The following is a 144,179-nucleotide window of genomic DNA, read 5'->3' on the forward strand; positions in this document are numbered from 1 at the left end:
TTGCTAGACAACTTAATGGGGAATAATTCCAATTTCTGTCCATAGGAGTGGCTCATTTTCTTTCTCACTAAGTATTTAAAAAACACCAACCAAACACACACACACACACACACACACACAAAAACACAGACACATACGCACAATCACACACACACAAATATATACACAAAAATATACACACACACACACACACACACACACACACACACACATAAACACAGACACATACGCACAGTCACACACACAAACATATACACAAAAATATACACAGACACACATAAACACAGACACGAACACATACACACAGTTACACACACACAAACACATACACACACACACACACACACAAACACAGACACATACGCACAATCACACACACACACAAGTCACACACACAAACATATACACAAAAATATACACAGACACACATAAACACAGGCACGAACACACACACACACACACACACACACACACACACACACAAACACATACACACACACACACACACACACACACACACACACACACACACACACACACACATACAGACCGGGCAGTTGGCACAGAAGCTTTGGGTCAACACCACCAAGTTCAGGAGCAGTTATTACCCTGAAGCAACAATGATCAGGCTCCTGAACCAGAGTGGATAGCTTCACTCATCCTAACACTGAAATAATTCTACAGACTACGGACTCACTTTCAAGGACTCTACAATTCATGTTCTCAGTATTATTTATTTACTTATTTTTTGTATTGGCACAGTTTGTTCTTTGTACAATGGCTGTGTGTTGTTTTTCATTCATTCTGTTGTGCTACAGAGAATGCCGGCAAGAGAATGAATCTCAGGGCAGTATATAGTAACAAAATACTTTGATAATAAACTTACTTTGAAACTTGAAAGATCTCAGGGCCATGGTTTGGCACTTTTAATCACTGTTATGCAACAACAGATTTGCTTTGGAAACCGCAACCAGGAATGATCACAGGTCCTTACGATAATGGAATAGAGCATCAAGCCAAGGGTTCATTTTATTTAGAGCTCATAAATAATGATGAAAGTCCTCTTTGTGGACTGAATACTGTTAGTGTCTCACTAGGCATAGGCGCATTGTCACTGGTCTCAGTGAGGCTTTAAACATTAATTGGAAAGCGAAAAGACTGAACTGAATTTAATGAGGCAGCCTGTTGTAATTTCCAAAGTTGGACATTATTTACAGTGATTGTACTAATGGTACCATCTATCACTCAATGGCTTGATCCCGGCACAGTGATCCGGACTGATATGCTTCATGGACTGGGCTCATAACTAATAAACCTGACGCCGAATATTTAAAGATGCGTACTTCCCCAGGGGACATCCAGGCTACTCAAGTCATGGGAAAGAGTGTAGAGAGAGAAGCTGAAGATGAAACATTACTCAAACAAACTCAAGGGTTAATGGTCTGTGTTCCGTAGATTTGGGGCGAGCGGGTAGAGTAGCGGCCAGTGCAACGCTTTACAGTGCCAGTTGTAAGATCGGGGTTCGATCCCTGCTGCTGTCTGTACGCTCACCCCATGACCGTGTGGGGTGGTGTGCTCGTTTGGAAGTGTAGCAGTAGACACAATCGCTTTACACCTCCAGCAGTCACTGCAAGGGATTTTTATGTTCTCCCTCTGACCGCATGGTTCTCTTCTAGCTGTTCCGGATTCCTCCCGCATTCTGAACACGTGCAGTTGGGGTGAGTTTTCGGCGCGCTATGTTGGCGCCGGATCTGTGGCAATACTTGCGGGCTGCCCCCAGTACAATCCTTGCTGATTTGATTTGACGCCAACAATGCATTTCACTGGATGTACAAAGCTCAAAGTGCGAAGTAAATTTATTACCAAAGTACATGCTGTATATGTCGGCCCTGAGATTCACGTTCTTATGGTCATGCACAGTAAATCCAAGAAACACAATAGAACCAATGAAAGACTGCACACCGCGGGACAGACAACCAGTGTACAAAAGACAATAAACTGCGCAAATACAAAAGAAAAAGAAAACAATAAATATCAAGAACATGAGATGTAGCGTCCTTGAAAGTGAGTCCACTGGTTGAGGGCATATGGATGGGGCAAGTGAAGTTGAGTAAAGTTATTCCTTCACGTTCAAGAGCCTGATGTTTAAGAGGCAATAACTGTTCCTGAATCTGGTGGTGTGATCCCTGAGGCTCCTGTGCCTTCTCCCTGTTGGCGGCAGCGAGAAGGGAGCATGTCCTGGGTGGTGGAGTCTTTGATGATGGATGTTTCCTTCCATGTAGGTGTGCTCAGTGGTGGGGAGGGCTTTACTCATGGTGCACTCCTACCATGCCATATCCACTACTTCAACGATTTTCCGTTCAAGGGCTTTGGTGTTTCCATACCAGGCCATGATGCAACCAGTCAGTACAGGCTTCCCCCACTATGCGAAAGTAGAGCGTTCTTATGACATCTTTCATAAGCCGAAATGGCGTAAAGTGAAGAAGCAATTACCATGAATTTATATGGGAAAAATTTTTGAGCGTTCCCAGACCCAAAAAAATAACCTACCAAATCATACTAAGTAGCACATAAAACTTAAAATAACACTAACATTAAGTAAAAGCAGGAATGATATGATAAATACACAGCCTATATAAAGTAGAAAAAAGTGTATGTACAGTGTAGTTTTATTTATCAGAATTGGGAAGATTTAGCCAAAACCGATTTGTAGAAAAAAATTGGCACGTACACACATGCGCACACACCAGCCCGCGCAAGGCTTCACAGTCATGGTAGTCTTTCTGGGGGTAAACACAAGTTTAAAGCGGGCGTCTTTTTTCATAAAAGCGAAAATCCTCTTCGGAATTCTTTCAGTTAGCGAAAACAGGTACTAATGTAGGTCTTTCGTAAAAGCGAAGTGGCGGAAAGCGAACTTTCGTAAAGTGGGGGGACACCTGTATACTCTCCACCACACATCTATAAAGGTTTATCAAAATTTTAGATGTCCTGCTGAATATTTGCAAACTTTTAAGGAAGCAGAGATGCTGCTGTGCTTTCTTTGTAATCGCACCTCAGAGGACTGGCTCATGGCCCTCTGGGTTCCTCCTCCAGAAGTTAATAATCAGCTTCTTGGTCTTGCTGGCATTGAGCGAGAGGTTGTTGTTGCAGCACCACTCAGCCAGATTTTCAATCTCCCTCCTAAATGCTGATTCGTCACCACCTTTGATTTGGCCTATCATTGTGGTGTTGTCAGCAAACTTAAATATGGCATTGCAGCTTTGTTTTGTCACACAGTCATAAATGTGAGTTGAGCAGGGGGCTGAGCACACAGCCTGCGGTGCACCTGTGCTGAGCGAGATTGTGAATGAAATGTTGTTTCCAAACCGAACTGACTGGGGTCTGCAAGAGAGGAAATCAAGGATCCAATTGAGGCAAAAGTCTTGAAGCTTATTGATTAGTTTTGAGGGGATGATGTGTTGAATGCTGAACTGTAGTTGATAAAGAGCATCCTGGTGTATGCATCTTCACTGTCCAGATGTTCCAGGGTTGAGTGAAGAGCCAATGAAATGGTATCTTGCTCTGGACTGGTTGCTCTGGTAGGCAAATTGGAGTGGATCCAAGTCACTTCTCGGGCAGGAGTTGATGTTTCATCGTCAAGCTCTGAAAACACTTCATCACTGTGGATGTAAATGCAACTGGATGACAATCATTGAGGCAGGTCGCCACATTCTTCTCAGGCACCGGTATAACTGAAGCAGCTGGGCACCTCAGACTGCCGAAGCCAGTCGATCAGCATGGGTCTTTAGTACTCAGACAAGTATGCCGTCCATTGTTTCATCCTCCAGTAGGATGCTGTCATGTCAGCCTCAGAGACTGAAATCACAGGGTCATGGGCGGCTGTTGGAGTCCGTGAAGATTCCTCCATGTTCTGACGGTCAAAGTGAGCATAAAAGGCATTGAGCTCCTCTGGGAATGAAGCCCACTTGTCACCCATGTCGCTCGGTTTCACATTGTGAAAGGTGATAGCTTTCAAGCCCTGTCACAACTGTCAAGCATCCTTCAGTGATTCAAGTTTTGTCCAGAATTGCCACTTTGGATGTGTGGTGGCTTTCCCAGAGATTGTCCCTGGACCTCCTGTATCCTTCGTGTTTGCCAGACTTGATTGCCGTTGATCTGGCCTGCAGCAGACTGCGGATGTCATCGTTCATACAGGGCTTCTGGTTGAGAAAGACTATTGAATGATTTTGTGGGAAAACACTTGTCTGCAACTGCTTTAACAAAATTCATTACAACTGTGGTGTATTTATTCAGATCCACAGATGAGCCTTCATTTTTATCATCCATGTGCCTATCCAAGAGCTTCTTGAATGCCCCCAGTGTACCTGCCTTTACCACTACCCCCAACAGGGCATTCCATACACACACCACTGTGTGAAAGAATCACTTCTGACATACTTCCCATACTTTCCTCCAATCACCTTAAAGTTATGCCCCCCCCTCCCGTATTATCTGTTTCTGCCCTGGGAGAAAGTCTAGCCATTCAAACAATGCCTCCTATCATGTACTTCTCTGTCAAGTCATTATCATCATTGTTATGTGCCATGTGATGTGGGCAATCATGGTCTTGTAACCATGATTGTTCTTGGCAAATTTTTCCTCAGAAGTGGTTCACCATTGCCTTCTACTGGGCAGTGTCTTTACAAGACGGGTGACCCCAGCCATTATCAATACTCTTCAGAGATTGTCTGCCTGGCGTCAGTGGTCGCATAACCAGGACCTGTGATGTGCACCGGCTGCTCATACGACCATCCATCACCTGCTCCCATGGCTTTACATGACCCTGATTGGAGGGCTAAGCAGGTTCTACGGCTCACCCAAGGGTGACCTGCAGGGTAGTGGAGGGAAGGAGCAACCATGGACTCTGCTGTGGGATCAATGTCCACCCCGCCCCACCGCAGGTGAGCTGCACACCAGGTTCAGCTATTGCTCACATGAATATTCCAGCTAATTACTGTTTCATTATGGCAGTATTTAACTCTCTTCTCTTTGTTGTAGTCTTGTCGAGACTTGAGTACAGCAACATTATGCTCCCTGCTTACCTTCGTCCCTGTCTGAGAAAGAGGCCGACGGTTTCGAGTGATGCTGGAAAGGAGTGGTATTCATTTAGTATCTAGATGTCGCTTTCAGCCGCGGTGTTTGCTTTTTACTTTCAGCTTAAGAGTTTTAGCTAATGACCCTGTTGGACTAGCATTGATTGTTTTCCTTTCATTTAAAATTCTACAAAGCTCACATTAAAGTCTGTGAACTGCTGCCCCACTTTTAGTGTTTCTTGATCTGCACTTGGGCCATATCTAATTATCCCTCGAAGGTGTGTACCTGTATGCACACTAGCACACAAAATGTTGTCACCCTCTACCTCGTTGGCATGTTGAGTACATTTCATGATTTTACACAACCACATTTCCTTTTCCGGTTTCTGATGCAGACGGTGTTGGCAACGTGGTGTCTGCAAATTTTAGAACTGGCTTATTTATACTGTTTATATTGAATAAATCTTTAGTGCGCGCGTGGTGTTGTCACTGGGCAAAAAAAATTGCACAGTACAAGATTTTTGCGCACACTGGTCATTACAAATTAGAGGGAACATTGGCCAGATCCGAACATTCTGATAACATCTCCTTTGGCAGAGACGTATCTTCACCCCTGCCACCCAAGTCACCTCTCAAAAATGGTTTGAAACTGTTGCTCTGAATTTAAACACAGGCAACAGGAATAGTAGAAGGTTAGAGTTAGCAAAGTTGGACAGGGAAATAGATTAGAAAGTTAGATTAGTGGATTAAATGTGGCAGATATTTAAGAAAGCTTGTGCTTGGGTATCTATTGTGATAAAGTCATAGAGTGATAGAACATGGAAAATGACCTTTCAGCCCAAATGATTCAAGCCCAATTTTTTTTTAATTCTTACTGCCCATTATGTCACTGGTGTTTAGGGAAGCGATGAAGACCCTCCATCTCTGGTGGTGTTCAGGGCTTCCTTCTAGTAGCTTCCTCTCAGTCATGCCAGTCCTGGGTGGAGAGTCAGGAATAACGTCGCACTCAGGTGTAAAAGCAGTTTTCATTGCTGTTTCTGAAACGGTTTTGTTTGACCATTCGAGGTTATTAGCTCTGAGATGAATACCTGGACCTGGAGGACCAGTGGACAACTCTTAGTCTGTCCACTACCCTTTGACCTGTTTGGCATGGATAACTCCACCAAGAGCCAAAGGATAAAGCCCTGACTCCAGCCAACATCTCTTTGGGTCATTGAGGCATGCAAGCTTCCAAACCACGATATGGTTGTGGTCCTCGTGGAGGCTGCCCATGTAAGTTGACCCAATTTTCCTGCATTTGGCTCAAATCCCTTCAAATCTTCGCAATCCTTGACTAAGTCCAAAGACTTTTAATTATTGTTATTGTAGCTGCTTTACATAGAAAATAGGGGCAGGAGTAGTCCATTCGACCCTTCGAGCCTGCACCGCCATTCAGTATGATTATGGCTGATCATCCAACTCAGAACCCTGCACCAGCCTTCCCCCCCATACCCCCGATCCCTTTAGCCACAAGGGCCATATCTAACTCCCTCTTAAATATAGCCAATGAACTGGCCTCAACTGTTTCCTGTGGCAGAGAATTCCACAGATTCACACTCTCTGTGTGAAGAAGTTTTTCCTCATCTCAGTCCTAAAAGGCTTCCCCTTTATCCTCAAACTGTGACCCCTCTTTCTGGACTTCCTCAACATCGGGAACAATCTTCCTGCATCTAGCCTGTCCAATCGCTTTAGGATTTTATATGTTTCAATAAGATCACCCCTCAATCTTCTAAATTCCAATGAGTATAAGCCTAGGCGATCCAGTCTTTCATCATATGAAAGACCTGCCATCCCAGGAATCAATCTGGTGAACCTTCTTTGTACTCCCTTTATGGCAAGGATGTCTTTCCTCAGATTAGGGGACCAAAACTGCACACAATACTCCAGGTGTGGTCTCACCAAGGCCTTGTACAACTGCAGTAGTACCTCCCTGCTCCTGTACTTGAATCCTCTTGCTATGAATGCCAGCATACCACTTGCCTTTTTCACACCTGCAGTACCTGTATGCCCACTTTCAAAGACTGGTGTATAATGACACCCAGGTCTCGTTGCACCTCCCCTTTTCCTAATCGGCCACCATTCAGATAATAATCTGTTTTCCTGTTTTTGCCACCATAGTGGATAACTTCACATTTATCCACATTAAATTGCATCTGCCATGAATTTGCCCACTCACCTAACCTATCCAAGTCACCCTGCATCCTCTTAGCATCCTCCTCACAACTAACACTGCTGCCCAGCTTCGTGTCATCTGCAAACTTGGAGATGCTGCATTTAATTCCCTCATCTAAGTCATTAATATATATTGTAAACAACTGGGGTCCCGGCACTGAGCCTTGCAGTACCCCACTAGTCACTGCCTGCCATTCTGAAAAGGTCCTGTTTATTCCCACTCTTTGTTTCCTGTCTGCCAACCAATTCTCTATCCACATCAATACCTTACCTCCAATTCCGTGTGCTTTAAGTTTTCACACTAATCTCCTATGTGGGACCTTGTCAAAAGCCTTTTGAAAATCCAAATATACCACATCCACTGGTTCTCCCCTATCCACTCTACTAGTTACATCCTCAAAAAATTCTATGAGATTCGTCAGACATGATTTTCCTTTCACAAATCCATGCTGACTTTGTCCGATGATTTCACTGCTTTCCAAATGTGCTGTTATCACATCTTTGATAACTGACTCTAGCATTTTCCCCACCACCGATGTCAGGCTAACCGGTCTATAATTCCCCGGTTTCTCTCTCCCTCCTTTTTAAAAAGTGGGGTTACATTAGCCACCCTCCAATCCTCAGGAACTAGTCTAGAATCTAAAGAGTTTTGAAAAATTATCACTAATGCATCCATTATTTCTTGGGCTACTTCCTTAAGCACTCTGGTATGCAGACCATCTGGCCCTGGGGATTTATCTGCCTTTAATCCCTTCAATTTACCTAACACCACTTCTCTACTAAAATGTATTTCGCTCAGTTCCTCCATCTCACTGGACCCTCTGTCCCCGACTATTTCTGGAAGATTATTTATGTCCTCCTTAGTGAAGACAGAACCAAAGTAATTATTCAATTGGTCTGCCATGTCCTTGCTCCCCATAATCAATTCACCTTTTTCTGTCTGTAGGGAACCTACATTTGTCTTAACCAATGTTTTTCTTTTCACATAGCTATAAAAGCTTTTACAGTCAGTTTTTATGTTCCCTGCCAGTTTTCTCTCATAATCTTTTTTCCCCTTCCTAATTAAGCCCTTTGTCCTCCTCTGCTGGACTCTGAATTTCTCCCAGTCCTCAGATGAGCCACTTTTTCTGGCTAATTTGTATGCTTCTTCTTGTTCCATATGTCCATCACCCTATATGTGAAGCAGTCACAGAGAGGAGAACCACTCAGATTCCTTTGAAAGCTTTCCCCTCTCATTGAAAAATATTTCCCCTAGTTCATGCTTCCCTTTCCCTTGGGAAAGGACTGAGTTTATACACTCTCTCCGTGCTCTCCACGACTTTTTCACTTCTCTAAGGTAACCTCTCCATCTCCAACACTCCAGAGAATAAAAATTCTAACTTGCCTTTGACGTTGTTCCAGATTTATTAAATTACTTGATGAAATCTTGCTGTAACCTTCACCGCTCGAAGGAAAACAAATCCAATTTTTCAGATCTCTGGTAAATCTGGTCTTGACATCATTCCCGAAAGAATAAACAGCACAGCACACTGCTGGTCCTTCAGCCCACAATGTTATGTTGAACTTTTAACCTACTCCATGATCAATCTAACCCCTCCCTCTCAGATAGCCCTCCATTTTTCTATCATCCACGTGTCTATCTAAGATTTTTTTAAACACCCTTAATACATCTGCCTCTACCAACACCCTTGGCAGAGTATTCCTTGCACTGACAACTCTCTAGAAAAATTTACCTCTGACCTCTCTCCCTATATATTCATACAGACATAGTCATAGAAAATTACAGCATAGAGACATGCCCTTTGGCCTATCTAGTTCATGCCAAACCATTTAAACTGCCTATCCCATCAACCTGCACTGGGACCATAGCCCTCCATATCCCTACCATCCATGTACCTATCCAAACTTCTCTTAAATGTTGAAGTCAAGCTCGCATACACCGCTTGTGCTGGCTGTTCGTTCCACACTCTCACAACACTCTGAGTGAAGAATTTTCCCCTCTTGTTACCCTTAAACTTTTCATTTTTCATCCTTAACCCATGACCTCTAGTCGTAGTTTCACCCAACCTCAGAGGAAAAAGCCTACTTCCATTTACCCTATCTTTTCCCCTCATAACTTTGTATAGCTCTTTCCTCCAATCACCTTAGAATTATGCCCTCTCAATTGATGTATGCCTCTTGTCATCTTGTACACCTCTATCAATTGGCCTCTCATCCTGTTTTGCTCCAAAGAGAAAAGCCATAATTTGTTCAACATATCTTTATAAGATATGCTTTCTAATCCAAACAGCATCCCGTTAAATCTTCTCTGTATCCCCTCAAAAGCTTCCACATCCTTCCAATAGTGAAATGACCAGAAATGAACACAATATTTATTTATTTTTTAATTGAGATACAGTGCAGAATATGCCCTTCCAGCCCTTTGAGAAGCACCACCCAGCATCACAGGCAAGCTTCACCGGATGACGTGGAGTACGATGTGAGGATCAGAGTTTTTCATCAGCAGCATGCAGATTGGTGCTCATTTTGAAAAGTGCAACCTGGCTTTTTATCTTTTTCTTTTTCCTCCGCAGCCCATTTATTTTTGTCTGTCTGACGTATTCTTTGTATATATCCTACTTTGTTGCATTTTTTGCAAGTTTCGCCATTAAACCTGCGTTGGTCTGGTGTATGAGAGCCCCTGCCACAACAGTAACACAATTTGTTTGGCCAGTCAGGTTTCTGTTTAGACATTGCAATTTCGTTCACACTCTTTTTCATTTCTGATTGCAACTCAATTGTGTCTCCAGTTGTCCTTTCCAGTGCCACAGCAATTTTAACTGCTCTTTTAAATGCGAGTTGTGCTTCAGTTAGGAGACATTTTTGAATGCTTTCTTGTAAGATTCTGCAAACTAAACGATCTCTCAGTGCATCATTAAGCCCATCACTGAACTGACAGTACTCAGACAATTTCTTCAGTTCAGCCATGTAGGCTGAAATGGACTCCCTTTCCTTTTGATTCCACTTATAAAACCTACAGCATTCTGCAATGAACAATGGTTTCAATTCTAAATGTTCCTGAATTACTTTCATGATATCAGCAAAGCTCATTGCGGTTGGTTTGGTTGGAGCAGTCAAACATCTAAGCAAACTGCATGGTTTTGCACCAATTGTGTTCAGAAAACCTGGCTCTCACTTTTCATTGGTCATTTCATTTGCTTCAAAATACTGCTCAATTTGTTCAGTATACATCATCCAGTTAACTTTTGTGTGATCGAATGCATTTATCTTTCTGATGTAGCTTGCTATTTCTGCTTTTTATTATTTATTATTTTATCTTCTGATACTGTTTATGAACCCATGAATTTCATCCATTTTCTGCCTTTTTTTTTTAACTCAACTGTCCCTTTCTACCCTTGCGAAAAAATATGTACTGTGCTGCTTTTTTAAAAAACTCAAATGTCTCGTTGCACTTCAACAGGTAGGTGGTCATTTCAGGTTTATTTTAAAACTTACTCATCTCCACTGCGATGTTTTGTACCTCCAAAGACTAATAACAAAAAAACATGGGAGCCTGGGATAACTTGTGTGCTTTGTTTCTCTTTAGTGAGGTGTTCACATATGATGGGATAACGTAATGACATATGTCATTCACGTACTTTTACATATAACCCATAAAAAGCTTAATCAAACAATATAGTTACAATATTACTTATATATTACTGAAATATTAAATACTCCTAGTGTGGTGTAACCAGAGTTTTATAGAGCTGCAGAATTACCTCACATTTCTTGAACTCAATCCACCGACTAATGAAGGCCAACACATTGTACGTCTTCCTAACCACCATATCAACTCATGAAAACCCTATCCACTTACAAGAGAAACAATGCAAATCAAGCTGATAGGCCCACAGTACAAGATGCAAAGTGACGGAAGAAGGTGGTAGAGAAAATCATGAAATATTTACGCTTAATTTAGCCCAAGGTTGTCGGAGAGAAAAGCAACCTGTGTTCTAGATAGGACTGCAATACCGTGTCTCTGGTAGCTGAAGCTCCGTCCATAATAAAAGAAATGTCGATGTGCACTTGTCAAAAGTTTCCAATAAAAATAAGGAGTGCCTTTAGCAACTGTCCTTGGAATGTTTCCCAAGTCTTTCGCTCTCAACAATTGTTCACGTTGCTGATTCTTTTTTTACTATTGCTAAAATATTAACAAGCTGTCAGAATTCAACTTGTGAGGAACTGCATGGATGCTGTGCTTGCTCGCGCTATTTATAGCCAGCGTTAGTTCCAGGCCACTGCTCACCAGAGGGTGACAAACCTGAGACCATGTTGAAGCAGACTGTGGCGGTTTGTCAGGCTGGCACTGGAGCGACGACATGTGCGAGGACAAGACAGAATCTAGCAGTAATGAGTGAGGCGATCTTGTCTCTACTAAAAGTACAAAAGTCAGCTACATATGTTCTCTGTCCTCCAGTTTTGAGAGGTCAGTGTAGACCTTTAGTCTGGAAATATGGAATGACAAACCCTTCCCGTCAGCTACAAAGCATTTCATTCTTTTGATTTCATCCACATCTTCACTACAGCTTGTCAAGTGTGCTTTCCAGTTACCCAAAGACAGAGAAACATAGAAAAACATACATCACAATACAGGCCCTTCGACCCACAAAGCTGTGCCGAACATGTCCCTTCCTTAGAACTACCTAGGCTTTACCCATAGCCCTCTATTTTTCTATGTAGCCATCCAGGAGTCTCTTAAAAGACCCTATCGTTTCCACCTCCACCATCGCCGCCGGCAGCCCATTCCACGCACTCATCACTCTCTGCGTAAAAAACTTACCCCTGACATCTCCTCTGTACCTACTTCCAAGCACCTTAAAACTATGTCCTCTCATGCTAGCCATTTCAGCCCTGGGGAAAAGCCTCTGACTATCCACACAATCAATGCCTCTCATTATCTTGTGCACCTCTATCAAGACACCTCTCATCCTCCGTCGCTCCAAGGAGAAAAGGCCGAGTTCATTCAACCTATTCTCATAAGGCATGCTCCCCAATCCAGGCAACATCCTTGTAAATCTCTTCTGCACCCTTTCTATGGTTTCCACGTCCTTCCTATAGTGAGGTGACCAGAATTGGGCACAGTACTCCAAGTGGGGTCTGACCAGGGTCCTATATAGAAACATAGAAAATAGGTGCAGGAGTAGGCCATTCGGCCCTTCGAGCCTGCAATTCGGCCCTTCGAGCCTGCAACATTACCTCTCAGCTCTTAAATTCAATCCCACGATTGATGAAGGCCAATATACTTTATGCCTTCTTAACCACAGAGTCAACCTGCGCAGCAGCTTTGAGTGTCCTGTGGGCTCGGACCCCAAGATCCCTCTGCCAAGAGTCTTACCATTAATACTATATTCTGCCATCATATTTGACCTACCAAAATGAACCACTTCATACTTATCTGGGTTGAACTCCATCTGCCACTTCTCAGCCCAGTTTTGCATCCAATCAATGTCCTGTTATAACCTCTGAAAGCCCTCCACACTATCCACAACACACTCGACCTTTGTGTCATCAGCAAGTTTACTAACCCATCCCTCCACCTCCTCATCCAGGTCATTTATTAAAATCACAAAGAATAAGGGTCCCAGAACAGATCTCTGAGGCACACCACTGGTCACCAGCCTCCACACAGAATATAACCCATTGTCACACTTGATTGGTCCTATTCTCTCACGTCTTATCCTCTTGCTCTTCACATACTTGTAGAATGCCTTGGGGTTTTCCTTAATCCTGTCTGCCAAGGCCTTCTCATGGCCCCTTCTGGCTCTCCTAATTTCATTCTTAAACTCCTTCCTGCTAGCCTTATAATCTTCTAGATTCTTATCATTACCAAGGTTTTTGAACCTTTCGTAAGCTCTCCTTTTCTTCTTGACTAGATTTACAACAGCCTTTGTGCACCACGGATCTTGCATCCTACCATCCTGTTGAAATCCTTTTCTTTAAGAACCTTGGTGTTGTGCTGAGATATTATTTCCTTTGGTATTCATTGATTCCTATCCAGAGTGTCTGCCTCTCAGAGGACTGATAGCAAAAAGAGTTAGTGGGGTGGGGGTGGTTGGGGGTCAAAGTCTTGTTGGTAGGTTTGTTCGCCGAGCCTGGAGGTCAGGTCGCAAGTGTTTCATCACCAATAGAGGTGACATCATCAGTATGCAAATGAGCACTGTTTCTGTGGAGTCCAGCTCATTGTTCTGATTAGTTGGCTGTCCCACTGGCTGCTTGTGTACACTAGGTCCTGGCCAATTGGATAGCTGAGTGATCTCCACTGGACTGTATCCCTGATTATCGGTCATTACGAGCATCATTCTCCCTCTTTCTTTCTCTCCCTCCCTCCTCATCTCTCTCTCCTTCCCCCCTCTCGCCTTCTCCCCTTTCTCTTTCCCTCTCCCCTCTCTCTCTCTTCCCCCTCTTTCTCTCTCTCCCCCTCTCTTTCTCACTCTTCCCCCTCTTTCTCTCCCCCTCTCCCTTTCTCTCTCTCCCTCTTTATCTCTCTCCCTCCCCTATCTCTCTCCCCTCTCCCCCTCCCCTCTCTCTTTCTCTCTCTCTCCCCACTCTCTCACCCTCTCTCTCCTTGTCTTTCTCTTTTTCTCTCTCACCTTTTAGCCCCGATCCCACAAGCACATAGGTCCATGAATTGTGTCCAGTTCAATATGCTTGCTCATAGAGTCTCCTGTTGAGAACACCGTCCTGTCATGTTGAAGAGCCAACACTTGCCTCCACTCCATCCCCACAGAACTGCAAAACAGGATGGATCCCCTCACATGCACGATTGGTTAAGGGAAACTTTAAGGCTTTGGAGATCAAACCACAAAGTAATTTATGAGCAAAGTGTGTATACCATATAGAACCATGAGAAAACAAAGAAACATGACAGATTTCATGAAAAACCACACATAAGAAAGACCAACAAACATCCAATTTGCAAAAGAGGACAAACTGTGTAAATAATAAGGATGCAAACAGTATGTTGAACGTAGGTTGCAGAGTCCCCAAGAGTGACTCCACGGGCTGTAGAGTGAAGCCAGTACAGGAGCCCAGTGACTACAGGGCAACGACTGTTCCAGAGCCAGGCAGCAAGGGCCCCATGCGCAGATGCTGAAAATCGGAAATAAATACAAACAGAAAATGCTAAAAACATGTAGTGGGTCGGACAGCAGCTGGGTAATTCAGGCAGGGGAAAAAACAAATTAGATTTGAGTTATAAAGACAGTGATGGGAAGAATGGATAGAGGAAAAATGGATAGAACAAAGAAATGCCCATGATAGGGCGAGGTTAGGGTTTTAGTGGAAATAACTTACATAACCCCCGAACAACTGGCTGAATGGGGGAAGTTAGAGGGTGATACTAAGATAAAGATGTATGATGGATTTGGCGAAAGCTATCATTAAATTGTTAGTTGGTGGGAATGGGAATTCACTATATAGATCCACAGAGGGAAGCTGGAGAAGGGGATGTGTAAGAATGGAGTAGAGATTACTGGAACTTAGGTTAATACAGAGGCACGTTGGGGGTGGGGGGGGGGATCAAAAGGAGAAGGTGACGACCACGTTGGGTGAACGGTCAGGAAGTAGTATATAGTTCTCAGAATGAAGAGAGGGCATTGAAGAAATGCCTTGTACTTAGAAGTTTGCGAAGATTCTCATCTTGTGAGACACATCATCTAAAACTTTGGCAAACTTCTATAGGTGGGAACCTCTATCAAGACGTCTGCTCCGAAGAGGAAAGTCCTCGCTTGATCAACCTATCCTCATAACAGATGTCCTACAACCTATGAAAGGCTCTTCATCTCAAGTTCTTCATATATTTATTGCTTATTTATGTATTTATTATTATCACTTTTTTTGTATTTTACAGTTCATTGTCTTTTGCATACTGGTTGTTTGCCCATCTTGTTGTGTGTGGTCTTTCATTGATTCTGTGGTGTTTCCTTTCTATTTACTGTGAATTCCCCAAAGAAAATGAATCTCATGGTTGCATATGGTGACATATATGTACTTTGTTAACATATTTACTTTGACCTTTCAACTTTGAACTCTAATCTAGGCTGCATCCTGGTCAATCTCTTCTGCACCCTCTCTAAAGCTTTCAATTCAAATCATTGCCCAGTGCATTCTGTGAGATACATCCTTTGGAACAGTGAAGAGACTTAACTGAGGAGGATAAAAATGAGAAGGTGCACGATTGAGCCTTCAAAAGAGAGGTCAAATCAAACTGGATCTGTTTATAGTGATTGGTAAAAGGATTACAAGGAAAGTGAGGAAAAGTGAAGGGATCTGAGCCACACTGCCTGAGAGGGTGGTGGAGATAGAGTCCTTCAGCGCATTAAAACAGAACTTAGGTATGTACCTGAGCAGTTGTGACCCATCACCAGGACATGCCCACTTTGCATTATTTCCATCAGGGAGGAGGTATGAGAACCTGAAGACATACACTCAATGTTTTAGAAACAGCTTCTTCCCCTCTGCCATCAGACAACGAACCCACATGCACTACCTGCCCTCATTTTGCCCTACTTACTTAATTTATTTTTTGTAATATATTACTTATTGTAATTTATAGCTCTTTATTATTATCAATTGCACTGTACTGCTGCTGCAAAACTACAAATTTCTGATTCTGATTTTGCAGAGCTAGGCCCAGCACCTGCACGATGGGCTGAATTTCATCCTTCTGAATGTCTAGTTAGTGCCCAAAGTTTACACTGAACTTGACTATTAAAAATGAAGGGTTTTTTGAGGATTTTTTCTCAGTGTCCTGCCCAGTATTTATTCCTCAGTCTAAACTTGAACAAATAGCTGTACTCTGCCCTATGTTAATGCTGTTCTTGTGGTTCTAAGAATAAGCCAGGAAACTTTAGGCCAGTGAGCCTGACATCAGTACTGGATAAATCTTTCTTCCTCCTCATATTTTTTCTGTTTTTGCTTGCCGCTTTCTCCCGCTCATACTTACTGCCTGTTATTTAGGGCAGCAGTGAAAGTCCTCCATCACTGTCTGTTCTTGGCCATAGAGACAGAACAGTACCGCACAGGATCAGGCCCTGTGGCCCACAGTCTTGTGTCGAACCAGCTAAACTGTAAATCAAAAAACTCCAAAAACAAATCCCTGCAACACACATCAAAGTTGCTGGTGAACGCAGCAGGCCAGGCAGCATCTGTAGGAAGAGGTGCAGTCGACGTTTCAGGCCGAGACCCTTTGTCAGGACTAACTGAAGGAAGAGTTAGTAAGGGATTTGGAAGTTGGAGGGGGAGGGGGAGATCCAAAATGATAGGAGAAGACAGGAGGGGGAGGGATGGAGCCAAGAGCTGGACAGGTGATAGGCAAAAGGGGATACGAGAGGATCATGGGACAGGAGGTCCGGGAAGAAAGACAAGGAGGGGGGGACCCAGAGGGCCTCTGTTCCTCTGAATATACCTCTTGCCCATCCTCTGGGTTTTTCTCCCCCTCTCCCCCTTTTCCTTCTCCCTGGGCCTCCTGTCCCATGATCCTCTCGTATCCCTTTTGCCAATCACCTGTCCAGCTCTTGGCTCCATCCCTCCCCCTCCTGTCTTCTCCTATCATTTTGGATCTCCCCTTCCCCCTCCAACTTTCAAATCCCTTACTCACTCTTCCTTCAGTTAGTCCTGACGAAGGGTCTCGGCCTGAAACGTCGACTGCACCTCTTCCTACAGATGCTGCCTGGCCCGCTGCGTTCACCAGCAACTTTGATGTGTGTTGCTTGAATTTCCAGCATCTGCAGAATTCCTGTTGTTTGCGTTTAAAAACAAATCCCTCCTACCTGCACGATGTCCATATCCCTCCATCTTCCTCATATTCATGTGCCTGTCTAAGTGTCTCTTAAAGGCCTCTGATCCATTTGCCCCTACCACCATATCAGGCAGCACATTCCAGGGATCCGCCATTCTCTGAGTAAAAAACATACCCCTCACATCCCCCTTGAACCTACCCCCTCTCACCTTCTATGCACGCCCTCTTCTCTGTTGTGCCTCAGGTGTAGTTCAGACTATACCGTCACACACAGATATACAGTAGAAGGACTTTTCATTTGTTTCCATAACAATTCCATTGACCGTTCAGGGTTCTTAGCCCCGAGCGGGAGCTCTGAACCTGGAGGACCAGTGGATCACACTTAGTCTGGCATCTACCCTGTGACCTCTTCATGACCCCACTGAGGGAATGGCTGCAGCCAACGTAGCTCTCCGGGTCGTTGAGGTCCGCAAGCCTCCAAACCCTACGGCAAGGTTGAGGTCCTCTTGATCATCTTCTCTCTAATTTCATTCAACCTTTCCTTTTATCTTGTTGTTTGGTCATCTCCTTGTGTCTCTCTTTCTCTCTGCCCCTGCCCGTCATTCTCTGCATTTATCTCCTGTTTTTATCTCCCTTCTCTTTCTCCCTTTGTTTTCTCTCTCTTTGAAAATATTGACGTATATACAGGGTGGTGGGGTGGAGATACGTCTCTACCAGAGGAGGTGGAAGGGCTCCTTCCCTCTGCTAGCCTGCGGGTCACCCTTGGGCAAGGTGCAGCACCTACTTAGCCCCCCCACCCCGATTCGGGTCACTTGAAGCCATGGGAGCAGGTGGTGGATGGTCGTTTGAGCAGCTGGTTCACATCACAAGTCCTGGTTATACGACCACTGACGCCAGACAGACAATCTCTGAAGTGTATTGATAATGGCTGGGGACATCCATCTTGTAAAGACACTGCCCAGAAGAAGGCGATGGCAAACCACTTCTGTAGAAAAATTTGCCAAGAATAATCATGATCATAGACGATCATATGATATGGCACATAATAATGATGATGATATACAGAAAGATGCCAGGACAGGGCCAATTACTTCACGAAGGATCCCATCCAGCCTGCTATGGACTGTTTGTCCCACTCCCATCAGGGAGGAGGTTACATAGCATCCACACCAGGACCACCAGACTCAAGAGCAGTTACCTTCCACAATCAGTAAGGCTGATCAGCATCCCCACCCACTAACCAGCCCCACCACACCCCCAACCACCACCACCTTATAACTTTCCCTGAGTTACCTTATGTACAGACACTCCTGTGCCTGTAGTCACTTTACAGACATACAAGCAATCTGTGTGTATAAACAACACACACAAAATGCTGGAGGAACTCAGCAGGCCAGGTAGCATCTATGGAAAGGAGTGTAGTCGAGGTTTCTGATAGGAGAGAATAGAAGAACATGGCAGAAGGGGGAGGAGGAGGAGGTGATGGACAATCCTGCTGAAGGATCTCAGCCAGAAATATCAACTGTTCACTCTTTTCCATAGATGCAGCCTGACCCGCTGAGTTCCTCCAGCGTTTCGTGTGTGTTTCATTGGATTTCCAGTGTCTGCAAATTTTCTCGTGTTTATGTAAAAAAGCAACCTTACATATTTATATTTATTGTCTTTTTATTAATTACTATTATGAGAGGAAAAAGACCAAGTACTCTGAACTGGTGACTGAAGCTGCCCAGAATGGCTAGAAGACCAAGATTTTCCCTGTAGAAGTGGGATGCAGGGGATTCGTTGCTACATCTACGATCAGTCTATTGAAGAAGATGGGGGTGAGAGGTCACTTCCTCCAACAAGCAATCAAGTCCTTGTCAAATGCAGCAGAAGAAAGCAGCAATTGGATTTGGATTTGGATTAAAAGGAAAGACAAGGGCTGCAAGATGAAGACAGGAGGGTATGGAACTGAGGGGGGTGTATGGAACTTTGGTGGCAAAAATAGGAAAACAGATTATTATCTGAATGGTGGCCGATTAGGAAAAGGGGAGGTGCAACGAGACATGGGTGTCATTATACACCAGTCATTGAAAGTGGGCATGCAGGTACAGCAGGCGGTGAAAAAGGCGAATGGTATGCTGGCACTTATAGCGAGAGGATTCGAGTACAGGAGCAGGGAGGTACTACTGCAGTTGTACAAGGCCTTGGTGAGACCACACCTGGAGTATTGTGTGCAGTTTTGGTCCCCTAATCTGAGGAAAGACATCCTTGCCATAAAGGGAGTACAAAGAAGGTTCACCAGATTGATTCCTGGGATGGCAGGACTTTCATATGAAGAAAGACTGGATGAACTGGGCTTGTACTCGTTGGAATTTAGAAGATTGAGGGGGGATCTGATTGAAACGTATAAAATCCTAAAGGGATTGGACAGGCTAGATGCAGGAAGATTGTTCCCGATGTTGGGGAAGTCCAGAACGAGGGGTCACAGTTTGAGGATAAAGGGGAAGCCTTTTAGGACTGAGATTAGGAAAAACTTCTTCACACAGAGAGTGGTGAATCTGTGGAATTCTCTGCCGCAGGAAACAGTTGAGGCCAGTTCATTGGCTATATTTAAGGGGGAGTTAGATATGGCCCTTGTGGCTATGGGGATCGGGGGGTATGGAGGGAAGGCTGGTGCAGGGTTCTGAGTTGGATGATCAGCCATGATCATAATAAATGGTGGTGCAGGCTTGAAGGGCCGAATGGCCTACTCTTGCACCTATTTTCTATGTTTCTATGTATCTGGGACGCCAGGTAGCACCGTTGAGCCCTCTGGAGACGTCGTGGGCTTATCAACGAAACGTCAAAGAAGCAGGGTGCCCACCTGACGACCCCGATGACGTACCTACCTTCCCTCCTTGTCACCACTCCAAACCCACTGCCAACATCGAGAGTGCCAACTTACCATAGGCATTGAAACATCAAGTCCTAGTAGCTTTACTATTCATTATTTTATTGTGTTTGTTTTTTGTGCTGCATCGGATCTAGAGAAACAATTATTTCATTCTGCTTTACACTTGCGTACTGGCAATGACATTAAACAATCCTGAATTTTTTTCTCTCTTTCACTCGAAATCTGTTTATCTCGACTTGCTCAGTATCTAGTCCTCAGTTAAAACTTGGCAACAGATGTTCTTTGCTCTAAGTTGCTCCTATTCCTGGGAGCTTGCTGTGCCAAATTGTCTGCTGTATCTCCTCCATTACACTTCCACAATAGTTAATTAGCTGTAACCCGATGCTGGATGTCCTGAGGTATTATAAACACTTGTCTTCTCCTCTCCCTGTGATCTCAACCCAAAAGGGGAATTCCAGTAATTGCTGCAGCAGTGCAGATTTTAATTTCCTCATGCCATCACCTCTCACTGGCACTCACATCAGCAGCCTCAGAATTACAGAGAATCAGAGAATCAGACTCCTTTTAGTTCGGATCTGCGCCCTTACTGAAAGCGAAGGGAGACAGAAAGGGGGAGAGTGAGAGAGGGGGGAAGAGAGAGGGAGAGAGGGAGACAGACAGAGACAGAGACAGAGAGGGGGGAGAGAGAGAGGGGGAGAGAGATGGAGAGGGGGAGGGGAGAGGGGAGAGGAAAAGGGAGAGAGACAGAAGCAGAGACAGGGGGGAGAGAGAGAGCATGAGAGAGACAGAAAGACAGGCAGACAAACAGATAGAGGGGAGAGAGGGAATGGAGATGGAGGGAGAGAGAGAAAGAGAAAGAGAGAGAGAAAAAGAGACAGCTAAAGAGAGAGAGGAAGAGGGAGTGTGTGGAAGACAGCTAGAGGAAAGGGCAAGGGAGGAAGAGAGAGATTGATAAAGAGGGAGTGGGGAGAGAGAGGTTGTAGAGATGGAAAGACAGAGAAAGAGAGAAGAGAGAGACTGAAGGAGAGGAGGAGGGAGAGGAAGAATGAGAGAGAGAGGATGAAGTGTGGTAGAGTGAGAGAGAGGAAAGAGGATGAGAGTGAGAGACAGATAGAGTGGGGTGAGGAAAAACAGGGAAGAGAGAGGGAGGGAGAGAGATGGGGGGAGAAAGAGAGAGAAAGAAAGGGGAGGGATAGCAAAAGTATCAAAAGTGAGAGAGATAGAGAGGAGAGAGAGAGAAAGACAGGGAGAGCGAGAGATAGAGAGAGAGGAGAGAGAGCAAGAGAGCACAGCAAAGTACATTTCCAGTGGGAATGAGCCACTCCGGTAACTGTCACCTAGAATTACCTCTGACAGATGACAGACTTGCATCACCTTCCTACACTTCAGCAGAGAAATACTCTGCTTATTTTTAATGGATTATCACAACACCAAGGACCTGCTCTATGCGTTGTAACCTACAGTGATCTTTTTCCTATCTTTTTTTGTTAATGTTCATAACAAGCTCAGTATTTCTTCTGTTGATATTTTCAGCCAGTTGTGATGACCAGAAGAAGTCTTGATGCAAAAATCAAACCAAGTGTCCTCCCACGATCTCTGTGTGAGACTGCTTCCCTCGAACTGCACAGCTCACTCCCACAAGAAACAATAAATGCTTGCTCACTTAAAACTAATCTAACGTCTTCAACCTGTGCAGTAGGACCATAAGACCAAGAGATATAGGAGCAGAATTAGGCCATTTGGCCCATTGTGTTTGCTCTGGCATTCCATCATGGCTGATTTATTATCCTTCTCATAGAACATAGAACATAGAATAGTACAGCACAGTACAGGCCCTTTGGCCCACAATGTTGTGCCGACCCTCAAACCCTGCCTCCCATATAAGCCCCCACCTTAAATTCCTCCGTATACCTGTCTAGTAGGTCTCTTAAATTTCACTAGTGTATCTGCCTGCACCACTGACTCAGGCAGTGCATTCCACACACCAACCACTCTCTGAGTAAAAAACCTTCCTCTAATATCCCCCTTGAACTTCCCACCCCTTACCTTAAAACTATGTCCTCTTGTATTGAGCAGTGGTGCCCTGGGGAAGAGGCGCTGGCTATCCACTCTATCTATTCCTCTTATTATCTTGTACACCTCTATCATGTCTCCTCTCATTCTCAACCTGATTCTCCTCCCTTCTCCCCATAACCTTTGACATTTTTACTAATCATGAACCTATCAATCTCTGCGTTGGAATTTGTTTCCACAGGCGACCATAGAGGCCAGGCTAAGGCAGAAGTTGATAGTTTCTTGATTAGTCAGGGTGTGAAAAGTTATGGGGAGAAGGCAGGAGAATGGGTTTGAGAGGCAAAGGAATCAGCCATGTTGAAACGGGGGAGCAGACTCGATGGGCCAAAGGGGCTCATTCTGCTCCTATGCCTCGTGGTCTCATAGTCTTAATATACCCAGTGACTCGACCCCCATCTGTAGCAATGAATTCACAGATTCACCACCATCTGGCTTAAGAAATACCACCTCATCTCTGTTCCAAACGGGATGTCCTATTCTGAGGCTGAGTCCTCTGGTCCTAGACTCCCTCACTTTAGGAAACATCCTCTCCACATTCACTCTCTCTAGGCCTTTCAATATTCGATAGGTTTCAATGAGCATACAGAGTAAATGTTCCTTTTAAAATCTGAGGGTATCTCTTGGTATTACCTCCAAACATAGTTGTACTAGACACCACCGTTTATTTCAGAGTTACTGCCTCTAATAAACACGAATGTGCATCTTCAAATAGATGAAGAGACTTTTAAAGTTCAAAATAAATTTATTATCAAAGTACATGCATTTCTTGCAGGCATTCACAGTAGATACAAATAAACTACAGGCAAAGACGGACAAGCAACCAGTGTGCAAAAGAAAAACTGTGAAAATACAAAAACAAACAAATAATAATAATGAATAAACAACTCATGAATAGCATTGAGATCTTGAGTTTTAGAATTCCTGAAAGTGAGTCTGTAGGTTGTGGGACCAGTTCTGTGTTGGGGTGAGTGAAGTTATCCACACTGGTTTAGGAGCCTGATGGTTAAGGGGGAATAACTGTTCCTGAATTTGGTGGTGTGGGACCTAAGGCTCCTGTACCTCCATCCTGATGGCAGCTGTGAATAGGGAGCATGACCTGGATTATGGAGGTCTCTGACGATGCTCTGTGGAGATGGTGCAGAGGAGGTTTACCAGGATTAGGGGCCTAGGCGATGGCAGAATTGGAATTCAAACTGAAGTTGGCAAATGTATCAAGATAGGGTGAAAGGCTTGTCTTGTATACTGTTCATACAGATCAGCTCATTAGACTGCATCGAGGTAGAGCAAGGTAAAACCATTTCTGAGTACCCGAGTTACAGTGAAAGGTTGACTAGGTTAGGATTTTATTCCCTGGAGTTTAGGAGGATTAGAGGAGATTTGATAAAGGTATGCAAAAATATGAGGGGTATAGATAGAATAAATGTAAGCAAGTTTTTTCACTGACGTTTGGTTAGACTAGAACTAAAGGTCATAGGTTAAGGGCAAAAGGTGAAATATTTAAGTGGAACTTCAGGGGAAGCTTTTTCACTCAGGGGTGGTGAGAGTGTGGAACAAGCTGCCAGAAGAAGTGGTGGATGTGGGTTCGATTGCAACATTTAAGAGGAATTTGGATAGGCACGCGGGTGGGAGGGTTATGGGGGGGTGCTATGGTCAAGGTGTGGCTTGATAGGACCAGGCAGAATAACAGACAGAGTAGATGGGCCAAAGGGCCTGATTCTGCCTTATAGTTCTCTCACAACAACGCAGAAGTTGGACAAACTTGGAATGCTTCCTTTGGCGCATCAGTGACTGAGGGGAGACCTGATAGAATTTATAAAGTTGTGAGGGGGTTAGATAGACAGTCAATATCTTATTTCCAGGGTCGGAATTCCTAGCAGTGGAAGGCATGGATTTAAGGTGAGAGGGGGAAGTTCAAAGCAGATGTGCGATGCAAGTATTTTTACACAGAGGGCGGCGAGTGCCTGGAATGGACTGTCGGGGGGTGTCATGGTGGAATCAGGTTCTACATTAGAAGCTCTTACCTCCAAGAGGACCACAACCTTGTCGTGGTTCGGAGGCTTGCGTGTCTCAATGATCCAGTGAGCTGTGCTAGCAGGAGTCAGGGCTTTATACTTGGTGGGGTCACCCATACCAAACAGGCCAGACTAAGTGTAGAAGCCAGATTAAGAGTGGTCCACTGGTCCTCTGGGTTCGGGGGTTCAGCTCAGGGCTAACAACCCCGACTGGTCAAACAAAACTGTTCTGGAAACAGCAATAAAGAGTCCTTCCACATCAGTGTGGCCAAAGGCAGTCAGAGATCGAGGACCTTCATTGCTGCCTCGAATGCTAGTGACGTAATGGGCAGCGAGTAAGTCAGAGGCTGTTAGATGTACAGGGAATGGAGGGAAATGGGCCATGAGCAGGCAAAAGGGGTTCGGCATCATTAGGTTAATGAGTGTGACGCAGTGTTGTGGGTAGGAACCTGCCCCTGTGCTGCACTCTTCTATGCTCTATGTCACAGTAATGAATATTCTGTTGGTAGCTCTACCTCTTGTAATGCCTTTGCAAGCAACAGAAATGAAGGAACTAAGGTCACCATATGTTCAAAGCTCTTCACTCTGTTAAACCCTTCATCATCAGGAGTTAAGATTATTATTCCTTAGGAAGCAAAAAATGAAGACGCCAGAAATGTAGGCATCATCACGTAGTTCGAAGTTCAAAGTATACCACCCTGAAATTCATTCTCTTGCCGGCATTCACAGAACAGAGAAATACAATAGAATAAATGAAAAAGTACACACACAAAGACTGACAAATATCCAATGTGCAGAAAGAAGACAGACTGTGCAAATAAAAACATGTAAGCAATTCTGAGAACATGAATTGTAAGGTCCTTGAGAATGAGTCCATAAGTTGTGTGTATAGATACACAGAGCAAAGAACACAGCACACAAAAGTCTCTTCAGTCCACAATGTTATACCAACCGTTTAAACTATGTCACAATCAATCAAACCCTTCCCTCTTACACAGCTCATAACCCTCCATTATTCTGTCATCTATATGCCTAAGGACTTCTCCATTAATAATAAAAACAAGAAGTGTTGAACCACTCAGCAGATCAAGCAGCTTTTGCAGAAAGGAATGCCTCGTACATAGAATATAGATCATTACAACACAGTCCAGGCCCTTTTGCTATGATGTTGCACCAAGCTTTTAACTTGTTCCAACATCAATCTAACCCTTCCCTCCTACATAGCCCTCCATTTTTCTAGCATTCATGAACTTCTCCATGTTTTCATTAATCCCACCCGCTGAGGGATTACAAGTTCAGGGATGTGATGCTGAGGCTTTATATGACACTGGTGAGGCCTCACCTTGAGCATTGTGAGCAGTTTTGGGCTTCACATCTTAGAAGAGATGTGCTGGCATTGGAGAGGGTCCAGAGGAGGTTCACATGGATGATTGAAGGAATGAAAGGGTTATTATATGAGAAGGTTTGATGGCTCTGGGCCTGTACTCGCTGGAATTTAGAAGGATGAGGGGGGATCACATTGAAGCCTTTTGAACGTTGAAAGGCCTTGACAGAGTAGATATGGAAAGGATGTTTCCCATGGTGGGAGAGTCTAAGACAAGAGGGCACAGCCTCAGGATATAGGGGTGCCCTTTCAAAACAGAGATGTGGGGAAATTTCTTTAGCCAGAGGGTGGTGAATTAGTGGAATTTGTTGCCACATGCAGCTGTGGAGGCCAGGTCATTGGGTTTAACGTATCAAGCTTTATCAACACTTCTGGAAGTGTGTTCTAGACACGACCCTCTGCGTAAGAAAAACTAACTCTTATATCTCCCCTATACTTTTCTCCTAGCACCTTAAAAGATGTCCTCCTGTAGGTGTTGGGCACGTTCACCTCATCGTATCTGCAGACCTCAATAAGGATTAGGTCCATAAGTCTCATAAGACATAGGAGCAGAATTAGGCCACTCAGCCCATCGAGTCTGCACCCCCATTCCATCAAGGCTGATTTATTTTCCCTCTCAGCCCCATTTTCCTGCATTCTCCTGCCCAGTGTGAAGGGCAAGTGATTTGTCAGTTCTTCTTTGATGGGTTAGATTAAAATTGATCCATTTCAGACTTTCAGCCTCAGAGTGTCTACATTCTTAAAACATTTACTCTCTAGGGGTGGAGATATGTCTCTACCAAAGGAGGTGCTCCTTCCTTCCGTTAGTCTGCAGGTAACCCGTGGGCAAGGTGTAGCACCTGCGTAATACCCCGATCAGGGTCATGTGAAGCCATGGGAGCAGGTGGTGGATGGTTGTATGAGCAGCCGGTGCAAATCACAAATCCTGGTTATGTGACCGCTATTGCCAGGTAGACAGTCTCTGAAGAGTATTGATAATGGCCGGCGAAGACACTGCCCAGAAGAAGGCAATGGCGTACGCCTCAAATAGTCTCTGACAACCAGGTTCAGCTTCTGGCCTTCATGTGTGGCTGGGCTACTAAGCTCGTTTCTGCTGACAGAAGGGGCGAAGGTGGGTTCTGGCATGTTAAAACCAACCACTTCGTGCTCGTCAGCCTTGGTTGGCAGCTCATCGAGGAGAAGGAAAACTCTGATCTCAAGCCTTGCAGCTACACCCACTCATGGGAAGGGCTTCAGGAGTAAATCCCAAAGGAAAAATCCCGAGCTGGAGTCCCTGAGGCAGTTTAACGCTGTCAGGCAACACCTGCAACGCCACTGGTGCCAAACTGTATCGGTCTCTGCCTTTCCTTTGGGTTCATCAGATGCGTAGAAAGGGGAAGCTTTCTACATGGGCAATGGCTTGCTCTCCATGTTCTACTGCCCCGCATTGTGTATCCTGACAGCTAGGACTGAACACCCCTTGTCAACCCTGAGTGACGGAGGCCTCGCTCTCCATCACTCACTCAGTTTATGCATGAGCCTCCAGCAAAAGAAAGGTTTATTCTGACAAACATAAAAATCAAAAGAAAAATTGGAAATTGCTTTTAACTTATGTGCTTTCAAAAATGAGCCGTGAATAAAAGATTAGAGCAGTCTTTCTTCAGAAGCCACTGAAGAGAAAATGCATGAGAATGCCTAGTGGCCTATCAGTAATTTACTGACAGCTTCAACATTTCAAGTTCAGTCTACTCTCCTCTGAAAGCTGGAATTACCGGCAATTTCCCTTCCACGCAAGGCTCTGATGCTGACTGGAATACAGGCACCAAGGCTACAGCTGAGACTGGCTGGCTGTGCTAATCAAGCCGCTTGCTTGGGCACTGCAGTCAAGAACTTTCCTGCCTTTGACTGTTTATTTGCTTATTTAGAGATACAGCTAGGAACGGGCTCGTCTGATCCAGCAGACCACACCGCCCAGCATCCCCAGCCTAATCACAGGACAATTTCCAATGGCCAATTAATCGACTACCCTGCACGTCTTTGGCATGTGGTAGGCATCCGGAGCACCTGGGGGAAAGCTACAGGGTGACGGGGAGAATACATTTAAGATGTTAAGGGTGTCTCTCTAATATTCACAACCACAAAATGCTGGAGGAACTGAACAGTTCAGGCTGCACCTATGGAGAGGACGAAGGAGCAGACATCTCCTGCTGAGACCCTTCATCAGGACTCACGAAGAGTCTCTAATAAGACAGTAAGACCATAAGATATAAAAGCAGAATTTGGCCATTTGGCCCATCGAATCTACTCTGCTACTTCATCATGGCTGATCCATTTCCCTCTCAGGCCCAAACTCCTGCCTTCACCCGTATCGTTCCATGCCCTGACTATTCAAGAATTTATCACCCTGTGCCTTAAGCATACCTAATGGCTTGGCCTCCACAGCTGCCTGTGGTAATGAATTCCACAGATTCACCACTCTCTGGCTAAAGAATCCTTCTCATCTTTGTTCGAAATGGACTTCCCTCTATTCTGAGGCTGTGTCCCCTTAGACTGCCCCACCATGGAAAACATCCTCCTAGCATCCACTTGAGGCCTTTCAACATTTGATAGCCTGACCTGCTGAGTTCCTCGAGCATTTTGTGATTTGTTGCTCTGGATTTCCAGCATCCGCAGAATCTCTTGTGTCTGTAATATTTTGCCTTTTATTTCTTTGGCACATGTAAAGTTGAGGAGTGAGACCAGGATGTTCTCCCAGTGTCATAACACCATAGCCATAGGAACAGAATGAAGCTATTTGTTCCATCGAGTCTGCTCCACCTTTCCATCATGGCTGATTTATTTTCCCTCTCAAACTCATTCTCCTGCCTTCTCCATGTAACCTTGATGCTCTGATAGCCTCTACAGTCCATCTGTGGCAACGAATTCCACAGATTCACCACTTTCTGGCTAAAGAAGCTCTTCCTTATCTCTGTTCTAAAGGGGCGTCCTTCTATTCGGAGGATGTGGCCTCTGGTCCTAGATTGTCCCAATATATGAAACATCCTCTCCACATCCACTCTATCTATGCCTATCAATATATACGATTCAAGATTGTTTAACATCATCTCCAGTACTCAAGTGTAAAGGAGAACAAAATAATTCTTACTCTGGATCCATTATTAAGGGATTAGACACGTTAGAGGCAGGAAACATGTTCCCGATGTCGGGTGAGTCCAGAACCAGAGGCCACAATTTGAGAATTAGGGGTAGGTCATTTAGAACGGAGTTGAGGAAAAACTTTTTCACCCAGAGGGTTGTGGATCTGTGGAATGCTCTGCCTCAGAAGGCCAGTGGAGGCCAATTCTCTGGATGCTTTCAAGAAAGAGTTAGATAGAGCTCTTAAAGATAGTGGAGTCAAGGGATATGGGGAGAAGGCAGGAACTGGATACCGATTGCGGATGATCAGCCATGATCACAGTGAATGGCGGTGCTGGCTCAAAGGGCCAAATGGCCTACTCCTGCACCTATTGTCTAGTGATGCAGTAAAAAACCACAATAAGATTAAAAAACACAACAATAATAAAAAACTCAATAAATATAAATACATAAGATAGATTATATACATAGATTGATTGTATGTCCATAAAGTGACGCTAGGCACAGGAGTGGCTGTGTATAAGGTGACCGACAGGAGATGATAAACCGTACTGGTGGTTGGGGGTGTGTGTGGAAGGGTGGGCAGTGGTTAGTAACTGAGGGTATTGATCAGCCTTACTGCTTGAGGAAAGGTTTTGAGCCTGCTGGTGATGGTTTTGGTAGGTTTTAATGAGATCCCTTTTCACTCTTCTTCAGAAGCTGACTGATACACTCTATGTCAGGCAGGTTCTGAAGACGCTGTGTCACACCCTTCACTCAAAGAATCATGGAATTGCTACAGTACAGGAGGAGGCCATTCATCCCATTGAGACTCTACTGGTATGCTGTGTGTTGTCTCATATGTCTGACTCACCCGCACTTTCACTGTAACCTTGTAAATGATAGGTGGAGGTGGCACAGATGGTGGGATCTAATAGATCTGGTCTGAAGATGGAGCATGGAACAAAGAGAGGGATGTGGGGTGGACAGACAGGAACAATGGGGGAAGGGACCCAGAATGGGCAGTTTGTGAGTGATGGGTAGAGGAAGTGGATAGAAGGGTGATGGGGTTCAGGGTGGGTGTAAGAAGAAATAGGTAGATCAGGAGGAGAGAGAAAAGAGACAAAGGGGGGGGGGAGTAGTTTACCAGAAGTTGTTTTTCTTTTGAATGTCCATTACAGGATCAGAGACAACCAGTATTTATTCCCCAATTGTGCTGGCAAGGCATCTTCTGGAACCACTGCAGTCCTTCGGGTAAAGGTTCTCCCTCAGTGCTGCTGGGGAGCGAGCTCCAAGCTCCTGGCAAGGCACCTTCTGCATCCACTGTTGAGGAGGGAGATCCAAGATTTAGATCCAGTGGGTTCAAGATTTGGATCCAGGCCCCAAGCAGTCCTTCCAGCTGGGGCGACACCTCTCCTGCAAATCTGTCGAGGTTTGATCTACTGCATTTGGTGTTCCCCGGGCTGTCTCTTCTACACTGGTGGGACCCGATGTAGAATGGAGGCCCGCCTCATCGAGCACCTTCACGCTGTCTGCCACAAAAGGCAGGTTTTTACAATGGGCATTCATTCCCGTTCTGACATGCTGGTCCATGGCTCCCTCTACTGTGTGAGGCCTCTCTCAGGTTGGAGCAGTACCTCGTGTTCTGCCTGAGTAGCCTTAAACCTAATGGCATGAACTTCAATTTCTCTAACTGCCAGTAATCTCTCCCCACCTCTCTTTTCTCATTTCCCATAATGATTCCGACTCACCTCTTCTCCTCTCCTCACCTACCCATCACCTCCCTCCTCCTTCCCTTTCTCCTATCAGATTCCTTCTTCTCCAACCCTTTAACTCTTCCACATATCACCTCTCAGCTTCTTGCGTCATCCCCCTTCCCCACCCACCCACATTCTCCCTCACCTGATCTCACCCATCACCTGTCAGCTTGTACACATTCCGCTCCTCCCCCACCTGTTTCTCTGGCTCCTTCCCCCTTTCTTTCCAGTCCTGATGAAGGGTCTCGGCCTGAAATGTCAACTGTTTCTTCATTTCCATAGACTCTGCCTGCCTTGCTGAGTTCCTCCAGCATTTTGTGTGTGCTACTTTGGATCCAGTGACAGTGGAGGAGCTGAGATGCAACTTGGAGGGGAGCCAGCGGGTGTCTTGGTAAGTTATTGGTCGGACCGCACTTGGGGTAGTTTTGGGCTCATCTAAACAGGGATGTTGACGTTGGAGAGGGTCCCAGAGAAGGTTCACAGGAACAATCCCAGAAATTAAAGGGTTAATGCACAAAGAGTTTTTGGTAACTCCAGGCCTATACTCACTGGAGTTTAAAAGAATGAGGGGGAATCTCATCGAAACATATTGAATATTGAAAGGCCTAGATAGAGTGGGAATGTGAGAATGTTTCCCTTAACAGGGGAGTCTCAGACCAGAGGGCACAGCCTCAGAATAGTGGGATCTCCCTTCAGATAAGAGATAAGGAGGAATTTCTTTAGCCAGAGGATGGTGAATCTGTGGAATTCATTGCCACAGATGGCAGTGGAGACCATGTCATTGGATATATTTAAAATGGAGGTTGGTAGGTTCTTGATTAGGCAGGGCATCAAAGGTTGTGAGGAAAATGGGGTTGAGGATATTAGATCAGCATGATGGAACATTGGAACAGACTCTAATTCTGCTCCCATGCCTGACGACCTGGTCTTTCTCATGGTGGAGGAGGTACCATTTGGCTAAAATTCTGTCAGGAAGGTAGAGAGGGAAGTACAGAATATTTTGCATCAACCAAACACCAGCCAAAAACAATGAAACCTAGTGTGACACCAGCACATGTTTGTTACCTGGAGATTAACATTGCAATTTACAGGCACTGGTAACAGAATATATCAAGGATTTATAAATGAGTTAGCACTGTGTGCCGACATGGTTATTAAAAGACTAATTAACTATGATAATATAACTGCCATTTTAAATCAAACACAAGATTATTAAATTCCATCATTGGGAGATGTGTGCTTGCTTTGATTTGAACAAGAAGATGCAGTATATTCTGCATGGACTCTCAGCAAGCAGCTTCAGAGGACTTCAATTAACCGCTGGGAGAGGGTGCATTTATACATCTGACGGCGCAGACTCGATGGGCCAAATAGCCTAGTTCTGCTCCAATGTCTTACGGTCTATCTCGAACCAAGAAACTGTAAAATACTACATGACTAATCCAAAGCAACACACACAAAATGCAGGAGGAATTCAGTAAGTCAGGCAGCATCTATGGAAATAAATAAACAGTAGACGTTTCAGGCCATGACCTCTCTTTAATATCAGGTTTAATATCACCGGCATATGTCGTGAGATGTGTTGACTTTGAAACAGTACTACAATGCAATACATAATAATAGATAAACACTGTGAATTACAATTTCTATATATATATATATTAAATACTCAAATTAAGTACGGAGTGCAAAAATAGAAATAAAAAAATTACTGAGGTGGTGTTCATGGTTCAATTCAGAAATCTGACGGCAAAGGGGAAGAAGCTGTTCCTGAATCAATGAGTGTGCGCTTCAGGCTTCTGTACCTCCCTCCTGATGGTAGCAATGAGAACAAGGCATGTCCTGGGTGATTGGGGGGTCCTTAATGATGGATGCTGCCTTTTTGAGGAAACGCTCAGGTCTGCGATGGAAGGGAGACCAAAAAGGTGTGGGAGGGTGGGGGAAGGAGGATACACTGAGTTACACTGCAGTGTGGCTGCTGCAGTAAGAGCAGAAATGCAAAGTCCAATTTGTGCACACCAAGTTCCCACAAGTTACAGTTTAATTAGCAGACGGATCATCAGCTTAACGGTGCCAGTGGAGTGGAAGACATTGGCAGCCAGCACTCCTACTGATGTAGCGCACATACAGATCAGACTTCACCTGGAGACTTTTGAAATTAGTACAGAAACTGTGCGGAATACTTCCGGCCAAACAGGCTGAACTTATATTTTAGAAATGGGGTGTCCAGGGTGGAGCTCGCCTGGTGGAGGGGCTTGTCATGTCCATACCGGGGCAGCTCACTCATCTTTGGCCCCCACCAGACACTCAGCTCTCACCTCTGGCCCCGAGGTAGCTGTCTGCACGTGATGGCGGCCACACCCTGGTCCACCGCTTCGACACGCGGGCTAAACAAGGTGAGGGTGTCTGGTGGGCCTCGTACACCAGTGGGACAGGGACATGCCTGTCCTAGCTTGGAAAGTGGAGGGTGAGGGGCATGACGAGGCACAGAAGATGTCATAGTCATTCACTGCAACCGAAGAACACCCTGGCTCGTGATGCTTGTTCATACCATTGGACCCAGATTTCTGAAGTTTAGGGAGTGGAGCTGCCCCATTGCAATGGCTTTTCTACTTTAAGAACTCTCCCCCATTGTCAGATACAATGGGCAACCACAGTGAGAGGTACAGCATAATAACATTCCGGCCCAACAAGCTATATCACCTAGTTACACCCATGTGACCAGTTAACTTACTGATTGGTTTGTCTTTGGAATGTGGGAGGAAACCAGAGCACCCAGAGGAAATTCGCGTGGTCACGGGGAGAACGTACAAAGTTCTTACAGACAGTGACGGGAATTGAACCCCGATCAGTAATCACTGGTGCTGTAAAGCCATCCGCTAACCATGCGAGCCATCGTCTAAGATGAAGCCTCACTACCAACTTCTCAAGGACAGTTAGGGACGTACAATAAATACTGGCCCTAGCTAATAAATCATGCACACTTCTGGAGGAACTCAGCAGGCCAGGCAGCATTTATGGAAAGAAGTAAACAGTCAATGGCCGAGACCCTTCATCATGACTGGGAAAAAAGAGATGGGAAGTCAGAGCAAGAAGGTGGTAGGAGGGGAGGAAGAATTTCAAAGTGGTAGGTGACAGGTGAAACTAGGAGAGAGGGAGAGGTAAAGTAAAGAGCTGAGAAGTCTATTGATGAAAGTGATAAACTGCTGAAGAAGGGGGAATCTGATAGGAGGAAACAGAAGACCATGGAAGAAAGGGAAGTGGGAGGTCCACTAAATGGAGATGATGGGCAGGTAAGGAGATAAGGTAAGAGAGGGAAATGGTAGTGATGAATGGTGAAGTGGGAGGGGCAAATTAGCAGAAGTTCAAGAAATCGATGTTCATGCCATCAGGTTGGAGGCTACCCAAAAGGGAATATAAGATGTTGCTCTTCGTGGTAGTAATGGAGGTCATGGACTAACAAATAATACCCAGTTCAAAGAATATTTTTTTAATAAATGTGGGACATTTCCTTTTCATATATCAGCCAAAAAGGATATGTAAATTGCTTTCCGGAAAGTCTTTCCAGCTAGCACACAGCAAGAACAATTGTGGATTCAGTTTTGTCAGGAGAGAATTTTGAAAGTGGGGGAGGAATTTCACCAGGAGAGCATTTTTGTGGTAGACGTGTCATAAAATAGAATTATAGAAAAGTACAGCACAGATACAGGCCCTTTGGCCCTTCTAGTTTGTGCCAAACCATTTACTCTGCGTGCTCCTATCAACCACCACGGGGACCCTAGTCCTCCACACCCTTTACCATTTATGTACCTATCCAAACTTCTCTTAAATGTTGAAATTGAGCTCGCATGAACCACTTGCACAGGCAGCTCATTCTAACAGTCTCTCGACCTTCTGAGTGAAGAAGTTTCCCCTCATGTTCCCCTTTCACCCTTAACCCATGACCTCTAGTTGTAGTCCCATCCAATTATGGAGCTGTATTTCCAGATCCCCTTGTTCTACAGAACTCCTCAGTGGCCAACAATTTAATATGCAAGACCTACACTGCTTGGTCCTACTGGAGTGCAACACCTCGCACTTGTCTGCATTCAATTCCATCTGCTATTTTTACAACTCATCCAGATCCAGATTCAAGCTCTAAGAGTCTTCCTCACTGTCCATCACACCCCTAGTCTTGGTGTTATCTTCAAATTTACTGATCCAGTTATGTTCCAGATCGTTGAATATACATTTTATTCCATACATTTGTTCATTCATTATGTGTCGTGTCGTATGACTTGGGCGATCATGGTCTCTGTAACCATGGTTGTTCTTGGTAAATTTTTTTACAGAAGTGGTTTGCCATTGTCTTCTTCTAGGCAGTGGCTTTACAAGACAGGTGACCCCAGCCAGACATGTTCTCTTCCACCCCACCCCTTCCATAAGATAGAAGATACGTGAACTTGAGGACATGCACCATCAGTCATAAGGACAGTTTCTAATCTCCTGCTATAAGAGTCTTGAACAGGCCTCCTGTACCATAAAGGTGACGCTACTACACTACACTACGGCATTACATTGATTGGCCTGATCTCAATCAATAACGAGGTGGCCTATAGGGAAGAAGTAGTGTCAAGAAAACAACCTCTCCCTCAATGTTGTAAAAACAAAGGAGCTGGTTGTGGACCACAGGAGGAATGGAGACGGGCTAACCCCTATTGACATCAATGGATCTGGGGCTGAGAGGGTGAACAGCTTCAAGTTCCTCAGCATCCACATCACCGAGGACCTCATGTGGTCTGTACACACCAGGCACAAGAGCGCTTCTTTCACCTCATATGGTTGAGGAGGTTTGGTATGGCCCCCTAAATCCCAAGAACTTTCTACAGGGGCACAATTGAGAGTATCCTGACTGGCTGCATCACTGCCTGGTATGGGAACTGTACTTCCCTTAATCGCAGGACCCTGCAGAGAGAGGTGCAGACAGCCCAGCACATCTGTAGTTGTGAACTTCCCATGATTCAGGACATTCACAAAGACAGGGGTGTAAAAAGGGCCCATAGGATCACTGGGGACCCAAGCCATCCCAACCACAATCTATTCCAGCTGCTACCATCCGGGAAGTGGTACCGCAGCATAAAAGCCAGGACCAACAGGCTCCGGGACAGCTTCTTCCACCAGGCCAACAGACTGATGAACTCACGCTGACTTGAATGTACTCACGCTGACTTGAATGTACTCTATATTGCATTGACTGTTCTATTTATTATAAATTACTATAAATTACTATGATTGCACATTGCACATTTAGATGGAGACGAAACGTAAAGGTTTTTTATTCCTCATGTTTGTGAAGGATGTAAGAAATAAAGTTAATTCAGTTCAGTTCAATTCAATTCAATGAATCTACCTCATCATGGCTCTTGCAGTCTATTTGACTACGTGCACTGCACGTTCTCTATAACAGTAACACCACACTCAATGGCCATTTTATTTGCAACCTCCTGTCTTCTGCTGCTGTAGCCCATCCGTTGCAAGATTTGATGTGCTGTGCATTCGGAGATGCTCTTCTGCACACCACTGTTGCAACGTGTGGTTATTTGAGTCACTGTCGTCTTTCTGTCTGACCATTCTCACTAACGAGGTGTTTTTGCCCACGGAGCTGCTGCTCACTGAATATTTTTCCTTTGTTTCTTGCACCATAAACTCCAGAGATTTTTATGCATGGAAATCCCAGGAGATCAGCAACTCACACCCCATCTGAAACCAATGGTCAAAGTCACTGAGATCACATTTCCTCCCCATTCTGATGTTTGATCTGGACAACAACTGAATCTCTGGAACGTGTCTGCATGTTTTTGCGCATTGAGTGGTTGCCAATGCAATGACTGGCTGATTAGATATGTGTATCAACGAGCAGGTGTACAGGTGCACCCAATAAAACAGTTGCAAACTAAATAAAAGTACAGGAGGGACAGGCGGAGCGGCCGTTGCCGGGAGTAGGCCAGTGGCGAGAGTAGAAGTGTCAGGCCTTGGTTCGAAGGAGGCTTTGACTCGGAAGAGGCTTTGGCTCTGGGTAAGCTTCTGTGAAGGTTTTCTTTTTGTTTTTTCTCTTAGTGTACCTGGTATAGTAAATGGCGGTTGTGTGTTCTTCATGCCGGATGTTGACGTCCCGGGAGACCCAGAATTTCCCAGGAAACTACATCTTGCGTGAAGTGCATCCGGCTGCAGCTCCTTGAAGACCGTGTTAGGGAATCTGGAGCAGCAGCTGGATGACCTTCGGCTTGTACAGGAGAGTGAGGAGATCATCGATCAGAGTTACAGGGAAGTAATCACCCCAAAGCTGCAGGAGGTGAGTAGCTGGGTGACAGCCAGGAGGAATGGAAATATAAATAGGCAGCTAGAGCTGAGCACACCTATAGCCATTCCCCTCAAAAATAAGTATACCACTTTGCATACTTTTGTGGGGGTGATCTTCCGGGGAAATGACAAGGTAACTGGGTTCAGGCACTGAGCGTGGGTCCGTGGTGCAGAAGGGAAAGAAAGGGAGAGAAGAAGGGAGCGGTAGTGATAGAGGACTCAATAGTGGGGGGAACAGACAGAAGATTCTGTGGTCATGAACAGGACACCCAGATGGTACATTGCTTCCCAGGTGCCAGGGTCAGGGATTTCTCAGATCGCGTCCACAACATTTTGGAGAAGGAGGGAGAGCAGCCACCTGTCTTGGCACATATTTGTACCAATAACACGGGAAGGAAAAGCAAAGAGGTCCTGAGAAGAGATTTTAGAGAGCTAGATAGAAAGCTGAGAAGCTGGTACAGGGCTTCAGATTCTTGGATCATTGGGATTTTGAAATTTTCGTTATTTTTTTTTCTCCAACGGCATTCTGAGAGGCGGGACTGTGCAGGCGTGTGACGTCGGGCAGTGCAGCGCGGCAGATTTAAAAGGGCAGACATCCTGCTTCGGGTTTGATTCGAAGAAGGAGTCTGAGAGTCTGAGTGAGAGTGCCGAGAAAGACATTTTTGAAATTTTCATTATTTTTTTTCTCCAACGGCGTTCTGAGAGGCGGGACTGCGCAGGCGTGTGATGTCGGGCTGTGCAGTGCGGCAGATTTAAAAGGAACAGAGCCTCATAGAGCGGGCAGCGTAGTTTGCGGGCTGCGGAGTGAGCCGGGAGCAGAGTGAAGACTTAGGGGCTTTGGCTCAACGGGCTTAGGCGGAAACAGGCGAGGAAGGTTTGGCATTCATTTTCTGTTGTTATTTGAGGAGAGGGGCAGTATGAGTGTGAGGGCAGTTTGCTGTTCTCGGTGTCGGATGTGGGAGGCCCTGGAGTCTCCAAGCCTCCCGGACGTCTACATCTGCGCCAAGTGCATCGAGATGCAGCTCCTAAGGGACCGCGTTACGGAACTGGAGCTGCAGCTCGATGACCTTCGTCTGGTCAGGGAGAGTGAGGAGGTGATAGAGAGGAGTTGCAGGCAGGTGGTCACGTCGGGGCCACGGGAGGCAGACAAGTGGGTCACGGTTAGGAGGGGGAAGGGGAAAAGTCAGGTAATAGGGAGTACCCCAGTGGTTGTGCCCCTTAACAACAGATACTCCTGTCTGAGTACTGTTGGGGGGGGACAGCTTACCCGGGGGAAGCGACAGTGGCCGTGCCTCCGGCACAGAGTCTGGCCCTGTAGCTCAGAAGGGTAGGACAAGGAAGAGGAGGGCAGTTGTGATAGGGGACTCAATAGTAAGGGGGTCAGATAGGCGATTCTGTGGACGCAGTCCAGAGACCCGGATGGTAGTTTGCCTCCCTGGTGCCAGGGTCCGGGATATTTCTGATCGTGTCCAAGATATCCTGAAGGGGGAGGGTGAGGAGCCAGAGGTCGTGGTGCATATAGGTACCAATGACATAGGTAGGAAAGGGGATGAGGTCCTGAAGGGAGAATATAGGGAGCTAGGAAGGGAGTTGAGAAAAAGGACCGCAAAGGTAGTAATCTCGGGATTACTGCCTGTGCCACGCGACAGTGAGAGTAGGAATGCGATGAGGTGGAGGATAAATGCGTGGCTGAGGGATTGGAGCAGGGGGCAGGGATTCAAGTTTTTGGATCATTGGGACCTCTTTTGGCGCAGGCGTGACCTGTACAAAAAGGACGGGTTACACTTGAATCCTAGGGGGACCTATATCCTGGCAGGGAGATTAGCGGGGGCTACTGAGGTGACTTTAAACTAGAATGGTTGGGGGGTGGGAATCAAATTAAAGAGGCTAGGCGTGAGAAGGTTAGTTCACAACAGGGGGATGGGAACCAGTGCAGAGAGACAGAGGGGTGTAAAGTGAGGGTAGAAGCAAAAAGTACTTTGGAGAAAAGTAAAAGTGGCAGGCCGACAAATCCAGGGCAAGCATTAAAAAGGGCCACTTTTCAGCATAATTGTATAAGGGCTAAGAGAGTTGTAAAAGAGCGCCTGAAGGCTTTGTGTGTCAATGCAAGGAGCATTCGTAATAAGGTGGATGAATTGAAAGTGCAGATTGTTATTAATGATTATGATATAGTTGGGATCACAGAGACATGGCTCCAGGGTGACCAGGGATGGGAGCTCAACGTTCAGGGATATTCAATATTCAGGAGGGATAGACATGAAGGAAGGGGAGGTGGGGTGGCGTTGCTGGTTAAAGAAGAGATTAACGCAATAGAAAGGAAGGATATAAGCCGGGAAGATGTGGAATCGATATGGGTAGAGCTGCATAACACTAAGGGGCAGAAGACGCTGGTGGGAGTTGTGTACAGGCCACCTAACAGTAGTAGTGAGGTCGGAGATGGTATTAAACAGGAAATTAGAAATGTGTACAATAAAGGAACAGCAGTTATAATGGGTGACTTCAATCTACATGTAGATTGGGTGAACCAAATTGGTAAAGGTGCTGAGGAAGAGGATTTCTTGGAATGTATGCGGGATGGTTTTTTGAACCAACATGTCGAGGAACCAACTAGAGAGCAGGCTATTCTGGACTGGGTTTTGAGCAATGAGGAAGGGTTAATTAGCAATCTTGTCGTGAGAGGCACCTTGGGTAAGAGTGACCATAATATGGTGGAATTCTTCATTAAGATGGAGAGTGACATAGTTAATTCAGAAACAAAGGTTCTGAACTTAAAGAGGGGTAACTTTGAAGGTATGAGACGTGAATTAGCTAAGATAGACTGGCAAATGACACTTAAAGGATTGACGGTGGATATGCAATGGCAAGCATTTAAAGGTTGCATGGATGAACTACAACAATTGTTCATCCCAGTTTGGCAAAAGAATAAATCAAGGAAGGTAGTGCACCCGTGGCTGACAAGAGAAATTAGGGATAGTATCAATTCCAAAGAAGAAGCATACAAATTAGCCAGAGAAAGTGGCTCACCTGAGGACTGGGAGAAATTCAGAGTTCAGCAGAGGAGGACAAAGGGCTTAATTAGGAAGGGGAAAAAAGATTATGAGAGAAACCTGGCAGGGAACATAAAAACGGACTGTAAAAGCTTTTATAGATATGTAAAAAGGAAAAGACTGGTAAAGACAAATGTAGGTCCCCTGCAGACAGAAACAGGTGAATTGATTATGGGGAGCAAGGACATGGCAGACCAATTGAATAATTACTTTGGTTCTGTCTTCACTAAGGAGGACATAAATAATCTTCCAGAAATAGTAGGGGACAGAGGGTCCAGTGAGATGGAGGAACTGAGCGAAATACATGTTAGTAGGGAAGTGGTGTTAGGTAAATTGAAGGGATTGAAGGCAGATAAATCCCCAGGGCCAGATGGTCTGCATCCTAGAGTGCTTAAGGAAGTAGCCCAAGAAATAGTGGATGCATTAGTGATAATTTTACAAAACTCGTTAGATTCTGGACTAGTTCCTGAGGATTGGAGGGTGGCTAATGTAACCCCACTTTTTAAAAAAGGAGGGAGAGAGAAACCGGGGAATTATAGACCGGTTAGCCTAACGTCGGTGGTGGGGAAACTGCTGGAGTCAGTTATCAAGGATGTGATAACAGTACATTTGGACGGCAGTGAAATGATCGGACAAAGTCAGCATGGATTTGTGAAAGGAAAATCATGTCTGACGAATCTCATAGAATTTTTTGAGGATGTAACTAGTAGAGTGGATAGGGGAGAACCAGTGGATGTGGTATATTTGGATTTTCAAAAGGCTTTTGACAAGGTCCCACACAGGAGATTAGTGTGCAAACTTAAAGCATACGGTATTAGGGGTAAGGTATTGGTGTGGGTGGAGAATTGGTTAGCAGACAGGAAGCAAAGAGTGGGAATAAACGGGACCTTTTCAGAATGGCAGGCGGTGACTAGTGGGGTACCGCAAGGCTCAGTGCTGGGACCCCAGTTGTTTACAATATATATTAATGACTTGGATGAGGGAATTAAATGCAGCATCTCCAAGTTTGCGGATGACACGAAGCTGGGTGGCGGTGTTGGCTGTGAGGAGGATGCTAAGAGGATGCAGCGTGACTTGGATAGGTTGGGTGAGTGGGCAAATTCATGGCAGATGCAATTTAATGTGGATAAATGTGAAGTTATCCACTTTGGTGGCAAAAATAGGAAAACAGATTATTATCTGAATGGTGGCCGATTAGGAAAAGGGGAGGTGCAACGAGACATGGGTGTCATTATACACCAGTCATTGAAAGTGGGCATGCAGGTACAGCAGGCGGTGAAAAAGGCGAATGGTATGCTGGCATTTATAGCGAGAGGATTCGAGTACAGGAGCAGGGAGGTACTACTGCAGTTGTACGAGGCCTTGGTGAGACCACACCTGGAGTATTGTGTGCAGTTTTGGTCCCCTAATCTGAGGAAAGACATCCTTGCCATAGAGGGAGTACAAAGAAGGTTCACCAGATTGATTCCTGGGATGGCAGGACTTTCATATGAAGAAAGACTGGATGAACTGGGCTTGTACTCGTTGGAATTTAGAAGATTGAGGGGGGATCTGATCGAAACGTATAAAATCCTAAAGGGATTGGACAGGCTAGATGCAGGAAGATTGTTCCCAATGTTGGGGAAGTCCAGAACGAGGGGCCACAGTTTGAGGATAGAGGGGAAGCCTTTTAGGACCGAGATTAGGAAAAACTTCTTCACACAGAGAGTGGTGAATCTGTGGAATTCTCTGCCACAGGAAACAGTTGAGGCCAGTTCATTGGCTATATTTAAGAGGGAGTTAGATATGGCCCTTGTGGCTACGGGGGTCAGGGGGTATGGAGGGAAGGCTGGGGCGGGGTTCTGAGTTGGATGATCAGCCATGATCATAATAAATGGTGGTGCAGGCTCGAAGGGCCGAATGGCCTACTCCTGCACCTATTTTCTATGTTTCTATCTCTTCTGGCGGAGGTATGACCTGTTCAAAAGTGATGGGTTGCACCTGAACCTGAAGGGGACCAATATTCTCGCCGGCAGGTTTGTTAGAGCTGTTGAGGAGGGTTTAAAACTAATGTGGCAGGGGGTTGGGAACTGGAGTGATGTGATTCAGGATAGGACAGATGGTAAAGATAGCGTGCAGTCAGACTATCAGGAAGGGCAGGCAGGCGATGGGACATAGTCACAGCTAACAGGGTGAATATCAGTACATTAGGGATGCAGAGTCAAAAAGGATAGCAAATACGATTCTCAAGGTGTTGCATCTCAATGTGCAGAGTATAAGAAATAAGGTGGATGATCTTGTTGCAATATTACATACTGACAAGTATGAAGTTGTGGTCATCACTGAATCGTGGCTGAAGGATGGTTGTAGTCAGGAGCTGAATGCCCAAGGTTACACGTTATATCGGACAGACAGGAAGGTAGGCAGAGGGGGTTGCATGGCTCTACTGGTAAAGAATAGCATCAAATCAGTAGAAAGAAGTGACAAAGGATTGGAAGATTTTTTTTTGATGTTGAATCCTTGTGGGTTGAGTTAAGAAACTACAAGGGTAAAAGGACCCTGATGGCAGTTATATACAGGCCTCCCAACAGTGGCTGGGAGGTGGACCACAGATCACAACAAGAAATAGAAAAGGCGTGTCAAAAGGGCAATGTTATGATAGTCATGGGAGATTTTAACATGCAGGTCAATTGGGAAAATCAGGTGGGTAATGCATCTCAAGAGAGTGAGTTTGTTGAATGCCTAAGAGATGGTTTCTCAGAGCGGTTTGTTGTTGAGCCTACTAGGGGATCAGCTATACTGGATTGGGTGTTATGTAATGAACCAGAGGCGATTAGGGAGCTTAAGGTAAAAGAACCCTTAGGAGCCAGTGATCACAATATGATTGAGCTCAACTTGAAATTTGATAGGGAGAAAGTAAAGTCTGACATAGCAGTATTTCAGTAGAGTTAGGGAAATTACAGTGGTATGAGAGAGGAGTTAGCCAAAGTAAATTAGAAGAAGCTGCTGGCAGGGATGTCAGCAGAGCAGCAGTGGCGTACGTTTCTGCAAAAAATGAGGAAGGTGCAGGACATATGTCTTCCAAAAATGAAGAAATACTCAGATGGCAAAATAGTACAAACGTGGCTGACAAGAGAAGTCAAAGCTAATATAAAAATTGAAGAGAGGACATAGAACAAAGCAAAAATTAGTGGGAAGATAGAGAATAGGGTATTTTTTAAAAACCTACAGAGAGCAACTAAAAGAATCATTAGAAGGGAAAAGATGAAATATGAAAGTAAGCTAGAAAATAATATTGAAGTGGATATTAAAAGCTTTTTCAGGTATGTAAAAAATAAAAGAGAGATGAGAGTGGATATAGGACTGCTAGCAAATGAGGCAGGAGAAATAATAACGAGGGACAAGGAGATGGCTGATGAACTAAATGAGTATTTTGCATCAGTCTTTCCTGTGGAAGACACTAGCAGTGTGCCAGATGTTGTAGTCTGTGAAGGAAGAGAAGTGGGTGCAGTTACTGTTACAAGGGAGAAGGTGTTCAAAATGCTGAAAGGCCTAAAAGTACATAAGTCACCCAGACCAGATGAACTGCACCCCAGGGTTCTGAACAAGGTAGCATTAGAGATTGTGGAGGCATTAGAAATGATCTTTCAAAAATCATTGGACTCTGGCATGGTGCCAGAGGACTGGAAAATTGCAAATGTTACTCCACTCTTTAAGAAAGGACAAAGGTAGCAACAAGGAAACTATAGACCAGTTAGCCTGACCTCAGTGGCTGGGAAGATGTCAGAGCCAATTGTTAAGGACAAGGTGATGGAGTACTTGGTGACACAGGACAAGATAGGACAAAATCAGCATGGTTCCCTTCAGGGAAAATCCTGCCTGATGAACCTGTTGGAATTCTTCGAGGAGACTACAAGTACAATAGATAAAGAGGATGCAGTGATATTGTATATTTAGACTTTCAGAAGGCCTTTGATGAGGTGCTGCTCATGAGACTGCTTACCAAGTTAAGAGCCCATGGTATTACAGGAAAGTTACTAACATGGTTAGAGCATTGGCTGATTGGTAGGAGGCAGCAAGTGGGAATAAAAGGATCCTTTTCTGGTTGGCTGCCAGTGACTAGTGATGTTCCACAGGGGTCAGTGTTGGGACCACTTCTTTTATGCTGTATATTAATGATTTAGATGATGACATAAATAGCTTTGTTGCCAAGTTTGCAGATAATATGAAGATTGGTGAAGGGGCAGGTAGTGTTGAGGAAACAGGTAGGATGCAGAAGGACTTAGACAGATTAGGAGAGTGGGCAAGAAAGTGCCAACTGAAATACAATGCTGGAAAATGCATGGTCATGCACTTTGGTAGTAGAAATAAATGTGTGGACTATTTTCAAAATGGAGAGAAAATCCAGAAATCTGAGATGCAGAGGGACTTGTGAGTTCTTGTGCAGAACACCCTGAAGGTTAACTTGCAGGTTGGGTGGGTGGTGAGGAAAGCAAATGCAATGTTAGCATTCATTTCAAGATGTCCAGAATACAAGGGCAAGTATTTGATGCTGAGGCTTTATAAGGCACTGGTGAGGCTTCACCTTGAGTATTGTGAACAGTTTTGGGTTCTTTATCTTAGAAGAGATGTGCTGACGTTGGAGAGGGTCCAGAGGAGGTTAACAAGGATGATTCCAGGAATGAAAGGGATATCAGACAAGGAACGTTTGATGGTTCTGGGTCTGTACTCAGTGGAATTTAGAAAGATAAGGGGGGATCTCATTGAAACCCTTTGAATGTTGAAAGGCCTAGACAGAGTAGATATGGACAGGATGTTTCCCATGGTGGGAGAGTCTAGGATGGCACAGACTCAGGATAAAGGGGTGTCCATTCAAAACAGAGATGCAGAGAAATTTCTTTAGCCAGAGGGTGGTGAATTTGTGGAATTTGTTGCCATGTGCAGCTTTGGAGGCCAGGTTGTTGGGTGTATTTAAGGCAGAGATTGATAGGTCCTTGGTTGGACATGGCATCAAAGGTTACGGGGAGAAGGCTGGAAAATGGGGTTGAGGAAGAGAAAAGAAAGGCTCAGCCATGATTGAATGGTGGAGCAGACTCGATGGGCCAAATGGCGTAATTCTGCTCCTATGTCTTATAGTCTTATGGTCTAAAACGGCCACAGTGCACAGGCAAGCATAGGAAAATTAAACTCCAAGAACATTGACAGTTCTACTTCCCAATCCAACAGATCCCTCAACCCAGAAATAAGAGACAGATGAGAGATTAGAGATCGAGTCCGACTGCATAAACAATTGCAGAAGAGTTATTTTTTCACAGGCATTTGATGTGCAGGGAATTTCATGATGCACCAATTTTGTGGAAAAAAAGTCAAAAACAACTTTTTTAATAAATGCTATTCTGAAATTGAAGCTTTTTTTTTATCTTTGTGATGCTGTTTGCTAGCTTGATGCCTCTTGATGTGGAGTTGATAAGCTATGCTCCCTGGCAATTGCCAAAGATCTAGTTTGTCTCCAGTCCTTCAGATCTCAAGACTTCAAAGTCTCATCCCGTTTCCTCTAAGGGGCTTTGCTCCTCGGTGGTAGCTCGAGCTGATTCGCCGCCTTGCAAACAGAGACTTCAAAGTCTTCCACCGATCCCTCACTGGACCTGACGTGGCAGAAAGCAGGAGATGAATATCTTCTGCATTTACTATGGAATGTTTCAAATTAACATCAGAAGCTCATGGGTTGATATTTAAACTTACTCATGCTGGCATCCACGCTGCTTAGAGGATAAAAGAGTTTGGGCTTCTCTTCCCTCAGTTTTAACCTTTTGGGATCTGAGTTCTTCAAATCCTTTTTATAGCCCAACTCCATTGTGACTTCAATCCTGAATCCTAATCCCAGCCTGCGCAGGATGTTAGAAAAATGTCAGCTTGTGATTTGCCTCCTTGCCATCCCTAATTACAGCCAACACTTCTCTTCCCTTTTATTAAACTTATACCGAACCTCCTGCACTTTGTAATCTGTGGTAAACCATGTATATATGTTGTAACTCGGTTACCTGTCTGGACACACCCCTCTGCTGACTGCCCCTGTGGCTCCTCCCACAGAGTCCTGTATAAAGGTGTTCGCCTTGCCCCTCCCCCTCAGTCCGGGGGCAGACACTCACTGTGGAGGTCGTATTGTACAGCGAATAAAAGCCTTTCAGTATTTTTTACCAAACCTCAGTCTTTTGGAGCAATTGAAGGTGCTTCAATTTTCTTCGCTGTACATTTTAAAACATGGAACAGGCCCTGAGACCAGAAAAATTAGACCTCCATCCGCAAACGCCTGACGCTGGAAACGCTTTCGAACTCTGGCTGGCCTGCTTCAAAGCGTATCTAGAGGAGATTAAAGCGACCGACCCCATAGCGAAACGCAGAGTTCTACTCTCCAGGGTCAGTCCACGGGTCTATTCGCTGATCAGAGACCAGCCGAACTATGACGGCGCGATGAACGCACTCAAAAGACAATACCTGCGGCCGATAAACAGCGTCTATGCTCGGCACCGTTTAGCGACACGGCAACAACGGTCCGGGGAATCGAGTGCTGAGTTTGTCCAGGCCCTACGGACGCTAGTGCGAGCCTGCAATTGCCAGGAGCTGACGGCGGCGCAGCATGCAGAACTCCTAGTGAGAGACGCCTTCGTCACGGGGACCAGGTCAGTGTACGTGCGCCAGCGGCTGCTGGAAAGAGCCGATCTTACCCTAAATTCGGCGATCGAGCTGGCTGATACGTTGGAGGCCGCTCTACATAACTCCGAGGCTCTCCAGGCACGCGATCCCCCGATGGCCTCGTGGGTGCCGCAGACCCCGCAACCCGCCGGCGAATCGACCTCGGTTGCCGCCAGTCGTGAGTCCGCGAAGTGCTACTTCTGCGGACTGGAGAAGCACCCCCGGAAACGCTGCCTGGCCCGACAAGCTACCTGCTCCAGCTGCGGAAAGAAGGGCCACTTCGCCAAGGTCTGTAAGTCAAAACGCGAGCGGGATCGAGCAGCGCCGCGTGCGAGACGTGGGGGTCACCATCTTCCCTGCACACTGCCACCACGTGCGAGACATGGGGGCCGCCATCTTGCCTGCCGCCATTTTCCCTGCACGCCACCACCACGTGCAAGACATGGGGGCCGCCATCTTCCCTGCACGCCACCACCACGTGCGAGACATGGGGACGGCCATCTTGGTCGGCGCCACCTCCCACCGCCTACGACCAACAGGTGCTCACGTGGCACCCCACTACGCCGGACCAAGACAGCGACCCCACCCTGGCTTCCGTGACCCTCGACCAAAGTGCTCCCCACCAGCTCGCAAGATCAATGATGGACATCCTGGTGGAGGGGCACAGGACAAGCTGCCTGTTTGACACAGGCAGCACGGAGAGTTTTATCCACCCGGCCACGGTGCAGCATTGTGGACTCATGATACGGCCGGTAAGTCAGAAGGTCACCATGGCCTCTGGGTCACATACAACAGACATCCAGGAGGGTTGTGTAGCGACACTAGTGGTGCAGGGCACAGAATATCGGGACTTTACGTTACTGGTCTTGCCTCAACTGTGTGCCCCTGTGCTGTTGGGGTTGGACTTCCAGAGCCACCTGAAAAGCGTGACAATGAAGTATGATGGGCCCCTCCTGCCAATTACTGTCATAAATCCCCTGTTTTGTAGAGATATGTCACGTACCCTGCTACTGACCACACACACACACCGACCCGCGCAACCCACCCAACATCATGCCAACTGCCACACTACCGACACCACTTGCGGCCTCTCCACCCTCAGGATCCCTCCCTCACCGCTGTTCGCCAACCTGACCCCCGACTGTAAACCCGTGGCAACTAAAAGCAGGAGGTACAGCGCGGGGGACAGAACTTTCATTAAGTCGGAGGTGCAGCGGCTGCTCAGGGAGGGGGTCATTGAGGCAAGCACAAGTCCTTGGAGGGCGCAGGTGGTGGTTGTTTGAAACGGGGAGAAGAATAGGATGGTCGTGGACTATAGCCAGACCATCAATAGGTTCACGCAGCTCGACGCGTACCCTGTACCCCACATCACGGATATGGTCAATCAGATAGCACAGTACAAAGTGTACTCGACCATAGACCTAAAATCCGCTTACCATCAGCTCCCCATCCGCCAGGAGGACCGCCCTTACACTGCCTTCGAGGCAGACGGCAGGCTTTATCAATTCCTGCGCGTCCCCTTTGGTGTCACAAATGGTGTATCTGTCTTCCAGAGGGCAATGGACCGGATGGTGGACCAGTGCCAACTGAAGGCCACGTTCCCATATCTGGATAACATCACCATCTGCGGTCACGACCAGCAGGATCACGATAACAACCTCCAAAAATTTCTCCAAGCGGCCAAATCTTTCAACCTCACCTATAACAAGGACAAGTGTGTATTTGGGACCACCCGACTTGCTATCCTTGGGTGTGTCGTGGAGAATGGAATCATTGGCCCTGACCCCGACCTTATGCACCCCTTGTTGGAACTCCCTCTTCCCAATACCCTCAGAGCCCTCAAAAGGTGCCTCGGCTTCTTTTCATATTACGCCCAATGGGACTCTAACTATGCAGACAAGGCCCGCCCCCTGGTCAAGTCCACCACATTCCCCCTCTCTGCCGAGGCCCACGCAGCCTTCAACTGCATAAAAGGGGACATTGCCAAAGCAGCAATGCATGCGGTGAATGAGGCCATTCCCTTCCAAGTAGAGAGTGACGCCTCCGACTTTGCTCTGGCTGCTACCCTCAACCAGGCAGGAAGACCAGTGGCGTTCTTCTCCCGTACCCTTCAAGGCCCTGAAATTCGGCACTCTGCGGTAAAGAAAGAGGCCCAGGCCATAGTGGAAGCTGTAAGGCACTGGAGGCACTATCTTGCCGGCAAAAGGTTCACCCTGCTGACTGACCAGCGCTCAGTCGCATTCATGTTTAATAATCAGCAGCGGAGCAAAATCAAAAATGATAAAATTCTGAAGTGGAGAACCGAACTCTCCACCTACAACTATGACATCATGTACAGGCCTGGGAAGCTCAACGAGCCCTCCGATGCCCTATCCCGGGGAACATGCGCCAGCGCGCAGATCGACCGGCTATACACCCTACATGTAGACCTTTGCCACTCGGGAGTCACCCGGCTTTTCCACTTCGTGAAAGCCCGGAACCTGCCTTACTCCCTTGAGGAGATCAGGATGACGACCAGGGACTGCCAAGTCTGCGCAGAGTGCAAACCGCACTTCTACCGACCCGAAAAGGCACCACTCATCAAGGCCACCCGCCCCTTTGAGCAACTGAGTGTTGACTTTAAGGGCCCCCTTCCCTCCACCGACCGCAATGTGTACTTTCTTAATGTAATTGACAAGTACTCGCGGTTCCCCTTCGCCATCTCCTGCCCTGACACCACTACCACATCAGTTATAAAAGCCCTGCGCAAGCTCTTCACTCTGTTCGGATACCCATGCTATATCCACAGTGACAGAGGGTCCTCGTTTATGAGTGACGAGCTGCGCCAATATCTACTGGCTAGGGGAATTGCAACCAGTAGGACCACGAGCTATAATCCCCGGGGGAATGGACAGGTAGAGAAGGAGAATGGCATAGTGTGGAAAGCCACACTCTTAGCCCTCAGGTCAAAGGGACTGCCGGTCTCCCGCTGGCAGGAGGTCCTTCCCGAGGCACTCCACTCCATCCGCTCCCTGTTATGCACGGCCACCAATGCCACCCCTCATGAGCGGCTCTTTCCTTTTCCCAGAAAATCGACCACTGGTACCACCCTACCATCTTGGCTGACGTCCCCGGGGCCAGTGCTGCTCCGGAAACATGCGAGGAGCAATAAATACTCCACGATGGTCGAGAGGGTTCACTTACTTCATGCGAACCCCCAGTATGCCTACGTGGTTTTACCTGATGGGCGGGAGGACACGTTCTCCATCCGCGACCTGGCGCCCGCAGGAGCTCCAGGCCCCTACCCTGAACACTCCATGGTGACTATTGACCCCGTACCCACCAATGTATGTACCTACGAGACACCGTGCACCCCAAACCCTATACAGACACCACACGACCCTCCCATACCGGGCGCGACGCACACGCACGAGGGATTACCGACGCCTAACGTGCTGGCACCTGAAGTCAGGCCGGAGCCAGCACAACCACTGTCGCCGGTGCAATCACCGCCGGTGCTACGTAGGTCACAGCGACGGACTCGACCGCCTGATAGACTTAACCTGTAAATATACTTCTTGTAAATATTGTCAGTCACTTCACCCCGCGGGACTCTTTTTTAAAAAAAGGAGGGGTGAATGTGGTAAACCATGTATATATGTTGTAACTCGGCTACCTGTCTGGACACACCCCTCTGCTAACTGCCCCTGTGGCTCCTCCCACAGAGTCCTGTATAAAGGTGTTCGCCTTGCCCCTCCCCCTCAGTCCGGGGGCAGACACTCACTGTGGAGGTCGTATTGTACAGCGAATAAAAGCCTTTCAGTATTTTTACCAAACCTCAGTCTTTTGGAGTAATTGAAGGTGCTTCATAATCTTTACACTGTAAATGACTTGGAGGTCAAAGGGTGTGTTCGTAAATTGGCAGCTGACATAAAATTTGGTGGAATTTTGGATAGTGTGGAGGATTGGCATAGGGTTTAACAGGACATTGACAAGATACAGAGCTGCCCTGAGAAGTGACAGATGGGGATCAATTCGGACAAGTGTGAAGTGATTGAGGGCAGAATAAAGGGTTAATGATAGGATTCTTGGAGTTATGGAGGAACAGGGGGATCTTAGTGTCCCTAAAATTTGCTGCACATTGATAGGGTTGTTAAGAAGGCATACTGCATGTGTGTTGGCCTTCATTAGTCAGGATTGAGTTCTAGAGCCATGAGGTAATGTTGCAGCTCTATAAAACCCTGTTTCGACCATACTTGGAGTATTGTGTTCATTTCTGGTTGCCTCATTATAGGAAGGATGAGGAAGCTTTGGAGAGGGTACAGAGGAGATTTGCCAGGATGCTGATTGGACTAGAGAACATGTCTTAAGAGGATAGGCCCAGTAACCTTAGGCTTTTCTCTTTGGAGTGAAGGAGGATGAGAGGTGACTTCATAGAGACGTACAAGATGATGAGAGCCATAGATCGAGTGGGCACCCAGAGACTTTTTTGCCCCCAGGGTGGAAAGACAAGGGGCATAATTTTAAGGTGATTGAGGAAAGTGTAGGGAGTTTTTATTTTATGCAGAGAGTTGTGGGTGTGTGTGACACTCTGCCAGGGCTGGTAGTAGGTATATTAGGGACATTTAAGAGACTCTTAGACAGGCAAATTTATTTCAGTGTCTTAAATTAAGAGTGCCCCGGTGAGTAGGATTAAGGGAAACATGGATACATGTGTGGATGAAAGAAAAATGGAGTCCTACGTGGGAGAAAAGTGTTTGAATAATTTTGAAGCAGGTTAAAAAATTGATACAACATGGTGGGCTGAAGGGCCTGTACTGTGTTGTAACGATCTACATTCAATGTACGAGGCCCTCCTTTCCGCAAAAGCTGCCTGAACCGCTGAGTGGTTTCAACGTTTTCTGGTTTTATTATTAATGGAGAAGGAGCTAGGGTAAAGCTGTAAGGAATAATTGGACCCATCCAATTACCGTGTGCGACACTCGTACAGAGATCCTCATTGACTGTCTACAGTAATCATTGATTTGAGGGCAATGCTGACCCTCCATCAAGCCCACCGTTCATTTGCTGGTGAAAGGTTAGCACAGCCAGTAATCTGTTCTCTATTATATCTGATGCTAATTACACTCATCCTGAGATGGGAACAGATGAACTACAAGGATGATAGCTCCTGTTCCAGAAAAAAAAAGCCTGACCCCTGTCAATCACGCAGGAGTAAGAAGTGGCTTTTTAAGCTCTTATGTGTCATAATAAATCAACAGTCTCAGTGAAGAGAAGGTCTCAATGGAATAGCAATTAAATATCACTTTATAAGTGAAAGACTCTGCACACCAATAAACTCGCACAGAACCGAGAGGAAGCAATGAAATAAAATGGAAATGCTTCTTTTACCCTGCCGCTTTTGAGTGCCGGAAGATGCAAGCAGTTAGGAAGATTTACAGCAGCTATCGTGCTAACTGTCTGGCTTTTCCCAAATGAAATCAGGATGTCCTACCGTTCTTCAAGGCCCATTAAAACCTTTGCGAGATGTAGTTTCTATTTCAAGTCGTAGCACCAAACAGGCCCTTCAGCCCAGCAAGTCTGTGATAACCACCGGCTTACATTTAATCTTTGCATTAATTTGTTTACACGATTTGTCTTTTCTTGCACATTTTTTGTCAATCTTTGTTTATGTGTATAGTTTTGTAAATTCTATTGCTTTTCTTTATTTTTAGAAACATAGAAACATGGAAAACCTATAGAACAATACAGGCCCTTCGGCCACAAAATTGTGCCGAACATATCCCGACCTTAGAAATTACTAGGCTTACCCATACCCTTCTATTTTTCTAAGCTCCATGTACCTATCCAAAAGTCTCTTAAAAGACCCTATCGTATCCGCCTCCACCACCGTTGCCGGCAGCCCATTCCACACACTCACCACTCTGAGAGGAAAAAAAACACTTACCCCTGACATCTTCTCTGTACCTACTCCCCAGCACATTAAACCTGTGTCCTCTTGTGGCAACCATTTCAGCCCTGGGAAAAAGCATCTGACTATCCACACGGTCAATGCCTCTCATCATCTTATACACCTCTATCAGGTCACCTCTCATCCTCCGTCGCTCCAAGGGGAAAAGGCCGAGTTCACTCAACCTGTTTTCATAAGGCATGCTCCCCAATCCAGGCAACATCCTTCTAAATCTCCTCTACACTCTTTCTATGGCTTCCACATCCTTCCTGTAGTGAGACAACCAGAACTGAGCACAGTACTCCAAGTGGGGTCTGACCAGGGTCCTATATAGCTGCAACATTACTTCTCGGCTCCTAAATTCAATTCCATGATTAATGAAGGCCAACACACCATATGCCTTCTTAACCACAGAGTCAACCTGCACAGCTGCTTTGAGTGCCCTATGGACTCGGACCCCAAGATCCCTCTGATCCTCCACACTGCCAAGAGTCTTACCATTAATACTACATTCTGCCGTTATATTTGACCTACCACTTCACACTTATCTGGGTTGAACTCCATCTGCCACTTCTCAGCCCATTTTCGCATCCTATCAATATCCCGTTGTAACCTCTGACAGCCCTCCACACTATCCACAACACCTCCAACCTTTGTGTCATCAGCAAACTTACTAACCCATCCCTCCACTTCTTCATCCAGGTCATTCATAAAAATCATGAAGAGTAGGGGTCCCAGAACAGATCCCTGAGGCACACCACTGGTCACCGACCTCCATGCAGAATATAACCCATTTACAACCCCTCATTGCCTTCTGTGAGCAAGCCAGTTCTGGATCCACAAAGCAAGGTCCCCTTGGATCCCATGCCTCCTTACTTTCTCAATAAGTCTTGCATGGGGTACCTTATCAAATGCCTTGCTGAAATCCATATACACTACATCTAATGCTCTTCCTCCATCAATGTGTTTAGTCACATCCTCAAAAAATTCAATCAGGCTCATAAGGCATGACCTGCCCTTGACAAAGCCATGCTAACTATTCCTAATCATATTATACGTCTCTAAATGTTCATAAATCCTGCCTCTCAGGATCTTCTCCAGCAACTTACCAACCACTGAAGTAAGACTCACTGGTCTATAATTTCCTGGGCTATCTCTACTCCCTTTCTTGGATAAAGGAACAACATCCGCAACCCTCCAATTCTCCGGAACCTCTCCCATCCCCATTGATGATTCAAAGATCATTGCCAGAGGCTCAGCAATCTCCTCTCTTGCCTCCCACAGTAGCCTGGGGTACATCTCATCTGGTCCCGGCGACTTACCCAAAAGCTTTCCAAAAGCTCCAGCACGTCCTCTTTCTTAATATCTACATACTCAAGCTTATCAGTCCTCTGCAAGTCATCACTATAATCACCAAGATCCCTTTCCATAGTGAATACTGAAGTAAAGTATTCATTAACTACCTCTGCTATTTCCTCCGGTTCCATACACACCTTCCCACTTTCACATTTGATAGGTCCTATTCTTTCACGTCTCATCCTCTTGCTCTTCACGTACTTGTAGAATGCCTTGGGGTTTTCCTTAATCCTGCCCGCCAAGGCCTTCTCATGGCCCCTTCTGGTTCTCCTAATTTCCTTCTTAAGCTCCTTCCTGTTAGCCTTATAATCTTCTAGATCTCTAACATTACCTAGCTCTCTGAACCTTTCGTAAGCTTTTCTTTTCTTCTTGACTGGATTTATTACAGCCTTTGTACACCAGGGTTCCTGTACCCTACCATACCTTCCCTGTCTCATTGGAACGTACCTATGCAGAACTCCACACAAATATCCCCTGAACATTTGCCACATTTCTTCCGTACTTTTCCGTGAGAACATCTGTTCCCAATTTAAGCTTCCAATTTCCTGCCTAATAGCCTCATAATTCCCCTTACTCCAATTAAATGCTTTTCTAACTTATCTGTTCCTATCTCTCTCCAATGCTATTGTCAAGGAGATAGAATTATGATCCCTATCTCCAAAATGCTTTCCCACTGAGAGATCTGACACCTGACCAGGTTCATTTCCCAATACCAAATCAAATACAGTCTCTCTTCTTGTAGGCTTATCTACATATTGTGTCAAGAAACCTTCCTGAACACACATAACAAACTCCACCCCATCTAAACCCCTTGCTCTAGGGAGATGCCAGTCGATATTTGGGAAACTAAAGTCTCCCATCACGACAACTCTAATTATTATACCTTTCCAGGATCTGTTTCCCTTTCTGCTCCTCGATATCCCTGTTACTATTGGGTGGCCTATAAAAAACACACAGTAAAGTTATTGACCCCTTCCTGTTCCTAACCTCCACCCACAGAGACTCCATAGACAGTCCCTCCATGGCGTCCACCTTTTCTGCAGCCGCGACACTATCTCTGATCAAAAGTGCCATGCCCCCACCTTTTTTGCCTCCCTCCCTGTCCTTTCTGAAACATCTAAAACCCGGCACTTGAAGTAACCATTTCAGTCCTTGAGCCATCCAAGTCTTTGTAATGGGCACCACATCATAGCTCCAAGTACTGATCCATGCTCTAAGTTCATCCGCTTTGTTCACAATACTCCTTGCGTTAAAATAAACACATCTCAAACCATCTGTCTGAGCACATCCCTTCTCCATCACCTGCCTGTCCTCCCTCACACACTGTCTCTAAGTTTTCTCTATTTGTGAGCCAACCACCTCTTCCCCAGTCTCTTCAATTCGGTTCCCACCCCACAACAATTCTAGTTTAGACTCTCCCCAGTAGCCTTAGCAAACCTCCCTGCCAGGATATTGGTCCCCCTGGGACTCAAGTGCAACCCGTCCTTTTTGTACAGGTCACACCTGCCCCAAAAGAGGTCCCAAGGAGCCAGAAATCTGAATCCCTGACCCCTGCTCCAATCCCTCAGCCACGCATTTATCCTCCACCTCATTCTATTCCTATTCTCACTGTCGCGTGGCACAGGCAGTAATCCCGAGATTACTACCTTTGCAGTCCTGCTTCTCAACTTCCTTCCTAACTCCCTGTAGTCTTTTTTCAGGACCTCTTCTCTTTTCCTACCTATGTCATTGGTACCAATATGTACCACAACCTCTGGCTGTTCTCCCTCCCACTGCAGGATATCTTGGACGCGATCTGAAACATCCTGGACCCTGGCACCTGGGAGACAAACTACCATCTGAGTTTCTTTCTTGCGTCTGCAAAATCACCTGTCTGACCCCCTAACTATAGAGTCCCCTTTCACTACTGCCATCCTCTTCCTTTCCCTACCCTTCTGAGCCACAGGGCCGGACTCTGTGCCAGAGGCACGGCCACTGTTGCTTCCTCCAGGTAGGCTGTTCCTCCCCAACAGTACTCAAACAGGAGTACTTATTGTCAAGGGGTACAGCTACTGGGGTACTCTCTAGTACCTGACTCTTCCCCTTCCTTCTCCTGACTGTTACCCACTTGTCTGTCTCCTGTGGCCCCAGTGTGACCAACTGCCTATAACTCCTTTCTAACACCTCCTTTTTCTGTAAATGCCTGCAAGAAAAGGAATGCCAAGGTAGGATATGGTAATGTATACATCATCACCATCATTATGTGCCATGTCAAGTGGGTTCAGTAAATGAAGAGAGTAACATTTCTACTCAGGACAGGAGAAAACTCTGTGTAAGAGTGCCTCTTCCCAGCCACCCACAGCTCAGCAATAGAACCACTCAGCAATAGAGTTGACATTCTGGTTGGAGATGGACATAGAACACAGACCAGCACAGCACAGTACAAGTTCTTCAGCTCATCGTTCAATCGTCCGTAATGTGCTGTGTTGTTAGATGTGGGTGATCCTGTCTTTCCAAACCCATAATCGTTCCTGGCAAATATTTCTGCAGAAATGTTAATCTTCTAGGCAGTGTCTTTACAAGACGGGTGACCTCAACCATTATCAATATTCTTTAGTGATTGTCTGCCTGGCTTTGGTGATAACCAGGACTTGTGATACACACCAGCTACTCAAAAGACCATCTGCCACCTGCTCCCATGTCTTCATGTGTCCCTGACTGGGGGCTAAGCAGGTTCTACACCTTGCCCATGGGTGACCTGCAGGCCAGCAGGAGAAAAGAATGCCTTACATCTCCTTTGATAGGGATGTATCTCCACCCCATCACCCCAACATATAAACACCATGATAATAAGCTTCATTTAAACTTTGACTTTTGATCTCTGACCTTTGACTTTTAATCCTATGTTAATCCCTTTTTAATCAGAATCAGAATTATTATCACTGACATACAGCACTGTGCAAAAGTCTTAGACATAGACATAGACATACTTTATTGATCCCGAGGGAAATTGAGTTTCATTACAGCTGCAACAACCAAGAATAGAGCATAAGTATAGAAATACAAAAACCACAAACAATCAAACAACAATATGCAAACTATGCCAGATGGAAATAAGTCCAGGACCAGCCTATTGGCTCAGGGTGTCTGACCTTCCACAGGAGGAGCTGCAAGTTCGATGGCCACAGGCAGGAATGACCTCCCGTGACACTCAGTGTTGTATCTCGGTGGAATATGGCCGGAGTCCAACAGCAAAAAGTTCAATATCTGGTCTACAAACACGTTCCTCAATCGTAATATGACCCGGATTGCACCATCCATTGTTAACCAGAACAGTAAGCACCCAACTCCTTTACGCTTACCACTCTCAGTGAACCTCCGGTCAGCCCAAACGGTCTAGAAGCCCTCCATGGGAAAGTTTTGGTCGAGTATGTCCACGTGCAGTCCAAGTGGAGAACTCCTCTTCTCCATAAGTCTCTGTTGTCCCGACCCAGTCCTCTTTCTTCGCCTTTTTGATCCCCCTCTGCATCCTCTGTGTGTTTTCCTCCAGATTTCAGCCGGGGTGTCCGCCGCTCTGCTCGCTAAACCGGCCGGCATAAGCGCAATCAGCTGGTCCCGGGAATAAACAATGTGACCACACTGCTGCCCCACTAATGAGACGTGTCGGAATATAACTATTTCCAACGCTAAAAACCCAAGTAAAACTCTCTCCACCAGCATGTTAGAGAGGGTGCAGCTTCAACGCGTTACTGTGAAAAAAATACAACAAATAACGTAAGTTAAAAAAGTAAGAAGAAAAAAGTAAGAAAACTGTTCGGAACAGCTGTAACAGGCTGCATGCACGACCGGCGTGCCAAAGATTTTTGCATTTACTGTAATATTTTATGTATTGCACTGTACTACTGCTGTAGAAAAAATCCTGAAGTAACCCACCAGGTCACAGGGAGAAATAGGGTCTTATTCCCCAATAAAAAGCCTGGCTGCTGACAAGCTATTCTTGGCCTAAAATATTAACTCTTTATTCTCCTCCATCGATGCTGCCTGACTTGTTAAGTTCTTCCAGTGTTTTGTGTACTGCTCTAGACTTCTAGTATTTACGGAATCTCATATGTTTATGATATAAGGAACCTTGTTCCTGATTGGGTGTTTTTACTTAAAGATACGTTGATGCGAGAGGAATGGTGTCATACAATATGGAAACAGGCTCTTCAGCCCAACTCCTATATCTTGACCAAGGATTCCATCTAACATAGCCCCATATCTCTATAAACATTTCCTATCTGTCTTCATGTCCAAATATCTCCTCAATGAAGTCTTTGTACTTGCTTCTGCTACTTTACTCTGGTAGCTTGTTCCCTCTACATGAAGAAGTTGCCCCTCAGGTTCCTACTAAATCTTTCCCCTCTCACCTTAAATCTATGCCCTCTTTGATGTCCTTTCCCTGGGTGACAAAGCTGTGTGCATTCACTCTATCCATGCCTTTTGTGATTTTATAGACTTCTATAAAATCACTCTGCAGTCTTCAGCACTCCAGGGAGCAAAATCCTAGCCTCCCATCCTCTCCATACAGATCAGGCCCTTGAATCCTGGCAAGATTGTTGTAAATCTTCTCTGCACATTTTCCAGATTAATGACGTCTCTCCTGTAACAGAGCAACCGAAACTGTCCACTATAGGTTCAGCTTCATTGCCTACACTCAGTGACCACTTTATTAGGTAAACCTGCACACCTAGCAATGGATGGTGCAATCCGGGTCATATTACGATCGAGAAACGTGTTTGTAGACCGGATATTGAACTTTTTGCTGTTGGCCTCCGGCCATATTCCACCGAGATACAACACTGGGCATCACGGGAGGTTGTTCCTGCCTGTGGCCATCGAACTTGCAGCTCCTCCCATGGACACCAGGTCAGACACCTTGAGCCAATAGGCTGGTCCTGGACTTATTTCCATCTGGCATAGTTTGCATTTTGTTGTTTGATTGTTTGTGGTTTTTGTATTGCTATATTTATGCTCTATTCTTGGTTGGTGCGGCTGTAACGAAACCCAATTTCCCTCGGGATCAATAAAGTATATCTATCTATCTATCTATCTATCTATACACCTGCACGTTAATGCAAATATTTAATCGACAACTCAATGCATAAAAGCATGCAGACATGGTCAAGAGGTTCAGTTGCTGTTCAGACAAAACATCAGAATGAGGAAGAACTGTGAATCAAGTGATTTGATTGTGGAATGATTGTTGGTTTCAGATCAGGTGGTTTGAGGTGCTGGTGTCCTGGGATTTTCACGCACAGAAGTTTCTAGAGCAGGGGCTCCCAACCTTTTTAATGCCATGGATCAATGCCATTAAGCAAGAGGTCCGTAGACCCAGGTTGGGAACCTCTGCTAGAGTTTAAAGAGAATGGTACGAAAAAGAAAATAACCGTCGATTGAGTGGCAGTTCTGTGGATTTTAATGCCTTGTTGATGAGAGAGGTCAGAGGAGAATGGTCTGACAGTTGTGTGCAGAAGAGTATCTCTGAATGCACAACCCATCGAACCTCACAGAGAATGGTCTACAGCACCAGAAGACCATGAGCATACACACAGTGGCCACTTTGTTAGGTACAGGAGCCACTGAGCAAGGTGCCTCTGAGTATCTGTCTCCCACATTCACAGAACTGACACTTCAGAGCGTACAGGCCCAAAATCCTTTCAATTGTTCATCTGGAGTAGGTTCACTAGCAGCAGTTTCATTCCATCAATGAGAAGATACACTAAGAATCTGGTTTTTAAAAATGCAAGCACGAGGAAATCTACGGATGCTGGAATTTCAAGCAACACACATAAAAGTTGCTGGTGAACGCAGCAGACTGGGCAGCATCTAAGGAAGAGGCACAGTCGACGTTTCAGGCCGAGACCCTTGGTCAGGACCTTTGTCTTGAGCAGCTGGTGCGTATCACAAGTCCTGGTTATCACTGAAGCCAGGCAGACAATCACTAAAGAGTATTAATAATGGTTGAGGTCACCTGTCTGGTAAAGACACTGCCTAGAAGATTAACATTTCTGCAGAAAAATTTGCCAGGAACAATTATGAGTTTGGAAAGACATAATCACCCACACCTAATAACACAGCACATTACGGACGATTGAACGATGTAGGAGGGAATGGTTAATAGATCGGCATAACATCATGGGATGAGGAACCTGCACTGGGCTGTGCTGGTCTGTGTTCTATGCCCACCTCCAACCAGAATGTCAGTACTATTGCTGAGTGGTCAGAGAGCTGTGGGTGGGTGGGAAGAGGCACTCTTACACAGAGGTTTGTCCTGTCATGAGTAGAAATGTTACTCTTTTCATTTACTGAACCCACTTGACATGGCACATAATGATGGTGATGATGTATACATTACCATATCCTACCTTGGCATTCCTTTTCGTCCTGACAAAGGGTCTCGGCCCGAAACGTCAACCGTACCTCTTCCTATAGATGCTGCCTGGCCTGCTGCGTTCACCACCAATTTTTATGTGTGTTGCTAAGAACCTGGTTCCCTGCCTGGGTCAGGGAATGTTCACAAAAACCTTTGGTCCATCAGGAGGTAGGTACCGTAGCATTAGGAGAAGGACTGTTAGGATGGGAAACGGCTTCCTCCCCCAGGGCATGAGACTGCTGAACTCCCTGCCTTCACCCAGATCTCATCATGTATGAAGCGCCAATAACATTATACTGTTTACTCATTTAACATAAGGTGTCGTAAATCCACCTTATGTTAAATGTCAATCTTCTGGAATGTGTTTTATTACTTGTTAATTTATTTGTGGTAATATTACATTATGTATGTGAGTTATACATACAGTGTTGTGCACCCTGTTCTGGAGGAACATTGTTTTACTTGATGGTACACATGTACACGGTTTAGTGACAATGAACTTGAACTTGGTGATCTTGTGAGAAACTGAAAGCATACTGCTGGTGATCTGACTAATATGCTCCCACAGCTGGCACGCTCAAGCACAGTTGCCAGACACTCCGACTGTACTGAAGATAAATTCTACAGATGCTGGAAATTCAACATGAAAACATACTCTGCGGGTCAGGCAGCATCTAGTGGAGGGTGAATTGGCGACAATGTGTCAGGCTGAAGCCCACTTGCTGCTCATAACAACGGTCTGGGAATTTTCAGAGATAAAACAGGAAAACCTAGTTGCTCAACCTTGACATTTTCTCTTCTTCCTCCTCCCAAGATACAAAAGCATGAAAAGTTTGTGAAGAATAAGAATTTCAGGTTGTATACTGTATACATTCTCTGATATTAAATGAACCTTTGAACATGTACTGCCAGACCCAAGGACAGCATCTATCCTGTTTCCATTAAACTATTGAATAGCTCCCAAGTATGAAAAAATGGGCTCTTGCCCTTATAATCTACCTTGTTACGACCTTGCACCTTTTGTGCCTGAACCGCACTTTTTCTGCAACTGTTACACTTTATTCTGCATTCTGTTATTGCTTCCCCTCGTACTACCTCAATGCACTGTTGTAATGAAATTATCTGTATTTTCAGCATTCAAACAAACTTTTTTCACTGTATCTCAGTATATGGGACAATAATAAACTAATTTATTAATTTAAATGTCAACAGTAATATCTTGTTCTGATATTGTCAGAAAGTAAGTTATTTCTATCATTTTATACTTTAACTTCAGATTTCTAACATCTGCAGTTTTATTGGCCTTTATATTCTTTTATACTGCTTTTTTAACTGACGCATCAGTTATAAGGATTTGGGCATATGGACACAAACGTTTCTCTGCTGACGTGCTCTGTCATCTATGGTACGCTGCCTTTCCATACTTGTCCTCTCAAATCACCTCTCTCTTCTCCACTCTGAATGTCATCTGACAAGTTTCTGCTGATTTCACCATGCTCCCGTCTTCAATCATCCTGACCACTGCCGAGTTTTGCGTCAGCTGCTCACTTTAGAATGCTGCCCCTGCTTCCCAAGACAATGGGACTCAGCAACTACGGTCACTGCCTCACAGCACTGGAGCCCCAGAGACTCAGCTCCAATCTGATGCAGATTTATTTATCACATATATACTGAAACATACAGTGAAATGCATCGTTTGTGTTAACGACCAGCACAACCTGAGGCTGTATTGGGGGCAGTCAGCAAGTGTCACCACTCATTCTAGTGCCAACATAGTAGTTCCAGGAAATTAGGACTAACTGGATGACACTGTGGTTGTATGGTGAAGGCTCCTGTTGTTAAATGTCTTTCTCACTCCCCTGATTATGTGCTTTCCATGAACTATGCACCTGTACACTCCTAAGTTCCTCTGTTGCTATGAGGCTAAACTCAGGTTGGAGGAGCAACACCTCATATACCGTCTAGGTAGTCTCCAGCCCTTTGGTATGAACATAGAATTCTCTAACTTCCGGTAGTTCCCTCCCCCTCCCTTCCTCTATCCCTATGTCACTTTGCCCCCTCCCTCAGCTGCCCATCACCTCCCTCATGGTTCCACCTCCTCCTACTACCTATTGTGTTTTCCCCTATTCCTTCTTCACTTTTCTTGCCTATCCCCTCCCTGACTCCCCTCCCCCACCCCTTTATCTTTCCCCTTACTGGTTTTTCACCTGGAACCTACCAGCTTTCTCCTTCCCACCCTCCCCCCACCTTCCTTATAGGGCCTCTGCCCCTTCCCCCTACAGTCCTGACGAAGGGTTCCGGCCCGAAACGTTGACTGCTCGTTTCCACGGATGCTGCCTGACCTGCTGAGTTCCTCCAGCCTGTTGTGAGTGTTTCTCTGTTCATTACACTCTCTAGTGTCCAATCATTCATTGTAAAAACCCAAAACCAGTTTAACTTTCCAAAATGCATCACCTCACACTTATCTGTACTGAAATACATCTGTTATTCTCTGCCCACTTCCTTAACCGATTAAGATTCGTCTGTAATCTACAACAACTTTCTTCAACGTCAATACCTCTTAATTTTGTGTAATTCACAAACTTACTAATCGATACACACAAAATGCCAGAGGAGCTCAGCAGGTCAGGCAGCATCTATGCATGGGAATAAACAGTCTATGTTTCAGCCAAAACTGGAAAGATATGTCATAAAAAATCTTGGCAAACTTCTAAAGATGTGAAACACCCTGGTTTCCTTGCGAAAGTCCAGGGAAGACAGCCTCCGGCCCTGCCAAACTCGTGAGGTTGAGGCATCCTCGATCCCACCCCAAACCCCGGTTTGAGAAGATGCTGTGTCAATTGCCACCCTGTTACAAATTAATGCCATGAAATCACAGATACTATATTGTATACAATTAAAGAAATCATATTTATGAATCCTAACCAAAGGGTTAGTAAAGAATAACATAAAGAAAAGGGCCCATTCTAATTGAACAGTCAAATGTGAACAAGTTGGAGCTCATCTTGAACTTCTCTGTCACTCACGTGCTGGGCCCTCGGTCAACGTGTAAGCTCACACCACCTTCCAAACATCGCTCGCAATTCATCTCGAACAAACGGTTCTCCCACCAGCTTGTATGTTTACCGGTTCTCCCCAGTGTCTTCTCTCTTCATCTCCCCTTGAACAAAAGCCCCAAGCCCAGCCTTGGTGTCCCTCACCAGATAAACCTCCCCTTAATCCGACCATCATAATTGGATGGCACACATTCCACATCATCCCTAATCCTCTACGGTAACCCAAACAAACATGACAACTGAACAGACTGCCAAAATGAAATATATACAGCATAATAGTGAAAATATGAACCAAGACATTACAGATGCGTGGTGGAAAGTGTGCTGACTGTCTGCATTGTGGCCTGGTATGGGAACACCAATGCCCTTGAGCAGAAAATCCTACAAAAGCTAGTGGATTTGGCGCAGTACATCAGGGTAAAACCCTCCCAACCATTGAGCATATCTACATGAAATGTTGCTATAGAAAAGCAGCATCCGTCATCAAAAATATTCGCCACCCAGGCCACGCTCTTTTCTCACTGCTGCCATCAGGTAGAAGGCATAAGTGCCTCAGGACTCACATCACCAGGTTCAAGAACAGTTACTCTCCCTCAGTCATCAGGCTCTTGAACAAAATGGGATAGCTACATTCATAAAAAGGACTCTTTTGCCTTGTTATTTCATGTTTGTTATTTATATTTATGGGCATCCGTTAGTCTCGTGAAACCATTGATTTGTGCCTTGGAAGGTTTCCAGGGCGCAGGCCTGGGCAAGGTTGTATGGAAGACCGGCAGTTGCCCATGCTGCAAGTCTCCCCTCTCCACGACACCGATGTTGTCCAAGGGAAGGGCACTAGGACCCATACAGCTTGACCCCAGTGTTGTCGCGGAGCAATGTGTGGTTAAGTGCCTTGCTCAAGGTCACAACACGCTGCCTCAGCTGAGGCTTGAACTAGCGACCTTCAGATCACTAGACCGACGCCTTAACCACTTGGCCACGTGGCAACACGTGTTTGTTATTTATTGCTATTTATTTACAGTATATCTACATTTGCACATCGTTGTCCATTGTTTACAGTTACTCTTCTATAGAGTTGCTGGGTGCGCCTGAAGAAAAAGAATCTCAGGGTTGTTTGTGGTGACATATTTATACTCTGATAATAAATTTTACTTTGAAGTTTGAAAGGAAAGGAAAGATTCTTCCCCCTTTCCTTTCCAGTCCTGATGAAAGGTCTCAGCCCAAAACATTGACTGTTTATTCCCATCTATGGATGCTGTTTATCCCATCTACGGATGCTGCCTGACCTGCTGAGCCCCTCCAGCACACTATGTGCATTCCTCTAGATTTCCAGCATCTGCAGTACCTCTTGTGTCTATAATTTACAGACTGAGCCTTATGAATTTGCAAATAATGAATTACAAGGGTCCTGGAACTGACCCCTGTGGCACACCACTAGTCATCAGTCACTATTTCAAGAAACAACTTTCAGGTGCCATTCTCTGCTTCCAATCTCCAAGTCAGCTTTTAATCCACCTGACTGTAGTACCTCTTAAACACAAAAACGTCTGCAGATGCTGCAGATGGAAAGGAAAACACACACACAACGCTGCAGGAACTCAGCAGGACAGGCAGCATCCATGGAAATGAATAAATAGTTGTCGTTTTGGGCTGAGACCCTGGAAAGGATGGGGAGAAGTCGGAGCAAGAAGGTGGGGGTAGGGGAGGAAGAAGTACAAGATTGTAGGTGATAGGTAAAACCGGGAGGGGTGAGGGGGTGAAGTAAAGAGCTGGAAAGTTAATTGGTGAAAGAGATACAGGGCTGGAGAAGGGGGAATCTGATAGGAAAGGACAGAAGACCATGGAGGAAAGGGAAGGGGGAGGATCACCAGATGGAGGGATGGGCAGGTAAGGAGAGAAGCTGAGAGAGGGAAATGGGAACGGGGAACGGTGAGGGAGACGAGGGAAGGGAGGCATTACCGGAAGTTTGAGAAATCAATGTACATGCCATCAGGTTGGAGGCTACCCAGACGGAGGAAGTCTTCAGCATTTTGTGTGCGTGTGTTACTGTACCACTCTCTAGATTCCCTGGGGCCTAATCTTCATGACCTGGCTACCACGTAGGATGTTGTTGAAGGGCTTGCTGCAGTCCAAGTAGACAACACCCACTACCCCACTCTTAGCTACCTTTTAGGTTACTCCTTCAAAAAAAGACTCTAAAAGGTCAGCCAAGCACAACACCCGATGCACAAAGTCAGGTTGACTCCTTCTAATCAGTCAGTCTATCCAAATACTGGTAGATCCTGCCCCTTCAATAGTGTTCATCGAAGAAGTACAAACAGTGGCTGCTTTATTAGGTACATCTGTACATCTGGCCATTAAGGCAAATATCTAATCAGCCAATCATGTGGTAGCAACTCAGCGCATAAAAGCATTCAGACATTGTCAAATGGTTCTGTTGTTGTTTGGACCAAACATGAGAAGGCAGAAGAAATGTGATCTAAGTAACTTTGACCATGAAACGATTGTTGGTTTCAGATGGGTGGTTTGAGTTGCAGATCTCCTGGGATTTTCACACATAAAAGTTTCAGGATTTTACAGAGAATGGTGAGAAAAAAAAAGACATCCAGTGAGTGGCAGTTCTGTGGGTGAAAACACCTTGTTAATGAGAGTGGTCAGAGGAGAATGGCCAGACTGGTTCAAGCTGACAGGAGGGCAACAGTAAGTCAGATAACCACGCATTACAACGGTGATGTGCAGAAGAACGTCTCTGAACGCACAACACATCGAACCTTGAAGTGGATGGGTTACATCAGCAGAAGGCTAAAGCCATTAAGTTCCCAGGGCTTGCATGGCTGGCTACAAGAGCAGGAAGTTCCCAGGGCCTGTTAACCTGCTCACCAGAGTATGTAAATAGTGGATGTATCCTCCAAAGTTCACTATATCATAGTGGAGCAGAAATCATAAACAGAGAAGTGTTTTGCTCCATATCATGGAAAGTTCGTACAGTCCAGAGAAGTTCCCAACCTAGGATCCATGGACCCCTCGATTAATGGTGGGGTTCCATGGCATAGAAATGTTAGTAACCCCTGATCTGGAGAGTGGTGGGGGATCTCATTGAAGCTTATTGAATGCTGAAAGTCCTCGACAGAGTGGAGGTGGAGAGGGTGTTTCCTATCATGGGGGAGTCTAAGACTAGAGGTGTCAGCCTCAGAATAGACAGACATCCATTTAGAATAAAGATGAGGAAGAATTTCTTTAGCCAGAGAGCGGTGAATCTGCAGAATCCCTTACCACAGGCAGCTGTGGAGGACGAGTCATTAGGTATATTTGAGGTAGAGTTTGATAGATTCTTGATTGGTCAGGGGTTGAAGGGATACAGGGAGAAGGCAGGAAACTGGGGCTGAGAGGGAAAATGGATCAGCCATGATGAAATGGTGGAGCAGACTCGATGGGCCAAATAGCCTAATTCTGCTCCTATGCCTTATGGTTTCATGGTCTTATAGAGGATGACAAATGCATTTAAAAAAGAAAGGGAGGGGACAGTGGAGAATCACAGCGCGGCTCCACTATCATCAGTGCCTGGGGAAATGTGAGAAGCTGATATAAAGGATGTGGTAGCAGAGAACTTGCAAAATATCAGTGAGATTTGATGAAGTCAGCGTGGATTAATGAAAGGGAAGTTGTGCCTGGATGGTTTTGAGGATATAACTGGTAAAATAGACCATAAGACAAAGGAGCAGAAGTTGGCCATTCGGCCCATCGAGTCTGCTCCGCCATTTTATCATGAGCTGATCCATTCTCCCATTTAGTCCTACTCCCCCGCCTTCTCACCATAACTTTGATGCCCCGGCCACTCAGATACCTATCAATCTCTGCCTTAAATACACCCAATGACTTGGCCCCTACTGCTGCCCGTGGCAACAAATTCCACAGATTCACCACCCTCTGGCTAACAAAATTTCTTTGCATTTCTGTTCTGAATGGGTGCCCTTCAATCCTTAAGTCATGCCCTCTCGTACTAGACTCCCCCATCATGGGAAACAACTTTGCTACATCCACTCTGTCCATGCCTTTCAACATTCGAAATGTTTCTATGAGGTCTCCCCTCATTCTTCTAAACTCCAAGGAGTACAGTCCAAGAGTGGACAAACATTCCTCATATGTTAACCCTCTCATTCCCAGAATCATTCCAGTGAATCTTTTCTGTACCCTCTCCAACGTCAGCACATCCTTTCTTAAATAAGGAGCCCAGAACTGCCCACAGTACTCTAAGTGAGGTCTCACCAGCGCCTTATAGAGCCTCAACATCACATCCCTGCTCCTATACTCTATTCCTCTAGAAATGAATGCCAACATTACATTTGCCTTCTTCACTACTGACTCAACCTGGAGGTTAACCTTAAGGGTATCCTGCACGAGGACTCCCTAGATAGAGGAAGTGGTCATGTGGATTTTCAGAAGACCTTTGATCAAAGTAAGTGTGAAAAAGTAAAGCTGGGTGATGTGGTATGGTTGTCATTGTGTACTGGATGTCAGACAGATTCAGATTCAGGTTCATTTATTTATCACGTGTACGTTGAGACATAGAGTGAAATATGTCACTTGCGTCAACAACCAACAACCAACACAACCGAAGGATGTGCTGGAGTAGCCCGCAAGTGGTGCCACACATTCCAGGCCTAATACAGCATACCTACACTGCTTAGCAGAACACCATAGAACACAACAAGAAACAAAACAATAAGCACTGTGCAAAATAAAACTTCCTCCCACGCAGTCCTCCAACCTCAGGACGGGCCACTTTCGGCCCCCATCAGACTCGTGGATTTACAGACAACTGGCTTCAACTTCACCAGCAGACTCAGAGAGATTCACAGACCTGGGCTTCCACAGACTTCTGGTTGATCTTCTTTCTTTGATTTTCAGTGTCAGCTGGGGAAGATGGCGACCAAGGGTGACAACCTTCAGACAGTTCACAAAACGACTTATTTTATTTCCTTTACTGTTTTTTCTTTCAAGTATGATTCTGCTCTGGTTGGAGGCTGTGATCTATAGTTTGGTGGTGTGTTTTCAGGCCAATTGAGGGACCTTTTGCTTTGGTGTCTCCGAAGGGGTTTGGTGAGGTTTCGAACGAAGTGTGCAGCCTAGAGGACAAAAAGACTAGTGACAGGCCATGGACCCATGATCAACTCCACTTCTCGCCAATCTTGCTGACTAAAGCATCAAGGATGATTGAAATCATCGAGGGTGAGAGCACAAGGCAAGTGGATGATCAGTCCTTCTCTCCCTCTGGCTTGCTGCTCCTGGAGGAAGGTGTCTGCCTGTTACTGTGTTGTACCTCTAAATAGATAGATAGATCGATAGATAGATAAATAGATAGATAGATAGAGATAGATGGATAGATAGATAGATAGATAGAGATAGATAGATAAATAGATAGCTAGCTAGAGAGAGATAGATAGATGGATAGATAGACAGATTAGATAGATAAATAGATAGTTAGAGATAGATAGATATAGTTAGATAAATAGATAGCTAGCTAGAGAGAGATAGATAGATGGATAGATAGACAGATTAGATAGATAAATAGATAGATAGTTAGAGATAGATAGATAGATAGAGATAGTTAGATAAATAGATAGCTAGCTAGAGAGAGATAGATAGATGGGTAGATAGACAGATTAGATAGATGGATAGATTAGATAGATAGATAGAGATAGATAGATAGATAGATAAATAGATAGCCAGAGAGAGATAGATAGATGGATAGATAGACAGATTAGATAAATAGATAGATAGAGATAGATGAATAGATTAGTTAGATAGAGATAGGTAGATAAATAGAGATAGATAGATAGATAGATTAGATTGATAGAGATAGATAGATAGGTAGATAGAAAGATAGATAGATAGAGATAGATAGATGAATGAATGAATTTCTTTGGAATGTGGGAAGAAAACAAACAACCTGGACTCAATGACAAGGGGATCATGCAAACATCAGGCCTCACCCAAGGGTTCGAGCTCAGGTCCCTGGAGCCCTGAAGCTGCTAATTGTGATGTTGTGTATCACCGTTTTACACAGAGTACACAGAGAACGGTGGGTGCAGGGAATGTGCTGTCGGGGTGCTGGTGGAGGCAGATACATTAAAGACGTTTAAGAAACTCTTAGGTAGGCCCATGGATGAGAAGGATTAAGCTGATCTTGGAGTGGGTTAAAGAATCAGCACAACATCGTGGGACAAGGGCCTGTACTGTGCTGTAGTGCTCTATGTTTTATGTTCTCTTGTGTTTATGATTTCTGTAATATTTCCCACCTGACAACATCGGCAATGCTTGTTATAATTTTCCTTGACTCTCCATAATCCACTCCGCAACAATTGCCCCAGAGGGCTGTGGAGGCCAAGGCAGGAGAATGGGGTTGAAATGATGGAATGGTGGAGCAGACTCAATGGGTTGAATGGCCTAATTCTCCTCCTATATTGCTTGGCCTTATGGAGCATCACGGAGAAGATGTCATCTTGCTCTGAATGTTTTTTTTTGTACGTTGAAGGAGCTGTATGGGGGGGAGGAACGAAGGTAGAATTTCCCATCAGCATGGTAGATGGGAACAGTGTTGTAGCTGTTAACCTTGTCAAACGTGGTTAGCCCTGGCGATGTTACTGTGATAAATGTTTCTCTCTCTGATATCTTTGCGAGCTATTGATGTCGCTCTTTGTCAGCAGCCTTGACAAAATGATGCTATTAACTCTCCAAGATTAACTAAGTGGTCATGAATATGAGATTTACTTGTTGCTCCCTGCACCGTGGCAACCGTTGTGCTGATGTTTGTAGTGGAATTTAGCGTCGTTCTCTCGGCCTTCCTTTCCCCCGGGGCCTGTTCCCCAACACTCAGAATGCTGGAGAAACTCAGCGTCTATAGAAAAGAGCGAACAGTTGATGTTTCAGACAGAGACCCTTCTTCAAAACTAAAAATGTCTGAATAAAAAGTGCGGGGAGGGGAAGGAGGATAGTTGGAAGGTGTTAGCTGAAACCAGGTGGGAAGGAAAGGTCAAGGGCTAGAGAAGAAGGGATATGATAGAAGGAGAGAGTGGACCATGGGAGAAAGGGAAGGAAGAGGGGACCCAGGGGAAGTAGTAGGCAGGACAGAAGAAGTGAAAGGTCAGAGTGGGGAACTGGTGGGGGGGGGCGCTTTCTTCTTCAGAAGAAATCGATATTCATGCCACCAGATTGGATGGCACTCAGACAGAATATAAGGTGTTGCTCTTTCGCCCTGAGGGTGGCCTCATCGTGGCACAAGAGGAGGCTATGGATCGACACGTCAGAGTGGGAAAACCATGTGGAACGTTTTCCCTGGTGTTCGAACAGTTCCACTGTCGTAGCTCGCCGGGCGGCGAACTTGCCCAAGAGCCCCGCAACTGCACATTCTACTTCTGCCCAGGGTGCTGGGCACAGGTCCTCAGTACAGTGACAATCTGTCACTTAGACTTTCCCTCTGTACCAGAAACACACAGTGAGAGGGGTCGTTTTGCATTAACAACCAACACAACCTGAGGATGTGCTGGGGGCAGCCCACGAGTGTCGCCACACATTCCAGCACCAACGGAGCGTGCTCACAACGACACTTGCAGGCTGCCTCCAGCGCATCCTTGAACTGTGCTGGTTGTCGTTCCAGCCCAAGTACTTTATAGATGTTGATAATGTGCCTGCCTCAACCACTTCATCTGGCATACGGAGAGCACTCCTTGTGAAAGTATTGCTCCTCAGTTTCTTATTAAATCTCTCCCCTCTTGGTTCCCCGACGCTAAGAAAAGGATTGTGTATATTCACCCTACTGATGTGCCTCATAATTTTACCCCTCAAGTCAGGGTGATGACTTCTTCTCCGTAGGCTACCTCATTATTATTTGAGGTAAGACTCAGGGTCTATGTACCTCTTGGGGGTCCGTGAACTTGGATGGGAAAACATTTCCGTCTTTATTTTCATTGATCTCAAACTGAAATTTAGCATTTCCTTCGATGATAAATGTAGGCAACAAACCACAGTAGTATTAGCAGTCCCTGTGACTTTGTCACCAATAGAAATCACAGGTATTTTCATATCACAGTTGTAACAATCATCTCAAAATATCGTTTATGGCACGCTCTTCACTACTTCAAGTTATTAGACCTGCTGCTACATTGAACGTGATCACACTCTTCCTGCCTGCAAACACTTGTGCAATGTAGCTGGCCAACTATCGGGTAGCCCAGTGCCTAGTAGCCATTCAGCTACTGAACAGTGAAGTTGTGTGTTCTCACATTTGCGACCCAGACATCTATGTTGATCTCCACTATTTCCTATCTACGATTGTTTGTTATTCAATACATAGAATGATATTTGTTGATTGTTAAAGTTTTGCAAAACTGGACAGTTCAAATGAGAATTCTTAACTCTCCACGAGGCTGAGTAGCCTCTTATGATATCACATGACTCCATGCGCATTATTGTGAGAAGGGGTCCATAGTCTTCACCGGACTGCCAAAGGGGTCCATAGCCTAAAAAAGATTAAGAACTCCTGCTTTAACTTTTAAATTCAGTGACACCTAGCTCCCTGCGAGTTTCTCCAATCTTCCCTGAGCTCCCCCCCCCTTAGTTGATAATCCAAATTTTACACCCCACAGAATTTGATTGAAGCAATCTTCCCCTTTGATTCTAACTTCTTCCGTTTGCCTGCTCCAAGGCTATGAACTGGCCAATGAAGGAGTGTTTGATGTCTGCTCATTCGCACAACAAAAAAAAAATGCTTTGATGATGAAATAGATTTGAGGGTATCAGTATTCTAAAAGTTGTTAACAAGCTTTTCCCCGATGTTAACCCTTTCAAATATCTGTTGAGAATAGTTCCAGTCTCAATGGAGTCACCCTGCAACCAACATGACCATTTGTGATGCCAGTGACATTGTCGCACACATCACACCAGCCGTCGCTCTCTGGTTGGGTTTGGCATTCTCTCACGGTGTATGAAAACTACAGTGAACTGTCAGGTCAGCAGAGAAGACCGTCAGCTGCAGCCTGCCATCTCTTGTACAGAATGTGTTCAGGAAAAGGTAGGCAGGGAAATCATTTCCGACACTACTCACCCAGCAAACTGCCTTTCCCAAAAGCTGCCTTCTGAAAACCACTGAAGGGCTATTAAAACAAAAACCTTACACTGCCTTAAAAGTTTCTTCCCACCCCACCACACCCCAGGTGGTTAATCTGATTCTAGTTAGCCCCTCTATCTGTGTGGTAAACCATATATATGTTGTAACTGGGTTAACTGTCTGAACACGCCCCTCTGCTGACTGTCCCTGTGGCTGCTCCCACAGACCCCTGAATAAAGGAGATTTCGCCCTGCCCCTCCCCCTCAGTCTGGGGGCAGGCTCGCAGCATGGGAGTCGAATTTTAGTGCGAATAAAAACCTTTCAGTATTTACCCTACTTCAGTCTTTTGGAATTATTGAAGGTGCTTCAATCTGTTACCTCACTTACTGCCCTGCACTGTAAACACTTAAGCCACTTTATATAATGCTGCTTACATTGTAAATACATGTTGATATTTATGTATTTATTCCATATCCATACTTTAACCTCTAATTTTGATTTTTATATTTTTTGTTGCATGCTGCATCCTGGCCAGCACACCACAGCAAATTCTTAATACATGCAAATGTACACCCAGGGGCCACTTAATTGGGTACAGGAGATATCTAATAAAGTAGCCACTGAGTGTATGTTCGTGGTCTTATGCTGTTGTAGCCCGTCCGCTTAAAGGTTTGATGTGCTGTGCGTTCAGAGATGCTCTTCTGCACAATCACTGCGGCACTGCGTGATTACTTGAGTTACTGTTGCCTTCTTGTCAGCTTAAATCAATTTGAACATTTTCCTCTGACCTCTCTCATTAACAAAGTATTTTTGCCCACAGAACTTTTTTTTTTATGCTGCGTTGGATCCAAAGAAGCAAGCATTTTGTTCTTCTTTACAATGTGTACTGAAGAGTAACAATAAACAGTGCAGGACGATGAGAGGCATTGATCGTGTGGATGGTCAGAGGCTTTTCCCCAGGGCGGAAATGGCTAGCATGAGAGGGCACAGTTTTAAGGTGCTTGGAAGTAGGTATAGAGGAGATGTCAGGGTAAGTTTTTTATGCAAAGAGTGGTGAGTGTGTGGAATGGGGTCCCGGCGACGGTGGTGGAGGTGGATACGATAAGGCCTTTTAAGAGATTCCTGGACAGGTACATGGAGCTCAGGAAAATAGAGGACTATGGGTAACCCTAGGTAATTTCTAAGGTAAGGACATGTTCGGCACAGCATTGTGGGCCGAAGGGCCTGTATTGTGCTGTAGGTTTTCTATGTTTCTGGAAACTTGAGGATTCAGAGGACCGATCTTGGGTCAAAAATACGGATGCCGTCATGAAGAAGGAATACCCGTGGCTCTGCTCAATCCAGCGTCTGAGGAGATCTGGTACGTTGCCTGACACGAGCAAATTTCCACAAATGTATCATGAGAGCATTCAGAATTGTTGCATCACTGCAGGGAATGGAGTATCCAATGCACGGGATTGCAAGAGGCTGCCGAGTGTTGTAAATTCAGCCAGTTCCATCACAGGCACGACCCTTTCCTCCCATCAGGGACATCTTCAAAAAGCTGTGCTCCAAGACAGCAGTATCCCTCTCTCAGCAAGTCAGGCAGCATCTATGGAGGGGAATAAACAGTCGATGTCTCAGGGCTGGCTTATCAGCACAGGTTTTTTATTGGGGATAAGACTCTAGTGCTCCCTGTGACCACATGGGTTACTTCTGGATTGCCTGGTGTGCTCCCCCATCCCAGTGATGTACCAGTGTAACTTACCACTGGTGTGGAAGTGAAGGTGGAATTTGGGGAGGGCTGATGAGAACACAGGGAGAATAGTTTGCACTCAGCATCAGCAAGACCATGGAATTGACTGTGGACTTTAGGAATGCGAGGGCAGGAGAAGACATTTTTTTCAATGTTACGAACTAATTGACTTGTATGAATATAGGGTAAGGAGTCTTTATATGCGATTTAGTTTAATGTGTTGACATATATATTTTTTTCCTGTACTCTGTATTCTTATATATATAATTAATAAAAATATTGGAAAGAAGACACACCAGTCCTCATCGAGGGGTCAGCAGCGGAAAGGATGGACAACTTCAAGTTCTTGGACATTAACATCTTAAGGAATCTATCGTGGGCCCAACACATTGATGAAATCATGAAGAAGGCATGCCTACAGCTATACATCATTAGGAGTCTGAGGAGATTTGGTCTGCACAAAAGACCAAACTAGTTTCTACAGATGCACAATGGAGAGCATTCTAACTGTTGCATTGTTGCCTGGTGTGGAGGCTCCATTGCAAGAGACTGCAGAGGGTTGTACGTTCAGCCAGCTCCATCACAGGCACAACCCTCTCACTATCAAGGACATCTTCAATGCTCCAAGGCAGCTGCATCCAACACCTGGGGCTTTCACCACTCAGGTCTTGCCCTCTTCTCATTGCTGCCATCAGGGAGGTACAGGACCCTGAAGATCCACACTCAAAGCTTCAGGAACAGCTTCTTCCCCTCTGCTGTCAGATTTTTGAAAGGTTCATGAACCCATGAGCATGACCTCCTTATTCTTATTTTTTGCATCATTTATTTATTTTTGTAGTTTATAGTAAATTTATGCCTTTGCTCCGTGCGGTTGCAGTAAAACAATAAATTGCATGTCGCATAAGACAGCAATAATAAACCCAATTCAATTCTGATTCTGATGCTAAATTGGAATGATGAACTGATCAAATCCAGGTGCATAGATGACTCCCTGGATTCGCAAATCAGTGAGACTGGAGTTTGAGGCCCAGTGTTCGGTGATCGGTATGTACTTGGGGCCGATGCCGAGAATCAAGGGTCTAGAAGTCCATTGGTCTATAAGACATAGGAGCAGAATTAGACCATTCAGCCTATTGAGTCTACTCCACCGTTCAATCATGGCTGATTTCTTATCCCTCTCAACCTTGTTCTCCTGCCTTCTCTCTGTAACCTTTGACACCTCACTAATTCAGAATCCATCAAAAAATAGGCACCCATTAGTCTCGTGAGACCATGGATTTGTGCTTTGGAAGGTTTCCAGGGCGCAGGCCTGGGCAAGATTATATGGAAGATTGGCAGTTGCCCATGCTGCAAGTCTCCCCTCTCCACGCCACTGATGTTGTCCAAGGGAAGGGCACGAGGGCCAATACAGCTTGGCACTGGTGTCGTCACAGGGCAATGTGCGGTTAAGTGCCTTGCTCAAGGTCACACACACTGCCTCAGCTGAGGCTCGAACTAGTGACCTTCAGTTCACTAGAACAACGCTTTAACCACTTGGCCATGCGCCAACACCTCTGCTTTAAATATACCCAATAACTGAGCCCCCACAGTTGTCTGCGTCACTGAATTCCACAGACTCACCTTCTGGCTAATGGAATTCCTCCTCAACTCTGTTCTAAAGGGACATTCTTCTGTTCTGAGGCTGTGCCTGGTTCTAAGCAACCTTGTCAAGGCCTGTTGACCAGAACCTCGAGTCTGGACATCTCTGGGTTTTGCTGGAGAAGTCCATAAGACCAAAATATATAGGAGCAGAATTAGGCCATTTGGCCCATCAGGTCTGCTCCACCATTTCATCATGGCTGATCCATTTTCCCTCTCAGCCCCAATCTCCTGCCTTCTCCTCACATCCCTTCATGTCCTGACAAACCTACACACCATAAATAAGCCTTAATATTGAATCTTGCTTTGTTCATTGCATTCGCTCTCATATTATTTTCTAAACTGCTCACCCGATAACTTCCCTGCTGTTCGCTGATTATTGTGCCATGGGTTGTTACACAGGCCCCTGCGGAAGTCCTCGTTCAGAGAAGGTGACGGACCAGGTGTGTTTTGCAGAACGGGCACGATGTGCGCCAGGTGGCACTGCTGCCATTGGGCCGGGCGGAAGGGAAGCAGCTTTCAACACAAAGCCAGTCTTTTGAGTCAGGCCATACTGTGCAGTGACTTGCGGTGAACTCAGTGGAGTCATTCCTGGAATGTGTCGAGTCAGTCCATCTGCTTCCCTGCTGGGCCGAGGTAAACGGTGCCAAGAGGTTTGACATCGCGAGCGTGGTGACAGGTAGTGGTGAAGAGGGTCTGCAGGTTAATTGTCCCTTGTGGCCTACTTCTTGCAAGGCAATGATGAAAAGCAATCCGGGTTTATTATTTTCTGATCCCGTGGAGTAATGCTAGTCCATGAACCAGGCTGCAGTTACTCACCCTGTCTGCTTGCACAGGACCTCCCAAACCCGCAGTCCAACCAGGAACACTGAGGGTAGCAGGAGTAGAGCAACATCACCACCTGCAAGTATCTCTCCAAGCTCAACACCCTCCTGTCTCGGTGGCCTCCTGCTCTTCAGCCCACCGCTGTTGTAACACGCGGTTATTCGAGTCACTGTCTGACCCTTCTCCTCTGAACTCTCTCACTAACAAGTCACGTTCACCCACAGAACGGCCGCTCATTGGATGTTTTTATTTGTTTCTCTCACCATTCTCTGTAAACTCCAGAGACTGTTGCGCCTGAAAATCTCAGATGGTCAGCAGTTTCTGAAATACTCAAACCACCCTGTCTGGCACCAACAATCAGTCCACAGACAGGGACACTTAGTAGCTAAATTTAAGGTGAGTGGAAGACAGATTAGGGGAGATGTCAGGGGTAGGTTTTTCAAATGGGGAGTGGTAAAAGTGCTAGAAGCACTGAAAGGGGTGATGGTAGTGTTTTGTACTTCTGGTAAGATGGTGGTGCATTTGATTGCAGTGGCCTCTTGGGGGCCAACCAGAGGTGTTATTTTCTTTGTTAAACATCTTTTTTACAATACTGCAGGCCTGCTGGTCTGCTCCCGCACCAGCAGGCACAGGAAGAGCTTCTTCCCTGAGGCTGTGACCCTGCTGAACGTCACATCACAGCGCTAAGCAGTATTGCACCCATATTGTACTGTCACAGTACTTTTATATTTGTGTGCTGTAGCACTTACTTTTTATTCGCAGTTATTTTGTAAATAATGCTATTCTTTGCATTTCTGGTCAGATGCTAACTGCATTTCATTGGCTTTGTATCTGTACTTGGCACAATGACAATAAAGTTGAACCTAATCTAATCTACCCCATCAGTGAGCTGCTCGTTGGCGGGGGTGCTGGACTGGATGCAGACCGTGTTGCTGCCCGTTACAAAAAAGCATCAAAGGCACCAAAGTTGGTGTGCGAAGGTGGCATGCAGTGTAACCACGGGTGATTGCCTTGGACGTTTATCTTGCGATCGCAAGACCCTGTTGGACATTGACAATGTAAGATGCCGCAGGCCTAATTTCCCTCGCTTGATGGCGGGGAAGCTGCATGGCCTCAGTTGTAGCAAGGATTAGGCCTCCAGCTGCGGGCTTGCCTGCTGCTGCAGTCCAGGAGAGGAGACGTGGCACAGAGTGGCGTTCGTGCTTGGCTGGTGGTTGTCCTCTCCCACTGGTGCTGCCCTCCAGCGTTCGATGGGTGGAATGACAGGCAGTATTACATGTGCAACTGCATTGCTGGGAACTGCACCATCAATTTGTGAGACATGTCACTTGGGGATTTGGGATATAAATATGATTTTTTTGCATGTCTATTTTGTTTGCTCTCTATTTTGAATGTACTGTGTATAGAAACATAGAAACATAGAAAATAGGTGCAGGAGTAGGCCATTCGGCCCTTCGAGCCTGCACAGCCATTTATTATGATCATGGCTGATCATCCAACTCAGAACCCCGCCCCAACCTTCCCTACATACCCCCTGACCCCCGTAGCCACAAGGGCCATATCTAACTCCCTCTTAAATATAGCCAATGAACTGGCCTCAACTGTTTCCTGTGGCAGAGAATTCCACAGATTCACCACTCTCTGTGTGAAGAAGTTTTTCCTAATCTCGGTCCTAAAAGGCTTCCCCTCTATCCTCAAACTGTGACCCCTCGTTCTGGACTTCCCCAACATCGGGAACAATCTTTCTGCATCTAGCCTGTCCAATCCCTTTAGGATCTTATACGTTTCAATCAGATCCCCCCTCAATCTTCTAAATTCCAACGAGTACAAGCCCAGTTCATCCAGTCTTTCTTCATATGAAAGTCCTGCCATCCCAGGAATCAATCTGGTGAACCTTCTTTGTACTCCCTCTATGGCAAGGATGTCTTTCCTCAGATTAGGGGACCAAAACTGCACACAATACTCCAGGTGTGGTCTCACCAAGGCCTTGTACAACTACAGTAGTACCTCCTTGCTCCTGTACACGAATCCTCTCGCTATAAATGCCAGCATACCATTCGCCTTTTTCACCACCTGCTGTACCTGCATGCCCACTTTCAATGACTGGTGTATAATGACACCCAGGTCTCGTTGCACCTCCCCTTTTCCTAATCGGCCACCATTCAGATAATAATCTGTTTTCCTATTTTTGCCACCAAAGTGGATAACTTCACATTTATCCACATTAAATTGCATCTGCCATGAATTTGCCCACTCACCCAACCTATCCAAGTCACCCTGCATCCTCTTAGCATCCTCCTCACAGCTAACACTGCCACCCAGCTTCGTGTCATCCGCAAACTTGGAGATGCTGCATTTAATTCCCTCATCCAAGTCATTAATATATATTGTAAACAACTGGGGTCCCAGCACTGAGCCTTGCGGTACCTCACTAGTCACTGCCTGCCATTCTGAAAAGGTCCCGTTTATTCCCACTCTTTGCTTCCTGTCTGCTAACCAACTCTCCACCCACACCAATACCTTACCCCCAATACCGTGTGCTTTAAGTTTGCACACTAATCTCCTGTGTGGGACCTTGTCAAAAGCCTTTTGAAGATCCAAATATACCACATCCACTGGTTCTCCCCTATCCACTCTACTAGTTACATCCTCAAAAAATTCTATAAGATTCGTCAGACATGATTTTCCTTTCACATATCCATGCTGACTTTGTCCGATCATTTCACCGCTTTCCAAATGTGCTGTTATCACATCCTTGATAACTGACTCCAGCAGTTTCCCCACCACCGACATTAGGCTAACCGGTCTATAATTCCCCGGTTTCTCTCTCCCTCCTTTTTTAAAAAGTGGGGTTACATTAGCCACCCTCCAATCCTCAGGAACTAGTCCAGAATCTAACGAGTTTTGAAAAATTATCACTAATGCATCCACTATTTCTTGGGCTACTTCCTTAAGCACCCTGGGATGCAGACCATCTGGCCCTGGGGATTTATCTGCCTTCAATCCCTTCAATTTACCTAACACCACTTCCCTACTAACATGTATTTCTCTCAGTTCCTCCATCGCACTGGACCCTCTGTCCCCTACTATTTCTGGAAGATTATTTATGTCCTCCTTAGTGAAGACAGAACCAAAGTAATTATTCAATTGGTCTGCCATGTCCTTGCTCCCCATAATCAATTCACCTGTTTCTGTCTGCAGGGGACCTACATTTGTCTTTACCAGTCTTTTCCTTTTTACATATCTATAAAAGCTTTTACAGTCCGTTTTTATGTTCCCTGCCAGTTTTCTCTCATAATCTTTTTTCCCCTTCCTAATTAAGCCCTTTGTCCTCCTCTGCTGAACTCTGAATTTCCCCCAGTCCTCAGGTGAGCCACTTTCTCTGGCTAATTTGTATGCTTCTTCTTTGGAATTGATACTATCCCTAATTTCTCTTGTCAGCCATGGGTGCACTACCTTCCTTGATTTATTCTTTTGCCAAACTGGGATGAACAATTGTTGTAGTTAATCCATGCAACCTTTAAATGCTTGCCATTGCATATCCACCGTCAATCCTTTAAGTGTCATTTGCCAGTCTATCTTAGCTAATTCACGTCTCATACCTTCAAAGTTACCCCTCTTTAAGTTCAGAACCTTTGTTTCTGAATTAACTATGTCACTCTCCATCTTAATGGAGAATTCCACCATATTATGGTCACTCTTACCCAAGGGGCCTCTCACGACAAGATTGCTAATTAACCCTTCCTCATTGCTCAAAACCCAGTCCAGAATAGCCTGCTCTCTAGTTGGTTCCTCGACATGTTGGTTCAAAAAACCATCCCGCATACATTCCAAGAAATCCTCTTCCTCAGCACCTTTACCAATTTGGTTCACCCAATCTACATGTAGATTGAAGTCACCCATTATAACTGCTGTTCCTTTATTGCACACATTTCTAATTTCCTGTTTAATACCATCTCCGACCTCACTACTACTGTTAGGTGGCCTGTACACAACTCCCACCAGCGTCTTCTGCCCCTTAGTGTTACGCAGCTCTACCCATATCGATTCCACATCTTCCCGGCTTATGTCCTTCCTTTCTATTGCGTTAATCTCTTCTTTAACCAGCAACGCCACCCCACCTCCCCTTCCTTCATGTCTATCCCTCCTGAATATTGAATATCCATGAACGTTGAGCTCCCATCCCTGGTCACCCTGGAGCCATGTCTCTGTTATCCCAACTATATCATAATCATTAATAACAATCTGCACTTTCAATTCATCCACCTTATTACGAATGCTCCTTGCATTGACACACAAAGCCTTCAGGCGCTCTTTTACAACTCTCTTAGCCCTTATACAATTATGCTGAAAAGTGGCCCTTTTTAATGCTTGCCCTGGATTTTTCGGCCTGCCACTTTTACTTTTCTCCAAAGTACTTTTAGTTTCTACCCTCACTTTACACCCCTCTGTCTCTCTGCACTGGTTCCCATCCCCCTGTAGTGAACTAACCTCCTCACGCCTAGCCTCTTTAATTTGATTCCCACCCCCCAACCGTTCTAGTTTAAAGTCACCTCAGTAGCCCCCACTAATCTCCCTGCCAGGATATTGGTCCCCCTAGGATTCAAGTGCAACCCGTCCTTTTTGTACAGGTCACGCCTGCGCCAAAAGAGGTCCCAATGATCCAAAATGTATATTTATCACCTTGGTCCCAGAGGAATGCTGTTTCATTGGGCTGTATTCATGTATGGTTGAATAATAATTAAACTTGAATTTGATTTGATTTGATGCAATAGTGATACTTAATAGATTCTTAGATAGATTCATGATTCAAAAGATTCAAGAAACTTTATTGTCATTCTAACCGTACATCAGCTCTGCAGGGCAGAACGAGACAGCGTTTCTCAGGAGCAGTGCAATCATAACATAACAAACACAACACTAAATGATAAACATAACAATAAATAGTAAAACACAACAGCCACGTGTCAGTTAAATCAGTTATAAGTGTCCAGTGCAAGTTAAAAGTGTCCAAAGCAGAGTCAGGTACAGCAGCTATTTAGCAGTCTGACTGCCTGTGGGAGGAAGCTGTTTAGTAGCCTTGTGGTTTCAGTTTTGATGCTCCTGTAATGTTTGCCTGATGGCAGAAGAACAAACAGTTCATGGAGAGGGTGTGAGGGGTCTTTAATGATGTACCGTGTCTTCTGGAGGCATCGACTCTGAAAGAGGTCTTAGACAGAAGGTAGGGAGACCCCAATAACCTTCTCTGCTCCCCTAACCACCCTCTGCAAGGTGCATGGATGTAAGAAAAATGGAAAGTTGTAGGCTGTGTGGGATGGAAGGGTTAGATTGATTGTAGAGTAGGTTTATACAGGTCAGCGCAACATCGTGTGCCAAAGAGTGACACATTAACGTTGCAGTTAGTGCAAGATTTTACATCGTGTGCTGTTAAGATCAGGATTCAATTCCCGCCACTGCCTGTAAAGAGTTTGTACATTCTCCCCGTGACCGTGTGGGTTTCCTCCAGGTGCTCTGGTTTCCTCCCACATTCCAAAGGTGTACGGGTCAGGGTTAGTAAGTTGTGGACAGGCCATGTTGGGCCCAGAAGCACTGACAGGCTGCCCCCAGCGCAATCCCAAATCAAGTGAAGCACTTCACTGTATCTTTTGATGTGCATGTGACAAAGAAGTCTATTCTATCTTTAATCTCTACTGTGCTGAACTGCTCTATGTTCCCCTTTCTGTGTTCCAAATCTCTGCAAGCACAGGTCCTAATTGACCTCAAGGTCTGCTTTTCAAATGAAGGTACTAGACAATGGCAGGCATGCATGATAAAATAAACAATGGAGGCCTTTTATTTATCCACAGGGAGACTCTAATGTTTGTGAGTGAGTTATTGTCCTTGAACTGCTGTGGGAGTCAATTGAGAAATCATTTGGTTATTGGAGTTAATAATAATTTTACTTTGAATCAAATGGATCATGGCTAGAATATTCAGCAAGAGTTAATGACACACAACTGCGATAATGAGTCTCACCACTGTCGGAATTAAATGTTAATAGTGATCCTGTTATTTTCTGTATTATAATAGTTGTTCTCCTGCTCAATTGAATTCTAATACAAACATACATTTATGCCAACTATGGATCCCCTTGGCTTGTAATATGCTCCTTAATTGTCTTTGAACAATTGAAGAAAATCGTTGGAGGAGGAATAGTATGTACGTATGCACAGTAGGTGTGTGTGTGTGTGTGTGTGTGTGTGCGTGTGTGTGTTTATTAATTTATTTAGAAATACAACCCAATGAGCCATGACCTTAACAACCCACCTTGTAGGAGCCATGTCTGATTGTATTTTGTGTTGTGTGTTTTTATTATGGGTTATGGTAATTTGACAAGTGAGTTTGGGTGTGGTAGTGTAAGGGAGTGTAGTCATGTATTCACCCTTTGTGCTGTTAGCTTGGTTAGAGATGGACAGAGCAGGGGATGGATATTTTTTAGCTTGGTTAGAGATGGACAGAGCAGGGGATGGATATTTTTTGTTGACCACCAACTTTGCTAATTACACCTATGGTTGCGTAGTCATTAGCACAACGCTTTACAGTAGCAGTGGCACAGATTCAATTCTTGCCACTGTCTATAAGGAGTTTATACATTCTCCCTGTGACAGTGTGGGTCTGCTCTGGGTGCTCCGGTTTCCTCCTACAATTCAAAGACATACCGGTTGGTAGGTTAATTGGTCATCGTAAGTTGTTCTGTGATTAGGGGATTACTGGACGGCGTGGCTCAAAGGGCTAGAAAGACCCATGCCGCGCTGCACCTCAATAAATAAATAAATAAACACATAACTTATGCTAAATTTGCAAACTGTTCATATTGCTAATTTCACTAACATTATTTTTGACCATTCATCTTTGCTGATTTCGTAATAGAGGGTTGAACGTACTTTTATCAATTTGGAACTCAGTAAACTGGAAGGCGCGTCATACAGTGCCAATTCCCTAACTCATTCTCTCAGAAGTTTTGGGTTGTGTTTTTTTCAAGTAACCACTGTTTAACCCTCGCCTAATCACAGACAATTTACAATGAGCAGCTAAACTCCTAGCCGGTACGCCATCAGTCCGTGGGAGGAAAATGGAATACCCGGAGGAAACCCACCAGGTTACAGGGAGGACCCACATACTTTCTATTGGCAAGGATACCGAGGAGCGTCTCCTTGGTAAGACAACTGCGCTGCTCCAACGAGCGCCATATGAGGTATGAGCCTATAGCCGGGGAAGTGATGACCTCCCTCCCCCTCCTGTTAGACTGTTTGTGGTAACTTTTTAAAAATTTTTTCTACTTTTCTTATAATATTTATATCTGTGCATTTTGTGGTGCTACTGTGACACTATAATTTCCTTAGTGATCAATAAAGTATCTCTCTACCTACCTATCTATCTATCCTCACCCTGCTAAACACAAATTTTAAACCTTGTCTGAAAGAACAGGGAACAAACTTTAAAACTCTTTGTTCTTTCCTGCTCTTCAGCAGACGAAGGAGGGTCTGTCTGTGTTAAATGTTATAAGAAATGCCTTTATATTAGAATTATATAAAAAATATAATACAAAAAGAAAGAAAGACAGTTAATAAAGTGGTGAATGAGACACAATGATACTTATTAACCAATCATTAAGTGACACCACACAATATACTGTACTCACTGCAATTCAGAAGAAGGAGAGGGGATCTAATTTAAATCTATCTAATGTTGAAAGGCCTCGACAGAGTAGATATGGAGAGGTGGGGAAGTTTAGGACCAGAGGATACAGCCTCAGAATAGAGAGACATCCATTTAGAATAGAGATGAGGAGGAATTTCTTTTGCCAGAGAGTGGTGAATCTGTGGAATTGGCTGCCACAGGTGACTATGGAGGAGAAGTCATTGGGTCTATTTAAGGCAGAGGGTGATAGATTCTTGATTAGTCAGGGCACGAAAGGTTATAGAGAGAAGGCAGGAGATTGAGGCTGAGAGGGAAATTGATCAACCATGGAGCAAACCCGATGGGCCAAATAGCCTAATTCTGCTCCTATATCTTATGGTCTCATAATATGTTGCCAGAGGGAGCTGTAGGTGACTGACAGCTTTTCCAGTCTCCCCCGCCCTCTTCCTTTCGATGTCCTGGCCTCTATCGCTAGCTCTTAGTGCTTGTTATGACCCAGCCTAAAGAACATTTCCACTTGCAGAAAGAAATTGCCCTTTAAAAAAAAAGTCTGTTGCTCTTGTTCAGTCACTTAATCAAGTCTGACTCTTCATGACCTCATGGACCACAGGGACCATAGGGTTTTCATAGCAAGATATGGAAGTAGAATGCCAGGCCTTTCTTCCGCACAGATGCTGCTGCTGCCCAGGTTGGGACCCGGCTGGGTTTGAACCTCGGACCATCTGTCTTGAAGTCCAGTGCTGATGCCACTACACCACTAAATCTGACATAACTTTTACTCCAGTAATTGCGGCAGAATCAGTGGGCCGAATGGCCTAATTCTGCTCCAATGTCGTGTGGTGTTTGGTGCTACCAGCCTATAGCTCTCATCTCCTGCAAGCATCGGCTGATGGGCTTGGCCCAAAACATCGGCTGTTTATACCTCTCCAGAGATGCTGCCTGACCTGCTGAGTTCCCCCAGCATCTTGTGTGTTGCCTTAGAAACAGAGACAGTAGGTCCATAAGGAGGAAAACATTCTTCACCAGTATCTAATCTGGAGGATCTACATCATGCATGTTATTCTCCACATTATTATTACGTTCCAAGTTGACACCATTTTATGTGTGTTGCTTGTTTGTCTTACAAGCCTTCATTTTGTGCTGCACACCTTAACATATACCACAAAGCAGAATGAAGGTTAACTCTTTCCTTACTGCACCCCCTCTCAACACAGGTGGGGTCCCCTGGACTGCTGCAGAACACAGGGACTTTGGAACACAAGTACCTGGGTCACTGAAAGTGCAGTCACGGGAATCTGAGGAGATTTGGTGAAAATGCTGCCAATTCCGTCAAGAACAGGACCCTCCCCACCATCGCGGACATCTTCATAAGGTAGTGTCTTAAGAAGGTGGACTTCAGAAACAGAAAATCCATTTTATTATCACTGATATGTCGTGAAGTACAGTGTGTTGTTTTGCGGCATATTGCAGTACAACGCATTATGCTAAAAAAGCTGTAAGAAATATAAAAGATAATTAGGAAATGCAAAAAGACAGCAGAATAGTGAGGTAGTGTTCATGGGTTTGTGAACCATTCAGAAATCTGATGGCAGAGGGAAAGAAGCTGTTTCTAAAACGCTGAGTGCATATATTAAGGTTCCTGCACCTCCTCCCTGATGGCAGTAATAAGAAGACATGTCCTGGGTGGTGGTGGGGAGGGAGGGGGGGTCCTTAATGATGACAACCGCATTTTTGAGGCATCACCTTTGGAATATTTCCTCGGTGGTGGGGAGGATAGTGCCCATGATAGTGTATTAAGACCTCTCACCATCCAGGATGTGCCCTCTTCTCTTAATGACCATCAGGGAGGGAGTACACTCAACATTTTAGGAATAGCTTCTTCCCCTCTGCCAGCAGGTTTCTGGATGGTCCAGGAACACCATCTCACGACGTAGCTCTCTTTTTGCACTATATTTACTTATTTACTTACTTAATTATTTATAGTTCTTATTGTAACTTACTCTAAGAAGTTTACTCTATGTTTATACTCAGCTTCTTAAGCAACAAAATTTTCCTCAAGAACATTTGCTTTCCTACATTTTCCCAATAAATTGTTTGTTCATTATGTGTTGTGTCGTATGACGTGGACTATCATAGTCTTTCCATGACCATGATTGTTATAACCATATAACAGTTACAGCACGGAAACAGGCCCTCTCAGCCCTTCTCGTCCATGCCGAACTCTTACTCTCGCCTAGTCCCACCGACCTGCACTCAGCCCTTAACTCTCCATTCCCTTCCTGTCCATATAGCTATCCAATTTAATTTTAAACGACAACATTGAACCTGCCTCAACTACTTCTGGAAGCTCGTTCCACACAGCTACCACTCTCTGAGTAAAGAAGTTCCCCCTAAACTTTTGCCCTTTAACTCTCAACTCATGTCCTCTTGTTTGAATCTCCCCCATTCTCAATGAAAAAAGCCTATCCACGTCAACTCTATCAATCCCCCCCATAATTTTAAACACCTCTATCAAGTCCCCCCTCAACCTTCTACCTTTAACCCTCAACATACTGAAGGATTTCTGGGAATTTGCCGATTCTCCTGCTTTAAATTATAGGAGGTGTTTTTTTTCCATTTTGCAAATCCCCGAGGACCTCGGTCTGTCCCTCCCAATAGACAATAGACAATAGGTGCAGGAGTAGGCTATTCAGACCTTTGAGCCAGCACCAGCAGTGCTTTGCCATTGCCTTCTTCTGGGCATTGTCTTTACCAGATGGGTAACCCCAGCTATTATTATTGCTCTTCAGAGATTGTCTGCCTGGTGTCAGTGGTCGGTAAAACAGGACTTGTGGTATGAACCAGTTGCTCATACGACTATCCACCACCTGCTCCCATGGCTTCACGTGACCCTGATCCGGGAGGTGGGGGCTAGGTAGGTGCTACACCTTGTTCAAGGGCGACCTGCAGGCAAATGGAGGGAAGAAATGCCTGACATCTCCTTTGGAAGAGTCACATCTCCACCCCGCCATTCAATAAATGCCATCACCTGATTTCAATTTATTGAAGTGACAGAGAGGGCAGTGATATTTGATACCCAGTTAATAATGTTAAAAGCACTAGGAAATCCGAGGTTACCTTGGAGATTGGCCCACAGAACAAGGTAACAGCAAAAAAAAAGTAAAACTTGGTTGTAGAAGCACACAATGAGCCGATTATGCTTGAGAGAGAAAACGAGAAATGTTTGTGAAGATCAGATCCTTTGCTTTTCAGCTTGGAAGATTGATCTCTGAGCAGCAGGGTGTGACCACGTTTAGTGAGCTGGGAGACTGACATTTTCCAGTATCTGTGTGGGATGTATACACTTCACTTTCCAAAAGTTTCTTTCAAAACTTCAAGACAATTACATCACAAATGTACATCTGCTTTGGTACGACGTATTAGCATGGACTGCAGATGTCCAAGGAAATAGATATTGTTGACCATTTTGGGTCAGTATAACACACATAAATACAATATTCATACAACATGCATTTACTTGGTAACCAGAGATTAGTTTACTGTTGTCACATGTACCGGGATGCAGTGAAAAGCTTTGTATACCATCCACACAGATCATTCTATACATAAGTAGTAGAGAAAGAAAACAGGATGCAGAAAATAGTATCACAGTTACAGAGAGTATAGTGCAGGCAGACAAATAAAATGCAAGGGCCACCTCAAAGTATTTTGGACATCTCCCAAACTGGGCGGGAGGAGAAGTTGGCAGTGCGCCATGCGTGCGCAGCTCTCCGGTGAAAAATGATGTCGTATCTGTTAAATAGGGGCCATGGACAATTCTGATTTGATGGAGAATGGACGCGAAAGCACAGAGGAACATCTGGAGAAATTTCTGAAACGCCAGTTTGCTGCTGTCGTTACTGTGTGGTCTGGAAACTTTCGGAGGGTAGGCCTCAAAATCCCCGGCCTTGCCTGCTTTTGGCGACCAAGAAGAAGGTCAAATCGTTCGGCAGAGATGCCGCTCAGTACTTGGTGTCGGAGAGCTGATCAGAGCTCGAAGTTTTTGGATGACTCAGAGTCGGACCGTGGTCGGGTATGGCAGGGAGAGTTTTTCTTCCTTCTCCCGTCTGCGTGAGATGTGGGACATTTGAGAAACTTTGAACTTTACTGTGCTCACAGACTTCTTCATCAAGTTATGGTAATGTTACACTGTTTGTAACTATATGTATAATTATGTGGTTTTGTCAGTTTTTTCAGTCTTGGTTTGTCCTGTGTTTTGTGATATCACACCAGCTGGTTGCGTTCACCAGCAACTTTGATGTGTGTTGCTTGAATTTCCAGCATCTGCAGAATTCCTGTTGTTATCATTTCTTAATGCATGCATTACTAAATGACAGTAAAAGGGGACTACATGTCTTCATAATCTAAATAGGTATAAAAATTGACTATGTTTTGTTTGGACTTGTCTACCGAGAGGGAGATCACAGTGGGCTGGAGACAGTTCTTTGTGGATTGTAAGCTGCAGCTTTAAAAAGTGACTGGAGCCTGCTGGGACTTGCCTGCTGAGCTAGATAGTTGCTTCTAAGTTGCAGGGTGCAGGTACCGGGGTGACTGTCAGAAGAGGGAAAGGAAATGGCAGCCAGTGCAGATTATTCTGTGGCTGTTCTCCTCAATAATAAGTATACCATTTTGGCTACTCTTGCAGGGGGGCACTGTAGCAAATGGGTCTCTGGAACTGAGCCTGGTGTTGTGGCTCAGAAGGGAAGGGGGAAGAAGAGGACTGCAGGAGTGATAGGAGATTCTATAGTTAGAGGAGTAGGCATGCAACTCTGTGGACATGAAAGAGACAGCTGGATGGCATGTTGCCTCCCGGGTGCCAGGCTCAGGGACATCTCGGATCAGGTCCATGGCATTCTAACTGGGGAGGGTAGCAGCTAGTCTTGGCACATATTGGCACCAATGACATAGGTAAGTAAAGGGAGGTGGTCCTGAAGAAAGAATTCAGTGAGTTAGGTAGAAATCTGAAAAGTAGGGCCACCAGAGTAGTAGTGGACTACTATTCTGGATTACTACCTATGCCAGATGTCAGTGAGGGTAAGCGTAGATGATTTGGCAGATGAATACATTGCTGAGAAACTGGCGCAAGGGGCACGGCTTCATACTTCTGGATTATTGGAATCTTCTGTGGAATGTATGCCTTGTACAAAAGGGAAGGGTTACGCCTGAATCCTGGGGGCAGGGGGTGCAATATCCTTGCAGACAGGCTTGCTAGAGCTGATGGTAAGGGCTTAAACTAATTTGGCAGGGTGATGTGAACCAGAGTGACTGGGCTGAGGATAGAGCCGTTGGTATACAAGCACAGGCAGCGTGTTGTCACTGTGAGGAAGGACTGGCATATCACAGGGCAAAATTGCAGTCAGTGGGATGAGTTGCAGAGTAGCGGGGACAAGATAGAAAAGTTTGATGATTGCAGGCTTGAAGGTGTTAGATTTGAATGAACGCAGCATATGGAGTAAAGTGATCTGGTAGCTCAGAATCTGTCAGGGATGACATTGTGGGCATCACTGAGTCATGGCCGAAAGAACATTATAGTTGGGATCTTAACATCCAAGGACACACATTGTATGGCAGGGACAGCCAGGTAGGCAGAGGGTGTGGGGTGGCTCTGTGGGTAAAAAAATGAAATCAAATCATTGGAAAGAGGTGACATAAGATTGGAAGGTGTAGAATCCTTGTGGGTGGAGTTAAGACACTGCAAGGATAAAAAGGTCTCTAAACAGTAGCCAGGATGTGGAATATAAATTACAATAGGAGATAGAAAAGACATGTAAGAAGGGCAATGCTACAATAGTCAAGGGGGATTTCAATAGGCAGGTAGACTGGAAAAATTACATTGGTGCTGGATCCCAAGAGATGGAGCTTGTAGAGTGCCTTGGAGATGGCTTCTTTGGGCAGCTTCTGGCTGAGCCCACTAGGGGAAAGGCAGTTCTGGATTGGGTGTTGTGTAATGAACCAGATTTGATTAGGGAGCTTAAGACAAAGGAACCCATAAGAAACAGTGATTGTAATAAGGTAGATTTCACCCTGCCATTTGAAAAGGAGAAGATATAGTCATATGTATCAATATTACAGTAGAATGAAGGGAACTACAGAGGTATTGGAGGGGAGTTGGCCAAGGTTGATTGGAAAGGGACACTAGCAGGAATGATAGCACAACAGCAATGGTTGGGGTTTCTGGGTAATTCAGTGAGTGCAGGGTAGATATATCCCAAATATGAAGAACTATTCTAAAGGGAGGATGAGGCAGCCGTGGCAGACAAGGGAAGTCAACAACAGCATAAGAGGAAAAGAGAGGGTATATAATATACCAAACATTAGTGAGAAATTAGAGGACTGGAAAGCTTTTAAAAACCAACAAAGGACAACTAAAAAGCCCCAAGAAGAGAAAAGATGAAATATGAAGATAAGATAATGATATCAAAGAGGGTAGATACCAAAAATAAGGTTAGAGAGTTAGCAATGGGGGCAAAGAAATGGCAGACAAACTTAATAGGTGTTTTATGTCAATCTTCACTGTGGAAGACATTAGCGGTATGCCAGAAATTTGAATGTGTCACGGGGTAGTTGCTATTACTAAGGAGAAGGTGCTTCAGAAGATGAAAGGTCTGAAGGTAGCTAAGTCATATAAACCAGATAGACTACACCTCAAGGTTCTCAAAGAGGTAATTAAAGAGATCATTTTTTAAAAATCACCGGATTTTGGATGGTCCTGGGGGACTGGAAAATTGTAAATGTCACTCCACTCTTGAAGAAGGGATGGAGGCAGGGGTGAGGAAATTATACGCTAGTTAACCTGAAAATCTTGCCTAAAAATCTGTTGGAATTCTTTGAGGAAATAACAGGCAAGATAGATAAAAGAGAATCAGTGGATGTTGTTTCCTTGATTTTCAGAAGACCTTTGACAAGGTGCCGCACATGAGGCAGCTTAACAAGATAAGGGTTCATGGTGTTATAGGAAAAATAGTAACATGGATAGAAGATGGGCTAACTGGCAGGCGGGAAAGAGTGAGAGTAAAGGTAGCCTATTCTCACTGGCTCTCAGCGATTAGTGGTGTTCTGCAGACATTGGTATTGGGCCTGCTTCTTTTCTTGCTATATATCAATGATTTGGATGACAGATTTGATGGCTTTAAGGATATGACAAATTTACAATGGAGATAGAGGAGAATGGTTCGCTCCCATTCCTGGACATCCTAATATGACAGAGGCCAGATGGTGGCCTTGAACTTGGCATCTACCAGAAACCCACTCACCAGATTGATATCCCAAGAATAACAGACACCATCATGCATCCCAAAGCAGAGTGGATCTTTCTTCTTTGATTAACCGTGCAAAAGCTATTTCAGACCCGGAGAGCCTCCTAAGGAAGTAATATGATTATGCACAATGTTTCTACAGAATGGCTACAGAGTGAATTAAAAAGGCCGATGGAAAAACCAGGAAACCTAACAATGAGGTGGAAGGGTCTCGGCCTGAAACGTCGACTGTACCTCTTCCTAGAGATGCTGCCTGGCCTGCTGCGTTCACCAGCAACTTTGATGTGTGTTGAATGAGGTGGAACCAGTTGTTACTGCCTGCCTTCCCTATATTTCCACAGTTTCTGGAAGGATCACCAGGATCCTGAAGAAACACTGGATTAATACCGTCCACAAACTGGTAAGGAAGCTCAAATCACAGCTCATGCAGGTCAAAGATGACAAGGGACTCAGGCTGGCTGACGTCCATAGGATTCCCTGTGAATGTGAAGCTGCCAATATTGGCCAGACAGGACAAGGGGTGGAAATCTGCATCAAGGAACACTGGAGGTGTGTCCGTTTGGGTTACCAGGAGAAATCAGCAGTAGCAGAACATTGTATTCGCAATGCCCGTAGGATTGACTTCGATGGCACAAAGGTACTGTGCTGTGCCAATGTTTTTTTGGGACCACCTGGTAAAGGAAGCCATGGAATTAAAACTAGAGGAAAAGAATTTTAACAAAGATGAAGGTCTTACTCTAAGAAAGAACTGAAATTGGATTGTAAACAAGTTGGGAGGGTGGAAACCTGATTGGATGAGGACTATCCAATCAGGAGGGACGGACTAAGGGGTATGAATACCATCAAAATAGATATGCCCAGGCTTCAACCCTGATGAGGAAGACAGAGTTTGTCATTGAATGTTAGTTAAAATCAATACCTGTACCTGACTGGGAGCCCAAGAAGAGTTTATTCATCATATATGCCAGGAAAGCACTAGATCCTTTCTCACTTTATGGGTATGTTTGCAGATAATACAAGGTCACTGGAGGTAGAGGGGCAGATAGTGCTGAGGAAGTAGGGAGTCTGCAGGAAGACTTAGACAAATTAGGAGAATGGGCAAAGAAGTGACAGATGGAATATAGTGTAGGGAAGGGTATGATCATTCACTTTGGTAGAAGAATAAAGGCATGGATTATTTTGTACATGGAGAGAAAACTCAAAACTCAGAGGTGCAGAGGAGGTACTTGGCAGTCCTCATGCAGGATTCCCTGAAAGTTAGCTTGCAGGTTGTAGTTGATAGGAAGGGAAATTCAATATTAGCATTCATCTCTATAGGACTGGAATACAAAAGTAAGGATACAGTGCTGAGGCTGAAAAGACACTGGTCAGACTGCACGGAGCATTGTGAGCAGTCTTCTGCCCCTTATCTAAGAAAGGATGTCTTGACATCGGAGGGAGTCCAGAGGAGGTTCATGAGAATGATATCAGAAATGAAAGAGTTAACAAATGAGGATCATTTGATGGCTCTGGGCCTGTAGTTGCTGGAGTTTAGAAGAATGAGGGGGATTTAAATGAAACCTATCAAATACTGAAAGGCCAAAATATAGTGGAAATGGAGAGGATGTTTCCTATAGTGGGTGACTCTAGGACCTGAGGACACAGTTTCAAAATAGAGGCATGTTCTTTTAGAACGGAGATGAGGAGGAAATTCTTTAGCTAGAAGGTGGTGAATCTGTGGAATTTATTGTCATAGACAGCTGTGGAGACCAAGTCATTGGGTATATTTAAAGTGGCGGTTGATAGGTTCTTGATTAGTCAGGGCCCCAAAGTGTACGGGAAGAATGCAGGAGAGTGGAATTGAGAGAGATAATAAATCAACCATGACGGAATGGTGGAGCTTACTCGATAGGCCATATGGCCTAATTCTGCTCCTATGTCTTATGGACTTAACAGGCCCTTTGAGAGTCTGATAGCAGTGTGATGGAAGCTGCCCATGAGCTTGGTGGTACATGCTCTTAAACTTTTGTATCTTCTGCCGAATGGGAGAGGGGAGAACAGAGGATGATGGATGTGGGAGGGGTCCTCTATTACGCTGGCTCTTTTCTCGAGGCAGCAGGAGATGTAGGCAGAGTCCCTGGAGGAGAGGCTGGACTGCATAATGGACTGGGTCACGTTCACAACTCTCTGCAATTTCTTGCTATCTTCGGCAGAGCAGTTGCCATACCAAGCTGAGATATATCTTGATAGGATAGATTCTGAGGTGCATCTGTATAAGTTGGGTCACCAACTTCTGAGGAAGCAGAGGTGCCAGTGTGCTTTTTTGTGCATAGCATCTACATGGCTGGGTCAGATATATAGTATACCTACATATATAAATTATTCAAATCAATGATACTGAAACGTTAAGCTGGATGAAGTGCTTAGTACACCACAAATGTCAGCAAATAGAACTACCAAAGTTTGTATCTGATTATATCATTTAGCTGTATAAAAACATTCTGCCTGGATGCATCACACACAAAATGCTGGAGGAACTCAGCAGGTCAGGCTGTATCTGTGGAAATGAATAAACAGTCAGTGTTTCAGGCCGAGACCCTTCTTCGGGACTGGAAAGGAAGGGGGAAGATGCCAAAATAAGAAGTGGGGGAGGGGAAGAACTACAACCTGGCAGGTGATAGGTGAAACCAGGTGGGTGGGGGAGGGGTTATGAAATAAGAAACTAGGAACTGATAGGTGGAAAAGAGAAAGAGCAGGAGAAGAAGGAATCTGATTGGAGAAGAGACTGGACCATGTGAGAAAGGGAAGGAAGGGGTGCACCGGGAGAGGGGGCACACATCTGAGGTGAAGAGGTAAGCGGCCAGAGTGGGGAAATGAAGAAGAGGGAAAGAGCGGGGGGAAAAGTTTCCAGCATAAAGCCCTGACTCCAGCCAACATAGCTCTCCAGGTCCTTGAGGCAAGCAAGCCTCCAAATCCAGCGACAAGGTTGTGGTCCTCCTGGAAGAGCCTCAGTAAAGCAGCCAACACAATCAAACAACCCACGCACACCAGACGTCCTCTCTTCTCCCTCTCCCAGTGGGAAAGAGTTACAAAAGCCTAAAGTACGTACCACAAGGATCAGACTCCTGAACGGGCCTTTTATATGATAAAATGAACTCTTGGCCACACAATCTACCTGGCTATGATCTTGAACTGCACTCTACCTGCAATGCACTCTTTTAGTAGCTTTTACACCACCTGGTGGTACATGCTTATTGTTTTTCATTGTTCTACCTCAATGCACTGTGTAATGATTCCATCTGTACAAACAGTTTACAAGAAAAGCTTTCGGTACATGTGACAAAAGTAAACCAAAGACAAAATTAAAACCAAAAATAACATTGATGGACACAGATGGACTCAAAATATTGAAGTTAGACTAGGTTGAGAAGTTCGATATTTTTCTTTCAAAACCATGGTCTGACTATTGGGAAGTATGTAGCAATGTTCAAGGGTATTTACTGTGATGGTATTGGGTTTGCTGCCTGCAAACGTCTAACTTCAAATGAACACTTTAAGCCCTATATGATATAAATAACCACAAGTACTCCCACTAAAGGGGGAATTATATTGTAAGTACCCAATCTTCAAAGACTAGTTCACTTCCCTGTTTATCCTCCATGACAAATTAGCTACCAACATCCACTATTCAAGTGGTGGGTTCCCCTCCCTACCAAGGAGAATATATTTCCAGCTAACAAATTAACGTAAAACAGAGTTCATTTATTTTCAGTGATGCATGTTTAAATCCAAACAATACTCTTAAAACACATTTAATACTCACAGTGGATTTCTATCTTATCTTGAATCAATGAATCATTATCTTGAAGTTTGAGACATTACAAAACATTTCCAATTTACAGACATAAAGCACAAAGCACAAAGCATTTCTAAGACACAAAGGATTTTTCAAGCACAAAGGATTTCCAAAACACAGGTACAATCCCTATAAACTGATTTAGTTGTCCATCACAGAAACTGAAGCTGGAGGAATGGATTCTAGTTTATCCCTTGTTACTTTCATGCCTCTTGATGTCCTTTACCCCATTTATAATAAACCTGAACTGCTTTCTACATTTATACAGTTTCTCTCTGACTTGGGTGACTTCATAAGCATGTGATATTTCTGCAGTTATCTTTTTAACACAAGTGATTAAAGAGCATCTTTAGAGACATAGATTTTAACTAGCTGCTATTAATGCTGTAAAGCTAACCTTTCTGAATACATAAACATCCTATCAATAAACATATCTGTTATTGATATGCAAAATGATATTTTCCATCTGTTCTGCAAGCTTCCTTGAACTATATTACTTATGGGTCAGCTTGTCTGTTCAAAACCACCAAAATGAAACTTATACTTAACTCTCAAGCCATAATAAAGCAGGTGCAGTGACTAACATCTCCTTCTAAACAGGCAGAGTGTCTGCAAAATACAGAGCTTGTTTGCAAAGTTGTTTTTTTTAATTTCAACCTGATGACTGCTTTCCATTTCCATTTTAAGAATTAAAGACTGACTTCCATTTATGACCAGAAGTGAAAAAAACTGTCAATTGGAAGTTTACTTACATCTGCTTTTCAACCTACAAGTGGCACCTGCTATTTAGTAAGCAAGCTTAGTTAAAAAAAAAACACTAAGGAAGAGGCACACTGACCTAGGCCAGTGAAAATCTATCATGCTACATACTGTAGGTATTGTGAGTCCCACTGCTGCTTTGGGTCAACCATGGATGTTGTGTCCTAGCTGTTTACATGATATGTAAGCCAGGGCAGTATGATATGAGGAGCAAGGTGTTACCCGGGTAGCCGGCTCCTCATTTCCACACAGCTGCTGAATGCAAAGGAACAGCAGAAACTGATTCAGTTTGGCACCAACGATGTTGCAGGAATTGCCAGTCAATATTAAACTCAATGTAGGATGGCCTTATGGACTCTGGCTCTGGACCTTTCTCTCAGGAATTACTCCTAAAGCCTTCCCCATGAGCCGCAAGGCAGCAGAAGCTTGAGATCAGATGTTTCCTTCTCCTAGATAAGCTGCCAACCAGGGCTGATGAGCCCCATCTGCCCGAAGTAACTGGTGTTAAGATGCCAGTAGCCCACTATTGCTCCTTCTCCTGTCAGCAGCAACTGTTCTGTTGGGCTTAGTAACTGCGCCACAAGTGAAAACCAGGAGCTGGACTTGGTTATCAGAGATGGATGACACCGGGGGCATTTAATAGGTAGTGGGAGCTTATCCCCACTATCATCCCCGGCTATAATGACCTTAAGGAACTTGGGTATTACATCTTACAAAATCCATACCCACATCAAGTCAAGAAACTAAACTTTTTCCCAGGATGGAAATAGCTAAAGTGGGGGAGGGGTGGGCAACATTTTATGGTTCCTGGAGGTAAGTATGGTTCCTGGAGGTAGGCTATTTACACAGAGAGTGTTGGGTGCATGAAGCTCACTGCCAGGTAGAGGCAGATACATTAGAGACATTTAAGAGACCGTTGGAAAGGCACATGGAGAGTCATGTAGGAGGGAAGGAGTTATATTGAACTTGGATTCTGTTAATAGGTCAGCACAGCACTGCAGGCGAAAGACCTGTATATAGGTAAATGCAATGTTAGCATTCATTTCAAGAGAACTAGAACATAAAAGCAAGATTGCAATGCTAAGGCCTTGTGAGGCATTTGTCAGAACACATTTGGAGAATTGTGAGCAGTTTTGGGATGCTTATCTAAGAAAAGATGTGCTGGAATTGGAGAGAGTCCAGAGAAGGCTCACAAGAATGATCCCAGGAATGAAGGTTGCTAACATATGAGTGTTTGATGGTTCTGGGCCTGTACACCCTCGACTTCAGAAGAATGAGGGAGGATCGTATTGAAATTTACTGAATATTGAAAGGCCTAAATAGAGTGGACGTGGAGAGGATATTTTCTCTGGTGGGGGAGTCTAGGATCAGAGGGCACAGCCTCAGAATAGAAGGACGTCCCTTTAGAACAGAGTTGAGGAGGAATTTCTTTACTTAGGTGATGAATCTCTGGATTTCACTGCCGCAAACAGTTGTGGAGACCAAGTCATGAGGTTTATTTAAAGCAGAACTTGATAGATCTTTGATTAGCAAGGATGTCAAAAGCTATGGAGAGAAGGAACGAGAACAGGGCTGAGAGGAACAATACGTCAGCCATGCTCAAATGGCAGAGCAGACTCAATGAGCCAAGTGGTCTAATTGTGCTGCTCTGTCTTATGAATTTATGTGCTGAGTCCTGTGCCCTATGTTTTGAACTAATCCATGAGCTCTGATGGAGGGTCCTGGAACTGAAATGTTAACTGTTCATCTTTCCATAGATGCTGCCTGACCTGTTGAGTTATTTTCTTGTACTTTCTGTTTTTTTTTAAATTTCAGCTGTCCTGCATCTGCAGCTTTTCATTTACTTTTCCTCCTGTGCATTGTGTTCTCCCGCCGGTCCGTCGAAGGGAGTGGGCTGGGTACGTTGGAAAGAAAGCAATGGCTCATGCTGTGGAACATAAAGCAAGTAATACTGTTTTAACTGTGAGAGATTGGAAGGTAGCATTGAATCAGATAGCTGAGTATGTCGCCTTCTTCACAAGACCTCTATGCAGAATTGACAGGAGCCAGCGTTCCATCAAGGCAGATTTTTCACTTGGGTATGCTAAGCTGAACAAGGATAAGGAGACAGTGATATTTTTCAACCATTACAGACAAGTGTTATTACTCCTACATAGGACCACTTTCTGGTGTGAAATTATCACCAAAGACCATTCGACCTGTCCTGGACAATATACTAAAATCCTGATGAAGGGTCTCAGTGCAAAACATGGACTGTTTATTCTGCTGCTGCTTGTGCAATGGGGGGAGGTGCTTTATGGTTCTGATGTTTCTATCATTGATTCTATGGCTTTTTTTGTTTCATTGATGTCTGTGAAGAGTACGAATTTCAAGTTGTATACTGTATACATTCTCTGATATTAAATAAAACCTTTTGAACAATTTGAAACCTCCACAGATGCTGCCTGACCTGCTGAATTTTTTGAGCATTTTGTGTATGTTGCACTAGACAAGACACTGCAAGGTATCAATCACTGTTTGTGTCATCAAGAAGATTTTTTTTTTAGATTATGAAGGCACACAGTCCTCTTTTATTGTCATTTAGTAATGCATACATTAAGAAATGGTACAATATTTCCTCCGGTGTGATATCACAAAACTCAGGACAGACCAAGACTGAAAAAACTAACAAAACCACATCATTATAACATATAGTTACAACAGTGCAACAATACCATAACTTGATGAAGAAGTCCATGAGCACAGTAAAAAGTTCAAAGTCTCTCAAATGTCCCACATCTCACACAGACGAGAGAAGGAAGAAAAACTCTCCCTGCCATGCCCGACCGCAGTCCGACTCTGAGTTGTCCGAAAACTTCGAGCCTCCGATCAGCTCTCCGACACCGAGTACCATCCCTATCCGAACGATTCGACCTCAATCTCGGTCGCCAACAGCAGGCAAAGCCGGGGATTTTGAGGCCTTCCTTCCAGAAGATTCTCGATCGCGCAGTAACAACAGCAGCGAACTTGCGTTTCAGAAATTTCTCCAGATGTCCCTCTGTGCTTTCACGTCTGTCTCCATCAAATCAGAATTGTCCACGGCCCCTATTTAACGGATACAATATCATTTTCACTGGAGGGCTACGCACGCGTGGCGCGCTGCTATCTCCTCCTCCCGCTGATTTGCCATCGAAGAGGAATATCTTCGAAGGCTAGATAGGATGTCATGGTAGCATCGTGGTGTTAGTGTGATGCTATTACAGTTTGGGGCGTTGGAGGTCAGAGTTCAATTCCAGCATCCTCTGTAAGGAGTTTGTATGTTGTCCCCATGGAATGTATGGGTTTCCTCTGGGTGCTCTGGTTTCCTCCCAAAGGTGTACCGGTTAGTAGATTAATTGCTCATTGTAAATTGTCCCGCGATTAGGTGAGGGTTAAATTGGGATGTCAAGTGGTTGCTGGGCAGCACGGCTTGAAGGGCCGGAAGGGTTTATTTTGCGCTGTATCGCTAAATAAATAAAACATTCAGGTGACTTCACAAACACAATGTGAAAGAGCGAGTGTGCATTCACACAGAAAGAAGTCATTTACCATGGGCTAAAAGCGGATGGAAATGGATCGCAACCAGTCAAAGAAAAAGTGGAATTAGCTTTCAAGACGAGGAAAGCTGAAAACATTGCACGTTCAGTCATTTTAGACAAGCTATAGTACCGTTACACAGCAGAAAAATGGGGAAAAAACAGCAAACAGCAAGTGACTTATTGGAGTCTGGGAAGTGTGTCTTTGTTAGTTCACTAAAATGCAACTCACATATTGAAGCTTGCATGCAATGCTCTGAATCTGAGTTGCAATCAGTCACATATTAGACAATAGTCTAGAAAATAGTCCTGTACTCACTGGAGTTTAGAAGGATGAGGGGGGATCTCATTGAAACCTACTGACTCAGAATGGCTCAGATAGAGTGGCTGTGCAGGGGCTGTGCAGGGATGTTTCTAATAGTGGGGGAGTCTAGGACCAAAGGGCGCCTCAAAATGGAATAACATCCCTATAGAAAAGAAATGAAAGGGAATTTCTTTAGCCAGAGGGTAGTGAGTCTCAAGATTCAAGATAGTTTAATGTCACTTCCTGTACACAAGTGTAAGGAGAATGAAATAATTGTTACTCTGGATCTGATGCTGTAGATTAACAAGAACACACACAAAAGATAAAGAACACAACAATAATACTAAAGAAACACAACAAATATAAATACATAAGATAGCTTATATACACAGATTTATTGTATGTCCATAAAATGACTCTAGGCTTTACATAAGGTGTCTGATGGGAACTAATAAAGCAGTGGTGGAGTTAATGGGTGGAGGTGTTGATCAGCCTCACTGCTTGGGAAAAGTAACTGTTTTTGAGACTGGTGGTCCTGGTGTGGATACTACGTAACCTCCTCCCTGATGGGAGTGGGATACATCGTCCATGGGCAGAGTGACTGGCCTTTTCCAGCACCTTCCTGTATGTATGTCCTTGATGGCAGGTGGGCTGGTGCTAGTGATGCATTGGGCAGTTTTGACTACCTGTTACAGAGCCTTCCTGTCCATCGCAGTGTGGTTTCCGTTCCATGCAGTGATACAACTTGTTAGGATGCTGTCAACTGCACATCTGTAGAATAACATGAGTTGCTCTTTTCAGCATCCTCAGGAAGTAGAGGTGTTGCTGAGCTTTCTTGCCCGCGTAGGATGTGTTCTGGGGCCATGAGAGGTTCTATGTGTGATGTACACTCCCGGGAGTTTGGAACTGCTGTGCCACCAGTGTAAAGGAGAGTGTGAGAAGTGCGTGATCTCCTGATGTTGATAACCATCTCCTTTGTCTTGTTGACATGAAGGAAAATGTTATTTGACTGGCACCAGGCCTCGAGCTGTTCCACCTCTTCTCTGTAGGCTATCTCATCATTGTTGGTAATGAGCCCCACCACTGTCATGTCATTAGCTGCTCTCAGCTTGGAGAAGCAACACCTCTTATTCGATCTGGTTAGCCTTAAACCTGACAGCATGCACTTTGATTTTTCTAACTTCCGGTAATTTCTCTTCCCTCTCCCATTCTGGCTCCCCTCTTATCCATTCCCTTCTTCTCACCTGCCCATCATCTTGTTTTGGTGCCCCTCATCCTTCTATTTGTCCCATGGTCCACTCTCCTCTCCTATCAGATTCCCTCTTCTTCAGTCTTTCACCTTCTCCACCTATCACCTGCTAGCTTCTTACCTCAACTTCTCTCCCCCACCTACCTACCTTCACCCTCACCTGGTTTCACCTATTGCCTGCTTCTTGTAAGCCTCCAACTTCTTATTCTGGTTTCAGTTTACTTTGGGTTAGGCATTTCTTGATGAACATATATACCACAGCCCACTTGTGTAGAAATTTCCAAGGATTCATCACCCACTGTGTGAAGAAATCTATTCTCAGTCCAGTCCTGAAAGGCCCAATCCCATATTTAGCCAACTTTATTTACCCTCTCCTTCACACTCTGACCTCTCTGTCTTGTAACCTCCTATGCTGTGGCAATGAAGCTCAAGGTAAGCTTGAGGAACGCCACTTTATCTTCCCTCTGGGCACTTTGCAGCCAATGGAACTCAAGATTACTCAATTGCTCAGTATTGAGGGGCCGCCGTGGCAGTGTAGTGGTCAGCACAATGCTACTGCAACCCTGGGCTTCAGAAGTTCACAGCTAAAATCTGACGCCATCGTAAAAAATGTTTACGTCCCACCTGTGACAAGTGTAGGTATCCTCTGGGTGCTCCAGTTTCCTACCACGTTCCAAAGACTTACCTGGTTAGTAGGAAAATTGATCATTGTAAAAAAAAAGTCCTGTGATTAGGCTAGAGTTAAATAGGTGGGTTGCTAGTTTGGGCCAGAAGGGCCTGTTCTACACTCTATCTCTAAAATTAAAAAAGTTCAATATTGAATTCTTTAGATTATGAAGACATGCAGTCCTCTTTTATTGTCATTTAGTAATGCATGCATTAAGAAATGATACAATACAATATTTCCTCCGGTGTGATATCACAAAACACAAGACAGACCAAGACTGAAAAAACTGACAAAACCACATAATTATAACATATAGTTACAACAGTGCAACAATACCATAACTTGATGAAGAAGTCCATGAGCACAGTAAAGTTCAAAGTCTCTCAAATGTCTCATATCTCACACAGACAGAAGGAAGAAAAACTCTCCCTGCCATGCCGACCACAATCCAATTCTGAGTCATCCGAATACTTCGGGCTCTGATCAGCTCTCCGACACCGAGTACTGAGCGCCATCTCTGTCCGAACAGTTTGGTCTCCTTCTTGGTCACCAAAAGCAGACAAGGTCGGGGATTTTGAGGCCTACTCTCCGAAAGATTCCCAACCACGCAGTAACGACAGCAGCGAACGAGCGTTTCAGAAATTTCTCCAGATGTTCCTCTGTGCTTTCACGTCCATTCTCCATCAAATCAGAATTGTCCACGGCCCCTATTTAACAGATACAATATAATTTTTCACCGGAGAGCTGTGCACACGCAGGCGTGCCGCCATCTTCTCCCGCCTTTGAGATTCTTCAAGATTTTGTTATTATTTATTTGTTTATTTAGAGAGATGGTATAACTGGTCCTTCCATCCTAACAAGCCTGTGTCACCCACTTACACCCATGTGACCAATTAACCTGCTAACTCGAACGTCTTTGGAACGTGGGAGAAGCTGGAGCACCCAGAGGAATCCCATGTCATCGCAGGGAGCTCATACTAACTTCTTACGGGCAGTGATGGGAATTGAACCTGGGTCTCGGGTACTCTAATAGTGTTACACCAAACACTGCACTTCCGTGTCGCCCCCCCCCCCGCCCTGGTTGAGGTAACTCACTTTTCCTTTCAGTATGTACCAGAACTGGCCATTTCTGTCTGTCGGCATCTTGAACAAGAGAAAGTCAGTAGGTGTTGGAAATCCAGAGCAACTCACTCAGAGTACTAGAGGAACTCAGCAGGTGTGGCAGCATCGATGGAAATGAGTAAAGAGTCAACATTTTGGGCCAACACTATTTTTCATCATCTTGGCTTTGTTTTTCTTTTCCTGTTACAATGGTTCTGCCTTCTGGGCACGTCCTGCAGCCTTGTGATTAACAACATAATACACAGACAGGGAAGCATAATGTGCTGGTAGTCATTGCACTAATCACCCATCAGCCCATTTGATCTCATCCTATCAGTCACTGAAAGTAAGCATGCAGGTACAGCAGGCAGTGAAGAAAGCTAATGGCATGCTGGCCTTCATAACAAGGGGAATTGAGTATAGGAGCAAAGAGGTCCTTCTGTATTTGTACAGGGCCCTGGCGGGACCACACCTGGAGTACTGTGTGCGGTTTTGGTCTCCAAATTTGAGGAGGGATATTCTTGCTATTGAGGGAGTGCAGCGTAGGTTCACAAGGTTAATTCCCGGGATGGTGGGACTGTCATATGTTGAAAGATTGGAGCGACTGGGCTCTTATACACTGGAATTTAGAAGGATGAGAGGGAATCTGATTGAAACATATAAGATTATTAAGGGATTGGACACGCTGGAGGCAGGAAGCATGTTCCTGCTGATGGGTGAGTCCAGAACCAGAGGCCACAGTTTAAGAATAAGGGGTAGGCTATTTAGAACGGAGTTGAGGAAAAACTTTTTCACCCAGAGAGTGGTGGATATGTGGAACGTTCTGCCCCAGAAGGCAGTGGAGGCCAAGTCTCTGGATGCTTTCAAGAAAGAGATGGATAGAGCTCTTAAAGATAGCAGAATCAGAGGTTATGGGGATAAGACAGGAATTGGATACTGATCGTGGATGATCAGCCATGATCACAGTGAATGGTGGTGCTGGCTCAAAGGGCCAAATGGCCTACTTCTGCAGCTATTGTCTATTGTCTATTGTCTATCAGAGATATTCCCTCTGTTCTATCCATCAATCCATTTGGTCACACCCTATTGGAGATATCCCTTCTGTTCTTTCCATGCTGAATGGCAAGAGAAGTACCGGCTAACTCCTGTGTGCCTGGACCTGAACTGTTAACTGTTTCTCTTTCCTCAGCCGCTGCCTGGCCTGCTGAATGTTTCTGTTTCTTCTACTTCTTATATCCCTGAATTTGTGTCAGTAATATTGTAGAATTAAGAAGCAATGTCTCTTATCACTACTCTCAGAAATGTACCCACTGATGTGTTTAAACTTTATGAAACTAAATGCTGCTGGTCACTGGGCACCACGGCAGCACACTGCCATCACAGCTTGCGGCGCTGGAGTTTGGAGATCAATTCTGATGTCATCTGTAAGGAGCCTGGACGTCCTCCCCGTGGAATGCGTGGGTTTCCCCAAGTGCCCTTGTCTCCTCCCACAGTCCGAAGGTGTACCAGTCAGTAAATTAATTGGTCATTGTAAATTGTCCTGTGATTAGGCTAGGGTTACAATCAGGGCTTTCGGGGGTTGTGGCTCAGAGAACAGGAAAGTATTCTCCGCACTGTATTGCTAAATGAATAAGTCAAGTCAAGTCTTATTGTCATTTAACTATATACATGTATACCATCAAATGAGACAACATTTCTCCAGATCAGGGCATACTATACATAACACACATATAACAGAGAAAACACTGGTATAATACACAAAACATTCATATAATGCAAATGATAAATAAATAAAATCATCTGCCTCTTTCACCATATCACACTGTGTCAATTTTATTTATCTATCTATCTATCTATTTATTTATTTATTTATTTATTTATTTGCATACAGTGCAGAATAGGCCCTTCCAGCCCTTCGAGTTGTACTGCCCAGGAATCCCCTGATTTAACTCTGGGACAATTTGCAATGACCAATTAACCTAACAACCAGTACATCTTTGGACTGTGGGAGGAAACCAGAGCACCCGGAGGAAACGCACACGGCCACGAGGAGACATACAAGCTCCTTACAGACAGCAACGGGAATTGAACCCGGGTCACTGGTACTGTAAGGCGTTCTGCTAACCGCTAGGCTACCGCGCCCTGCTAAAATAGTGGTATTGTTACTGGTTTATTACTGTCACAGGTACAAGGACATAGTGGAGAGAGAGGTGAATGGGAATGGTCAAATAAGCACTGATCAGATGAGTATTGTGGGAATGTTCAAACTCGTCATATCGATTAGCAAACTTATTTGTGCGAACAGTTGTATTGTAATGAATTGAGTGCCGGGGTACAAAGGGATCATGGGGTAGGTCCGTAGCTTACTGAAAGTGGCAACGCAGGTAAAGAAAGCTTTATTCACAGTACATAGTAGTTAGCGCAACACTTTACAGAACTCGGTGTAGATCAGAGTTTAATTCTCTCCTGCTGTTTGTAAGGAGTTGATACGCTTTTCCCATGACCATCTGGGTGCTCCAATTTCCTCCCACGTTCCAATGAGGCATGGGTTAGGGTTAGTGAGTTGTGGGCATGCTGTGTTGGAGCTCCTCCGAGGACCACAACCCTGTCATAGGGTTTAGAGGATTCTGTGTCTCAGTGACTCGGAGAGCTATGCTGGATGGAGTCAGGGCTTTATGCAGGGTCACCCATGCCAAATGGGTCAAAGTGCAGTGGACAGACCAAGAGTGGTCCACCGGTCCTCTAGGTTTGGGGATTCAGCTCAGGGGTAAAACCCTGACTGGTGGAAATCAATGGAAGGATCCAGCCGTGTCCAGAGAGCGGGGTGGGAGGTGGCGGGGGGAGGTGTGAAAAGGACCAAGGACACAAGCTGACTCATGGAAAAGACCAGAGACAAGGTGGCAGGTCATGAACGACTCAACTTGAAGCAGCGAAGAAAGTAGAAGCATCGAGGTGAATGCGGAGGGGATCAGCGACGGCTCCCAACGGAGACGGTCAGCATTTGGATCAGTCCATTTGGCCCTGGATTGGCGTGTTCAGCCCCTGATTGACGGTCACTCTTTATGGAAGAACTGATTTCATGTGGCTGCTCTCCTCGTATGCAGACGAAAAGACTTCTCCCATATTCTGAGATTTATGTGATTATTAGACTGTACTTTATATTGGTTTCCTTCAGATTTTGGTGTTTTCTTTCTTGTGGATGATTGGCAGGTGGGTGATCTTTAATTTTTTGTGTGTAGGGGGTGTTGGGGGCTTGGTATTACTGTCGCTGTTCTTTACTGTGAGTGAGGGGGTTGGGGATTGTTATGTGCGGGGGATCAGTGATTGTTATTGTATCTATTTTTTGCTGTTGGGGGGGATTTTGGAGTCTGCAAGTTTTGTTTCTTTATTTTGTGCTGGGGGGAGTTGATGTCTTCCCATCCACACCCATGGTCTTTCTGTATTTCATGGCTATCTGGAGCAGACAAATATCAGAGTTGTATTATACATGAACATTTTGGCAATAAAATGAAACTTTGAATCTTTGAACCGTTAACCTTTGAAAACTGTTACAGAAACAGCAATGAAAATCCTTCTATATCTGAATGCGATAATAGTCCACCTGGACTTGCATGACAGACAGTAGTGAAAACTGAGGGTAAGTTACTGACATGATGAAAGAAGCCCTGAACCCTAACAGAGATGGAGGACTTTCATTGCTGCCGTAAACTCCAGCGGTGTAATGGGCAGTAGGTATGTATGTTGGGGCTGGAAGCATGAGACACTGCAGGCTGCCCCCAGTACATCCTCAGACTGTGTTGGTCGTTGACACAAATGACACTTGACAATGTTTCAATGTACATGTTAGAAATAAAGCTAATCTTTAATCCTGATCAAGTGCAAGGATTTTTAAGTTCAACATGATATAAATCAGCAAACTTCATGGCACTAACAAATCTTTAATGCTTTGAGCACTGAGATATAAAGGAACCTTTGGGTACAAGCCCAGAGCTTATTGAAAGTGGCAACTCAGGTAGATAGAGTGGTAAAGAAGGGATTACTTAGAATACCATTCATCTTGATTCCCAAGAGGAGAAAAAGAATTTCAGAGTTGTATATTTTGGTAATAAATGAACCTTTGAACCTTTATTGAATCTTTGAGGAGAATGAAAAAGAGTTAGTAGTGGCATAAGCAAAATTAGGACTGAATCCCAGAGAGTCCAACAACACGATACAGCTATGTGTAACGCAGCTGAACAAATCAGATGTTTGGAAGTGGGAGTCAAGCATAATCACCAAAGTTTATGGTACAGAGAGGTGTCCTGTTAAAAAAAAACAGATCCAAGAAATCAGAGGTATACGTAAATTCAACAAGAATGATACAAGAGATTATCACAGTGTATTTCCAAGATTTATCCAGTGGGATTGCAAAGGAAATGGTATTGAATTCTATTGAAGTCAATAAACCAGACAATGAGTACATTCAAAACAAGGATCAATAAGACTGTTAGATGTTAAGGGAAGCTAGGAATATGGCCGTGCAGGTAAGTGTGCTGATGTAACATATAGGGCATCATCCTATGGCATAGAGGAACGCTGAGGGGCAGGATGGGTAACTCCTCATTTTATACACCCTAACCTCTCCTTCAGAGATATTGATGAATGAGGAGCCGTTGACAGCTCTGGAAACAGACCCTTCAGCCCAACTTGTTCATGCTGCACAGTGAGTGAGTCCCATCTACACATGCTTGTCCCATCGCCCCCTAAACCCTCCTACCCACGTACTTGTCCAGATGGGTTTTAAATGTTGCTAATGAGCCCACCTCAGCCACTGTTTGGTTGGGTCCAGGGGTAGTTCAGGAGAGTAATTGCTATCAAGAGGAAATCTACAGATGCTGGAAATCCAAGGGACACACACACACAAAATGCTGGAGCAACTCAATAGGCCAGGCAGCATCTATGGAAAAAAAGTACAGACCGAAACCCTTCAGAACGTCGTCTGTACTTTTTTCCATAGATAATGCTTGAAATCCCAGGAATTAAAGAGTTAATGTATGAGGAGCGTCTGATGTCCCTGGGCCTGTACTCACTGGTGTTTAGAAGAATGGGGGCATCTTATTGAAACCTATCAAATGTTGAAAGGCCTATATGGAGAGAATCTTTACAATAATGGGGGACTCTAGGACCAGAGAACACATCGTCAGGATAGAGGAATGTCCCTTTTGAACAGAGATGAGAAGGAATTTCTTTAGCTAGAGGGTGAAGGAGGGAGGAGAAGATGGCAGCGCGACGCAGCGTGCGCAGCCGTTCCGAATGAATATCGTACGTGTAGCTAGGGGGCCGTGCACAATCCGGATTTGATGGGGACAGCCGTGAGAAGCACGGAGGAACACCTGGAGTAACTTCTGAAATGCCTGCTTCGCTGCCGCTGCTACTGTGTGATCGAGAATCTCCGGAGAGGAGGGTCCCATATCCTTGGCTTTGCCTATTCCCTGTTGCCGGGGCCAGGGTCGAAGCACTTGGCAGAGGTGGTGCTCGGTGCTCGGTGTCGGAGAGCTGGTCGGAGGCTCAGAGTTTTCGGACGGACTCGGAGTCGGACTGTGGTCGGATGCTGCCAGGATGTCGCATCAGCAAGTTGGCGGTGCTGGAGGCTCACCGTCTGCGTAAGATGATGGGAATTTTGAGAGACTTTGAGACTTTTACCGTGCCATGGTCTGTTCTTATCAAATTACTATATTGCTTTCCACTGTTGTAACTATATATTATAATTATGTGGTTTTTGTTAGTTTTTAAGTCGGTTTGTCATGTGTTTCTGTGATATCATTCTGGAAAAACATTATATCATTTCTTAATGTATGCATTACTAAATGACCATAAAAGAGGACTGCGTGTCCTCATAATCTAATCTAATCTAATCTAATGTGTGGAATTCATTGCCAGACACCTGTAGAGGCCAAGTATTTGGGTAAAAAGTGGAGGTTGCTAGGTTCTTGATTAGTCAGGATGTCAAAGGTTACAGAGAGAAGGCAGGAGAACTGAGGGAGATAATAAATCTGTCACAAAGGGGGCACTGGTAGTGGACCCAAATGCAAGACACAGACACTGCAGTACAAGGAACAGGACTTGACTTGATTAGGGACGTGACAGGATACAGACAAGGAGTAGGGACAAGAACGCAGACTTGGGCTAGGACAGGGACAAGACAGGGAACCCGGACAAGGAACTATGAACTAGGAGACTGGGCTTGGGCTCCGAGCCAGAGACTGGACAAGGACCCACAACCTGGGTCTTGCCTCGGGTTCGGGCCCCAGAACCAGGCAAGGACACGACATGACTACAGGACAGGATGTGGCTGCGGTCTAGAGGCTTGGGACTGCAGGCTAGGGTCCTGGTCTAGAGGCTGCAGGCAGCGGTCCTGGGTCTTGAGGCTGCAGGCAGGGGTCTTGGTCTTGAGGCTGCAGGCTGGGGTCTTGGGTCTTGGAATGCGGAAGCTGATAACTCGGAGGCTGGAGCTCGGAGACAGACTAGGAACTGTACATCAATATAGAGCCGGGACTTATCCTTCGAAAAGCCGGGACTCATCTTTATCACACACCAACATGAGACAGGACAGTACGTAGACATAGAGCCAGGATTTATACGTAGACAAGCCGGGACTCAACCTCTCCACACCAAGGTGGGACAGGACTATCCGTCAGGTAACGGCAGAACGGTCGGACTTACCCCACGGAGGCAAGGACTAGACAGATCCCCCCCCTCTCAGGGCAATGGCAGAATGGCCTGACTTACCCCACACAGGCGAGGACAAGAAGAGACAAACACCAAAGAATGGCAGACAGTTCCATCTCTGCTTCGGAGTAGCTCTGAGTCTCAGTTCAGCCAGCAACCTCAGCTGGCTACGGAAACAGCCGGATCCCTACCTAGCTTGGAGTGGCTGGCAGCCACTCAGCTGGCCTAGGAAACAGCCGAATCCATACCGCAAAGACAGTTCCGACTACCGACAGCAAGGCTCCACGAAGCGATGGTTCTCCAACATGGCCTAAAGATGTCAAGTGGCCACTCTAGCCTTCCACCGGCAGGTTACTCCCAGGAAATCTTGACAAGACAAACCAGCCGCCCACACTCAACCCCAAGGCTGCTGATATTCCAAGCCCCAAGATGGAAATCAGGTACCTATGATTAACTCAACCAAACAAGGGACAGCTGGAAGACCTGGAGTCCTGAGTCCACGGACCAGACCCTGAACCGGAATGCAGATTTCATGGACTGGACCATGACAAAATCAGCCATGGTGGAACACTGGAGCGGACTCAGTGGGCCGAATAGCCTAGTTCTGCTCCTGTGTCTCATTATCTTATATCTTATATTCTAAAGCTCAAGTCAGAAGAAGGAAGTAATGCTGATCGAAAATCAAAGACTCAGAAAACAGATTAAATCTATAAGTCACGTACATAAGTGACCCCTTCCTTTTCAAAGATGAGGAGAGTGCTAGTGAGATGTACATGGATGACATATAAACAGCTGTAAAGAGCAGTTACCGAGCTGTGTAAGCCGGTTAAATGTGCTCAGGCAGATGTCTGTATCCGTGCTTCACTGTATCCTCTGCACTGTATGGATTCGAAGGACAGCTTCCATACATGCCATCCATCACAACCTGTGCCTGTTGTGTCTATCCCTGTGGGAGCTCTCAGCCCCCTCCCTTTATTGAGCCCCAAACTCTTTCATACAATCAACTAACTTTTAAAGAAGCAGCCCCCCGCCCCCCCCCCCCCCGTTTCTTCCTCAACTGCAGTTCATGAAGCTGTGCTCAGTCCCTCTGGTCTGATCTTCCTGACTATCCATCTGTGTATATTTTTCCTCGTCCACGGATTAAAATTACTGATTAGGTCTAGAGCACTGCGTCTGTGGAGCTTTCAAACCATCACATTTGTAAGAACAGTATTTCCCAGAGTGTTCCCCTGCGCAGTGACAGATATAGTTAGTTCTCCCAACTATCAGGCAATGTGGTTATTGTTAATGATTCCTGAAGAGGCCACTTTATTAGGTACACCTGCAAACCCGTTCATTAATGCAAATATCTAATCAGCCAATCACGTGGCAGCAACTTAATGCACAAAAACATTTAGACATGGTCATGAGGTTTGGTTGTTGTTCAGGTCAAACATCAGAATGAGGAAGAAAGAATGATTGTTGGTGGTCTGAGTATCTCAGAGACTGCTGATCTCCTGGGGTTTTCATGCACAACAGTCTCGAGCATTTACAGAGAAAGGTGCTAAAAACAAAAAAAGAGATGTCCAAAAAATGGCAGTTCTGCGGGCAAAAATGCCTTTGTTAATGAGAGAGGTCAGAGGGGAATGGCCAGACTAGTTTAAACTGACAGGATGGCGACAGTAACTCAAATAACCGTGTGTTTCAACAGTCTGAATACAACACATTGACCCTTAAAGTGGATGGGCTGGAGCAGTAAAAGACCTTAAGCAAGACCACTTTACTAGATATGAAACACCATGTAAAGTGGCCAATGAGTGTACGCATAATCCTACACCGTTTGTTTATGTTATCTTTGCTGCACTACAGTGATGTGTGCTTAGCCCTCTGCTTTACTCGCCTTACACCTATGACTGTGAGGCTAAGCACAGCGCCAATGCCAGATTTAAATCTGCTGATGACACCACTGTCGTTCGCTACATCAGAGGTGGTGATGAATCAGCGTATAGGAGGGAGACTGAAATCCTGCTTGAGTGGTGCCACATCAACAACCTCACACTCGACGTCAGCTAGACTAAAGAGCTGCTGATTGTGGTAGATACGTGAGTTATGACCAGAGGGGAAAATGGCTGGAGTTGTTTGGTATTTTTGTGCAAGGGTGCTTATCAGATGTCGTGAAAATCAGACTTAGAAAAAATAGTGAAAATAGTGAAATCTGCCAATATTTACCAAAAGATATCTACCAGAAACACAAATATAGCTACATACAATGTCCAGTGTGAACTCCTGGCAGTCCTGATCTCTCTCTGCTCCTGAGAGTAAAGAGCTTCGTTTATTAGGCACCAGGATGTGCCAGCTTTAATTAGCCACACAGTTAAATTTAAACTACACATGAATTAGAAAAGGATTCACTCCATAATGTAATTACAATCATATTACAAAACAAACAAAAGTATCTATCTTAACTACAGTATGCAAAGAACATATACACAGTTACACATCCACATTACTAAAGAAATGGAATATTCCACTGTGTAGGATGGAAAAAGCATCATAAAGCCAAACCCTTTAGGACCCATTATGAGAATATGCTGGAGAAGACACTGCAGTGGGTAGACTCAACGAATGACAGCAGAATGACAAGGTTGTGTGTGTGTGTGTGTGCGAACACATGTGTGTGTTTGCATGTGTGTGTACACGTGTGCATTGGTATGTGTGTGTGCGCGTGCGTGCGTGTGTGTGTGCGTGTGTGAGGAGTGTGATATCGAGCACTCTCCAACACACATTTGCTTCAGGTGAATGAAACCAGGGGTCCATGAGCCAGTGTTTGTCAGGGGATCAGAGGTGGAGAGGGTCAGCAACTTTAAATTCCTCAGCGTTATTATCTCAAATGACCTATCCTGGGCCCAGCTTATAAGTGTAATTATGAAGGAAGCACGGCAGTGCCTCGACTTTCTCAGAAGATTCTGAAGATTTAGCATGACATCTAACACTTTGACAAACTTCTATTGATGTGTGGTGGAGAGTATATTGACTGGCTGCATCACAGCCTGGTATGGAAACACCAATCTCCTTGAATGGAAATCCTACAAAATGTAGTGGACATACCCCAGTCCATCAAGGGCAAGGCCCTCCCCACCATCGAACACATCTACACGGAGCGTTGTCACAGGAAAGCAGCATCCATCATCGGGAAACCCCACTACCCAGGCCATGCTCTCTTCTCACTCCCTCCATCAGGAAGAAGGTCCAGGAATCTCGGGACTCACACCACCTGGTTCAGGAACAGCTATTACCCCTCAACCATCAGGGTCTTGAACCAGAGGGGATATCTTCACTCAACTTCACTTGCCCCATCATTGAACTGTTCCCACAACCAATGGACTCACTTTCAAGGACTCTTCATCTCACATTCTCAATATTTATTGCTTATTTTTATTATTATTATTTATTTCTTTTTGTATTTGCACAGTTTGTTGTCTTTTGCAGACTGGTTGAACACCCAAGTTGGTTTGGTCTTTCATTGATTCTATTATGGTTATTATTCTATTATGAATTTATTGAGTATTTTTTACCTTGAGGTGAAGGAAGATGAAAAGAGATTTGCTTGAGGTGGGCAAAATAACCAATGGTTAAACCAGCGGTTCTCAATGTGGGTGACATCACCCCCCTGGGGGCGGTGGTAGTTTTTAAGTGGACGATACAGATAAAGCGGGTGGTGGGAGGCACTTAGTAGCAAAGAAGACAGCTGAGGGACTACAGGCTTAATTTAAGAAGTACGTTACTTATCATAAGCATTTGATCCTCAGTACCTCGTAAATGATTACAGTCATCACAAAATCACCTCATCTCTAGCTAAACAACCTTAGACATTGTTTGAAGTGAATTATAGTTGTCAAAAAGCAATGTGACACTTCTGTATTTGGTATATCATGAGAAATCTGACTGATGTTATTTCTGTGTCCATTAGTGCTATTCACTACTGTCGTACAGGTTTAGCACGATTCTCATAAACTGGGCACGCAGTGACACAGTTCCTTTGTTTTTGGATATGGCCTTCAATGGGGTAAAGCTCAGAAACTGTCCTTTCAAATGGTCTTGGCCACATTTCTCTAGCCCACAGCCTATCTGAGATATTGCTACTCATTTTATGTACCTCCAGGCAGAGAGTCGGATTTTGTCTGAGCTATAATGATGTCATAACTTTCCCCTTTATTTGTTGCAGCGCTTGACATTCCGCTTATCAACATCCTAGCTTCTGCAACAAATGGAGCACCATTAATGACAGAACACCACTGTGGGGTGTTTTGCTTTCTTGAAAAAAAGCTGTACCGAACATATTTACTATTCACTGTGCCATTTACAGACAATATTTTGTCACAGAAAAACCTAAGTGATTGGCTGCACAAATCATTAAGTACTATTATCACAGAGGTAAATAAAGTCAGGTCCCATCCTCTCAATTCTGGACCATTTCAAGAGTTTTGTAATGAGAATGATGGACAGCTTGAACGCTTGCTGTTACACACAGAAGTCTGATAACTCTCAAAGGGAAACTGCCCGAGGTGCTTTTATGAACTTTTTGTAACAGTGATAAAATAATTTGAAGACTTGAATTCAGTAACCAACTCAAGAATATTAGGCATGGCACTGCTTATTTGTTAGAATTATGATTATGATTATGAGGACACACAGTCCCATTTTATTGTCATTTAGTAATGCATGCATTAAGAAATGATAAAATGTTTTTCCAGAATGATATCACGAAAAACACATGACAAACCGACTTAAAAACTAACAAAAACCACATAATTATAACATATAGTTACAACAGTGCAAAGCAATACTGTAATTTGATAAATACAGACCATGGGCACGGTAAAAGTCACAGAGTCTCTCGAAAGTCCCATCATCTCACGCAGACGGTGAACCTCCAGCACCGTAAACTTGCCAATGCAGCATCCCGGAAGCATCCGACCGCAGTCCAACTCTGAGTCCGTCCGAAAAACTCCGAGCCTCCGACCACCTATTCGACACTGAGCACCGAGCACCATCTCTGCCGAGCGTTTTGACCCCCGACCCCGGCAACAGGTAATAGGCAAAGCCGAGGATTTGGGGCCTTCCCCTCCGGAGATTCTCGATCGCACAGTAGCAGCAGCAGCGAAGCGGGCATTTCAGAAGTTTCTCCAGATGTTCCCCTGCGCTTCTCACGGCTGTCTCCATCAAATCCGGATTGTGCACAGCCCCCTAGTTACACACACGATATCATTCGGAACGGCCGCGCCGCCATCTTCTCCTCCCTCCTCCTTAAGTAATTCACAAAGCTTAATGAAATCAATCCTTATTTGCAAGGAAACGATATGAATCTTGTCAAAGTCAAATCAATCATCTCCACATTTCTGTCCAAGTTAACCCTATTTAGGTGCAACACTGGCCGCCATGACCTCTTCCAGTTTCTGTGCCCCTGAGCTGGAAGAGAAAGAAAGAATACCAGATGATGTTCTTCAAGTACACTCTGCCTTCTGGGTGAGCTGCGTAAAGATATGTCAGCGAGATTTCAGGATCTTCTCTCGATCTAAATTCCAGATTTGGTAACTTAACGTATTCTACACAAGATTCAAACAGAAGAGGAGCGTCCTGCTCTGCCCAGATGAACCGGACCTGGTGGCATCGAGATTCATCATCACCGAGGAGGACGTTAGAAGGGCCTACCTGAAGATAAATCCAAGGAAGGCGACGGGCCCAGATGGCGTCCTGGGACGGGTTCTCCGGGCCTGTGCAAGTGAGCTAGCTGGAGTGTTTGCTGACATCTTCAACTGCTCCTTGCTTCAGTCTAAGATCCCCTCGTGTTTTAAGAAGGCAACGATAATTCCGGTGCTGAAGAAGAGCAAGGTGGCATGCTTGAATGACTGTCGACCTGTGGCTCTGACATCAATTGCTATGAAGTGCTTCAAGCGATTGGTTATGGCACACATCAACCACAGCCTACCGGTCAACCTCAATGTTTTGTCGAGTAGCGGACCGCACGACCCAATTTGCATCGGTGGTGTGCAAGTGGAACAGGTCAAAAGCTTTAAGTTCCTCGGGGTCAATATCACAAGTGACCTGACCTGGTCCAACCAAGCAGAGTCCACTGCCAAGAAGACCCACCAGCACCTTTACTTCCTGAGAAAGCTAAAGAAATTTGGCTTAAAATCCTCACTAATTTTTATAAATACACCGTAGAAAGCATTCTTCAAGGGTGCATCACAACCTGGTATAGAAGTTATCCTGTCCAAGACCAGAAGAAGCTGCAGAAGATCGTGAACACAGCCCAGCACATCACACAAACCAATCTTCCATCCGTGGACTCACTTTACACCGCACGCTGTCGGAGCAGTGCTGCCAGGATAATCAAGGACACGACCCCCCCAGCCAACACACTTCTCGTCCCTCTTCCCTTCGGGAGAAGGCTCAGGAGCTTGAAGACTCGTACGGCCAAATTTGAGAACAGCTTCTTTCCAACTGTGATAAGACTGCTGAACAGATCCTGACCCGGATCTGAGCCAGGTCCTCCAAATATCCAGACCTGCCTCTCAGTTTTTTTTGCAGTACCTTACTTCCCATTTTTCTATTTTCTATTTATGATCTCTAATTTAAATTTTTTATATTTACTATCGATTTGTACTCCAGGGAGCGCGAAGAACAGAATCAAATATCGCTGTGATGATTGTCCGTTCTAGTATCAATTGTTTGGCAACAATAAAGTATAAAGTATAAAGTATAAATCCATTCCTGAACACTTGTAATGAGGAATTAACAGGAAGGATGGAGGAACCTCTGATCTTGCTACAAAATGACTTTGAGCTGAAGCCAAGGTTAAAAAAATCATAGCAAGACTTTTGGTTTCAGAGAGAAATGTCTGAACGCTTTCCTACACTGTGGAAAAAGGTCAAGATGTTCTCTATTGCCTTTCCAACATCATATCTTGTGGAGCATGGTTTCAGTGCAGTTGCCCAACTTCTTTCAAAGCAATGACACAGACTGCAAATTACTGAATGTAGGGATCTCAGACTCCTTCTGAGTGACCTGGAGCATGATGTTGAGACGCTGATGTCGCTGCCCCAAACCCATCCATCTCATTGAAAGGTGAGAAAGCAATCAAGTAGTGAATAGTTGGACTACTAATACAGGTCCTAAAATTGCTCATGCTGTAATTAAATGAAGAAATAATTTTATTTATAGCTTTAAATAGATTTGAATAATTTTTTTGCAATTACTTTCAGTGATTTGAATTAGCAGTCCCTGTTTTCTTTCACAGTACATTGTAAATCAAAATTCTTTTTAGCTTTTATGTAATGGCCGGTAAAGGAGAAGGGGGTTCACTGGGGTGTGGTCTGGGAGCCAAGGGGATGGTAACCCAAAAAACTTGGCAACCACTGTTCTAAGCAGTTGTCAGGGATGGATACAAGATCCTTTGAAAGGTCCGAACAGTTGTCGGAGATGGATCCAAGATTCCCTGAAATCGAAGTTCCATAGGACAGAGATTCGGCTGAGTGTCAAGACCCAAAGAGAAACATCCAACTACAGAAAGAAGTCATGACCTGAAATTTTCTTCTGGATAGGTTAGCAGAACCTTTTCTATCATGCCTTTCAAATGGAATCGGTGACATTGCTCTGGCTTTCCAGCATCTGCAGAATCTCTTGTGTTTAGGATAAGTGCTTGGAGCGACCAAGTCCACGTTGACGGGCAGTGGAAGTGCTTTGGAAACTTCCAAATAACCATCATGATTACAATGGACCAAATGGTCCCCTTCTATGATCCGATGATTACATTGTGAGTTTGGGACATCCTACCCTTTATCAATAATAGCAGTTGCATTTGATGAGTAGGAGTATGTCTCTAAATTAATTCACAGCATCCAAAATATATTATCAGAGCGAACGAGCATTTTTTTAGAGGTATGTCTAATGAAATAAAGAAACAATCTGATTTCCATTCTGGACCAGCTGTTGCCTTGACAACCACAACAGCAGTTTCTGACCTTCCCTTTCATTAGCCAAGTATAGCGCAGATCAGCAGAAACACGAGCATTGATCTATTTCTAGTGCAGGGGGTGGGGTGGGGCTCGGTGTGTGCTTGGAGAAGGCGGAGTTCTGAGTCACTTTTAAGTCTGCGGGATAATTGAAAGCACCTTTGATGCAAACTGCAGTACTCTCGTGTTACAGTGTTGCCTTTTCCCTTCGGAAGCATCGGTGGGAATCCGGATCATATTGACAGGGCGTATTATTGTTCCTCTCTATGCCTTGTGGCACATTGGACACCAATCTTGCCGTTTCTTCAGCATTTTGTCTGTTTTTTAATGATGCTGAGTTGCTAGCCCGATGCTCAACACAGCACAGATGGAAAGTGTGCAAGGGTCTGGCTGGATTCGAACCCTGGACCACTCGCCCCGAAGTCTGGTGTGGATGCCATTACACCACCAGCTGGCTAGACAGGGAATATGCGGTCTTCAAACTCGACCACGCAAAACAAAGCTGGTGACAAAAAAATGAGGCAATGATACTAATTTGCCTCAATTGGCACTTTGCAAACTCACCATGGACAGTCCCAAACCTAGATGTGAAAGGTGGAGAGATGGGACTAACAATCCCCTCCTGTGAAAACACAGCACTACAGAAACACCAGTAGAAGCTTGCAGCAGGATCTGGACCAAATGGAAAATGGCAGATGGAATTTAATGGAGACAAGTGTGAGGTGTTGCACTTTGGTAGGACCAGTCAGGGTAGGTCTCTCACAGTGAATGGTGGGGCACTGAGGAGTGCGATAGAGCAAAGTGATCTGGGATTTACAGGTACATAATTCAATGAAAGTTGTGCCACAGGTATATCAGGTCATAAAGAAAGCTTTTGTCACATCAGCCTTCTTAAATCGAAGTACTGAGTACAGGAGATGGGATTGTTATGTTGAAGTTGTATAAGACACTTGTTTCAAGGTTTCAAAGGTTTCAAAGGTGCACTTAATGTTAGAGAAATGTATGCAGTATACACCCTGAAATTCTTCGCAACCATCCAAAGAAGAGGAGTGCCCCAAAGAATGAATGACAGTTAAATGTTAGAACCCCAAAGCTCCCCCCAGCCCACCCCCCATGCATAAGCAGCAGCAAAGCAATGATCCCCTCTCCCCCCACCAGCAGAAAAAGCATCAGCACCCCCCCACCGAACACTCAAACATGCAGCAAAGCATCAATAAAGACACAGACTTGCAGTACCCCAAAGACTACTCATTCACCCGATAATTCGACATACCACAGGTGCTGTCTCTGCCTAATAAGGGAAAGAGAGGTGTTTCCATTTCACAATGAGAGGGGAGACATAACAACGATGTTAAAAGTTCGTTGCATCACTTTTTCCGAGCTCTGTGCCCAAAGAACTCGGGTCTCTGGTCTCACAGCCAGCAGCCAGCTTGCTGCTTTCAATCTTCTGACTCCCGCAACACACCGGTTTCCTGTAGAGGTACCGACCTCGAGTCCGCCTGCCTCCAGAGCCACAAAATCCCAAAACTCCCAAGGCGAGCTAATCTTCTAGGCCGTGTCCTTGGTATATCGAATAACGGTCAGTCGTGAGACCCTGAGAGTGGGTCCCATTCCCACAAGGAACCAAGGTCGGTGTGTAACTCCAGGTCAGGGTCTTCAGAAGAACCCTGAAAGAGATATTTTAAGATAGAAATAGAGCTGTTTCCAAAGAAGCAAGTATAGGAGTTGCTGTTAGGTGCCATTGTCTCCTAAGCGCCACCTAATTTGGCCTAATTTGGACTATTGTGTGCAGTTTTGGTCACCTACCTATTGGAAAGATTAAATAAGGTTGGAAGAGTACAGAGAAAATTTACAAGGATGTTTCTGGGTCTGGAGGAGCTCAGTTATATGGAAAGATTGAATAGATTACGACTGTATTCCTTGAAATGTGGAAGATTGAGAGGAGATTGATAGAGGTATACAAAGTTATGCGGGGTACAGATAAGATAAATGCAAAGAGGTCTTTTTTCACTGCGGTTAGGTGGGACTACAATTAGAGGCCATTGGTTAAGGGTGTGTTACGTACCCCGTAACTGGCTTGCCAAACCAGCAGAAATGGAACACTCGTTGGAGTCTGGATTACTAGGAACTAATAAAATTTTATTAAAGAAATAAGTAATACAGTACACTAATCGTAAGGATATAAATGTAACAGGTAGGCAATGATAATGCACACATATACACAGAACTAGGGTAATAGGAATCACTCAAGCTCTATCGCAGTCTAGGGGTAAGATGATCAGTCTTAAGTGAAGCAGAGTTCAGTTCAGTTTAGTGCAGTTCACAGTAATCGCTGTTGTCGAACTGTTGGAGAGAGAGAGAGAGAGAGAAAGAGATGCAATTTGGTTTCGGCAGATCTTTTTGATGTCTTCGCAGTTGGTTTCGGGCAGACCCTTTGATATCTTCTGTCCCACTGTGGTCACCGACTGTGACCCCTCCGTTCCGGATACGATCGTTCTTCCGTGGTGAACCCGGCACCCAGGCAAGGGTGGACACGTACCCCAGGTTCCCACCGATCGTACCTTTACAGCCTGTGAGCCTCTGGTCGGTTCCTGCGAACCGGACCTCCAAACTCTCACCAACTTGTGGGGGCACACCGCTCTTTCCAGTGTCTCGTGGTGTCGCGTGCCTTAGCAAACCTGCTCCTTTTATCCCCCTGCTGGGGTATCATCTGTCTATCAAACTTCAAACAGTTCAGGTTCGAGCAACCGGTCTGTCAATAGCTGAATTTTGTTTCTTTCCTGTTAATCCCTCTCTTCTCTCTTATTAGCATTTTGAATGTTTCTCCATTGTCTTTCTTATCTCTCTCATTAGCATCATCAGTCCGGTACCTCTGCTGGGCGTCACACATGACAGGTGAAAGTTGAAAAGTTTAAGTGGAACATGACGGGAAACTTCTTCACTCAGAGGGTCATGAGAGAGTGGAACGGGTCGCTAGAGTAAGTGGTACATGTAAACTTGATTTCAAAATTTAAATGAAGTTTGGATAGGTACATGGATTGTAAGAGTATGAAGGGCCAGAGTCCGGGTACAGGTCAATGGGAGTAGGCAGTTTAAATGATCTCAGCATAGACTAGATGGGCTGAAGGGTCTGCTTCTGTTCTGTTCTTTTCTATGGTTTGATAAGGACCAAGGACCTCATCCCTGGAGGAGGGAGGATCGTTGATCGGCTACACCTTGAAAGACTGGCCCAGGACAGAGGACTCTGCTGAGCTGCTGACAGTGGCCTAAGCCCCATAGGGGTGATGGGAGGAAGAAGAAGAAGAAGAAAAAGAAGAAGAAGAAGAAGGCATTTGAAAAAATCGATCCACTTTGCCCCACTCCTCCTAAAATTAGTTTCAGTTTTGAATCTCAACCCTTTAAAAAGTTATTATGGATTCTGCTGTCAACATTCAGAATCAGGTTTAATATTGCTGGCATATGTTGTGAATTTTATTATGTGGCAGCAGTACATTGCAACATCTAATAATAAAAACTGTAAATTACAATAAGTGTATACATATTTAAAAAGTTAAATAAGTAATGCAAAAAGAGAAAACAAAGTAATGAGGTACTGTTCATAGGTTTAACGTCCATTCAGAAATCTGCATGCAGATTTCTGCAAAGGTGGAGGGTTGGACGTGGGGCTAGAAAGCCCTTCCCGTAAAAGCACAGTGCTACGGAAGAGGCGTGTAGAGCAAAAGCACTGTTTCTTCTTCACACGCCCCTCAACCATCAACATAATGAGCCATCCCTCCCTTCGCTGTTTTGGCTGTGATACTTCAGCTGAAGGAAAGGATTTATTCCAAACCTTTCGCCGTCCCTGGACAGCCCAAAGCATTGAAGGACCAGAGAGATAATTTTGATATATGATCACTGTTGTAATCAAGGGTGAACAGTCATCAATTTACTCGTAGCGAATGCAAAATAAGGATGCTGTGAGCAACCAGCTTACCTACATCATTGATGCTGATTGATTTTAAATCAGAGAGAAAATTAACGTCTTGGCAGGGTTTCTTAACCTGGGGTACATGGACCCCTCGGTTAATGATAGGGGTCCATGGCATAAAAAAGGTTGAGAACCCCTGGTTTAGCAGGAAAATGGGGAAAATGCAAACAGAAGCTGCAAATATGAAATAAAGACAAAAAATGGTGCAAATACCCAGGCAACATCTGTCGATAACAAGGTAGAAATGTCAAATACAAGCGGGGGTAGCTCTAACGTCAGAATCAGAATCCGACTCAGGCGAATTATCACTGATTTATGTCGTGAAATTTGTTGTTTGACGGCACCAGTGAAATGTACTACCTAAATAATATATTAGCCACAATGCCAGGCATGACCTGATGTCTGGACAATGTAAACGCCGGCCCAAATCGACTGAGAAAGCAGGGTGCTGCGACCGGAGGCGAGCATCGGGCCGATTCTGCTTGCTTTTCCACTATGTTCACTCCTGCCTGCGTGGTGCTGAGGCTGTGAGACTGCTCGGGCTGTTATGCATTTGCATCTGTGAGCTTCATATTGACTTCCCTCCTCCATATGATGAACTGAGACTGAGGCTGTGGGCATATTCCAGTTGCTCTGACTCCGGGTCTACGGACTCAATTTGGTTTGGAATGCTGTTGTTTGCTTCTATTGTTTGCATGATTTGAGTTTTTTTCCCTCTCTTTCTCTGTGCATTGGGTCTTTAGGCTCCTGTATCTCCTGCCTGATGGTAGTAATGAGAAGAGGGCGTGTCCTGGGGGGTATGCCTCCTAAGGGTTTCTTTACCTTAAGCTCCCAAATCAAATTATTATACAGCACCAATTCCAGAATTGCCTTCCTCTGGTGGGCTTCGAACATAGAATAGTACAGCCACAAACAGTTCGAAAACCCCATTTTGGAGGCATTCCAGAAACTCCTTCCCCTGGTTTCCAAAGCCACCTGAGTTTCAAATCTACCTGCATATTGAAATCTCCCACGATTATAGTAGCATTTAAAAATGTAAACACAAGGAATTCTGCAGATGCTGGGAATTCAAGCAACACACATCAAAGTTGCTGGTGAACGCAGCAGGCCAGGCAGCATCTCTAGGAAGAGGTACAGTCGACGTCTCAGCCCGAAACATCGACTCTACCTCTTCCTAGAGTTGCTGCCTGGCCTGCTGCGTTCACCAGCAACTTTGATATAGTAGCATTGTTGTTTTTACATATCTTTTCCTTCTCCCAATGTAATTTGTAGCCCATATCCTAGCTACTGCTCAGAAGCCAGTATATAACTTCCATCAGGGTCTTTTTAGCCTTGCAGTTTCTTAACTCTACCCTCAAAGATTCTACACCTTCTGATTCTATGTCACCTCTTTCTAATGATTTCTTACCACAGAGTCGCTTTATTCCCTTTACCTACCTGCCCGTCCTTTCAAGATCCTTGGATGTTAAGCTCCCAGCTATGATCTTCTTTCAGTCACAACTGAATGATGCCCACAATTCATGCCTGCCAATATCTAACTGCACTGCAAGAGCATCTACTTTATTCCATATGCTGCGTGCATTCAAGTATAACACCTTCAGTCCTGTGCTCATCATCCTTTTTGATTTTGGCCCATTAGCTCACTCCACTGACTGTAATTTTGCCCTGTCATCTGCCTGACTCACTCCACACTGCACCGACTTGGCCATCAACTGCTCCATCCACAGCCCTATCACTTGGGTTCCCATCAACCCTGCCAAATTAGTTCAAACCTTCTCCAACAACTCTAGCAAACTTACCTGCAAGGATATTGCAACACACACAACACACTGGAGGAAAAGGGTTCCGGCGTGAAACGTCGACCGATCTTTTCCACTGATGCTGCCCGACCTGCTGAGTTCCTCCGGCATGTTGTGTGTGTTGCTTTGACCCCAGCATCTACAGATTATTTTGTGTCTGCAAGGATATTGGTTCCCCCTCGAGTTCAGGTGTAACCCGTCCTTTTAGTACAGGTCGCACCTTCCCAGAAGAGATCCCAATGATCCTGAAATCTGAACACCTGCCCCCTGCACCCATTCTTCAGCCATGTATTAATCTGTCAAATTATCCCATTCTTACCTTCACTGGCAAGTTACACAGACAGCAATCCAGATTTTACTACCCTAGTGTTCCTGCTTTTCAGCTTTCTACTTAGCTCCCAGGACATCCTCCTTTTTCCTACCTATGTTATTGGTAACAATATCTATCACAACTTCCGGCAGCTCACCATACCCCTTTAGGATGCTGTGGGCCCGATCCGAGACATCCCTGACCCTGGCACCTGAGAGGACACATACCATCTGGGTGTCTCTTTCACATCTACAGAATCTCATGTCTACTCCCCTAATGATTTCTGCACTCGCTGCCTATTCCCTTTCCCTCTCCTGACATTCACTCAAGTGCCTGCTTCCTGCGACTTAGTGGTGACTACCTTCCTGCAGCTCCTATCTAGTTGCATCTCCAGTTCCACTGACTGCAATGTTGCCCCATCAACTGCCAGTCTCATTACACGCTGCTTCTACTTCAGTACCAAATGTGTAGGCATTCCTGGCATCTCTGCTTGATTGTACCAGCTTCATATACAAAAATGCCTTGATCCCTTCGCACTTCACTCGTTTGTCTCTCTTCATCCTTCCTTCTCTCCCTCCCCATCTCCCCCCTCTCTTTCTCTCTTTCCTCCTCACCTCTCCTCTCTTCTTTTCTTTCCCACTATCTCCTTTCTCTTCCTCTCTCTCCATTTCTTCCCTCTCTGTCTCTCTGTCTATCTGACTCTCCCTCTCCCTCTCTCCCTCTCCCTCTCTCCCTCTCTCTCTCTCTCTCTCCCTCTCTCTCTGTCTCTCTCTCTCCTTTCCTTTTCTCCCTCCCTCTCTCTCTCTCTCTCTCTCTCTCTCTCTATTGGGAGATAACAGAGTTTATGTTTATCAGGTCAAAGACCTTTCATCGGAGCTGGTTAACTGGACAGAAAGCCAGTGGATGAAAACTATTTATAAAGTGTGGACATTCCTGGTACTCTCCCTTCCCAATGGTCCCTGAAAGAGGATGCAGATAGGAATCAACATCACTGGGTCTGGAGTCACATCAAGGCTAGAATGGGTAAGAATGGGGATTCTTTTCTCATTCGACATCAATAAGCCAGGTGTTTTTACAGCAATGCACAATCATCATTGCTATCCTGTTTATTCCAGATTTATTCTCTGGATGCCAAATCAGGTGCAAGGTAGACTGAGAGACTGACAGATCAGAAGCTAATATTGAGTAATGATTAGCATTAAACTAAAGACTTGTTGAAGAAATTTCTCTTGGATGACGGGTTTAATGGGATCTGGAAAACTTTCCTGGAAAGAGCAGTGAAAACAGATTCAATAATAATGTTCAGAAGTGAATTCAAAGACAAATCCATTTGACGATTTCCAAATCTTCCTGGCTGTAGATGTACTGATGTTTCCTTTGGTACATCACCAAAGACTGCAGCAAATTTCTGAAGATGGACTGTGGAGAACATTCTAACAGGTTGCATCTCTGTCTGGTATGGTGGGGCCATGGCACAGGGTCAGAAAAAGCTGCAGAGAGTTGTAAAGTCAGCCAGCTCCATCACTGGCATAGGCCACCCCAGCAAAATGAAGATCTTCAGAAGGCAATGTTTCAAAAAGACAGCATCCATCATTAAAAGCTCTTACCAACTAGGACAGGCCCTCTTCTCATTACTACCATTGGAGAGGAGGTACAGGAGCCTGAAGGTACACACTTAACATTCAGGAACAGCTTCTTCCCCTCTGCCATCAGATTTCTGAACAGACAATGAACCCATGTACACTACTTCACTATTTATGCTAAATTTTTGCATCACTTACTTCATTTTTTAAATATGTAAATATATATTTCTTATTGCAATATGCATTACACTGTATTGCAATACAACACATTTCATGATATACTGTATGTCAGTGATAATAATCCTGATTCTGATAGACAGAAATCCTAGCACCAGTGTTTTCTTCTTGAAAGCAAAGCAGAGGAATGGGTGCTCAGTAACAGCAAAACAAACATAGAATCACAGAATGGTTAAAGCAAGGTACAAGGCCATTCAGTTCATCAAGTCTGGACTAGCTGTAAGCAATCACATCAGACCCACAACCTATTCTGAATTCCCTGCCATAACCCGGCAAGTCACATGCTCCATTGGAGGTTGGAAAAGGGGGGTAGGTGAATTGGCACTTCTCACTTGGCCCGCTTGCAGGGGTAGGTGCTGGGAGGGAAGAATGGAGAAGGGAATCACAGAGGGAGCGATCCCTGCAGAAAGCAGAGAAAGGAAGGGAGGTAAGGAAGTTTTTGGTTGTAGGATCCCTTTGGAAATGGCTGAAGTTGTGGAGAATGATATGTTGGATGTGGAGGCTTTAGGTAAGGACAAGAGGAATTCTATCTCAGTTAAAGCGGTGAGTAATGATGTTCGGGAGATGGAGGAGATGCGAGTGGGGGCAGAATTGATGGTGGAGGAAGGGAAACTCTGTTCTGTGAAGAAGGAGAACTTCTCTGATATCCTAGAAAGGAAAGATGCTTCTTGGGAACAGATGTGGCAGAGATGAAGGAACTGGGAAAAGGGAATAACAAATTTTACAGGAGACAGGGAGTGAAGAATTATAGTCAAGATAGCCGTGTGAATCAGTAGGTTTATAAAGGACGTTGTGAACAGTTTAGATGATGGCATTGACTTGATGGGCAAAAGAGCCTGTTTCTGTGATGCTATAATTGTTAAAAGAACAGCAGAGAAATTAAGAGAATTCTGCTATTATGTAGCAAGCTGTTATGAACATAACTGCAAGGGTGCTGGAAGCAGATTCAATTGTTTCTTTCAAATACTAATTGAATTTATTCTTGCTGAGCCAAGAAAAAAGAATTACAGAGGAGAACAAGCAAGGGAGAATGTGAGAGTTGTTGGGCAGTTCCATCAACAAGCTGACTTCTGCATTGCAGGCTGAATGGGTGACAGGAATGATCGCACTAACCTTTATTTATTTGGCCTTTTAATTTACCACTGCACAGGAGAGTTAACAAAGACTAAGCCTCTGAAAAAGAAGTCAGCACAGATTTCCAACAGCTTGAATGAAGAAGTGGGTTTGATGGAATGCTTTAAAGGCAAGAGCGAGGGAGGCTTTGGGGAGGCCAGTCAGGGCTTGCCCAGATGAAGGTACTGTTTGAATCAGTGCCTACCGTCCACGACAAGCCCCCTTTACATTACTACCATCAGGGAGGAGCTACAGGAGCCTGAAGTGTGGCATTGTAGGGTAGAGATCGGCACATTGCTTTACCACACCAGTGATCACTGATCAGGATTTTATACCCGCTGCCGTCTGGAAGGAACTAACACATCGTGGATGCTTGAGCACTGAGGTACAAAAGGATCTTTGGATAAGTCCATAGCTTACTGAAAGCGGCAATGCTTATAGATATGGTCATAAAGAAAGCATTACTTATGGTATTGTAGTGGTTAGCGAAACACCTTACTTTACTTACTTACTTTATACGTTATTGTCACCAAACAATTGGTACTAGAACGTACAATCATCACAGCGATACTTGATTCTGCGCTTCACACTCCCTGGATTACAAATATTAAATATTAAAAATAGTTAAAATTAGTAAATATTAAAATTTTAAATTATAAATCATAAATAGAAAATAGAAAAATGGGAAGTAAGGTAGTGCAAAAAAACCGAGAGGCAGGTCTGGATATTTGGAAGACGTATAGTCAGGATAGCCGTGTGAATCAGTAGGTTTATAAAGGATGTTATGAACAGCACCATTGATAGGAAGATTATGGTTCAATTCATGACACTCTCTTTAGGGAGTTAGCATGTTCTCCCCATGACTAAGTGGGGTTTCTTTGGGTGTTCCATTTTCCACCGCAGTCCAAAGCTGTACGGTTAGGGTTTAGTGACCTGTGGGCACACTATTTTGACACTAGGCCCATGACAGCAATTGCGGTCTGGTCAGCACGACCTTCCTGATGTAAAACAACACATTTCACTGTATCTTTTGATGTTTCAATGTACATACGACAAGTGAAGCTATTTCTTTGAATCTTTGACCCACACGCAATGATTCAGGAACGGCTTGTTCCCCTCCACCATCAGGTTTCTGAATGGTCCATTCTATCATTCCACCAGCTATCGTCACGCTATTCCTCTTTTGCTCTGTTTGATTTTTGCAGCTTACAGTAATTTTTATGCATTGCAGTATACTGCTGCCACAAAACAACAACAATTTCATGATATGTGTCCGTGATAATAAACCTGATTCGGATTCCGGTTCCCACAAGATCAATCCGATAGGTCAGTGGGAGTATTGGCAGCATTCCCGCAGAATGGAGGGGGAGCCCTGTCAGGCTTGTTGAGCCATCAGGTTATGGAGGAGGCCACTCTGGGTGTGTTGGAACTGACAGAAGCCTGAACGTGTCATATTTATTCTGCTGCTCATCGTGCAAAGTAAACGTATTATCAAAGTCTATTGTTGTTGTTCCTCTCCGTGCCTTGTGGCACATTGGGCATCAACTCTGCCGTTTCTTTAGGATTTGTCTGTTTTTCATGAGGACGACGCTCAACCCAGCACGGATGGACAGCATGCAAGGGGCCGGCCGGATTCGAACCTGGGTCCAACCACCTCGAAGTCCGGTGCTGACATCACCGCAGCTCCGGCCGGCTAACCAATGTCACTCTACACTCACTTGAGGTTTGTCTTCTTGCAGACGTTTACAGGAAAGTAATGAAATACAATAGAATTTATGGAAAACTATGAATAGCAAAGACTGACAAATATCCAATGTGCAAAAATATTAAATTGTGCAAGCAATTAAAAAAAATACTAAATTATAGAGTTCTTGAAAGTGAGTCCTTAGGATGTGGAGCCAGCTTAGTGTTGAGGTGAGTGAAGTAACTCACATTGGTACAAGAGTCTGGTGGTTGAAGGGTAGCAACTGTTCCAGAACCTGGTGTTGCGGGACCTAAGGCTTCTGTACTTCTTGTCTGATGGTAGCAGTGAGCAGAGAGCATGGTCTGGAAGGCAGGGGGGGGAGGGATGAGGGATCCCGTCCTTGATGAGGGATGCTGCTGCTTTCTTGTAGCAGTGCTCCTTGTAAATGTGCTTTCAGGTCTGCTCCACCTGGGGGATGGCGGTCGGTGGTCGGGGGGTCAGTGTCACGGTAGGCACTATGGTAGTGTCCATCTCCTCCTGCTCCTGCAACCAGTGAGTTCACAACATGGGCAAGACACCAGGTTCAAGGACAGATTTGATCCTGATGCATGGTAATGTAACGGTTAGCATAACGCTTCACGGCGCCAGCAATCAACGATCAGTGTTTATTTCCCGCTGCTGTCTGTAAAACATTTGTACTTCCACCCCATAACTGCATGGGTTTCCTCCGGCTATTCCAGTTTCCTCCCACATTCCAAAGACACGGGGTTATGGTTTGTGATCTGCGGGCATGGAAACACTTGCAGGCTGGTCCCAGCACAATCCTCAGTCTGTGTTGGCTGTTGACCCAAACGACGCATTTCACTGTATGTTCCTCTGTTTCAATGTACATGTAACAAATAAAGGTAATTTTACCTTTATCTTTAATCTCTTCTTTAATCTTTAATTCTGTTCCATAACTATTGACTGGACATCTTATAAGATAAAGGTGAACTACCGGACCTCATAATCTACCTCGTTGTGACTCTTGCTCCTTATTGTCTGCCTGCACTGGACTTTCTCTGTAACTGTAACACTCTATTCTGCATTCTTTTATTGTCTTCCGCCTTAAGTGCTTTTTAAGACATTTTTAAGTGCTCTGACAATATCAAAATAACCTGCTGATTCCAGCTTGGGATTATTCACAAGAACTCTTACGAGCTTCCAGAGCTCCTTTCTGCTCCTGCCATTTTTTTGGCCTCAGTCTTATTGTAGAAATATTTTAGAGGCTTTAACAGGATTTCAACAGGTTCTAAAAGTTCATAAGCATCCACAACGGGCTCATCACCTTCCTCGTCATCTTCATCATCACCCACTGCTTGCTGTTGCTCAGACTTGTTTTGGCGATCCGAATGAGATCACACGAAGCTGGTTTGTCTAAGGTAGGGGCCCCCACCCTGGGGTGCACAGATCCCTCAGTTAATGGTAGGGCTTCATGGCATAAAGAACCCCTGATCTAGGGCCTGTGTGGTTGGCAACTTAACCCATTGTTCTTCAAGTTCCTTCAACTGCACAGAATTAATATTTTGCAGTGGTGGCCATAAGGCATAACGAATCACTGGTGTGATGAAATCATCTGTATGGATGCCATGCAAAAGAAAGTTTTTCATGGTACCTTGATATGCGACGCAAATAAATCCCTTCAAGGTAAATTTAAAGTAAATTTATTATCAAACTACGTGCATGTCACCCTATACTGAGATTTGTTTCAGTATATTTCGTTCCCTGAGGTTAATTTTCTTGCAGGCATTCATAATAGAACAAAGAAATACAAGGAAAGCTCCACACAAAGACTGAGCACTGTACAAAAGAAGGAAACCTGTGTGAATAAATAAGCAATCCAGAATGCAGTTTATAGCTCCAGAAATCATTCAGTGCAACAGGACAAATCAAATGCAAAGTTCACAGTGAGGCAGATTGAGAGGTCAAGAGTTCCTCTTATCGTACAAGAGATCTGGCCTAGAGTGTTATAACACATGACAGGAGGGTTAGAGAGGAGAAAATGAGAATCTTTATTACCCAATACATAGGGGGGACCTGTATGGAAAGATGTTGGATGATGAGATCTACTCCACTTTCACAGAGGCAGCAGGGTAAGGTAGTGGTTAGCACAACGCTTTACAGTACAGGAGATACGGGTTCAATTCCCACCGCTACCTGTAAGAAGTTTGTATATTCTACCCGTGACCTCAGGTTCCTCCAATTTCTTCCCACAATCCAAAGACATACCGGTTGGTAGTTAATTAGTCATTGTAACTTGTCCTGTGCGTAGGCTGGAGTTAAATCCAGGGAATGCTAGGTGGCACAGCAAATAAAGAAACAAACAAACAAACAAACAGATAAAAAAAAAATAAATACTGAGAACATGAGTTATAGAGTCTTTGCAATTACATGCATATCAACCTGCTCTGTTATGGAATGTCTTTTGCATCTTCCCTGGGAATCAGACTCTGAACCTTACCAGCAGGAGAGATGATCAGAGCAAGGTCCAGGCAGCATTGCCCTTCAGGAGCGGCGTTAAGGTGGTGCTAGCTGGTGCTATAGCCCCAGCAGAAATTGCAATAGCACCAGTGTAGCACCACCAAGAAATTAACTGAAATTTCACAGACAAATTGCAGCTGCTTTGCTTTCTCTGTATAGTTTTGAATACAGCTTGTTTCTCCAGTTGATCTAGTGAAACAGCGCCCCTGATTACCATAGCACCCACACAGCAATAAAATTATAAACTCTGTCAGATGCACTCTACACTTCGTTCATTGTCAATGTCTTGTCGCTGCTATCCTTAAGCTATCTAAGATCACTTAAGGTGGTGATGTCACTCACTCTCACTCACGCGAGAAGTTGATAGTATACATCCAGGCGCAGATCCATGGTCTCGCGAGACTAACGGATGCCACACACACACACATTGTGCTTTTACAAGCTAGCATGGGTCTGGCACTTGCATTATTTTGGCGGCGTGAAAAATGGATCGACCTTTGGTGAGAAAACTACCTCATCCAGAGGAATCTCAGCCTGAGCCTATCTTAATTGATTAAAATGTATTGGTGCCGATGTGTCTCAATTAACTGGAATCCACTGTACTGCTCTAACTTCCACACTTCATTACAAGAAGGACCATAACTACAAGATGTCAGGCCAGGTTCAATCTCTGGAGAAAACTTATTGGTCTTTTCCAGTTCAGGATCCAGAGTTAAACAATGATGCCCAATTTTTTTGTTTGGTGCAACACACAATCAAAGTTGCTGGTGAAGGCAGCAGGCCAGGCAGCATCTCTAGGAAGAGGTACAATCGACGTTTCAGGCCGAGACCCTTCGTCAGGACTAACTGAAGGAAGAGCTAGTAAGTGGGAGCAGGAGGGGGAGATCTGAAATGGTAGGAGAAGATTAAGATGGAGAGTGACATAGTTAATTCAGAAACAAAGGTTCTGAACTTAAAGAGGGGTAACTTTGAAGGTATGAGACGTGAATTAGCTAAGATAGACTGGTAAATGACACTTAAAGGATTGACGGTGGATATGCAATGGCAAGCATTTAAAGGTTGCATGGATGAACTACAACAATTGTTCATCCCAGTTTGGCAAAAGAATAAATCAAGGAAAGTAGTGCACCCGTAGCTGACAAGAGAAATTAGGGATAGTATCAATCCCAAAGAAGAAGCATACAAATTAGCCAGAGAAAGTGGATCACCTGAGGACTGGGAGAAATTCAGAGTTCAGCAGAGGAGGACAAAGGGCTTAATTAGGAAGGGGAAAAAAGATTATGAAAGAAAACTGGCAGGAAACATAAAAACAGACTGTAAAAGCTTTTATGGACATGTGAAAAGGAAAAGACTGGTAAAGACAAATGTAGGTCCCCTGCAGACAGAAACAGGTGAATTGATTATGGGGAGCAAGGACATGGCAGACCAATTGAATAATTACTTTGGTTCTGTCTTCACTAAGGAGGACATAAATAATCTTCCAGAAATAGTAGGGGACAGAGGGTCCAGTGAGATGGAGGAACTGAGCGAAATACATGTTAGTAGGGAAGTGGTGTTAGGTAAATTGAAGGGATTGAAGGCAGATAAATCCCCAGGGCCAGATGGTCTGCATCCCAGGGTGCTTAAGGAAGTAGCCCAAGAAATAGTGGATGCATTAGTGATAATTTTCCAAAACTCGTTAGATTCTGGACTAGTTCCTGAGGATTGGAGGGTGGCTAATGTAACTCCACTTTTTAAAAAAGGAGGGAGAGAGAAACCGGGGAATTATAGACCGGTTAGCCTAACGTCGGTGGTGGGGAAACTGCTGGAGTCAGTTATCATGGATGTGATAACAGCACATTTGGGAAGCGGTGAAATGATCGGACAAAGTCAGCATGGATTTGTGAAAGGAAAATCATGTCTGACGAATCTCATAGAATTTTTTGAGGGTGTAACTAGTAGAGTGGATAGGGGAGAACCAGTGGATGTGGTATATTTGGATTTTCAGAAGGCTTTTGACAAGGTCCCACACAGGAAATTAGTGTGCAAACTTAAAGCACACGGTATTGCGGGTAAGGTATTGGTGTGGGTGGAGAGTTGGTTAGCAGACAGGAAGCAAAGAGTGGGAATAAACGGGACCTTTTCAGAATGGCAGGCAGTGACTAGTGGGGTACCGCAAGGCTCAGTGCTGGGACCCCAGTAGTTTACAATATATATTAATGACTTGGATGAGGGAGTTAAATGCAGCATCTCCAAGTTTGCGGATGACACGAAGCTGGGTGGCAGTGTTAGCTGTGAGGAGGATGCTAAGAGGATGCAGGGTGACTTGGATAGGTTAGGTGAGTGGGCAAATTCATGGCAGATGCAATTTAATGTGGATAAATGTGAAGTTATCCACTTTGGTGGCAAAAATAGGAAAACAGATTATTATCTGAATGGTGGCCGATTAGGAAAAGGGGAGGTGCAACGAGACCTGGGTGTCATTATACACCAGTCATTGAAAGTGGGCATGCAGGTACAGCAGGTGGTGAAAAAGGCGAATGGTATGCTGGCATTTATAGCGAGAGGATTCGAGTACAGGAGCAGGGAGGTACTACTGCAGTTGTACAAGGCCTTGGTGAGACCACACCTGGAGTATTGTGTGCAGTTTTGGTCCCCTAATCTGAGGAAAGACATCCTTGCCATAGAGGGAGTACAAAGAAGGTTCACCAGATTGATTCCTGGGATGGCAGGACTTTCATATGAAGAAAGACTGGATGAACTGGGCTTGTACTCGTTGGAATTTAGAAGATTGAGGGGGGATCTGATTGAAACGTATAAGATCCTAAAGGGATTGGACAGGCTAGATGCAGGAAGATTGTTCCCGATGTTGGGGAAGTCCAAAACGAGGGGCCACAGTTTGAGGATAGAGGGGAAGCCTTTTAGGACCGAGATTAGGAAAAACTTCTTCACACAGAGAGTGGTGAATCTGTGGAATTCTCTGCCACAGGAAACAGTTGAGGCCAGTTCATTGGCTATATTTTAGAGGGAGTTAGATATGGCCCTTGTGGCTACGGGGGTCAGGGGGTATGGAGGGAAGGCTGGGGCGGGGTTCTGAGTTGGATGATCAGCCATGATCATAATAAATGGCGGTGCAGGCTCGAAGGGCCGAATGGCCTACTCCTGCACCTATTTTCTATGTATGTTTCTATGTAAGACAGGAGGTGGAGGGATGGAGCCAAGAGCTGGACAGGTGATTGGCAAAAGGGATACGAGAGGATCATGGGACAGGAGGCCCAGGGGGAAAGAAAAGGGGGAGGGGTGAAGCCCAGAGGATGGGCAAGGGGTATAGTGAGAGGGACAGAGGGAGAAAAAGAATGTGTGTATATAAATAAATAAATAATGGATGGGGTACGAGGGGGAGGTGGGGCATTAGCGAAAATTAGAGAAGTCAATGTTCGTGCTATCAGGTTGGAGGCTACCCAGACGGAATATAAGGTGTTGTTCCTCCAAGCTGAGTGTGGCTTCATCTTTACAGTAGAGGAGGCCGTGGATAGACATATCAGAATGGGAATGGGCTTGAAATTCCAGCATCTGCAGATTTCCTCGTGTTTGCGTTTTTTGTTTGGTACCTTGTTTAGGTTCTTCATCTGGTCTTATACTGTCTGCAATCATCAGTTAAATAAGACATTGGGGAGGCTGCACTTGGAGCACCAGGTGCCATTTTGGTCACCCTGTTATAACAAAAATGTTATTAATCCGTGAGTGCAGAAAAGATTTCCATAAGACCGTAAGATATAGGAGCAGAAGCAGGCCATTTGGCCCATTGAGTTTACTCTGCCATTTCATTATGGGCTGATCCAATTCTTCCAGTCTTTCATTGGGACATTGGAACATACAGAGACTCCGTGGCCACTTTATGAGGTACATCTGTACATCTGCTATTTAAGACGAATGTAGACTCATAGAGTCATAGAAAAGTACAGCACAGATGCAGGCTCTTTGGCCCATTTAGTCCATGCTGAATCATTTCTCATATCAAATATCTAATCAACAACTCGATGCGTAAAAGCATGCATCCATGGTCAAGAGATTCAGTTGTTCAGACCAAACATCAGGTTGGGAAAGAAATGTGATCTAGGTGACTTTGACAGTGGAATGATTGTTGGTGCCAGACGGGGTGGTTTGGGTATCTCAGAAACTGGTAAGCTCCTGGGATTTTCCTGCACAGCAGTCTCTAAAACTTACAGAAAATGGTACCAAAAAGGAAACATCCAGTGAGTGTAAGTTCTGTACGAGAAAATGCCTTGTTAATGTGAAAGGTCAGAAGAGAATGGCTAGACTGGTTCAAGCTGACAGGGAGGTGAGAGTAACTCAAAGAACCACTCAACAGAGGTGTGCAGAAGAGCATCTCTGAATGCATAACACATCGAACCTTGTAGTAGATGGGCTACGGCAGCAGAAGACCTCACTGGGTTTCACTCCTGTGCCCACATTATTAGGTCCTGTACCTAGTGAAGTGGCAATCGAGCATGCATAGAACATGGGACTAAAACATAGAGCACTGCAGCACACCACAGGTCACTTCAAAGGCTGATATGATCTTGCACTTTATCGTTTACCTGCTCTCTGCTTTCTCTGTAGCTGTTACATGTTATTCTGTCGCTGTTGTTGTTTTCACCTTGTTCTACCTCAACGCACAGTATAATGATCTGAGAGGGTCCTGGCGAAGAGATGCGTCTCTACCAAAGAAGATGTAAGGTGCTCCTTCCCTCCGCTAGTCTGCTGGTCACCCTTGGGCAAAGTTTAGCACCTGCTTCCCCCCCAACCCCCACCACCACCCCCCACCCGATCAGCGTCACGTGAAGCTATGGGAGCAGGTGGTGGGTGGTCGTATGAGCAGCTGGTGCATATCACAAGTCCTGGTTTTGCGACCACTGACACCAGGCAGACAATCTCTGAAGAGTATTGATAATGGTTGGGATCACCCGTCTTGTAAAGACACTGCCCAGAAGAAGGCGATGACAAAACAACTGTAGAAAAATTTGACAAGAACAGTCAAGGTCAAGGAAAGACCATGATCTCCCATGTCATACAACATGGCACATCATGAACGAATGATCTGATATGTACGAACAATGTGCAAGATAGGTTTTTCACTGCGGCTCACTACATAGAACAATACAGTACAGGCCTTTTGGCCCACGATGTTGTGCCGACCTTTTAACCTACTCTCTCGTGCATAGTACTTTATTTTTCTTTCATCCATGTGCCTATCTGACAGCTGTTCAAATGTCCTTAATGTATCTGCCTCTACCATCACCCCTGGCAGGGCGTTCCACACACCCACCACTCTTTGCGTGAAAGCTTACCTCTGACCCAAGATGCCTGGACTTGGGGGCCCAATATACAAGGAATGGTTACATAAACTGGGAATTTATTCCCTGGAATGTAGGATGTTGAGGGATGACATGATAGTGCTAAACAAGATCATGAGGGAGATAGACAGAGTGAAAGCACATAGTTCTTTTCTCAGGGAAGGGGTACTAAAATCAAGAATGCATTGGTTTAAGGTCAGAGGGGAGAGATTTAAAAATGACACCGGGGAAGCCTGTGCATTTGGTGTGTATTTGGATGGAGATGCCTCAAATACAACGACAAGACTATAAGGCACAGGAGCAGAATTAAACCACTCAGCCCTGCTTCACTGTTCTACCACGGCTGAGTTATTTTCCTTCTCAACCGTATTCTCCTGCCTTCTCCCCAAAAGCTTTGACATCCCGATTAATCAAAAACCTATCAACCTCCGCTTCAAATATACCCAGTTACTTGGCCTCCACAGCCATCTGTGGCAATGAATTCCACAGACTCACCACTCCCTGGCTAAAGAAATTCCTCCTCATCTTTGTTTTAAAAGGACATTCTTCAATTCTGACACTGTGCCCTGTGGTCCTAGACTCCCCCACTATAGTAAATATCCTCTCCACATCCACTCTCTCTAGCCCTTTCAATAGTCAATAAGTTTCAATGAGATTCCCCCCTCATTCTTCTAAACTCCAACGAGGACAGGCCCAGATCCATCAAATGCTCCTCAAATGTTAGCCCTTTCATTCCTGGGTTCTTGTGAGCTTCCTCTGGACCCAGCGTAATGGTGGTTAAGGCAGCCAACACTTAAAACCCAAATAGATCAGTACATGGAAAGGAAGGGTTTAGCAGACTACGCTCACAACACGCTGGAGAAACTCAGCAGGTCAGGCAGCATCTGTGGGAACAATCAGTCAACGTTTCGGGCCAGAACCCTTCGTCAGGACCCAATACTTACCAGTCCTGATGAAGGGTTCTGGCCTGAAACATTGACTGATCATTTCCACGGATGCTGCCCGACCTGCTGAGTTTCTCCAGCGTCTTGTGAGTGTTGCTTTGACCCCAGCACCTGCACAGTATTTTGTGTTTTGGGTTTAGCAGGCTGTTTGCCAAATACGGGTAGATGGGACTGACTCACTGGGCATCAGGGTCAGCATGAAGAAGTTGGGCCGAAGGGCCTGTTCCCATGCTGTATGACCATATGACTATTATTCATGTTTTAGACTATTATTCATTTGAAATGGAGAATTCGTCCTGGCCCCATGATGATGTCGTATCCTGAATCAGTGCATTCGGATGGATCGTCCTCCTTGAAGAGTGTTATCGAACCTCACTCTGCAAACAACCTTCAAGTAACTGGAGACACAACGCTGTGGCGGTATGGTAGTGTAATGCTATTGCAGCTCCAGTGGCCCAGGTTCAATTCCCACCGCTGTCTGTAAGGAGTTTCTATGTTGACTGTGTGGGTTTCCTGTGGGAGAAACCCAGAGCACCTGGCGGAAACTCACATGGTCAACATCCAAAATCCTTATCAGAATCAGAACAGGATTAATGTCAGTGGCACATGTCGTAAAGTTTGTTGTCTTTGCAGCGGTGGTACATAATAGTAAAAACTGGGGCGGCTCAGTAGCGCAGTGGTTAGCCCAATGCTTTACAGTACCAGTGACCCAGGTTCAATTCCCACCGCTGCCTGTACATTCTCCTCATGGCTGCATGGGTGGCCTCCAGGTGCTCAGTCCAAAAACGTACCGGGTGGTCGGTTAATTGGTTATTGTAAGTTGTCCCATGATTAGGCTGGGATTAAATTGGGGGAATTGCTGGGCGGTGCAGTTTGATGGGCTGGAAAGGCCTATTTCACACTGTATCTCAACAAATAAATAAAATTTGAAAACTGTGAATTATTTACTGTAATTAACAGTTTTTATTATATGCATTGCATTGTACTGCTGCCAAAAACAAGAAATTTCATAACATGTGCTGCGGATATTAAACCTAATTCTGATTCTGTACGTTGACCACGCGGGTTTCCTCTGGGTGCTCCGGTTTCCTCCCACATTCCAAAGACGTACGGGTCGGCAGGTTAATTGGTTACATGGGTGTGATTGAGTGGTGTGGGCTCGATGGCCAGAATGGCCTGCTACTGTGCTGTATCTCTAAATAAAACTCGCGTGTAAAATATTAAAGCAAACCTGTCTTGGGATGTGCCAACTTGCAGCTTAATTATTTCACCACATAAATATTGCACTTGCATCTATTTCCAATATGTTCCTCCAGAATAATGCAACACCTTGAGGCAGTCTAGGGAGACCTCCGGACTATCGTGCAGAGAAGAAGGCTTCTCAGATATGCTGCCGAGTTCCTTCATGTAACATTAGTACACTTATCACATTTCTTTTACATTACAATTTGCACCAAATACTTGATAGTTAAGATTTGAAATGTGCTGATTTGACTCAAGCAGGCTAAAATTGGTCAGAGCAAAAATTGCATCATATTTTCTCAGGTTAGGTCAAAGCTTTGTGTATTTTAGAATCAGAATCAAATTTATTATCACTGACATATGTTGTGAAAGTTTGTTTGTTTTGCAGCAGCAGTACGGTGCAAGGCATGAAAAATTCCATAAGTTACAATGGAAAGTATTAAATTATGTAAGTGGTGCAGAACAGTGAGGCAGTGTTCTGGACTCTTCAGAGGTCTGATAGCAGGGGGTGGGAGGGGGCTAAGAAGCTATTCCTAAAATGGGTCTTCATGCTCTCGTACCTCCTCCCTGATGGCAGCTGTTATGTTTTGTAACTTCAAAAAATTAAACCAATTCAAAGGAAGACACTGGAGTCTGAAATGCTGGTCGAGCGTCTTGTTTTCTTTAAGCGAGGAGTGTGTGTGTATCATGTGGTAGTGTGATGATGTATGCAACTCACATATTTATACATATAACCTCTAATGAATTATTTAAATGAACAAGAGTGCTTAATCATAATATAGGATTACTCAGGTATTACAGAAACAGTAGCAATGAGAAGAGGGCATGCCCTGGGTGGTGAAGGTCCTTTATGCTGGATGCCAGCTTCTAGAGCCATTGCCTTTTCAAAGTACATTTACAATCAAAGTATGTGTACCATATACATCCTTGAGATTTATCTTCTTGTAAGTAGCCACAAAGAGAAGAAATGCAACAGAATTGATGAAAAAACCTACCTCACAAAGACAGTGTGCGAGAAAGAAAGAACAAATCGAGCAAATAATCAAATTGATTTTGTTATCAAAGTTCAAATTAAACTTTACTGTCAAAGTACATATATGTCACCATTTACAACCCTCAGATTCACATTCTTGTGGGCATACTTAACGAATCTATAGAATAATAACTATAACAAAATAAATGAAAGACCGCCCAGCATTTGCATTCAACTGAAGTGCAGAAGACAACAAACTGTGCAAACACAAAAAGAAAGAAGTAATAATAAATAAGCAATAAATATTGAGAACATGAGATGAAGAATCCTTGAAAATAAGTCCGTTGGTTGAGGGAATATTTCAATAAAGGGGAAAGTGAAGTTGAGTGAAGTTATCCCCTTTGGTTCAAGAGCCTAATGGTTATTATTTGGTTATTATTCTATAGATTTACTGAGTCTGCCTGCAAGAAACTGAACCTCATGGATGTATATGGTAATGTATATGACATGATGTATATGGTGTTGTATATGATAATAAAGTTTACTCAGACTTTCAACATTATGGAATAACAGGGATGGACTATTTATTTTAATTGGACCTGCTAATGCTTTTATTCCCATTGTGTTTGTTTCATTTTAAATTGGATGTAGGATTCAGATCAGATTTTGACCAACCTGTGGCCCTGCCTCAATGCAATGTGATGGTATAGTTGTTACTTCCTGCAACCGACACAGTAATTGGTCCTGACGGATCTGAGATCCAAGTTCAAATCCCACCATGGCAGCAGGATTTAAGTTCAGGTCGTAAGTTGGAGTTCTGAACTGAAGTCTGCAAAGAGAGTCCTATCGTTCAGCGCAGAGCCGATTCTTGGAGCAGTTATCCGAGGCAAGAGACGGGCCAGTTCAGGTTGATGCCCCACGACTTGGGTCTGTGCTGAACTATCGGACTCACTGTATGGACTTCAGTTCAGAACGCTATTTGCTTGTGGTTATTGTTTGCATGATGTGTTTTTATTCCCTGCACATTGGGTGTTCGATGGTCTTTTTTTTAAATATAGGATCTTTGGGGTTTATTTGTTCATGTTGCCTGTTAGGAGATGAATCTCAAGTATACATACTTTGATAATAAATGCACTTTGAACTTTGAACTTAAAAGGAAAGACAAAGTTTTTGTAATGATAATCACGAAGTGGTGAACTCACATCATAAACATCATAACCTTTCCAATTCACTAATATCCTCCAGGGGCAGAAATCCCTTTCCTCGTCCAATCTGAACCATACGTAACTCCAAGTCCATCAGAGATGTAAATCCTGAAATGCCTTTGAAAAGAGCTTGGAAAGCTACTCCATTCCGAAGTATTAGGGATTGGAAATAAATCAATGTGGGATCAGAAATGAAGGAAGTGAGCAATTTCAAGTTCCTAGGTGTCAAGATATCTGAGGATCTAACCTGGTCCCAACATATCGATGTGCTATAAAGAAGGCAAGTTTGGGGTTATATTTCATTAGGAGTTTGAGGAGAAATGGCTTGTCACCTAACACACTCAAAAACTTCTACAGATGTACCGTGGTGAGCATTCTGACAGGCTGCATTACTGTCTGGTATGGGGGAGGAGGCTACTGCACAGGATCGAAAGAAGCTACAGAAAGTTGTAAAATTAGTCAGCTCCTTCTTGGGTACTAGCCTCCACAATATCCAACACATCTTTAAGGGCCGGTGCCTCAGAAAGGTGAGGTCCATTAATTAAGGACCCCAATCACCCAGGACAAGTCCTCTTCTCATTGGTAACTTCAGGAAGGAGGTGCAAAAGCCTGAAAACACGCACTCAGCGATTCAGGAATAGTTTCTTCCCCTCTGCCATCAGATTTCTAAACAGATATTGAACCTATAAACACTAGTAGAGTAAAATGGTTCAGTGTGTTTGATCTAAAGAGTGGATAATATCAGATACCCATGAGTGAAGTTGTCAAAGAGAAGATGGTGTTAATATATCCACTTGGATTCTTTCAGTTTGAAAGAATGCCTCAGGGTGTATCAGGAGCACCGGCTACTTTTCACCGTGTTATGGAGAAGACTGTTGGGGTCATGAACTTGCTTGCGGTACGGGTGTACCTGGGTGATCTCAGAGTATTCGGGTCCACACTGGAGGAGTGTGAGACAAGGCTACTGAAGGTGTTAGACCGTCTGAAAACTGAAGGGTTAAAATTATCACTGGACAACTGGACAAGTGTTAATTCTGTAAGATGTCAGTCAACTATGTCAGACACATAGTCTCACAAGATGGAGTAACTATGGAACCGTCCAAGATAAAGGCAGTGGCCACATAGCCAAGGCCCAAGAATGGATTCTGTGGGTACCACTGGAGACTTGTGAAGGACTACTCCAGAGAAAGCTTAAATTAGCTTCCGTATGGTTACCGGCCCCTGGGGGAAAAAGGAGGTGAACAAAAGGAGAAGGCAAGTTTTATCTTAGCCCTTTGGAGCTTTTTCGGGGAAAGATAGGGTGCAAAATGTGAAGAGGCCTTTCAGCCGCTGAAAGAATTGCTGATTAAATTGCCTATGCTGGCCTTTGCAAGCCCCCAGGTGCCGTATGCACAGCATACAGATGCCAGCCATGAGAGATTAGCAGTGTTCTCTAGCAGGATCAAAGTAAAGGGTTGTGATCTGTTGCTTTCACCAGCTGGAGTCTGTCACCATGCGAACAGAACTACTCTAGGCACAAATTGGAGAATCTGACATTGTAATAGGGTGAATAAGTTACGTTGACTATCTATATGGTGCCAAGTTCGAGCTAAGGACTGGCAACAATCCACTGACTTATATCCTGACCTTGGTGAAGATGGATGCCTCAGATCATCGCTGGTTGGCGGCGTTGCCTGCTTATGATTTCAGCCTGAAATATCAGCTGGGGAGTCGGAACATTGATGCGGATGTGTTGTCCTGACATTCGCATCAGGTGCTGGAAATGGACGGAGAGTGGGAGAGTGTTCCTGCCCCGGTGTTAAAGCAATGTACCAGTTTTCCACAGTGGGGAGATCAGAGGTAAGACTATGGAATGGTAGAGTCTTGGATCACTTGGGAGCTTTGGTTTTGCCATTCCACAAGCAAATTGCAACTTGACCGCTCTGGATACAAAGCAGTTGCCTGCCTTGAGTCCTGCGGTATTGGCAACAGCCCAGCAAGATGATTCTTGTATAGGAGCCATTTGGTCATCTGTGGTCAAAGGAGCTATGACCCAAGTTGAGAAGACAAATCACCCTACCATACCCCTACTTATGAGAGAATGGGACACACTGGAGTTGAGGAACAAGGTTTTATATAGGGTCATGTCTCCTCCAGACAAGTGTATAGATTTCCTCTCCATAGAGTCTGATTCCAGCAACACTGTAAATGTCTTGTTCATCATGGATCACTACACCAGATATGCTCAGGCCTTCCCCACAAAGGATCAGAGAGCATCCACAGTTGCCAAAGTGTCTTGTGAGAAGTATTTTGTTTATTATGGCCTCCCAAGAAGAATACATGGTGATCAGGGAAGGGACTTTGAGAGTCGGCTCATTCATGAGTTACTGAGCATGCTTGGAGTCAAGATGTCAAGGACCACACCATATCACCCTCAGGTTGAAGGCTTCAACCAGACATTGCTAGGCATGCTTGGAACCCTGGAAGCCAACAAAGAGAACAAATGGAGTCAGCATATTGGACATTTGGTACTCTGCTACAGCTGTACACAGAATGAAGCTACTGGCTTCTTGCCATACTATCTGATGTTCAGACGCAAAGCGAAATTACCTGTAGATCTCTGTTTTGGAACCAGCGGTGGAGACTTGCCACAGAAGATGTATCTCAAGTATGTGTCTGACATGAGGAAAGAACTGCAAAATGCTTATGAGCTAGCAGTGGTTTCTGCTACCAAGCAAAACCAAGGAAACAAGAGGAGATATGATCAAAAGATTGGGTTCTCTCAACCGATGCCTGGAGCTTTAATAAGAAATTTGGGGCTACCAGGGAAGCATAAGCTGGTTGACTGCTGGGTGTCTATGCCTTATGTAGTGGAGAACCAGATGCCAGATTTGCCAGTGTTCCAGGTGAAGCCAGAAAATGGGACTGGTCCTGTCAAAATTCTCCATCAGAATCACCTTTTACCCATAGGGCAGGAAATAAGTGTTGACACAGAGCTTAACATGGAACCAATGGAAATTAAGAGAACTCTGCACAGAAGGAGGAGAACAGAAAGGCGACCCACTGACAAGAGTGTGATTTCAGTTGAAAGATCTGAAGAGGAACCAACCACCGAATACTGTGCAGACTCAGCGGATGAGGATATGGAGTGTGGCATACCTTACCTTATGCAAGCTCACCAAGAGTTGATGACGAGATCTTCAATCTCCCAGCCCTGACTTAGATGGAACAGGGAGGACAACCAGTGAACAGGCAGATGTGCTAATAGACAGTGAGGGGAAACTGGGCTCCAATGTAATTGGGGATGAAGCTGAGTTCAGTCAAGTGGCCGGGGACTGAGTCGAGTGATAGACAGGGGGAGGCATCCCCATAAAACAGGGACAGTCACAGGAAGTGTCTGAGGCTAAAAAAGCCGACGATGAGATAAGAAGGTCTCAGAGAGTCAGGAAACCCCCATATAGGCTGGCATGAGATGCAGCAGGGAAGCAGAGTACTATGTCCATCCCAATAGTGAGATATGTTACTGCCATTTACTAAATGGATTGGGGGTCCTGAAATCATAAAATTCACTTGAATACTATGTTACTAATAATGGTTTAATAAGTTCCAAAGTCATGAGGACAGGATATATTTGGTGGGGTGGAGAATGTAATGCCCTGGTTAAGAATTCTACTGCTGTGCTGTGAGGTATTTTTATTTCAGCAGTTTACTGTAAAAGTGGTGTGTCCTGCTGGAAAGAGTGTTTTGGCTTCGGCTGAAGATAAGGAGCCATGTTGTCCAACTTAG

Source organism: Mobula birostris, chromosome 16, assembly GCF_030028105.1.
Source record: "Mobula birostris isolate sMobBir1 chromosome 16, sMobBir1.hap1, whole genome shotgun sequence".
Classification (NCBI taxonomy): Eukaryota; Metazoa; Chordata; class Chondrichthyes; order Myliobatiformes; family Myliobatidae; genus Mobula; species Mobula birostris.